We start from the raw sequence: 144,179 nt of genomic DNA on the forward strand, positions 1-144,179 counted from the left end.
CTAAGGATCAAGTCCATACTGGGGGCTTGAATGATTTGAAGGCCAGCAGCTACCAAATCACATTATATCGTTATACTGGCCGCACACTTCATCGGTAAGTATAAGAGCATATTCACCACATGGGCCTGCTAAGGATTCTAATGGACCTGCAATCCATATGTGTAAATAACTGGCAAGAAATAAAAGAATTTCTATATTTTGTGCTTGGCCCTTTTAAAACTTGGCTCTGTTTTAACTTCTACTTAACAGAAGGCTATTCTACTTATCCACCATACAGCTAAACAAATACTATCTTACATGACATCCAAGATTCCTACTAATACTTAGTGTGGGGCAATGCTTGCATTGGACATGACCCCTTCTATGCAGTCATATGTGCGTGTACTGTGTGCGTGTACAGTTTACAGCCAAACGATCTGGTACAACTTTAATTTTGACCTAAAAAGTAAAAACGTAAAAGCTGGACACATAAGAGATGCACTGAAACATCTCAATTCTGATTCCTTCATCCTGTGAGACACAAGCTCTGTGTGACAGCATATGAGTTGGAGGCATTATTGTCCCACCTTTAAGATCAATGCCTTAATCTTAGCCCCTAAAGGTCATAAGGTTTAAAAGCATTTTTACTAGGGGTTTGTCAAAAAAGTAATTTTCAGGCCTCTCATTTGCGGCACCCACTCAAACCATCCATTGTTTTTGGAGAAGTAGAAATAGATCTTTCTTTGGAATCTATTTTAATTGAATATAGAACTGCAGAAAAGCGGGGTTTGCCTCAACTTTCCCCAATAAGCAATGGTGACCTACAGACATGCATTTACGTGATATGCCACAAAGTTGATTTTTGAGGGCTATGATAATTAAGTCCTTTCTTCCATAAACTTGTATTAGTCAGATGGTCCCTCTAGGTGATCATAACACACACACATTTATATATATGTGAAGCACACAGTATAACAACGTAAGAAAAGCGGAACCTAGATATTAAAACAGCAGAATATTTTGTGATATAAGTAATAAGAACGTGTGAGAGTTGTGAGGTCAATTTATTTCATTAGCACACCAACTAATTTCAAATGGAAAGTACTTTTTTTTTTGTGGTCTATGCTGTTGTATAAAAGGACATGATATGAAGCAGTTACACCATTTCCAGTGTATCATACATGACTGAGGACAGCATGTTTGCTGAACTTAAGACCCTTTCTAGACAAATAAAATGCAATCCAGGAACTTTATTGGGATAAACATTTTGTTTCTTGCTTGATCCAGTGTTGGAAAGAAAGATCAGGACAAAGGGACCATTCCCGTGTCCTTAATGCACATTAGAGTTTAACGGGCAAAGAGTTAACCCCATGCTCACAAAGCAAACAGACATGCACCTCATGCTACCTACATGCCCAGTAAACATTTACACACTAAGTGCTATAACTGCATACTCATGTCTTCGAGGGAAACATTTTATCTTAGCGAAGTTCCCTTTGACTAGAAAGGCAGTCCCACGGAGCATGTACAATCAGCATACTGACAAACGGCTCTAAGTTTCAGTAGAGGCAGGTGGAGTTAAATGCGTTGGGATCCATGCAAAATGGCATGACACGATAATAGGGCTGAATAGCTCACTTAACACGAGCAATGTTGTTTTCAGGGAGAAATGTATTGCGTCTTGTCAGAGAATGTCCGACTTTCTCAGGAAGAAAGCAGCCATCAATAGAGGAGTTCTTTTACAATAACTTGTCCACTCTGCTTGCGTTTCAAAAAATTCCTGAGTGGCACATCCTACCTGGGCGTGTGTATTCCTGGAGCATGTAGGGTTTATATATTAATGATCTATTGTATGTAGTTTTGGCAGTATAACCCTCGGGAATGCAGAGTTAATGACAGCGACTCTCTCACAACTTGGCTTATTTCAATCCTTTTGCCCCACATCCATTCATCCATTTTTTTAGAAGCCTCACGTTTGTACCTAAATTTTCAGCAGCTCCTCTCAAGGGCGGGGGGGAAACGGCATGGCTACCTACTGATGTGGAAAGAATTGTTACAGAAAATGCCTGATCCTTGCTAACAGGGCCGGCCCTACAATGGAGCAGAGTGGGGCAATTGCCCCAGGCGGCACTTTGGAAGAGACAGCACTTTGCCGCCCCAAGCACTTTTTTTTTTTAGCGGAGGAGAGAGAGGGGTGCCGAGTGGTTTTCGCTTACCAAGTTGTCAGTACCCGCTCGGCCCCCCTCTCTCTCCTCTGCGAGCCCTCTAGCTCCGTCTCGGTGCCGGCTTGTAATGCTGAGCGCCGGAAGTGACGTCAATTCCCGGCGCACAGCATTATAAGCCAGCACCGTGGCAGAGCAGGGAGACTCGCCGCAGGACTGTTTAAAAGGTAAGTACAAAGGGGGGAGGGGAAATAGGGTAGATAACAGAGAGGGAGGGTAGATAATGGCGTCGGCAAAGTTTAAAATACCGCCTGCCCCCTGGCGTCAGCGGGGGGGGGCGTCATTTTAAACTTTGCCCCAGGCGGCATTATGTCTTGGGCCGGTCCTGCCTGTTACATGCAGTTTTCAGACATTCCGATAGCACAACTACTCCCCTACCTCTCCGGTGAATGTTTATTTTATGACTTTTTTTAATAGTAATAAAATTGTGTGCATAACTTGTGATATATGTCACTACATGGGCTGTGTGCATCTCAGTGCAAATAATGTATGCATTTTCTAAGGCTGTAATATACTTTGTTTACATTTCTTTTATTATTTGCTTTGGCATACATGGAAAACTATTTGCGTATATAATATATATACACAGAAAGTACCATGCTTAAGTTTTAGGTAGGCCTGAAAAAAAATGCTGTAAAGTAAGAATGCTTTCAAAAATTAGACATGTTTATCTTCATTTTTTAACAAAATGCAGTGAGAGAACAGAAGAAAAATCTAAATCAATCATTATTTGGTGTGACCACTTTCAAGAACAGGATCAATTCTTTCAGGTAAACATGCATAAAGTCAGGGATGTTGTAGGCATATAGTTTAAGAGTATGATTAAACAATTATACCAAAAAGGTGCTAAGGATCATTAATTTAATATACAGGTTAAACACAATCATTAACTGAAACTGAAAGAGTCGTCTGTCTGAAAGACAGTTTAACGTTAAAAGTCATACACCATGGCAAGACTGAGCATAGCAATCAGACACAAGGTAGTTGCATCAACAAGGTCGATTCCGGACAGAAATTTCAAGGCAGACATGGGTTTCCAGATCTTCCGTCCAACCTCTTTCGTAGCACAAAGAAACAAGCAACATTGAGGGCCATAGATGCATTGGACGGCCAAAGAAACTTGGTGCAGTAAATAAAAGACATATCATGTTTATTTCCCCTAGAAATCAGAAGACGTCCAGCAGCCGCGTCAGCTCGGCACTGCCAGAAAACAGCGGGACCCTGATACACCAACCTACTGTGCAGAGAAGTCTGGTCATGAAGTCTTCATGGAAGACTTGCGGCCAAAAGGCCATATTTCCCATGTGGAAACAAAGCCAAGCAGCCAAGACAACTATTCCTGAGAACACAGGAACTGGGGTGCAGAAAAAGTGACAGCCCTGGACGGATAAGTCAAAATTTGAAATATTTGGTTGTAGCAGAATACAGTTCATACACTGAAGGGCTGGAGAGCTGTACAAGAATGACTGTTTGTGGGCAAACAGTGGATGATGCTTTCAAGTTTGGGGCAGCATTTCTGCAAACGGAATTGGGGATTTGGTCAGAATTAATGGCCTCCTCAATGCTGAGAAGTACAGGCAGATACTTTCCCATTATGCAATACCAACAGGGAGGCATCTGATTGGCCCAAATTTATTCTGCAGCATGACCACAACCACAAACATATAACCAAAGACATTACGAACTCTCTTCATTGTAAAGAAGAACAAGGGGTCCTGAAAGCGAAGTTGGGCCCCCACAGAGCCCTGATCTCAACATCGAGTCTGCCTGTGATTACATAAGGGGAGAGGAGCAACTGAGGCTGCCTAAATAAAGAGCTGTGGTCAGTTCTACAAGATGCTTGGAACAACCTACCTGCCGATCTCCTTGAACAAGAAGAAAAAAAAAAAAAAAAAAACCTGTGTGCAAGCGGACCTAGAACAACTGATTTGGTTTTGAATGCAAAGGGTGGTCACAGCAAATATTGATTTGATTTAGATTTTTCTTCTGTTCGCTTATCTTGCATTTTGTTAAATGGATTAAACCAATTTATTTACAGATATATAAATAAACGCAAGATAGATGAAGGTGAGAGATAGATATAGATATATTTATAAACGATCTATAAATACACACGCAAGATTTGGTGAAGGTGAGTTGCCATGGAGTGATTAACTAGCTATACAAATATTTGCTTTACAGCACTTTATATGGAGAATACATGCAGGGTACATATATGTATAAATATCATCAATACTGGAAGAAACAGAACATAAAATGAGTAATTCCATAGAAATAATGAACAAGATTCATTTCATCAACCACTTCATTCACATTTTGGAATAGACAAGCAAGCATTCCAAACTCCTTAATATAATAGGATAACAGTAAGTTCTATTGTTTGCAAGCAGAACACTCTTTACCTAATGTATCGATTGGCAATCGTGTGTCAGTTCTAGTTTTGTACCCTTTGAATGTATGTGTAAGGAGTGCTGCATAAATTGTTAGTTATCTTTTATTTAAATAGCACAAACTACATAAAGAACCATCTAATAGATGAGCAAGTGTTATGACCGTTTCCTGTTTTAGCCTAATACAATGGTCAGCTTTTGATTTGGTGAGTGGGCCATTTGCAGCAAGGTGTATACTAGACCGAGTATGGAATGAGACAAAAGGGCCGCATTTTGGACCCATAAGGATCACACAATCATTCTAACCCATCTGTTGCTTCCACTATCCATCTATCTGACCGATGACCTGGTATCATGCCAGGGGGCATAGCGCAGGTAGAGATGCCAATGCAGCCCCTGGACATGGAAGCCAGGAAGCCCCGGTGGGGTCGTCACCCCCATCCTGCCACTTTTAGTGAAAGAGCACCTTCCCCAATCTAATGAATGACAACGCCCTGCACAGCTTCTCGTAGCCCAGGGTCCCCCCCATCATGGACTGAGCCCCCTCCCCCCGCTCGCCTTTTGACGCGGATGATCTGGTCCCTCATGGGCTTGATGTCCTGGAAGCTCTGCTGGTTGACCAGGCTGTAGACCAGGATGAAACCCTGACCATTCTTGATGTACAGGTCCCGCATGGAAGCGAACTGCTCGGTGCCGGCGGTGTCAAGGATCTCCAGCACGGAGGGGGACGAGTCCACCTCTATCTCTTTGCGGTAAAAGTCCTCTATGGTCGGGTCGTACTTTTCAATAAAGGTGCCGGTCACGAACTGCACGGTCAGGGCCGACTTGCCGACCCCGCCGCTGCCAAGAACCACCACCTTATACTCGCGCATCGTCCCCCTCCGCTGCCCGGCGGCATGCAACACCCTGCTCCTCAAAGCGCGCTACTTCTGCGCCTCCTCCTCCGTCGTCGCCGCCGCCCCTCCGCAGCGGGCTCCCGAGGCATGGGAGAGAGGCCGGGCTGCGCGGCCCGGTACCCAGATACCACCCTCTTCTCCCTTTGCAGAGCGGCCGACACCTCTTACCAGGACCCAGCGTACCGTGCCGGCCGCAAGACAGCCCTCCCCACGGTGCAGTACGCCCCCGGCGCGTCATCTCTCGCCTTCCTTCGCTGTTGGCTCCTTTACTTGTCACCATAGTAACTGCAGGTCCTCCCGCTATTAGGGCGGAGACCAGGTACCGGCTAACCAATCAACACTACCTCTCACTAGCATGATGGGTAAAGAAGGAACGGAATATGCAGCTTCATCCAATCAGATAAAGAGATTATTGTCCAATAACTGCACACCCCTCCTCTAACGGCGCAGCTTTATTCTATATATACTATACTTATCTATAGATAGATATATAGATAGATATATACGTATATTTTAAGTACATATATTTATATAACATAGGGAGCGGCTACGCTGTTAACTGCTTTGCAGAGCATGATTATTTTCGTGTTATATAGCATAGGGTTAGTTGTTTTGTTGTTGTTAAGGGAACAGCAGACTTGATGGGAAAATCAGATGCTGGGTCAACTTAGGCCAAATACCTTGGACTTGCCAGTGCTGTGTGTGACAGACAAGAGGTCCTTTTCAGGGGCTTTCTGACTGTACTCCAGGACCTCATGCATGAATGAGATTGCAGAAAAAAAAATATATAGATATATAGTAAATACAATCTCAGATGAACAATATATATATTAAGTAAATACAACCTCAGATGACGAGCAACACATGATATATTACACCGTGTCCTGATTTATTCAATAAAAATAAAGCCAAAATGGAGAAGCCATGCGTGGAAAAAGTGCACCTTATGATTCAACAAGTTGTAGAGCAACAGCAATAACTTAAGTAATCATTTTCTGTATGACTTTATCAGTCTTTCACATTGTTGTGGATTAATTTTAGCTCACTCTTCTTTACAGCGTTGCTTCAGTTCATTGAGGTTTGCGGGTATTTGCTTACGCACAGCTCTCTTAAGGTCCCTCCACAGCATTTCAATCGGGTTGACGTCTGGACTTTGACTGGGCCATTGAAACAGCTTTATTCTTTTCTTTTTCAGCCATTCTGTTGTAGATTTGCTGGTGAGCTTGGGATCATTGTCCTGTTTCATGACCCAATTTCAGCCAAGCTTTAGGTTTCTGACAGATGGCTTCACATTTGACTCTAGAATACTTTGGTATATGGAGGAGTTCATGATCGACTCAATGACTGCAAGGTTCCCAGGCTACAAAAAAAGCCCAAATCATAAACCCTCCACCGCCATGCTTCACAGTTGGTATGAGTTGTTTGTGCTAATATGCTGTGTTTGGTTTTTGCTAAATGTGGTGCTGTGCATTATGGCCAAACATCTCAACTTTGGCCGTGTCTGTTCAAAGGACTTTCTTTCAGAAGTCCTGTGGTTTGTTTAGATGCAACTTTGCAAACCTAAGTCTTGCTGCAATGTTCTATTTAGAGAGAAGAGGCTTTCTCCTGGAAACCCTTTCAAACAAACCATACTTGTTCAGTCTTTTTTTTTTTTTTTTACAGTTTTTACAGTGAGGCCTGTAGAATCTGTGATGTAATGCTTGTTTTTTTTTTGCAATTTCTTTGAGCATTGCATGGTCTGACCTTGGGGTGAATTTCCACTTTTGAAAAATCTTTCTCACTGTAGAATGATGAATTTTAAATTGTCTGGAAATGGCCTTATAACCCTTCCCAGGGTAGCAATAATTGCATGAGCAAGTTTGACTTTTATAGAGATGGTTACATTTGCTGATGATCAATTAATCAAGGGCATTTGATTAGCAGCACCTGTCTCCTACTTAGCATATTAAGTCTCACCAATGGTTTCATTTTGACTTTATTTTTGTTGATTAACCCTTTCCGTACCGATGACGTACCTGGTACTTCCTGGTTGGGTGTCACCCACAGACAGGGACATACCAGGTACGTCATCGATGATGCGCGATCAAGCGTCGATATGGATGCTGGGATCGTGAGGGGTGGCTGCTACTGACCGCTGGGTGTCCCCAGCGATCCGTAGCAGCCATTCCCCCTCAATTCCGTGCACGTGATCACTTTGAAGCGAATCACAAGCACAGAATTAAAATATTTAAATAAAACTGGGGTCTTCAAGGGAAGACGCATTACAAGGATGCTGGTCCTGAAGGGGATAAAACATGACATGGTGTAATATGTCATGTGTTGTTCATCTGAGGTTGTATTTACCAAATGTTTAGACGTGCTAAGGAACAGATGATTGTTAATATGTACTGATATGTAAAACCATAGAATTCAAAAAGACTATACTATTCACATGACTGTACGTGTCCAAATGACCCAGTGAAATTTCCTGGCTAGTTTTCTCTCCAAAAAGATATACTTTAGTGGGGGGTCACTGGAAGGCTGCTATACAGTCCCACATTAGAGAGATAGGCATCACAAAATAAACTTGGAAAATTCAATTAGAAAAGGGAACGGGGATGTTCCATTTTGTGCCCAATTCGTTCCAAAAAACACCTATGCATGTTGTTTTTTTTCCAAATTCAAGACACTTACAAAATATATTTGTTCACTATAATGAAGTAGAATAATTGTATTTACTGGGCAGGTAAATTGTGAACTCCTTGATTTGTTTCAACAGAAGTACAGTAATAGTGTTTGATCCAGCAATTTGGCCACAATAATTTCTAATTAGTTGGCTATTTATTTTCCGGTTTACATCCAGCTAGTTTGAAAGACTTTCACCACAACCCTCTGGAAATAAAGGTTATCCGAGAAGACCCGTATCATTCAAAATGTGACCAAATAGCCATTCTCAGCTTGTATGTGGCAATCACAGACTCCAATCAGAAAAGAACATTGATTAGCCTCTGCAGGAGCTTCAAAGCCACAAAAATGCAAAGAAAAGCAAACTAGGTTGTGACATTAAAGAGCCCTTAATATGCCACATTATATTTCTGGTCCATATTATTAGGTATGTATTATACTTCCAGATTCAACTTGCTTTCTATACATACATCAGTTACAATTACAGTGTAAGGAAAATGTATATGGACCCGCTGAATCCAGTGCTGGTGGATTCATCCTAATTGTCCTGTTTGTCGGTGGACAGTCATGGTTTTTGGGCCCATTGTCCTGGGAGGCTACCCCCCTCCTCTCTTCCAGACAGTGAGGAGTATGGGCATTTGAGAAGATCCTCTGACCAGCCCAGTGAGATGAAAATTCATTGTAGCTCTGACTTTGCCTTGTTAGCTAGCATCAAAAGGTGGCTAATAGGGGTAACGTGGTCCTCCCTCCTGCCTTTTTCACAATCAACTCTACCCCTTCCATGGTAGGGGTATCTTGATCTAGATACTTCAAATGTTGAGGTATGGTGAAAATGTGTCCCGTTCTTGTGATATCATGTTTGTACAAGGTCAATTCTTTTTTGGCCTGCACTATTATGCAGATTTTAATAAAATTCTTGCCTTTGCAGAGGTGTTGCAAGCTAGGTTTTTAGTGCTTTTGAGACAAGAATATGCTATAAAAAGTACTCTTTCCTATTGCTCATGTAAAACCTTTAAATGGTTGCCTGCTCAAAAAGCTATTATCTGAAATAGGTTTTTCATTATGTGAACTGTTCAGCTATTGTAGTTTCACAGGCTTACCTGTCTAAATTGATCCTTGAAAAATATTTTAGAAACTCTGAAATGCTTCATGTCTTAGATATACATCTCAGTTAATTTCAGATGTGAAGGTCAACTCTAGATAGAGAACGCTATCAAATCTGAAGCCTTCCTGCAGGATGTATTGAACATTGTTGTATACTATGACCATTTTGAGCCACATAAAAAAGAAACAATGTTATATGAAGACAATAGGAACAATTTTTAACATCTTCCTGTTTCCTCAGTGCTACCTTACCTCCTGACAGAGCCTGTAACACTGCACCCCCTATATCTCTACTCATATTTCCAAAAACTGTACTAACCAGACCCTTCTCCCTATCCACAACATGTGTCACCTATTATAACTATTCCCCGCTCATGTATACAGGATTTTATTAATACAATATATATACCTTTATTCCCTACCTCTATGTAGCTTCCTCCTAATATCCACATCCAGCATCCTCAAGAGACCATCTGTCCTCCACAATCAACTCATCCTTGCCCAAGCAGTCTCCTTCAGTTTCATTCTCCCTCAACTACCTAGTAGACTGGATGCACACAACTGCAGGTTCCTCTTCTCTTTATTCTGTTCCAGTATGTCCTAACATGTGTTCATTTTATTGTCAAATTCCATCTTGTTGGTTATAATATTATTGTTAATTTCCGTTGCCCCTATAAATAAATGTAATGTTCTTACGATGGTTAAAAAATCCTAACCAAACCAAAACTCTAATATAGGTTTGTTTTCAGTCATAAGTTATGTAACAGATGCTGGACCCCTATTTTATGAAAATTATTTGGACTGCACTTACAGGGGTTAAATTGTTAAATATTTTGTGTTTTCACCCTGTATGTGTATTGAGAATGACTCACCGTCTAGTGTACATTTAACTATTACTTCCCTACAGAGCGGTAGCAAGGGTGAGGCGAATGCCCAGCTGTGAGGGGGCTCCCGCTGCCCGATGAGCAGCTGCAGGACCGGTTGTCATACCTCACAACTTTCTTCCCTGGTGAATCTGTACATTGAGGGCAGAACTTGAGAGGTACTTGCCACTGTGCATGTGCGCAGTAGCCCTTACTTCTCAATCTCTGGCCCCGGTGTCCCAATTTGCTGTAGGGGCACATATAGGGTTGTGTGCAATATGCATTCTGCACAAAGCAGGACAGTTGGGAGGCATGTGTGTGTGGGCAGTGTACACATGGGTATGGGCAGGCGTGTGTAAGTCCAGTGCATATGTATGTATGTATGTATTTATGTATATGTGTGTATGGGCAGGGATGTGTAAGGGCATTATATGTGTATATGTGTGTGTATGGGCAGGTGTGTATAAGTTCTGTGTATATGGGCAGTGTATATGTGTGTGAATCGGCAGGTCTGTGTATATGGAAGTGCATATGTGTGTATGGGCTTTCATTTGTAAGGGCAGTGCATGTGTATATGTGTGTTTATGGGCAGGTGTGTGTAAATAAAATAACCTTTGTGAAAATATAGTGGGGAGGGTCCACTGGCGTAACTACAGGGTGACCCCTTGTTCCTGTCTCCTCGTACCAGTTCGAAATACTTTAGAAAGGCCCTTTTGACATGGACGGCATCAATCCCTTCCTAAACTATTTTGAACTGGCACAGGAGCATATTGGGGGTCACGTAACCTCATGCGTGTAGGTGTTTGTGCATGAGCATGTATCTGTAAGTGGGGTGAAATGGAGTGTGTGTTAGAATGAATGTGTTTGTGTTGTGAGTATGAGTACTTGGCTCGCCATGCGATATGTGAGCATAACTACACAATTTACAGCCTCTCATATCCAGCAGTTGGCTTCACTTGGTTGTCATTGGTGGCAGCTGGACTTAAAGTGCCAGGGCCTACTTATGAACCTCAGTCTGACCCTGACCCAAAATTACTGGTAATATCTTTGAATGCAACCAAAAATTGAGCTTAATAAATACATTATTATTATCTCTTTTTTATCTTCACAAATGCACTTCGCTATGGTCATAAAATGCAATGATGCTAATCCAAATACCAAACTAGAATTGGTTAGCCAAGATTTTTCCCTTCCTCAGAATTTGAGAAATCATAATATATTTTGTTATATTTATATTAACGTGTTAACAAACGTAATTAGATGTGTAATATGATTATATTCAGCTGTAATCTCCTTGCTATGTTTAAGGTATTGGATTGTAGCATGGCTGTTTTGAGAAAAAAATCCAAATCTGATGTGTCTTGTTTGAAAAAGCATGTAATCTCTCAAACGAGGCGGACAAACTATAATAACATAAATTGTATTAAATTCTGTAGAGGGTGTGAGGAGAAGTTCAGGTAGGTTTAGTGACATATCTTGCTCCACTTTGTGGAGTCCCATGCTTCTTAAAGGCAACGTAAAATGTTTAAGGCTATTAAGGTTACAGGTGCATTAGATTCCCAGAAGGAGTAATCAAGTAAAATTAATTAATTTTCCTGTTCCATATAAATTATTTTTGCTCATTTTCTCTAGCAGTTAATTGGTCGATTTGTATGTCACATACCATGAGGGTTATATAGTGGTAAATGAAGAGCACGTTGTTTTACGCTAAAAACACACAATGGACACTGTAATCTACAGATCCTGAGAACAGCAAGGTAAGATGTCTGACCTCATGTTATATATACACATAAAAGTTATACACAATGTGATCAACTTTGTTGATCTCTAAATTATAAGCAAATTATTAGTCTGGACAGTTGGTATGTCTGTAAACCATGTGGCATGCAGGTAAATAGCCTCCTATTTAATTTATATGACAGACGTTATGCTGTTACACAGTTAGTATTCTCATTATTGTAGATGGGAATTACATAGTTTATTCTTTAATCCATTTACTATGGATTTCTCTATGGTTAGTTAGCTGCCATCTTCTGGCCCTTTTTGGTAATGCACTTATCACACATTTCCTTTGCATGTAAACCCCACCCCCGCTCTCTAGTGAGGCACTTCCTGTATCATGGCTGCTTGTATCTGCCACATGTCACAGGGACACATGTATTCTGCATGCTAAGCTAGGAAATCATCTTTTGACCGCATAATACTGAAATCCATTCATTCTGCTGTATTCAGTTGTTTGTTGTACAGAATAAACCAGCTCTTAGATGAAAACCGGTATTGGTGAGTTCAGCTATCTGATAAGGAGTGTCCGCAGTGGTTATATCTGCTTATTCAGGCCAGGTATAGAGGTCTTACAAGGGATAGATTGCTATCACAACAATCGGAGTCAGAATAGACGTGGTTGATTATGCTGATTAAAGTAGTTTAAGTAGCTTTTAAACTGAATTTGGAATACTTTCAAAGCCTTCTGGAAGGGCTTGTCAGTTGGCCAACATTTTTCCATATGGCTTTAAAATCATAGTAATCTTTTACGTTTTTAAGTATATGGAAGGCTGTTAGATGACAGAAGGTGTGAAACACAATTAATACGCTAAAATGTTCTGTACATACATCAGCTAATTGGTATGTTCAGTCAAAGCTCTCATAGTAATATGCTATTGGATGCTTTGTTAGTGTAGCATCACAATTTGGCCCTTGTCAAATTTGGTCAGATCCTTACACTTGCCCGTTTTTCCTGCTTCTAACACATCAACTTTGAGGATGAAATGTTCACTTGTTGCCTAATATATCCCGCCCACTGGCAGGTGCCATGATAATTATATCAGTGTTATCCACTTCACCTGTCAGTGGTCATAACGTTATGGCTAATCGGTATATACTGCCAGTAAAAGTCAAAGCCTCCTGGTGAAAAAAGAGGTAAGAATGCAGTCATTTTCCAGATATATCCATGCGCAATTAATCAAATACTATGAAAATTTGGTTCCACATAAAGTGATGTCAGAGAATGCTTATGGAAAAAAACTCAGATGAAGCTGTAAGAATTTTAACATTCTGCAATGTTCTTTTCTATTTTTGGTATTGCAGCAATACAGGAAACCACAGGTTTGGTATTTGATTTGACAGAGAGACATTTAGTATGGCTTTTAAACGAATATGATCTAAATGAAGCGTCCAACATAAAACATGACTATAATAAAATGCCGTATTGTTTCAGACATAAGAAATAAATCCTTAGTTTAGATATTTTAATATGAGTTTTATTAAACGTATCTAGGAAATGAACAGTGTTGGCAGAAGCTGTCTGTAGACAGTGAAACATTCCATGAATAACATGGTTTGTCTTCAGCTTTGTTCCTTAGACTCTGTTAGTGTTGCCTGTGACCCCCAATGGCTAGTGTTTGGACTTCACATCTAGGATTGCCCCTTGGACTCTACCTGGCTACATGCTGCATGTGGGACACACACCAGATCCTTACATTTTGATGGTACTGTATCTATAAACATCCCGAGTAAATGGTTTCAAATACAGTTTTACACACACAAATTCATATATATATATATATATATATATACACACTCACTGGCCACTTTATTAGGTACACCTTGCTAGTACTGGGTTGGACCCCCTTTTGCCTTCAGAACTGCCTTCATTCTTCATGCCATACTTTCTACAAGGTGCTGGAAACATTTCTCAGAGATTTTGGTCCATATGGACATGATGGTCTTTAGTCCATATGGACATTTATCGGCTGCACATCCATGATGCAAATCTCTCATTTTCATTTAAACAATGCTCAATTGGTACGTAGGGGCCCAAAGTGTGCCAAGAAAATGTCCCCTACACCATTACACCACAACCACCAGCCTGAACAAGGCAGGATGGATCCATGTCAGGCTACCTGGAGCCCTTCCTCTTCAGAGAGAGTGGCTTATTGATGGGGCAGGACTAGACATGTTTTAATATCACAAAATTATTTTTTGATGCTACCAATAGATATTTGTTTTAAAACCACAATGTTTTTTACATTTTGAAAACTAAGATCAAAAGATGGCAACATTAGCATATCAATGAATAAATACATGAATGAATGCCTAAAAAAATCCAGTTTTATACTGTAGCCATTTATGTTCCATTATAAAATATATTATTTCAGCTTTTCTGTAGTTTGCAGTCATTGAATATTATTCAATGAAAATACCACCCAATCAAGATCTTTAACATGTTAATTCATTCCTATTAACATATTGCTAAAATACACTAATCCCTTTGGCAGTCCCACAAGCAAAGCTATCCCCATGTGTAGAGTGTATTTAAACTTTCCTAATCCCCTTCAATCATTCACCTAAAAGCGAGACTGCTACTTTGACTACAACGACAAAGTATTTTGCTCAATTTATATGATCAAAGACATAACAACAGTGTAATCCTGTCTGCCCTAACACACCTCTGCAAGTGAGTCACAATATCGTGCTTAGGTTCTGGCTCCACAATCTTTTATCTTTTCCATATCTGGGTTGTATAGAAACTATTAGTAAATATTGCCTTTGAGGATAATTTACTTTGTAAACTCTCAAAACCAAACTGTTAGTGACGCATATACATGATACTGCAAACATCTAGGGACATGGTGCTAATATATTAATTATATCATACTATAGTAATAGACTGTAAGCTTATTGGAGCATGGGACGTTTCTCCTTATGTATTAGTAAGTCTTGTATGTGTTCATTTCATTCTTAATGTTATTGTTGGTTTTGTGTTCTCCTTTACTCTAATGCCGCTCTGTAATCTGCTGCGCTCTATAAATAAAATGAAATAACTAATAATTAGCGTACAGCTATGCACTGTAGGAGTGCAATCTGTATTCTTTTAGTGCAGGGAAACTGAATTGATATTTATGACACAGATATGTATGTATGTTTCAATCATGCACAGTTTACCTTTTCTTATGTCCTTATTTTTACAACACTCAGATAATTAGGATAACATTTTAAATTATTTATTATTCACACATTTTGATTCTATAATCCAGAGTGCAAGGGGTGGTCATGTCTGGCAATGGGTGACATCCAGGCTGGGCTAGCAGCAAGTAACATTCAAAGTAGGCTAGCAGAGAGGACAACTTACTCATAACAAGGCACGAGCACACAGAAAACACTCTCTCAGCCTTGAGGAAGAATAGCAGTCTTTATAATGCAAAATAAGGAAAACAAACCAAACGTTGATTCTGTTGTTGAAACAGAAATCAGTTGTATTAAGAAAATATGTCATGGGCTCTTTTTTATAACTGCAGCCTTATCTATTTGGAGATGTTAAGAAGATGCTGGGTGTTTAACAAAGAGAGACAAATAGAGGACAGCTTAGATGAAGACAGCAGTGCCCAGTGACATGTGACGTAGTTGCGGTTCTGGTCATTCATTGTGAAAACTACTTCACCATTTACTGGTAATTGGAAGCTGAGTCAGCTGCCATCTGACATTGACTCCTATGAGATGTACGTTCAAATTTCCAAAGGGCTATTGCTGAAAACCCATCTACTACATGCTTACACTGGAAAGTATGATGCATACTGGACCACAACGTAGCAGGCAACTGCAGACATACCCCGAGCAGTGATAAGATGAAGCGGAGATGAGACTCCTGTCTGAAGTAGTAAATTATCAGTATTGTTTGACATACTGTTTCCACTGCCAAATGCCAGCAAGTCCATGAATGATTTAGGACTGGTGGAATATAAAGAACTGCTTGCCAGGACACATTAAGTACAGATGTGGATTATCCACAGCCAGTTTTACAAATAGCAGACTTCTGGTCATCATTATCCATCAGCATTGTTCTGATTGGTATCATCAATGCATTCCTTTTAAGTATATCATTACTTTCAAAGAGCTGGATTATGCAGAGACTATATCAAATGATCTTGATCTGTAATTTATTAAGATTCGTCCATGGGTTTGATTACAAGTAATGTGTTATCAGCTGTCAAGGTAAATGTTAACATACTATAAATGCTACCATGGAGTATTAAAACATGTCCAACAGATAAATTACTAGAATTCTTGTACTGTAGAAAATGGTTCCATGGGTGCTGTGTGCATCAGGTACTACTGGTGCAGAGCTGATGTCCAGTATAATATAATAAAGAAGCCTACAGCATGAATTTAATATTTAAGGCACACTAGCATCATCTATTAGGACACAGACCCAGGCAGGTTCACCGATAAAGGGGTTTTGCCTGGAAACAAGTGCAACTGGATGACAAATACCCACAACAGCCTTTTAGTATTAGGAAGAAATGCCTGGACTGGTGAATTATGAATGAGAACAATAATCCTTCCTTCTTCATTTGCAATAGAGGTAAAGAAAATAAAAATGCATTTTAGAAGAAGACATGATAAGACAGGAAGCACAGTGGCATGCAGAAGCAGAAAAGAGAAATCAATTTAATAGAAATAGTAATACATACAAGGAATTGCATTCATGAATTGCATTCCATCTCTTTATTTGGATATATTTAGATTTGCTTTTAAGGGTAATGTTGTTGTAATGTCTGATAATAGCCTGCAAATGCTCTCAGCTTTCATCACTAATTAACCACCATTTGCACCGTGTTTTTTCATTTATCATTAGATGAATTTCAGAAAAGCTATTTTTCAGACTATGCGCTGTAAATTCAAACTGAGAATCACGGGACATACGGGGTTAACACGAAAACTTTTTTGCAGACTTTTTCAAAATTAGTCTATACACAAAGGGGAGGTCCACCTAGGTTATAACCTACTTCATTAACCTCTGTACAGGTACTATGTCTGTGGCTCTCTATTAGGTAGCTGTGCATTGTAAGACAGAAAAGGGAAATTAAAAACCACCTGTAAGCAATATTTTGGATGAAACACCACATTTATTAAAATCAAATACAAATAGGGCTAATAAATAATAATAGTAAGACATTCTGGGACCAAACAAAATCATAGGGATTCATGCAATGCCATACATCAGACCAACATGGAGTAAATAAAACTATGTGGAGGGGCCAAGTTAGATGAGATGAGTGACATGGAGAAACGAATGCCACTAATCTAGGGGAAATTGCCCATCCCTTTGGGCATTACAGGTATGCTTACAAACACAGGTTAGTAATAAAACAGGTGGAATCCATGCAGAAGCTTGAAATTAATAAAACTATATGGACATAACATGGAGTGAATAAGGTTTTCAATATATATATATGTAAGCTAACAAAAGGATATATATATTGAAAGATCTTAAAGTGATACAAATAAGGGTCAATATCTACAGTTTTTTTTTAATGGAATAAAATATACGTACACACATACAGGAATCTATATGGACAATCACAAGAAAGCAGAGTAACACAAGGTGTGCCAGGATGAACATAGGGGTTCTTTATAGCTTGCTCTGTTTTATTATGTTTATTTTTTATGTTATAAAGGACATTCTCATTAAGCTAACCATGAGACTATCCATTAATTTTTTAGTCTTATTGCTATAAAGAATGATGCAAATAATTGCTTTTGCAATACATTCCACATTCCCGGGGACATAAAAGGGTTTACGTGGCCACGTAGTACCAAAAAAGAACTTCCAGAGGGTATATTGATTACACCATATTAGGTAAGGGGAACTGCCACAGACAGCTGCAAACTGGCAGGACACACACTGATTGTTCAAAAATACTTACTTTGAAAATATAGGTACTGACAAACTTCATCTAGAGAGAGAGACATGCAAATAAAGAGATGTTGAGAAAGGCAAAAGGCTTGGATACACAGAAATAGAGAGTAGGTGTAGGCATGGTGACAGGATTTTGTAATGCTATATCTCCCAAAACCACTTTGCTTTCAAGCTTCAAAAGCGACACTGGAATACATGACGAATAATCCAAACGATAAAAAGAATTTGAACAACAACAAAGATCCTGCACCAAAATAATTTATTAAACTTTTTGCAATATTTTACATCCCCATACAAAGAGATGACCTTGAAGAAGGACACTGCAGATCCAAAGTGTTGTCATGTTCTTCTTTTGCTTGAGCATGTAGTAAATCAACTAAATGCACATCAATACCAAAGTCCATTCAGAGATTTTGGTGCCGGTCCGGTTTTTATGTTATACAGTTTACAAACACCTAGTATTTGTCATGTATTAACCCTCTTAGTTTTTAAAAGGTTCTAGGGCGCAATACCTTTTTTTGTAACCCAAAATGGGGTTAATAAATGTACAGTATGGCGTTTGAATATTATAGGTTTGTGGTGGACTGTCTGTGTAAGGCTATAACAAGATGGTATCCACCACACATATTCTGAGCTGTAGGGTTTAGTTTTCCAATGCAAAACATGGCAGGACATGATAGTTTTATTCCTTTATACATCAATGTTTATGACTGTGTTTTGTCCTGCCATTTAGCAGTATAACAGTTTACTGTAAAACCTGTTCTACTACCTGCCTGATGCTTTATAATGAGGCTACTTAAGAGGATATTATAAAAAAAAAACAAATACAAAAAATAGTTATGCCAAATGGTGAAAATTTTAAAATATGAAAATGGGAGTCAAAGTAAAACTGGAAAACTGTCCATCCATTTGAGATCTGAGCACTCATGGTCATACCTCATAATACTAAATAATAAAAGAAGAGGGACATCATAACAATTGTTTGTGATGGCGCATGCAATTCAGGCGTTGGTAAAAACTCCATACTATCACCTTTTAAATAATCTCTAACATAAACAATCAAAATATTTTTTTTTCTATGTATATGATTACATTTTCTATAACAAGCATTCACTTCTATAACTATGTCAACCTGACATACCTTACAGCTTATTGACTACCAGTCAACAGAGCTACGTGCACATGAAGGAAACATAGCCAAAATATATAAAACAAAAAGAAAAACATTCTTATTTGGCTATTACATTATATATTTTAGATTTAAAAAGGTGAGAGCTTTGTATTAAATATATCCTGGTAGAGATATAAGTAGTAAAATACAACTTTTCAGGTGAGCTTTGATTAAACTGTGTTGAGTAATCAGTTGTGTCAATATATGAGTGTACATATAACATATCACATATATTACAAAATAAACAAAAATAAAGGCAGAATATCTTTTTTTCCTGATTACCGATTATATAGATTTACATAGCCTTCCTTTGGAGCAGGCTGCTCACGTTAAAAATAGTTTACATTCAACTCTCATAATTTTCTGAAAATACTGCAATCACTAATATTGTTTTACAAGAAAAAAAATAACAGATTTCTAACATTTAATATACTATTCATGTATAACAGCTGTTCTCATATCATAACCATTATTCAGCAACAACTTACTTTATGTGACAAATGTGCAACATAGAAACATGAAATATTTGGTACAATAGTGCTTGAAATAAAGATCTTTAACTAAATTACATATTAAAATGTACAAACATAAACATGTAAATTAACGGCCTACTGTAAAAGTAAACATCAAAATCTGTTCTATCCATAAAGTAGTTTTTTTTTCTATATTTAATCTTAAGCAAACTCCTCTTTTGAGATCTTTTGAGACATAAAATGTTTTTTTTTTCCTTGTGCTGTAATCCTGTTACAACCCTCTAGAATCCAATTATAAAAAAAATATAACACTATGAACCCATTTTAAAACTCTTTGCCTCCAAAGTATCTAGCACAACCACGTGCAGCTCTCCATTTGGCAAAAGAGGGGTTAAGTGCGGAGGGACCCACAATCCATTGCTCTGCAAAGTGCTACAGGTCTCTCGATCACCGAAAGGGGTTCAACATAAACTCTCACTACGCTTAAAACTCTTTAATAATATAGATTAAAGTCACCGTTGAGTTATGAGTGACTGATAGACTCTTTTGTACATTCGATAATCTAAGTAAACTCCTCCTCTGATGCTATTTTCTTATCCTGGGTTCACAGGCCTGACAAAGCGATGAAACTTTGGTGGCCGACGGAGTTGACATTAGTCTCATTGTTTTTGCGTCTGATGTACTGTGGCAAAATTTAGGCACTTTTGCAAAGTCTTGGTTAGAAAATAAAATAAGTACAGAATAAAAGTTTTCAAGACTTCCTTTTTGTATGACGGTCATACTGTGCAAATGTTTCCTTGTTTAATATATATATATATATTTGCTATTTTTAAAATCCCACCTAATCCAACATAGCGTTTCTTTATATGAGACTTAGCTCTCAGCTTTTGTGCTTTGTCATAAGCTTATTTATTGTTAGATTTCAGAATGCTTTAACTTCTTGGTCTTCTTTGCAGAGGGGGAATGGTGTTGTCCTATTTTAATGGCTTAAAAGGAATACTAAAGTGTTAATATTCACTACCTAACTTCTATTTCTATAAGTCATTGGAAAATCATTTCCAGTACATATTACATGTTTTCCAATATTTCAACTGTATGCTCTTAGTGGGATGTGAAACCATTATATCTGCCATAGCTATAACAGGTGATAAGACAATATTGTAGAGTGGAAGTCAGGTATACAAAATATTAAAAAGTAAACATTATCCACTAACATCACAGCTGGTATCAGGTAGTTAACTATTTTATGTTGGAATATATTACGCATATCATATATATTACCAATTTATAATATAGCAGCACTAGCTTCTTAAGAGTTTTGTAGTTTGACCATAAAGAGAATATCCTTTCTTTTTTTTTAGCATGCAGTTTGTGGCAACTCTATAGAGGAGGAGGTTGGATAGTATGTACAGTATGGATGCTTTGATAGCTTCTGTGAATCTTCTTGATGGTCTGTTATAGTCTTGATTATTTCAGTATGATCTGGTAAAATAAAACACAATAGTTAAAGTTAATTTGTATATTAGCTATTTCAGCCCCCCACCCCATACAAGTAAATGTAGGCTATAAGAATCAGCAGAGATATTTTTACCGGTTTTGGTATTAACTCCAACATACTAAAACACCACATTGTTCTGTTCTGCTTTTGCCCTAAATGGGTGATTCTGATAGCATCCAAGTCATTGGGGTATACAATTTTCAGATGCAACACACACCCCTACATTTTAAAAAAATCAATTTTGTCTTTAGATCAATTTTTTTCACTATTTGCCTGAAAATATACTAAACTAGGATTTCTGAACTATCGAATTATTGTATTATTTGAATAATTATAGAGACAAAGTAAATAGGAAGTGGGAGAACATCCCACATAGTTAGAAAGTGAAGGTAAGGGCCATGGTAATGTTACACTCTAATCTACCCACGTAAAGATCAAGTGGTAGATTCTTTAACCCGAAGAAAACAAATCACATTTTTCTATTGCAGTCTATGGAGTCACTGTCTCTTTAACTAGACATAAATGTATCTTTGGCAATTGAATCCGATTCCAAATGTTTTCAGACATGATACAGTTAACTTTTTATATATTTCATTGTTCAAGAATATTGACGGATTTCCACTAGGCATTTGCCTACAGTGCCATATTTGTGGAGACGTTGTTGGAGACAAAAGGAGAAGGGTTAACTGTAGCCCTGCCTATGCTCATTTTCTGTATAATGACCCATTTACATTGAGGTACCAGCTATATGCCCCTAGGGACTTCTGGAAGACATATCTGTCTGTGGTCAAAAATCTAGCCAGACTCAACTCTTTTTAAAGGTGTACAAAGTACCCCATTACATGCACATTGTTTTAGGATGCACTCTTAGGGACATCTGTGACTCTAGGTGAGAACTGGAAGCACAGACATTAGATAGCAAAATTCCTAGGAGAAGACAGAGGGTTTAAAGCACACAAAAAGCATAGGCAAGTTAGCAAGTATTGACAAAATACCTTCTGTTTTTCATATGTTTCTATGACATGCAGCTTACTCAATGATCACGCCTGGCAAATAGCTATACAACCTAGCCATTGACAAAGCTAATGGGCATACATTACATGCAGTGCCCAATTAACTGAAGGCAACACTGAGATCACATAAGACTTGATTTTTTTAATATTTCTGATATTTTTTAATGTGCATGGTCGGGAATTAAAAGAATAACATTTAAATACTGCTAAATTCCCCACTAATTTGTGTTCATCTAGCTTTTGGCTAATAGAGCAAATGTCACCTAAGAAAAGTTAACATTGATCATTAGAACATAAAAAAAATCTGTCATGTTAATGATTTTTTTTTTTAATTTTTCAGTTTTTTTAAAATATGATCTCTGGATTCAGAGAAGCTAAAAAGAAGTGGATCCAGCATTCTAATTGACATATCTGCAGTGAGTTTCCTTCAAGATTTTCCATTGGCTGGGAATAGTTATTTGTTTTACATCTTGCATTAGATTTAACATATTTATTTAATATATATATATATATATATATATATATATATTCAATTACTCTATATGACATCATCATTAAAGCAAGACAGAAACATTGGCTTAGTAAATCTTCACAGCTTCACAGCTGTAGAAGATATTTCACTTTTATGTCTTGCGTCACATATACACTGCATTTCTGTTTACACAGTTAGCAACGATAATTCATACGTCTCTGCTCAGACAATCTAACATGGTTGCTTAGAGACAAACCATCGCAGCAATCATCAGGTTCTTTTGCCCTTAAAAGGAAATGGTGCAGTTTAGTATTCTTTAATGCCAAAGAAATAGCTTCAGCAATCCTTCAATTATTGTGTTTAATCTGAGCTGCTGGAAAGTCTGCATGATGACACACAGCTAAGGCAAAATGTATATTCTAACATTAAACTCCATCTATTCAATATGGACATTAATATACATTGTTAGCGCTCACCTACTGTATATTCTATCCAATCTATAGAGAGTTCTCATTTCACAGTTTGATTATTACTGTAGAATTACTATGTGTTCTTACAGAGGAAAGCATGTAGATCATGTTTGCCTTGCACCAGGGGACTGCACACCAATGTCTGTCTTTTTTGTGTGGTTTGTATTACTTTGATTTTTTTTGTTTTTATAATCTGTGTTTTGCACCAAATGTACATGTATGTGTGGAATCTATTTGGCCTCTCTGGAAATCTTGCGCAAGCGATCACTTGAGCAGGCTGGAGGTGCATACCTTGCACTTCCGCTTTCCATTAACAGGAGGGTCTGAATCTATGCGCAAGCTAGGTAAATTTGCTAAATGTTAGGGTGAGGATTCTGAAAAATTATTCTATGCCTCTGTATGAGATGAACAAATGCACATGTGCCTATAAGGACTGGAGTTTACCATTGAAAAAATGGTGTATTTAAAAGCAGATCCTAAAACATCTGATGGCCGCATCCAAACACCCCACCTGTGGCATGCTGATATAAATAGGGAGGCATTGCAGGTGGCTTATGTATATATATGTGATTAATCACACATGGACTCTTTACACAACTACTAAAGATTTAAACCAAGTAAATTCACTTATTGTATAAACTCCTGCTTATCTATTTAAAATGAATCTGTTTTTTTAAGAGGAGAAAGGTAGCCCAGATGTTCAAGAATGTGTTTTCAATGGCATACCTCCCAACTTTTAGCCAAACGTTAAATGGCCAGAGAGCGACACTTTTGCTTTAGGGGATATGGTCGGGGATGAGACTAGTGGAGAGGGCTTTACCAAATCTTTTTTTATATGTATATATATATATATATATATATATATATATATATATATATACAAACCCAACTTTTGCTGTTTCTAGCCACATTATTGTGACTTTTAGGGCCATAGAACACTGTGATACACCAATGTGATTTGGGTACCAAATAGGCCCTGTCCCAAGAGTGACACTTGGGAGTTATACAATTCAGAAATTAGCAATACTAAACAAATATCCATAAACATTGTGGGGTAAAGTGTCTTTAAATCACAATATGTAATATTCGTATTTTACACAAAGTCACAGTGATTTATCCATTGTTAAATATCACTACTGTCTGTCTGTGAAGCACAGCAGGTTATGGAATTAAGTGACCCTACAAGTAAGGAAGCCACCTGTTTTGGGATATCACTAACTCCAGGAAGTTTAAGTTACTGAAATGTATCACCTCTTGAGTCATGCATCCAGTATACTAAACTGCAAAGCTTTCGGTGCTCCGTCATCTATTTTTAGAGAAAGCTTAGCAACACCCCAGAAATAAACAGCCGGCTAACATAAGGGGGTTCCAATCTTTGTGTGTAAAAAAGGCAAACAGGTATAATAAACATATTGTTCTGCCATAGGTAATGGGCTTTTTTGATTTTTTTTCCCCAATTAGAATTTAACTTGAAATACCACAATATGGTTTTTGCAGCTTGATATAAAAGAACATTGATCTCAAGGGTTATAGTTATACAGTATTTTACCAATAAGTTTTGGGAATTAGTAAACTGTGTTTAAACCTGCCACTTAAAGTAGTAGCTTATTTTTTACTCGTTTTGTAAATGTTTTCATTTATAAACCTTTGACTTCCAAACCCATACAGAGTGTTCTGCACATTCTGGACAATCAGCACTACAGGTTGCCAATGGGGACCCTATTTGAAATTATAACCTAGTTTTTTATTTTTGAAAAGCACATGATCAATCAGTACTGATATAAAATAAGAAAAAAAATATGTCTAAATTACCATACTTTTGAAATTGTCCAGGTACTAAAAGAGTTAAGCCTATGTGAGCAGCTGAAGAGGTACTGAATGAAAACTCTATAGAGAAATAGCCATAGGACTGGGAGAAAGTAACCTAATACATATGATGACAGCCTCATAAAATAAAGGGACAGTAACCATTTGCCACACTTATCTCTGCTCCTCGCTGCTTTGTTTCTTAAGGGCTAATGTATGGAGAAGAAATTAACTTTTCCTTTTCCAAATCTGTCACTATTTAAAACACATCTTACAATCCAGTACATGGAATCTGCAATAGTGTGAAGACTAAAACAACCTACATTTTTTTTAATCAGAAATCTGCCTTATGGGAGCAGCCACATTCACTTGACCTGGTTTTGACACAAAAGATTTCCTCTTTTTTTGTTAAGTTACTTCTTGTCATTTTGTGGATGCTGTCTTGTTTTGGCACCCTTTGTAATGGTTCAGTGGGGAGAAGGGAGATGATTTCAAAACATAAAATATGCCAATATTGGGGCTAACTATTGTGCTTGTTACAGATCTCAACTGAGGCAACGCTTAAACCAAGTATCTTCAAAACGTTTACAGTGACTTTAAAATGCAGAAGCTACATAACTTTAGATATGCTGAAAAGCTACAAAAGATGACAGCGTCCCCTTAAATAGAAACTTGTGTATTTATTATAAAGCTGATAGAAATGACCGTAATCATTTATCTTCTAGAATGTGTTTGTATCAATCTATGTTGTCAGTTGTCATATGGTTATGGATATCAAGATTTTATTTCCCTAAAAAGTTATTATTATGAGCCTGTGGAAGTGAAACTGCTATTTTTACAAGGGGGAGCTAAGTTATCCAATGTCAGCACTATGTTTATCATCATTCTTGTATTGTCATCTGCATTGCTTCTGTCCCCAGCTGCTCTACATTATGCACATTCCAGGAACCAGTGCCTGGTGCTGATCACTACTGACAGATGACAAGAATAGTGTAATGGATGACATCATAGTTCATTGGATCAAGGATTCCTTGTATAACTTAACACCATGATGCTCAGACAGATAAGAGTTTTCAGTAATGCACTGCACACCTTCTCTTGCACTGAGAATGGGAATGTAACTTACACGATTGTTGTCTGATGGATTATAATAACAATACATACTAAATGGCCTCTTCACAATGCTGTGACGCTGAGCCCTGCAAGGTAATACCCCCTAAAACAAATGCATTTTTCTTTGAAATGTTGGGTATCATGCCGTATGTTTCTATGTAATGCCTAAATATGTATATACGCATAGGCACCTTCTGAAAATGTGTTGGTGTTCTATGAATGGCCTGTTATTGTTAGTCCCTTAGAATGGATATTTCAGCACACAACCAGCATAGTTTCTACTGGATCCATTCACTAAGAAGTGAATATGATAACACTGAAATATGCAACATGTGATACAAACATACCCCTTTATCAATGAATGAATTTACAAATAAGTAATTAAAACTAAAAAAAGGAATATATGAAATACATAAATTATATATATGAGACACATAAAATAATAAATGTATTAAAGGGAAAGCATGTTGACTTCCTTTTCTCAGCCTCTGCATGGTTCTTCCTTGCCATCAACTTATCTCTGCCCTGAACCTTTTTAAGAGTGGGCAAGGAAAAGGGAGAGCATTTAAGAACTTGATATTGATTAGATAATACTGTTTCTGGCACTCTGTGAAACAGGGCCAATTAACTTTTTCTATACATTTTTTATGGGATTCAGTAATATGCAGAGGAGAAGGCAGCAACAGAACATGTTTAATGCAGTGGTTACTCTAATTCAATCTCTATGTTATATAATTGTTGTACAGTTGGGAAGGAAAGTATGATCACTTGAATTATATACATGATTTGGTTGATGAGGCTGGATTCTTTTTTCTGGCAAATATGGTAACAAACCTCTTCTATTTTATTCATTTAGCATTTATCCTCTCTGTCTTTCCTAGTAAAAAGAATGCCACTCATTTGAAAACACACACGAAGAAACATAAAACAGAAAGATCAATACTTGCAAAATGTTAACTCTGAATAAGTGCAGCCATGTTCATGAACACATTTTCTGTTAAATACTTGACAAAAATAAAATTCGATGGGTAGACACATTTAGAATAAAAAAAATTCTCTTGAGAATTTTTTTTAACTTATTAGCACTCATTTAGAGTTTGGGATTTGTGAAAGAAAGCTTTAAAAGGAGCAAACCTGATTGGCTGTGGTTGTTGCGGCGAAGGGGACACTTGTTGCAGGAGTTGTTGCTGCAGAGACAGTGGCGGACGTAGCGCTGTGCATCATGGGAACTTTCAGGAGGGGAACCATGGAAGCAATGAACAGGAGGGTGTAGCATTATGGTAATAGAAGTGGTTTTGGCATGGTGAATATCACATAGCAGCAAGCCATCATGGGTTAAACCAGCAGATGGCATGCAATCACAATGCAAAGCAAGAAAGCGTGGGAGAGAAATAAAAAAGGGAAAAAAGCTTATTACAGGTACAATTAAAGGAAGTTTGTAAAATAAAAAAAATATTATCAGTGATTCCCAGAAAAAGCAAGTTAAGACAGAAAGCGGAAACTCCCTATATTACAATATGTCGGTTAATCATGGAACATAAATGCTAGTGAATACTACAAAACACAGTCCAAATGCTGTTTCTTTAATTATGATAACTGATTTTTTAACAATAAATGTACTCATCAAACTTTAACATTAATAACACAGTAATCACAATGCAAAATGAACCTATGCAGATATTTAGTATGTAATTATTTTCATAATTTGGTTGATTCTTGATGTTTTAACATATTAACCTTTTGAGAGACAAATTAGTAAGCAAAGTACAATTATCTTATTCTATAACTAGAAATAAAAAAAGAAAAAAAAATCCCATACTACCAATTATAAACGTTATGTATTTTACATTGGTTTTAGAAACCAGGTTTTTACCCCTCAATACTTACAAGTATTATTACAAAATATCTATCATACATTAGCCTTGGGTAATAACCAAATCCTGTCCATATAAAAATTGATTCTCTTCCAAGGAAATACTGTATGCATCTACTGTGTTTTGAAATAAATAGACAACTTGCTAACTAGAGGTCCAACACACCCTTTGGAACTTTAGATTTCTGGGAAACTCTGATGAAATATTCTACACATAGCAAAAAGAGGAAAAAAGCACAACACTATGACGTTTACACAAAGGTGATCACTACTTACACTCCATTTTTCATAAACTCAATAGACATCACAAAAATGTATAGAACTATTGGTATACTTATAAGGCCACAAAACAATTGAAGACACATTCTAGGTGAAAGTTCTAGAGGATTTACATTCTAGAATCTTGAAAACTAACACAGCTGAATGTGTTCTAAAGCATATTATAAAACATTTAGAACCATAAAGGGTGGCTTGTGTATCAAAAGAAGATTAAAAAGTAGATAGGAACCTACCAATACTGGTAGCTGGTGTCATGCACAAAACTGACCCTGTGTGTCATGCAATGAGAAGAGGAGAAAATAAATAAAGGGAAGAAACAGGTTAGCTACACAGAGTTAACATTCAGGGAGAAATTCAAGCACAGCTCTACATAAGTAGGGGTTAATGCAGACAAAAGTTATCTAAGGCCATTCATGGTTTTGAAACAATTCCATTAAAAAGAGCTTCCTATACCAATACCAACTCTCTTCCCATATGAATTTGGACATTAGAGTAAATTCTCGTCTAAGTGTGGATGATCATCTAAATTGAAAGTAAAATAAACTTTGGAGCACAGTGAGGGGGCAGTATTTGTCTCCCTGATTTATGAGAATTATATATATTATTTGCTTGTCATGTTGTATATAAGAACTGACCACATTTTTGCAGATCAGTATTTGGTGTGCCCACCCTTTGCCTTCCACACAGCATCCTTACGTCTAGCTACACTTGCACATAGTTTTTTAGGAACTCAGCAGGTACGTTGTTCATAACATCTTGGAGTTTTCAATGGAGATTCAGGCAGCCTCAGTTGCTTCCTTCTCTTCATGTAATCCCAGACAGGCTCGATGATCAGGGCTCTGTATGGGCCATACTATCACTTCCAGGACTCCTTGTTCTTCTTTACACTGAAGATAGTTAATGGGGCCAATTCCCTGATGGTATTGCATGATGGATAAGTAGCTGCCTGTACTTCTCAGCATTGAGGAGATCATTCATTCTGACCATGTCCCCTATTCCATTTGCAGAAATGCAGCCCCAAGGTCGCATAGGTCTTCCATGAAGAGCACTTCTTACAGAAATGCAGACCCAATCCTGCACCATGTTTCACTGTTGCCTAATAATACTCTTTCTTGTACTGCTCTCTAGGCCATCTGCAGATAAAGTGTCCAGTGTACCTGCTGCCATCTTTCAGTGTTTTTATGCATAGTTGAGTTGTTCAGTCTTGTTTCCATGTCATAGGTATGGCTTTTTGGCCACAAATTTTCCATGAAGACCACTTCTGACCAGACTTCTCTAGACAGTGGATGGGTGTACTCGGCTCGCACTGTTTTCTGCCAATGCTGAGCTGGTGGCATTGCTGGGCATCTTCCGATTGCAAAGGGATGAAAGCATGATATGTCATCTACTGCACTAAACTTCCTTTGGCCGACCAAAGCTCATACACAGCTGTTTCTGTTTTAGTAAATAATTGTGTTTCAACCTAGCATTAGCACCACATCAGTTAGTATAATTGTTTAATCATACACCTAACTACACTACATGGACAAAAGTTTTGGGACACCTGACCATCACATCAACAGGGACTTTTATGACATCGCATTCTAAATACATATGAATTGGCAACAATTCTCACAGAAACGCTCCAAATGTATCTATTTATTTAGAATGCAATGTCTTAAAAGTCCGTGTTGATGTAATGTCCCAATACTTTTGTCCATATAGTGTATATACCGAAAAAAAATCCCTGACTTTGTGCAAGTCTACCTAGAATAACAGATGCTGTTTTGAGAGCAAAGAGTGGTCACACCAAATATTGATTTAGATTCTATTCTATTTTGTTTACTCACTTTATATCTTAAAAAAATGAACATGAACTAAAATGAACATGAGTATTTTTTTAAAGCATTCTTACTTTAAAGCATTGATTTCATGCATGCCTAAAAATTTTGCACAGTACTATGTTTGTGTTTATATATATATATATATATATATATATCTGTTAGTGGTACTAAGGACGCAAATGTGGTTTTACATGATCTACAAGCATTATTAACATAATTAATGCTTATGGCAAAGATTTACTAACTATAAGTAGAGAAGTAACTATAACTGTTTACTTAACTCATTAGTGTAGCTTGTAATAATCAGAGTTAAATAAATAATGTGCACTGCAACTACATTTGGGTGTCCTTAAGGATCACATCTCTAAAAAAAGGAAAATAGTGTTGTATGGTTACACATTTATTTAGCTTGGTCTGAACTTCTAAAGAGAAAAAACTGTGAATGACCTTAGAATAACGGGTAATACATAGAGAATGAGGTGTTTAAGGCAATCCTAAAAAAAAACAATTGCAAAGGGAACAAATTCCAGATTGCTAGAATACATGACCCAGAACATTTTTTGCAGAGAAAGAAATTAGTGCTTTAAGTAAGTATCATCTGGATATGTTGCCAGCTTTCATTGGTTGGAAAAGAAAAAAAAATATATATATATGTTTTATTTAAATAAAACATAGTGAGTTACAAAATTAGTTAGAACTGAAATGTTGTACTAATTTTTCCTATACACAGTATGTTGTGTTAACACATAGTTTTTAGGAGAGATTTCAAGAAAGCTTTGGTAATTTAAAGCACATTTCGTTTCAAAGTTTAACTTATTTTAACATGACATTGTTTCAATTAACCAAAATGGTCATTAATACAGTAGAAACATATTTTTGTTATTTTTCCCTATCTATTAAATTCATATTAACTCAGCTCTAGTTTTTGTTATGTGATGCTATGTTATTAGTGTCTTTTCCAACCAACATTAGATTTCAAATAGAATCTGGTAAAGATGCAGAAGGTTTTAGCGATAAAATCAGAACATTTATCAAAAATCATTCTCTGTAGAAGCATTTTAACACATTTTCAACACCCAGACATTAAATATAATACCGTGCAATTAAGACCTGCCATTATGGTATATAAAATTAAATGTTGCTTGAACTAAGAAAACATGCATTCTAAAAAAACAGCCATTTTTTTGTCAATATTAAATTAAGAATTTATCTGAAAAGTGTAGACGGAGGTGTAAAGAATAAAAAACATTCCCCAATATAGAAGCTTAGTTGCTAAAAATAGTTTTTAAAGGAAATATCAGGAACAAACCTTATATATAACTTGTCATGGTTGACTCCTTCTATAAACAGTAATTATTGTCCTGTTTAGCAGTTCATTTAGCAGTGTTACTGGGACAAAGTCCAAAAACGATTCATGATTTTTCATTCAGGACATTGTTTTACTATTATAGGAAATTAATTTCTACAAATGCATTTTTTTGCCTTTTGTAACGTATGTCACAATAAATTCTGTGTTTCCTAGCCAGGCAAGCTGCTATTTAAATTTGCCCCTTTAATTGATTTAGTGAAAAGACAGGTCTTGATGGGAATGATGATTCATGCAATTGCAGTATAAACCATGCCATTTTACATCAAAATGTAAAACAACTCTGTTGTATACAAGGATCTAAATGTGATTTATATTAATTGATAGTATACAGATATGGAAACAGAACATAAAGAAAAGGAGCACACCAGGATTTCTAAAAGCAATATTAAGTTATATAAACAAGCCAACATAAAATAAAAAAAAAACAAAAAAAAACAAACCTGCACTGGACTTTACTGAATAGATACTGTGTTGTAAACCTGGTTATATATATATATATATATATATATATATATATATATATATATATATATATATATTCCTATTATTAATGTGCAAAATGCAGTTTCTTCCATTGTATTGGCATGAGCATAAATGATTTGTGTCAATCCCAGGGAACATTACCCGTGTCAGAAATCTTTGCTTGTGTTTACGGTTGCAAAATCTCAGACTTGTTTATCACTTTGCATGCAATATGTTTGAACGTATCACAAGGTTATCATCAGAGAGGATGTGAAAGTCTACAAGGACTTGTGCGCTAGAGGGAGTGACACATACCTGCTGGAAAAAAGGCTGCAGGTTGCTGCAACTGTGCACTGGCCAGTGCCTGTTGATAGTGCAAGACACTAGGGTTAAAAAGTGAACTTGCACCATTGCTTTTTTCAAGAGCTTGTCTCTTTGGTAATGAGTGGAGGACGCCAGGTGGAAACGCCTGTCAACAAAGAATTAGATGACACTTGTAGAGTTCATTATGTATGTACTTGAAATGCACACATACATAGATATATTTACATATTGTGAAAACATTGGTAAAAAAAAAAAAGACAAAAATAATAATAAAACAATTAAATTAAAAAGATGCTTTGCCATGCACCTTAACCCAAACTGAGGCAATGCAGAATGAGTGAGTTTTGGTTATTGGTAGCAAAAGCATGGTTTCATTACATTAACCCCGTAGTAACAAAACTACAGGCAAAACCTTTGCATCACTCAGCAAGGTAACATCCGTCAGGATAAGATTATATTAGAATTTAATTTCTAGCATTTTTTTTACAAGATGCAGAATAATGAATTCAATATTCATATAAAAAAATCAATCATATAGCAAAAATCACCATTAATTTACTAAATCACTTGGAATAAAGTCAAATGTCATAACTTGCATCTTGAATTACTTGAAAATGAAAGTATGTTAGAAATATAACTGAAAAAAATCTATTTCACTTGTATTTTTTTCACACATGGAAAAATGAGATGCCTAAATATAACTTTCCGTATATTAATTATATGCATTGGTTGTCTCAGATGATGTTAAAAAAAGCAATAAAAAAAAATTAGTTGCTTCATTGAAAAAGCTACATGCAAAGCAAAAGGTGAAAGGTCAAAGTACCAGATCTACAGTTGCTTCGAGAGGTCGCTTCATTGCTTTGGCAGTCGACTGCGTCTTTTAATAACAGGCAGCGAGCACATGATGGCAGTGGGCCAATGGGATTCAAGCGAATTAACATACAGGTAAACAGCAAGCAGAGGTGCATCATGGGAACGGCATTGCATTGTGGATAGGTGAGAAGGAAAAAAATATTCTGAATGCAGTATACAACATATAAAACACTAGGCATGCACAACAACAAAAATGTTTATTTAAAGAAATAAATATTACACTTTGAATTAGTACTAAAGCAAAAATGCATCTACTGTACCTTAGTTAAAAGCATATAAGAGAGTAAAATACAGAAGTTTGAAATTCAGATAAAAAAAAAAAGAAATAACGTAGCAGACTCCACAAAGCATTTGCACATTAAAAATATATATATTTAAAAGCAAAGAATTAGGCTTCAACCAGTAGACAGGAGAAGTTAGTTTGTTTTTTAAGCAGGCCTTTGCTGCCATACGAACAAGCAATGTCATTGTATTTTACTACTCTTACAGGTATTCTGTGCAATCTATTGTTTATTTCTTAGTAATGTTAGAACAAATGAAACAGTAACCTGCATTTTGTCCTTTCAAGTAGTTACAAGGGTCAAACTAACAATATATGATTTACAGCATCCCAGTATAACTTACATGTCAAATGTATAATATATGCATACATGAACAGTAAATGCTCCACATCCAGCAAGTTGTATCTACCAAAATCTTAGTGTATTAAATGTATATATATATAATATTTAACATTTGCATCTAAATACCTTAATGATTTATATTTAATCCAAAAAATGCTTAAAGCGGCACTATTGTGGTTTACTTGCTTTTATACTGATGTATTGTCTTTTATATAGTCTCTTGACTTTTATATGTATTTTTGCCTTTTACCTCAACTTTGAAACACACTCCAAAATGTTTAATATTTTATTCTGCAAATCCTCTCTTTTTGTTAATTGTTTTGGTTCAACCCCTGGTCTTACAAATAGCACTCTTGGTTTTGAGTTGGTATACCTTTAAGAGCATCCCTATAGTAAACTGAAACATGAAAGGTGGCGAACCCATCCATATCAACAAAGAGGAGAGGTTATGGAAAATATTTCCAGAATGACGTTAGTGTCAAGAGGTGGGTTAATTTCAGGAAAGCACGCTATATTAGCCAATTCATTGTAATTTATGAAGCCAGGAGAAAATAGCTGCATTGAAGCAAACTGCATCACGTATGCTATTTGGAAGCTATTAGATGCCAGAGAGCTGCATTGGCAGATGAAATACGCTCTCAAATTCTTTATTAAAAAGGGATAAGCAAACAGCCATTCTGAGCCCAGTTCTTTTTGATTGTCCACTTTAATATTTATATGTATGATTATTACAATCCTGCTTTTGTCTATACATATAGCACCGTGCAAACATTTTAGGCAGGTGTGAAAAAAAACTGTAAAGTAAGAATGCTAAATGTTAATTTATTTTTAGCATTTAATAAAATGTAGAATTGAGTGAACAGAAGAAAAATCTAAATCAAATCAAGATTTGGTGGGACCACCCTTTGCCTTCAAAACGGCATCAATTCTTCTAGGTACAGTTGCACACAGTTTGTTTTAAGGAAACCTGCAGTTTCCCTGTGGATTTGAACAGCCTCAGTTGCTACTATCACTTCATGTAACCCCAGACAGACTCGATGATGTTGAGATCAGGGGCCTGTGGGGCCATACCATCACTTCCAGTACTCCTTGTTCTTCGTTGCACTGAAGATTATTCTTAATGTCTTTGGCTGTATGTTTGTGGTTGTTGTCATGCTGCAGAATAAATTTGGGGCCAATCAGATGCCTCCCTGTTGGTACTGCATGATGGATAAGTATCTGTTGTACTTCCCAGCATTGCGAATACTATTAATTCTGACCAAATCCCAACTCCATTTCCAGAAATGTAGCCCCAAACTTGGAAGGAACCTCCACCATGCTACACTGTTGCTGGCAACTAAACATTCTTGCACCGCCCTCCAGCAAACAAACTTCTGTCTGCTACAGCCAGAGGACCTGCTGCCATTCACCTCAATTCCTGTGTTTTCATTAATAGTTGAGTCACTTGGCCTTGTTTTCACGTCAGAGGTATGGCTTTTTGGCCGCATATTTTCCATGAAGAGCACTTCTGACCAGACTGCTCTGGACAGCAGATGGCTGTACCAAGGTTACACTGATTTCTGCCAATGTTGAGCTGATGGCACTGCTTCTGATTGTGCAGGGAAGTAAACATTATGTATATTTCTTCTACTGCACTAAGTTTCCTTGCCCAACCACTACGTCTATGGTCCTCAACACTGCCCGTTTCTTTGTGCTTCTTCAAAACATTTGTTAACCCCCTCCTACACAGCTGTTTCTGTTTCAGTTACTGATTTTCAACCTACACATTAAATTGATGACCATTAGTAGCTATATTGTTTAACTATACACCTATATTCAACTATACACGATATGCCTACAAAATCCCTCACTTTGTGCAAGTGTGCCTAGAACTAATACTGTTTTGAAGGCTTTGGGTGTTTTTACAACAAATAATGATTAGATTTAGCTTTTTCTGTTCACCAACTTTGCATTTTCTTAAATGATAAAAATAAACTATTAACATGCTGTAAAACATTATTACTTTATATTATATAAAATATATACTGTATATATATACCTAGAGTTATATTAAAAAGTCATCCAGCATCTGAGTAATGCAGTCAGTAAATGGCACAATTAATGAAGAGTAAATGAGGGTGGGCTTTTTTTTATGCTACACATAAGTTGTTGATGGAATATGAATGGTGCTCAACATAATTAAGATGAGGTCAGGAGGTTTATATAGGAATTTTTTTCTAATTTGATGCAGTTTTCCTAAGTTTTCCTTGAAGTGTACCTGTCAATGGTAAAAGTAAGAGTTTGTGTATTGTGCAAATCACGTTTCCAAGACATGCATAGGTTAATAATAGTTTACTTGCTGACATCCTTAGGCTATTAATGTTTAAGTGTTTGAAATGCTGGTGAATAGCCAGGTAACTGCATAAGGACCCATAACGAATAGTGAATAAACTTGGTAAATTTTACATAAATTGGTGAAGTGTACATGGCAGGGGTTGTCACTGATATCTACTAGGCATTGGATTCAATATATATATATATATATATATATATATATATATATATATATATATATATATATATATATATATATATATATATATATATATATATATATATGGAAGGCAGTTACCCTTAGGTGCCAAAATGTCACCTGCACCATGTCTAAACCTGTGAATACATTTAGATCTATTTAATGCAGAATAATTAGAATTATTAAAGTAGTTCTTGGATGAAGAAGTTTAGGTAAGATATTTCTTATAACTTAAATCATATTACCTGCATACTGAATGGTCTATATTATTTTAAATCAGGCTGATGTTTGTTCTAGGTGCTGCTGTTCTGTATAGGGTATTTGTGCCACTTTGTGCCATCCCTGCTGCTTGCTGTGTGCTGGGACCCATTAATATACTTAGAGTTCTACATTGTTTATTTATTTATTGTTTAGTAACAAACCAAATAATTGTTCAGCAGAACAGGTAAGCAACAAATTTGATTATGGAGACAGCGCCGTAATTATGTCATGTTCCCTTATTTTCAAATAAAAAACAGCTAGGTGTCACAGACATAGTGTGCCAAAGCTCAAACACCTAAGGTTTAACATGTGTAATCTAGTGTTTAAAAAGATAGAGAACATAAAGCTCAGATTTTTACCAGTAGTAAAAATAGTTAAAACGAGTAGACAGGCCCAATGCTGAAGAGACACAGAGCTCACTCTTCACTGATGAGGACAGACTATACTACCTTGAAAGGTAGAAAGGTCTTCAATTTAAATAATGTGTCCTTCAAAACTATACAGGGTAACCTGCCTTTGGCTCAATTAAGTTTGAATTCAATGAAACATTCTAGCGAGAAAGAAAAAGCGGGGTACTACTTAGGACGTACATGTAGAAAGAAATCTCACCTCTATTATGCCTCTCTATAAACGTAATTATGAAAGAAATATTTTCAGCTCACTTGCTATCAATCTACAATGTGAAAGCTAGTCACAGTCTAGTGCTAACTACCCAAGGATATTTGAACAAATCTTTTATTCACATACGTGACAAAACAAGTGACGCTTATATAATATATTCTAACTCATTGTTCAGTGATATTAACTTTGACAATTGCTTTCTTGTATAACAGCTGGGCAACAGAATACAGGGTCGAACGGGATCATTCAGTTGTGCAAAGACTGATGCAGGCACAGAGCTGGGGCTATCTGTACCAAGCACTCTGCAATTTAACAAGGTAGACGTCATTATTTCTGCCATATAGATTTCAATTTTAAACGTTTTTAAATGTGAGGCCCCACTATTAAATTATATATATATATATATATATAATCAAATAACAGATGGAATAAGTTTCTTGTGATAATACTTTTTTTTATTGGACTAACAGAATTTAGGAATGACAAACTTTTGGGAGCTCTTCTCCCTTTCTCAAGTCTAAAACGACACATAGAATTCAATGTTGTGTGGCAGGGGAGGGGGCTTACTGCTCAGATCTGATAAGGGAGGGTGTACTTTCTTTTTCACGAAGGGCAGGCTTATGAGATAAATAAAAGCAAATAAGGCAGGGAATAAAAAAAATTACTTTACTTAATAGTAAAAGCTGCCAGGAAATAGAAAATGAAAGCCTGATGAATTTATTTTCATAAGCTTTCCAAACCAACTGGGTACCAATACATGTCACAATGTGACATTTGCTAAAATAAGCTATTGTAATCCCTGCGACATTGTCTGCTTATTATGGGACATTCTAATTAACATGAAAAAATAAACTTTACGTTGTAAGTGACAGGAATGCCAGAAAGGTCATTCATGAAAAATTACATGACCCACTAGAGTCTGATAGCAATTTGGTTATTCATGTCTTTTTTTAGGATATTTCCAACTGAATTATCAAAATGGAATTTAATTAAGTGTGATATTTGAAGAGACATGCAATTCTGAGAGGTTTTCTTCCAATTTTAGGATAGGAAAATAGCAATTTATCGGGGGCATGAGTGACTATATTACTACAACAAAACTGACAGGCCCGAGAGGCAACAGAACCCTATTGTACCAGAAATAGAAGTTAACTACATAAGTTTCTTTAATTGTTTTTTTGTTGCACTTGCATTCTGTACAAGTTCATATATATTTAAAATTTCTCTCATTCAATTTTAAATCAAAAACTTGTCTCTTTAAATTAGAAATACTCTATGTGCAGGTATGGACAATGTCTACAATAGTGAAGTCAACTTGTGTTGTGGGAACTTCATTTAGTTAACCTAAAATCCAAGCCACTCCAGAGTTTGGCCTTGATGCAAACGCTAGCATTATGATATACGTGCAGAGTTTTATTATTACTATTATCATTATTATTATTATTTTATCATAACAAATGTACAATTTTTTTTACAATTTACCCCTAACCATATGTGAAGTATTAGCAGCCACAATATTAATCAGCTATCTTAATCTGAATAATTTCCATTCAGAGTATATTTTAATACATTGAATATACATTGAATGTTATAATAACTTAACAACTAATCAACAGATTAGTTGTTGAGAAGAACTCTTGAGGTCCAGAAATATGCGACTCCAGACCTCTTTCTATGTTGGCCCAATAGGTGTTACCTTCTATGGCTAAAGATTCCATATCTCCTCTAGGACCAATACCTTTATATCCATTTACCTTTTAGAAAACTAATTTCTATGAAATACATTCATACAAAGAACTTATTTGCAAAGACTGATAAAGGCAGAAAGATGGGGCTATCTGTATCAACCACTCTACAAACACAACAATGTTCCATTTATAGCTGTCCACGTAACATCTACAAGGTACCGTGTGTGCTTAATACAAATAAAGGGCACACAACGGATGGCAACCAATGTATTAATTACAATTACGTGTTCTGCTGAGCAATTTACTTTTAACTATTGTGAGAAGCTAGATAAGCAACACATCAAGGTTTCATTTACTGTCCAATGCTATCATACATTATACCACATTAAGTAAGAAATAATACACATAACTACTGATTGTTAATGCTGTGCCCTGCCAATATATATATAATTAAAGGTGGGTTACAACTTCCACTTACCATTACTGTTGCAGCTGCAGCAGCTGCTTGTGCTGCTACCGCAGCCTGGTTGGCTTGATGCTGTGCGGCTTTGATTTTGGCCTGCAAATGTGCAGGAGGGTGAAAATATTTGCATTTCTCCCTCATGCAGCGACCCTTAATGTAATCCATACAAACGGTTACAGTATTATCATTTGTATCAATCATCGTGCTGTCTGCTGGATGAGCAAAGCGGCAGTCAGTTTCTCCCCTTGCACAGTTTCCTCTCTGAAACTCCCTGCATACCTACATAGGAAAGACCAGGGCAAATCACTGTGTATCTGACCATTTACGCATTTCAGTGTTATTACAGCAGAAATATTACAAAAACCTGCACACATGCCAGTCCAGCCTTTGTACCCCTTGCTCTTGGTTAATGGTACATTTTCCTAACATAATCTATGGTGTCAACAAGAACCTTAGTATCTCAGTATCACATTGCCCTATCTCTCACCTGGAAATTCATTAGTAGCTTATCCAAAAGAAATGGTAGCAGAATATATTTTTGTGAGAAGATCAGTCTCTACCAGTGCTGTCAAGTGTTCCCTTCAAATACTGGTTTGAAAATAATTGTTTGCACAATAAATATGTAAGTTCATAGTTCTGATCAAGCATTGTCATCCAGACCATCGGGAGCCAAGGAGGTTATAACACTCTCCCAGCAGCTTACAGTTCTGGACCTTGTTTGTTAGGAATATAATGTAAAGAGTACCTCCAATTTATCTGTCCTGAGAAGTTTCTGAGTAGCAGTTGAGCCAGAGACTGATACAGGCGGACTTCCAGGGACAATCATTTGTGTAGAGGGGAGTATTTCTGTAGGAACTAATCCAACTCCAGGTGTCATCTGTGTAAGGTACGGGGCAAAACTAATAGCTGTGTTTGTTCCTAATGCAGGGCCTACAGGAAATGTGGGCTGAAATTAAGAAAGAAAGAAAACAAGGCACAACAAACAAGAACACACAGATTAAAAAGAGCGTAAATGTAATAGACTGGACAGTTTTACGAGTGATATTTTTTTTATGCAAAACAAATCTTTTCATATTCATTTCAGTAATGATTGTTATACATATAACACGAAGAGGTTATGTATAGTGAATGCTTCTAGAGCAATATAGTAGAAGTTGAGCAATCTTCATAATAAACAGTGAAAGATCCCTGTGACTGTTCTACCTTTCACACTGCTCACAACTAGGTATAATATCCTTATCTTTTCTGTAAATTACTATTGCAACATGTCTCTCCTTATATAAGCCATATAGCTGTGATTGGCCAGTCCATGACCATCTTTGAATAAGGATAACTTAACTCTTTCTGGTTACCCTTTAAGCAGCTGTAAAATAACCGCAAACCCAAAAACAGAAGGAGGTACAAGTGAAATTACATATAGTAATACACATAGCTAGCATTTTTAGCTAAGTCTTGCTGTTTTTAAAGATGATGCCACGGGATCAAGATGCCTGAAATCCCTATATTGTTGATTATCGCACAAAGGCTTATCTATAATGAATGCCGCTAGATATTTTGTCTTGTTCTGCAATCTATTTTGGCTTCTCTAGATGCTGCAAAAAAAGCCAAGTGCTATCACACAAAATATCTACTTTTCTCTAACATTCTCCAGAATCTGCTTTTGTATTATTTGGGAAACCATGTGTGACAGAAATCAGTATTAAGATACAAATACAACATCATTTGCTGATGCTCTTTACCGAGAGCGTGCTGGACTGCTGACCAAATGTTAATCTGAGTAATTGGGAAATAGATGGGCTGAAAGACTTGTTTGCATATTAAGCGACAAACTTCTGGAGATGTTAATTAATGTCTGCCCCTGCAGAATAGAATTATGCCAGTAATACATGTTAATAGTTTATAGCACAATTTCCCATGACAAACCTAATCCTGGATTAATGTATTTCTAGGTCTAGTGTCGCAACCTGAAAAACAAGACTACATTTCAACTGTGTGTGTCATTTTATTAGCATTATTGTGGAATTAAAGATGTTTATACCATGAGTGTCTGTGATTTATAGAAAGAGTAGAGTTTTTAACGTAAAAAAAACTGAGGAGTAAGCTAACATTAGTTTTAAATCAGAGGTTTCTCAAATTACAGCAAAGGGAGGAAACACTAGTACCCATTGGATAGTTGCTGCAATGTATTAAGCTATACAGATATTCAGAAATCACCTCTATTCAAGCAGATATGTCAACTGTCAACAAAATATATACTAACTGTGAATTCAGATATTAGAGTTAAATATGAAGAAATCAGACTACACAGTAATGTAAATCTGCCCACTGCAGCTGAAGACTGACCCGGGGTCACATTCTGAGAGTTCCCAAGTATGACCACTGGTAACAGTGCAGTAAGCTGATTATTAAAAGGGTTCTGATTTGTGAAACCTTATTTGAGCAATGCTGTGCTACTACCTATGTCGTGTTTGCCCACTGTACAGAGCTATGGAATATGGTGGTGCTTTATAAATAAGGAAATAATAATCGAATAATGCTTAGTCCAAGGGACGATCCTAAACAATACATTGCGACTCTTATGTGGATGACCACCATGATCTTCTTACTCTCAGTACTGGTTTGCAAACTATTCTGTTTTTGACAGCATAACTAAATTCCAAGGACCACAAACACTTGTCTGTGTGTTTCCACATGTGTGTTCTTACCATTGGCTGGAGCTGGGTTCCTGGGAACATAAACTGCATCTGTTGGGCAAGCATTGCAGCTGCCGTTTTCTGCTGGATAAGATTGTTCCTGCCATTTATTTCTAGCTGGGTTTTTAAATGTGTTGGCGGATGAAGATATTTGCAGTTCTCCCTTGAACATCGTCCCTGCAAAATATTGCACCGTTAGTTGTTAAAGCTCAGATCACTTGTCTCCATGGGTACAACAAAATACTGGAACCCCTATAAACACATTCTAATCCAGCATCATCTTACTAAGATGGTTACCAAGGAAGGATCAAGTTTTAATAGACAGGATTAGAAATACACTTAAAATGGGGACAGACTTTGCAGGAAATCAACTTACTGTATACATAAAGATATGCTTGTAACAAGGGCAGTTACAAGATTCAGTACAAGTTACTATAGAAATGTTTTTAAAGCAAGCATTCACATTGAAAAGTCTAAAGACTAGCAGCCACAAGCCATTGGTAAAATGCACAACACTCAATGGCCTCAAGTTAGAGTTGCCAAGTGGCTGGTATTTGACTGTTTCTTAAAAATCTTAAGTGGTTGATGGTTGGATACCCTGACAGACTCTATAAAGAGCCAGTTTTTGCAGGGAGAAGGCTGTTTTCTGACAGCCTGCTTTCCCCTCTGACAGTAGAAGTCACATTGCTTGCTCCTTATCGTCAGACACAATGTAACAATGCTCCAATATAGCAGGCAGTCTCCCCTCTCAGCAGACGCAATACAATGAAGCTCATGCATTATAACTAATGCTCCCAGCACAGTACTGACCTCTGCCTTTCCAGCCTGTCCCTGAGTGTAGTCATTCCAGCCACCATATGAACTTTAACACATATGACAGCTGAGTACCAGAGAGCTAGTTTGTTGTAGAAACTACAAAGCAACCGTAAAACAGCAATTACAAAAGCCGTGACTGTTCATAATACAGTGTCAAGTCAAGTAAATGACAATTTTTTTAAATTGTTAAAAAAAGGACATAAAAGTGACCTAAATTTTATACTTGTTCTAGAAGGCGACCCTACAGTCTAGAGGCCTCTGACTGACCCAGAACGGAAGCATCACAACAGCAGTGATTAAGTGTTATATAATCATAACTGGGAACTCTCCGGTGTGAAGCTGCACTCCGGGTCACCACAGAGAAACTTTCCCTCCATATACATCCCCTTTTGCAGGCTGAAACCACTTAGCCCTAATTACTGCTACAAGACAGCTACTACTCACTCTTTTCACCCTTTTGTTTCAATTAACCATACTACTCCTTTAGATTGTAAGCTTACGAGCGTGGCCCTCAAAAGCCCACCATTCCTGTCTTGAACTTTGTATAAAGTACCATAACACTAGATGGCAAGCTCACAGACAGGCTTCTCAACTCCTGATGTGTCTGTATGTATTAAAGTATATTTGTTATGTCTGTGTTAACTGCTTCAATTAAATTGTACAGTACTGTATAACTTCTTGGTGCTGCATAAATAAAAGATAACATACTAATAACCATGATGTTTTTCTGGCTGTGGGGCTAACCCTGCATGTAACATCAGTAGGACTGACCTCTGATGTCAGCAGGACAGCCTACCTGCATCCTGGAAAAGGTGTGTATATATATATATATATATATATATATATATATATATATATATATATAATGTATACACATACATAGTATCACGTTTGGTCAGGTGTTAGGAGGTGGTGGTACCATATAAGCAGACTAAACAGCTGGATAGAGCTTCCAATGGTCCAAGGTCGCCTTTCAGGGGATGAGGGAGTGGTGAGGATTACGCTGAACTTTATATGAGTGCAATGTAACTTGTTCATTAAGAAACTTGTGATCATAAGTATTACGTTCCTTTGCTTAGGCATAACTATGCATTTTCAATTGCACTTGAATTGAAAAAAATACTAATAATACTTTCTATTAGGGCGTCTAAAAACTTAGAGGTGTCCCTGAACTCAAGTACAGTAATAGTGTTTAGACACATTTTGAGCATGCTGAGAAGTACAACCCACCCACACAAACACACACATGCATAAAACAAAAATTATACATTTTATTACACAGTTTTAACATATTTCTGCACTTCTCAATGTCTATTTACAAGGCTGTTTCCCTCCTACACTTTGCTGTATCACTTGATGAAAGACCCTGCCTCAATGCCAAATTGCGGTGCTGAACAACACAGCCTCCTGGCAGATGGCAGCCTCGGCTTTATTTCAGAATATTAACAGATCTTCAGGTATCAGATGACTAAGCTGCTCACAGGAAGACTGGACTACTTTATCCCGCTCAGAAAATATCTTCTGAGTCAGCTTTATATCTGATCTGACCATAAGGAAAGGGTAAAGCAAGAATAAGTTTAATAATCTATGCTTAAAACGGTCTCATTTCATATTTAATAACATTAGGACAGCAATGTGGCAGATATTTAGACATTTTAACAATACTTTTGCTCTCATTTTATGTGATATTAACACCACAGGACACTACACATTGTATCTACACCAACAGCTGTTACTGGGCAACCCCTTCCCCCATTAACATTTTCCACCAAATATAATTATGAACATCAAAGATTTATGGAAAATATGGTTCTTAAACAGAAAACGTTTGTTAAAGTGCTAACATTCCGTCTAATCGAAAAACAGTAAAACAGGTTTACACTAAATAACTGGCACTCACCAGCAAGCACCATTACATATGATCATTTAGTGTATGGTACTGTAACGTGTAGAATTGTGGAAAAATGACATATATGCTAAGCCATGAATTATAAAGACCCTCATGCTATAACGGCCTATGTTCGGCCTATGGTTTAACCAATACACTCCCAAAAATACTCCTAAAAAATACTGAGGGATTATATATATACATATATACTGTACACATAGTGTAATCTTTTTTTGTTTGGCTTTAGAAACTTCGATATATATATATATTATTATATAAAGCTCCCTTAGAATCCTCAGGATAGTCAGGTATATGTGGGCGCATGACAACAGCACTACACAGATTGAGACATCATTATGGTTTCTAACTGGCACGTTATAAAGGATGATGTGCTATAGAATAAAACAGAGACCGTACCGCATAATGAACGACTCTGTATCTGTATTGACACTCTTGATATTTATTACTTTTGATGCTGTTGCACAAATATGCCAAATAAAATACATTCAGGTAAAAATACATATGATTTAATGTCAATATGCTTTTCCTTCGTTTTCATATCCAATACACTCTGATACATTGTTATTAGGAACAGAGATGATGAAAACATGTTATTGTAGGAAGTCACTGAAGCAAATATAATCCTATTTTCTCTTACATCTTTTGTATTTCAGAGTAGATTAGGATTGTTTGCAGATTTAACCCATTGTGGTATTTTGATCTCTTTTCTGGAACATAGTCTTTGATCAGCACAATAAAAATAATCAATACCTTATATTAGGAATTAGGGGAGTAGAGTAATATATATTTACATTTTGGGGTAAAATGGGGCTTAGAAGTTTAGAGAATGAACAGGGATGTGTAAAGGGCTAACTTGACCAGTCTTTGAAGAGAAAGGTATTGTTCCACTTAGCTCTCAAGCTTGCTAAACAAATAAATCTCAGCAGAACAGTCATTTGATTCTGAAAGAAGCTCGAGTCTTTGGCCCAACCCTATAAAAAATACAAAGGTTTTAACTTTATGGCACTAGGAAAGAAGTTTCTAATATTGTGTTTAGCAAGTGGGACAGAACAGTTAATTAAAATCTCACTGAATTAAAGGCCTCCTTTGTTGACACACAATATTATCTGTTTATTCTTATTCATAGAAGAAATAACAATAATTGCTCTGTATAACAACACAGAAGAATATTTAAAAACTATTTGAAAGGTTTGTACCAAATTCCCATTGTACAAGATGGCTATCATGGGTACAATAAAAAAGTAAAAGGCAATATAGCATAAACGATTTAAAATCCATAATCACGTAGGCAAAAATAATGCAAAAAGTGTAGTGTGGAATAGATCAATCAATCGATAGCCCCTTAGAAATCTCATGTTAGGATCTCTCTAAACAAAGCCATCCCAAGCCAATCTGATATTTCTGTTCCCTAGCAGTAATCAAAGAAATCTTCCATACCCCTGATCGACTAAACCCACCCATTCATTAAATGCAGAAGTATGTTCAGTCTTCCAGAGAATAGGGACTTACCAGCACTCTGATGAACAATCGGGTATTTTTTATGACATAACTTGGATGTTGGGGTAAGATGGAAGACCTAACTTCTGAAGTTGGTTAATAACCTAAGGTTATATTTTGGCCTGCCTATGAGAGGAAAAAAACAAATAACACCAATGCCAACAACACTAGTGACTAATATGCTAGTATTACAACCCAAAAGGAGTTACTGGCCATAGATACTATTCATGTTGGCGCCACGTGCTGGAGTTAGCGGAATCTAAAAGGTTTATTGGTAAAATAGCCTGCTAAATTTGCTTAACTCCAGGGTCGCATACTGGCATTGTAAGCCAATGGGATATACCAGGGCTTGACAAATTTGTTGTGAATCTAGGCGCCAGGTAAAAAAGTTAGGAGCCAGGATTTTTTTTAAACTAACAGTTGGTCAGGAGTGATCTGATCATCATCAGCCCACTAACTAAACTCACAGCATTTGACCTGGAAGCACCCTGGACTTTCAGGTCAGTGCTGTTTTTTTTTTTTATAATTTTTTTTTTTTTTTTTAACTCTTTCGATGCTGATGTTCCATTGGAGCACAGCATTGACTGATATTTAGTCCACACAAGCTTGTGGGGACAAATGTTAACCCCTGCAATGCCACGAATGTCATACACAATTGTGGCACTGAAGGGGTTAACGCTGCACTGTCGCTCTCAGGGAGGGATCAGGCAGCAGGGGGGTGTTGGGGCTAGTCTCCACACTCATGTGGAGACCAAAGAAGCCTCTCCCCTGTCCCTGAAGCTGCCTCTCCCCTGTCCCTGAAGCTGCCTCTCCCCTGTCCCTGAAGCTGCCTCTGGCAGCTGGGACTCAAATTGCTGGTCTATAGACCAGCCATTGCAGGGGGGAGTCTTTGATGACTGCTGTAGGCTTCCATGCCTACAGGAATCATCAAAGGGCTTGTGGGAGCTCTTTTTTTGCTGTTGCTGGTCTGCCTGGGCTTCCAGGCAGACCACCAGCAGCAGAGCCCCTTACAAAACGGGAATTAACCCCTAAATGCCGCGATCGCGGCATTGAAGGGGTAAACGCTGCACTGTCTCTCTCATGGAGCGATCAGGCAGCTGGGGGGTGTTGTGTCAGGTCCCACACACTTGTGTGGGGACCCAATCAACACACAACCCCCTTCCCTGAAGCTGCCTGTGGCAGCTGAAAACACGATTGCTGGTTTTGCAGCAACCGCGTTTCAGCCTACAGGCTCACTCCGTGGTAGTGATCTCAGGCTCGGGGGCGGGCTCGGAGTGGCTGTGCTGTCTGCCCAGACTCCTGGGCAGACAGCAGCAGCAGCGCCCCCCGTGTGGTGACTCAGCCTCTAACATCCACACTTTTTTCTGGATGTAAGAGGCTGACAAAACCTAGGCGCCAGGACAAGATTCCTTGTCGCCATGGTGACCTGGCGCCTGGGATTTGTTGAGCCCTGGGATAGACCGACGACTCGCACAGACTAATGGTGATAACAGCAGCTTTCCCACTTAGTCTGAAAACATTAAAAAAAATAAACTAAAACAGTATGGGAGAATGTCAACCAAGCTGCAAAAAACAAGCATGTAGTATCAGCAACTTATTACCTGCAGAGACATACATTATGATAACATTATAGTTGGGCATTTAATAAATCTAGCTTACACATCCCAATGCTTAATTCATGAATTTGCCAATTTCACAATGTCTTTTTTCATTGTTACATTCTCAGGGTAAGTATGCCAGCACTCGGAGAGCATCTATGCATGATGGGCTACCTGATCTTTGAGGAAATCATCATTTTTTTGTGAGGCGGGTGAGTAGCATGTCTCTCACTGAGAACTATGTTGATATTTCATGGTTTCTACTTGGGCTTAGGTTCTGTGGATCTTAGATATATTTACCATGTTAAGGTTACAAAACCTTGCCTCTAAGCAACCATTCCACTCGGCAAACAGACATGTACCTATATTAATCATGAGATTTTCTGGAAGTCTTAACCATATACATTGATTGTTAAAGAATAATAAAGTCAACTCATACAGATGTAATTTGATAACTGTATACTGATATCGACAACACTCTGCAATATTGAAGCATAAAGGGTATAGGTCACATTAACATTACAATAAATTATGTCAGCTCTCAATAGTAAAGTGGGTATAATATTAAACATCACAAAGAAGCAGAATAAACCCTAAACAAAGCTTAAAAACTTAAGTGGTAGAAGAAGTTACACTTTTTATCCAGACACTTGTCCATTTATGATCTGTAATAAACACTCATAAAATGTTTAAATATATATATATATATATATATATATAAATCACAATAACAAAATCTGATTTTGTTGAAAAATGTGTGCTGTAAGAAGTAAAATCACAATACCCAGTGGCTCTAATGACATGGATTTCCTGGGGCTGACGGGATTTAAAGGTTAATAGCTAATTAGAAAAAATAGTCTCATTCTTAAAAACCTATTAATAAAACCCTCAGCTTATTAAACACATTCTGTATGTACTCTCAGCTGGCTTACTTAAAAATAGGATAAGCTGGGAAACTACTTTAGAAAACGGGCCCGCTGACGGAGAAAAAAAAAATAGGATACTGATTCAAACTGCTAAAGTTGCTACAATCATCATAGCAACCAATGAAATATCTCTACTCATTGCAATTTTGCCACTTTGCACCAGTAATGTTCTTTTTTTCTTAAATAACCCAACCAAATAAATTTTGGTTAGGTTTTCCCTGACCTGTAAGCCAAGCACACATAGTGGCTCGCATATAGGGTTGTCAAGTGGCTGCAGTTTGAGCCGCTTGGCTGGTGCTCCCTGCGAACCTTTTTACGTTTGTCTATTAGTTAGGCGCCGGGTATGCAGGTTGTGGTTACACTAAAAGTTAATGCAGGGAATAGACGGCAGACTGGATAGATGAAGCTAAATAGTAACTGAGGCTTCGGGCACAGCTATTTAATCACTAACCGCTGCCTTTCCAGTCCCTTCTTCTAATGCTGAAGTCACGGAGGTATGAGTGCAGTGGGGTCATGTAATGTAATGTAATGTACATGACCGTGCAGTAATACTGCAATGTAAGGGTGCGATATCTGATGTGAGGTGTGATTGAAGGAGCGAGGTGTGTTTTAAATGGAGTGTGCATGTGTGATAGCATGTGTTAGTGTGAGTGTGTATGTCTAAGCGTGTGTGTGTGTTATAGTGAGTATAGTGTGTATGTTACGGGTGGGGGAGCTCACCTCCCCAATGCTAAAGTGCAGCTTTCATATGTGTACTGTTAATCTCTCCAGGGCCAGAGTGCAAAACATCTGTGTGTCTATTTAATCAAATAAAAAAGGCACTATCACCGAGATGATTTTATTTACAGTGCATACACAGTACATATGGTCATAATTTTCACAATGGGCTTTCCATTTATAATTAAATGCAGACCTCAAGTAGTCTTTGGGCATAGGACTGTTTCCCCTAAAAGTGGTTGGATTACAAAGCGCCTGTGGAAATATGAATTACCATCTATACAAGTTAATAAAATGTTTAAGGTTCCACAAAAGCAACGTTTTCCCTTCAATAAAACAAAGCATGTACTTTTATAGTAGGAAATAAGAAATTTGCCCTTTACGTCCGCACATTAGGTGTTTGTGAAATCATTTTGGAAATCAGGATTTTGAAAAAAATGTAATTTAAAATTTAAATGTAATTCTCATATTGGTTTCCAGAGGGATTTTTTTCCATGTCTGAATCAAAATGGGAAAGCTCTTCTATGGGGTTTTGTTATAGTCAATATCGACAGCAATAAAAAGGGATTTATGAGTTGTGAAATAAGATGAATTTATTACTTTTTTTAACCTGCATGTTTATGCTAGCATAATATTGCAATGATACTGTCATATGCAGCAAAGTATTTATGTTAACAGGAGCTGTAACGTGCAGCACGGCACGATATACTAATTTCCTCTACAACAGATGGGAAGGTCACAGGATTACCTCCTTTGGTATGTCTATGTCGTTAAAACAAAGTATTTTGGATTGGGTAACAGAAATATCAAATTATCAGTCTCTGGCTTCAGTATTTCTTTCTATGCATCACATACATATTTAGGTTACATATTAAAACCGAGATTTCTGTGGACATGTAGATTTTAATGCATAAAATGCCCATATTTTTTATCAATTTTCTTACAAAATTTGCATGTGACAATAGATGATTATTATTATTATTATTATCATTATGTGATTTCCTTATCTTCTTTCTCAGGCCTGAGATGGATAATTTGTAAATTCAGTTGAATTATCCAAAAATATCAAACTGAAAGACATAAGCACACCAAAGGAGATAATCCTGTTAGTGTATATATTTGCTTTAGCTACCACCTCTTCAAGCACTAAATATCATTGAAATATATATACCCAAAGTGTGCAGAAATAAAATCATTGAAATCACTTTATTACATTTTAACATTTTGAAATATTTTGTAATACATACATTCCTTTTAATATATACAAAATATGTAATATATGTATATATATATATATATATATATATATATATATATATATATATATATATTTACCAACCCAAGCCTCAAGCAGTAAGCCAGTAACCAGAGTCATGCTGGGCTGTACATCTGTCCTGGGCTTTTTTAAAAGCTGTCTAGCACAGGATAGTGAGAGATGTGATGTGACAGTATGTCACCAGTATGTGCTGTTCTCGCATTACAACTTTCATTGCTGAAGACCGAACAAGCATGCAGTTAACATTCTTATCCGCTTTCCTAACGGAAACCCCATTCGGTTGGGAGTCTCTTTACTTCTGCCTACTGCCAATGACAGACTGTTAACATAGCTTTCTATAGAACACCTTAACTTCAGGTGATTATTCTCCATTATCCACTATAGGTCCAAAAACATTCAGGTACAAACCCTGAAGAGAACCCTATCAAATCAGTAAGTTAAGACGTTAGACGAGGAATGGTCTCAAGGGGCTTTGGTTCTCAAGGGGCCATAATCTTACCAGAGTTTTAGTACTGATATGCAATTTAAACACTACCGGTCTTCCACTGGGCAACATGGAACAATAACTTTGATCAAAAACTGGCACATGTGGAGTCTGGCACATGTATAACAGCACCTACAAGATTTTTAATGAATATTGGAAAAGACGTTTTGTAGCCTAGATTACCCCTTAATCTCGATAGCCCTGCTGTACAAATTTAAAGCAATCATTGACTTGCAATTAATCTAAAGTACATTTTCTTGAAATAGGATAACCACATGCAACTATTCATGTGTATCCAGCGAAAATTAAATGCAAAAAAAATATCTCTGTTTAATTTCACACAATTAAAAAGCAGGAATATTGTGCACCGACCTGACTGGATGAAACAGGTAGGTGACAAAATCTGTATTATGAAATTTATATTCACATGTGCGAATCACAAATACATACGCTTTCTTGCGTTACATGTAATTGTCTCAGCACTTAAGTATCTGTAACAGCTGTTTTCATCCTCCCAGGAACAGAAGATAATGAGACAAGAGTCAGTTAGTTCAAGTGTTCCTGAGGAATTGTCTCACAGTAAATACAGTGAAATTACCACTGTGAAAAATAACCATGTTTTTCTAATATTGAAAATGCATTAAAAGTAAAATAACTGACAGTTAAAAGTGGGATTTTATCCAAAAATAGCAATTGTTATCATCACTTTATGTCATTTAAAAAAAAAATCTCATTGCCCTAGAACATGTTTGATGAGTGAATTGTGAGCCATGGAAGACATGAGCAAAGATGGTGCTAGAACTTCCTTCAATTATAGAGTGACCTTCTGCTGCTTACTGGAGTCCAAAGACTTCAGACTGGGTTGATAGCAAAACTTCCCTGCATAAGAACTTGTGTAGAGCGCAAAGTAGATGTATTTACCTAGAACTACAAATTCAAAGAATTAGAAACCTCAGTTACCCGAGAATGACAAGTCCTAAATGTCTCCAAGGTTCAGGGGTTTATCAATTGTTTTTTTACTCCCTGAGGTACCCTTGACTTTCTTTTGATAAAACATTGTTTTAAACGTCATATGCCAATGTACAAAATTCTACGTTAAACAATTGTACTCTGTGTGCACAGCACTTTTATCTCTTTATCACAATGGCATTTCTCTAATCGCCTTCTTATTTTACTGACATAATAACAAAAGCTATATTTTAAAGCTACAGAAATAAAAGAAAAAGCCTGACTATAAGACTATAGGGAAAAAATACTAGTAAATATTAATTCACATGTAAACTACATATTTAATAAAAACTATGAGTGAGAAAACTGCATTTCTTGTTTTTATTTCCTTTTATTTGCCAACCTGCCACCTAGTTATGCACATCTGCTCCCAGGCTTGCCACTCTGCCCTCCAGATATGCCATCGATTATTATCGATTAGTTGTTGCAGCCCTACATCGGCTCTAGACATCTAACTTTTGAGGTTTCTGTCTCAACAGATCCTTAATCAGAACACGTGCAATAACAAGTAATAAATGTTTTTTTAAATTTATCTAAAGAAGACATTGCCAAAAAAAAAGCTTACTTTTCAAAGGGATATTTTGTGTACCGAAGCTAATGAAAGTATACAATGTGATTGTATTTGATGATAAAAACAATGCTTGTTACATTAGAAATACTACAGATACAGAGCATGAACTAACATGTAATATAAACATAGAGACTAGATTCATTAAATGATGCTCAGGATTAGCACTTAATCCTAATTTGCATGAAAAGTTGATATCTTTAGCGCCAATTGAGTTATCTGTGGATTTGTCTCTTCACCTATAAGCCAATTTTAAAAGCACACCTACTGCAATTCGCACCCTATGAGTTCCAGAACGTAAGCTTTCTAAACTAAAACAAGTAATTTTCTTCTGTTTATGCATCTATGAGAAGTGCTTAGTCCAATCCTTCAGAAAGTGTTGTGTTTTTTTGGCCTTATATATAACTGCCATATAGAAATGCAACAAAATGAGAAGAAGCACTTTCCATATGTCACGTTAGTGCGATATTTCCTGTAACACAGAGGAAAAAATATATGCGCTGTACTGCAAAAGCTACAATCATTTTCATTATTTTACACATTAATGGGGCATATTTTTTTTTCACATAATACGGGAATCATAGGTTTATTAATACAGACCTACCTTACTCTTAAATAACACTTCAATCTCTTAATGTTTATTGGATCCACCTTACCTTTAGGGAATCAAAGCAGGCAATAACACGTCCGTTTTCCACCTGACAACTCTTGGGTGGATGTGCAAATTTGCATTCCTCATCAGATCTTGAACATGTCCCCCTCTGGAACTGCCTGCACACTTCCAGTGTCAACCACTTTGTATCTCTTACTGGAGCTACATTCAAAGCCATGGTGGAAAAAACGAAAAAGAAAAACGACCCAACGCCTTTTTGGTAGCACTAAACGTCAGTAGAAACAATAATAATAAAAAAAATCCTTAGAAAGTTCTTGTACGACCAAAAGGAAAATATAGCTTGTTTTGCTGGAATAAACTATTGAATGAAGTCCAAAGACACATCAGAAGAGCTAAATAATCAAGTCACTCATTGATCTGGTCGCCCCACTCATAAAAGTTTGGCTGAGATAACATCATGTTCCCTGATCCCAATAGTGGAAAATATTAGGCTAGCTCAATTGTTTTCCATAAAGTAAGTGCAGTTCAACGGCGTTCCTCAATGGAATACTATTTCTTACTTGGCCACTTTTTGGTATTGATTAAGCAATGATCAAAACCAAATGGTGTCAGTCTTCCAGGGAATCCATAAAACCCTTTACTCCGAAATGCGTATATCCTTTTCTTTCTGCTGACGGTCAGTCCATTTCATGTCGGGCTATTGGCAAGTGAAGACATACAAGTTTATGGCAGCGACGCTTTGGAACAGAATCCTGTTTGGCAAGAATGCGTTAAAAACACAGACGGTATGCTGTAGCTCTAACTGGCAAAAGTGACTTTTGAGAAAAAGGCACTTTTCAAGTAAACAGCAAACCTAGGAGACAAACAAAGAGAAGAGAAAGTGTTAGTTTAATGAAAATGTACATGAAGAAAAAAACGCATAATAAAATTCAGCCCCACCCTTTGAAGCAAGTGGTGTTATAAAAAGGAACAGTATAATGCAGTTCTCTGTTCACATTATGAAATGGAGAAAAAAAAAGTTGCCTTCCCGAGAAAAGTTCTGCATAACAAGAGAATAACCAATTGAAACACATATTGCTGCAATATTCTAGGCAGGTATCCAGCAGTTGGGAGTGACTCAGAAAATGTGGCAGACGCAATAATTAGACAAGCCTCTTCAAAAACAATTCCGTCTAATGTGCATTAGCGTCCAAACCAATTTATTAAGACCCCAATTTCCAATTAATTGCACATTTAGTTCCACACACTTTATTCATCTGTGTATTAAAACAGACTTCCGTGAGATACGAGCACTGAATTCCACCAACAACATATGAGCTTCTAATCGTACAAAACGACATCTAATCCAACAATATGATTAACTATATATTCACTTTGTGGCAGCTCAGTGTAGGATTCTGATAAAAGAGGTCCAATATAGGATGGCATTGAAAGATGGTTACTAGCCATAACATTTTAGAAGCCACAGCTACCTGATTTTTGAGACTAGTGTAAGTCTGGTAAAAAAATGGTTAAATGCCCCCCAAGGTTCTGGACCTTTGTCAGCATATGGAATAACTATTTTATACCGTGTCTCCTACACAGATACATATAATATAATTTCAATGGGCTTCAAGCTCATAAATCTGCCTAAAAGCTACACGTGTCATACTAGGTACTGAATTTTCCAACGTTAACAGATGACCTTGTTGGTTTATATTTTGACCCCAAGTCCAGAGTATATGCCAACACAGCCAGATTAAATGGACCATATGACCATATGTTCAGTCTGATCACTGTTTTATCAAAACTAAATTCCTCGTTATTTCCAATACCTAGTCCATGCAATACACATTTTTTATACATTCTCCAAAAGCAATAAAAAAATGGAGGGTCTTAGGCACAAAGTAAATATCCATGTTTTAAATAGAAATATTATAATCTGCTATGAGTTTTAATTTGTGACACAACTCATTTTAAAATAATACTGTTTCTTTGAAGGCGAACTGCTGCCATTTTTTTAAATTAAAGGTATATTTAAAATTAATTTTTACAAATACTGTATCTTTTTCTGTCTTAAAATGGCTCTAGTTTTGAAATTCCCAGACAGCTGCATACTTGTCATGTATATTTGCTCTAGCTATGTTACTTTAGCCCAATCTATCATTCGAAAACACCATACATTCATCTTGTGGCGAATAATTAAATGGCTTAATTACCCAGCCCCACACTTTAATGAATGCCTATAGAGGAAATAATTAAGCAGGACTTCTTTAACATTGCCATAAAGAATCAGCATAGTGGGGTCTGTGTGGGGATAGTCACCAAAAGGATCACGTGACTGACAACAATGGCAGCCTCCAGCTCTCCAGGTAAAAGAAGTTGGTACAAAATAAGATAAAACCATACATTTATGTATACAGTACTATCTTTAATGCTAAAGGAAACATCTTTATTTTTCTTTCCCTTTAAATACCCAAGCAAACACAATCATTTACGTACATAAATCTTTATTGAGAAGCCGATGTACAGCACTGTGCAAACATTTTAGGAAGGTGTGAAAAAATGCTGTAAAGTAAGAATGCTTTAAAAAAAAAAAGACATGTTAATACTTTATTTTTAGCATTTACTAAAATGCAAAGTGAGACAACAGAAGAACTAAGATCTAAATCAAATCGATATTTGGTGTGACTACCCTTTGCATTCCAAGGGGTGGTTAAAAGGGAGATCACTGATCTCTCCAATCGGCCCCTTAACATTATAGAGGGCTATGCCATGCCGCGCTCCTTTAAAAGTGGGATGGCGAGATCTCTCCACATTTTGGAGAGAGTTCTGAGGAGGGATATTAAATTGGTGAAAGGTTTGCAAACTAAAGAGTCATAAGGAAAGACCAATGGATCTCAAAATATATAGCTAGGATGAAAGAAGAGAGAGTGGTGATTGAAACATTTAAATACATAAGGGATTTTGCAAAGTACAAGAGAAACATTAGAACAATAAGTCATAATCTAAAGCTTGATGGCCAAAGCCTTAGATGTAATGTAAGATGTAATGTAGATGTTTTACTTTACTGAGAGGGTGGTAGATAAGTGGGACAACCAGGGACATAACTAGAAACCTCAGGGCCCTGATGCAAAAATTGCCCCCGTGTCCCCCAAATAACTTGTCTGTGCCTTCATTGCCCCTTGCCCCCCCTTCTAACACACACTCCATCTCACCCACTTGTACAGCCATGCTCTCACACACACAATTACACATACATGCCAACACACACATGCACACAATTACACATCCATGCTCACACACACATGCACACATACATGCCAACACACACGCACACACAATTACACATCCATGCTCACACACACAATTACACATGCATGCTAACATTCACACATACATACAAACAGGGTCACGTTACGTTAGCGGTGTGGTCCAGGTCAGAAGGGCTCTTTCTAAACTTTTAAATTGGAAGGAGGAGACAGGAACATGGAGTCGCAGGGGTCGCACTGGGCCCCCTGTAGTTACAGCAGTGGGATAACCTCCAGTTGAAGAGGCTAATAGAGTGAGGGAAGTTAAACATGCATAAGATTGACTGATTAAGGTCTGAGTCTTTACATCAGGAAAAACAGCTGGATTAGACAGGCTGACTGGTTCTTATCTGCCATTAAAAATGTGGGGTACAATTCATAAGAATACAATAGTAAAGGGGTTCCTGCCATGTAGAGCTTGTCTATATAAAAAATAAGTCTAAATAGTATGCTGTGTTTATGCCACACGTTGCACTTTGTCTAGGGGATTTTTTTTAAAACTATTCTGGCTAGTAATTAAAAAAAAAAATTACCAAAAAAATTACCAAAAAAATGTAAAATTCCTGTTAGCTAGTTTTATTTACACTAGAAAAGTACAGTACAAGTCAACAGTGATTATGCCCACGCATCTCTTGTATATACAGAAGGTATCTGCCAACACTCAGATATGGCTAGGGGCTTTGTTGTGTTATCTCTAGCTCCATTCATCACCCTTTGTCACAGTTCGGCTGATCTTCAATTAAGTCACTTTTTAGCTAACATCCAAAGTGCAAGGAGTGAAAACAATAGAAGTAAGAGACAACCGTAAATTATCCTCTTACACACATCACAGACAAAGGCAATGAATTCTATCGCTAATACCTACACCTCTGCACCTGTGCAACACTGGGCATAGCCAAACCTCACACTGTCAGCCGATGGCTAGCTCAATGTGCCATTGTAATTCTAACCTTAAAATGCAGTGATATCTTGTACTTTGATATTAGCTACTATAAATACAGGGTACTAGAAAAATACATATCTATATTAAGACAAAATGAATGAACTGCAGATCCAGCTAGCAATTAAGTATTCTGACGTAACCTTGTGACCACCTTTGACAGCACTCTCCCAACACAAGTGGCATTAGTGAGCTAAATGCAGCGTGACACAGACAGCAGCGATAACAATGACTTGATATACAAAACATAAACTGTGGAGGTAGAGGTCATAAGGAAAAGGATCCCACTAAGATTATGAGAGACAAATGTAAGCAGTGGACTCAAGTGGAAATCACCAGAACCAGGGCGAAACACCAAAACACAGGATTTGCCAACAGATAACAACAATGCAGCTCCTGTAGTTGTTAGTTGCATATTGTTGCCAGCTTTGGTTCCTTTCTCATGTGTAGGACAGCCTCAGGCCTATCTTAGCATTCAGCGACTAAACACTACTTAGCAGGACCTTGAGCTAGACAGCAAGAAGAACATTTGATGAGCTGTATCCACAGAGATCAGAATTAGAGTAACTGGGTTGGCCTAAATTCTGAACCTACAGTCTCCTTGATAGATCCAAAGTCTTTAAGTGTTATAGACTGGCAATGGACAATCACAATAAAACTGCATCCTACATTAAGATAATTTTCATAACAATTTCTTAGGCTTTGAATTTTGTTTCTATTTGAAAAACAACACTTCTAGACCAACTCAGCATTAGTTGTTAATGCAATGTTATTCCGATTCCCTTGAGAGCCAACAGAAGCGCACAGTAACGGATAAATAACTGCAGTAGCTTGCAATTCGATTCTTTATGACTTCTCCATCATAAAAATACATATAGTGCTAAATAACCAGCGATTACGGTTTGCTAGCTGATTTTGTGGCTATAAATAACTTAATTTTTTAATGGCTCCTATAAGTAAATTTCACAGCATATGAATGTAACATAGCTGGGCTGCCCTCTATTTGCATAAAATCTAAATAATAGAACTGAAAACGCTTCTGGTGTTGTTATGGCAACAGTCTTGTAATTTCTGTTCAATAACATCACTTCAAGCAGTGCTGCTGCTGCCCAATCCAGAGTCAGCTACTGACGCAAGAAAAAACAAAGCAGCTTCTACGAACAAAACAAACATTAACGCACAGGCAAGGACGCAGACCTTGAAAAACACATGACGACTCAAAACAAACCGTTAGCTAGATTAACGCGGACCTTGCAATTAAATGGACTTAATTATACATGTTAAAAATGTAATGCTAAACTCTGGCTTCTTCTACAGTTATTCTGTATCTTGAGGTTTTCACACTTCAGGATCATTTCCCACAGCTGATCATTTTGGGCATAGTTAAATATTTCTCATTTGATTAAAGACTATCGAAGAACTCAAGACCACATGAAGGGCGACAGGTTAATTAGATATGTGATGTGAACGTCACTGACATAATGAACTATCACACAGAACAGGTGAGTTTGTAGCATATGCCGTATACCCCAAGCAACATCCCATCTACCTTTAGCACATTCTGTAACCTCCCATATAATAAAACAAACATTACCTCCTGATCTGATAAGTGAATGATAAACCATATTTCACACCATGGTGTATGTTACAAAGGATTATCTCCTTTATCTCCACTGGAGACAGCTATAAACACTCACAGCGTGTCTTTTTTTCATCAAAGCTAGCATAAGTACATTTATTAACTGAAGCTACATATAGCTTGTGCAATTTATTTGTCAATCAGTGTAATCGTTTCAGTGATATTTAGTTAAATCACCTAATCAGTTTCCTGTCCTAAAGTTCTCTTTCTTTTCCTCACCCAACCTTAAAAAACTTCATTTAGTCAAAACCGATAACTATTATTACATGCATGTACTCCCCATGAGTTTTGCCTCCCAGGAAGAACATTGGGGCAACTTGTAATACAGAGGTGGTAGTACTATGGCTTTAACAGAATGTCACAAAGAAATCATGTAAAGAATTGAAATTAATGGAAAATTATTAGGTTATTTTTTCCATTACTTAGGTTTTTTTTAATCTAATGTTATTTTACATATTGTCATAAGGAAAAGATTATTTAACAATGAACTGAAGTAAAATTAATTAAAACATTTCTTAATTTCCTTTCACGCTTCACATTCTAAGATCAAACAGAAGGTAAACTGGTTAAGTGTGCACAAAGCAGCCAAGCGGCCATATTGGAAATCCCAACCGGCACTAGCATTCAGGTAAATACCACTTTACACTAGCATTACATTACAGGTGTACATTAATCAAGATATGGTTTAGAGCTGGCATTAACAATGTTTAGCATGTTCACCGGTAGGGTATTTTATGGCAACTATCATGAACAACCTTGACTTTCTATGGAAATGAGTAATATATTACCACTATACACAAATGCCTTTACACAAAAAGTTATTAATTAATTAATACGTTTATCTGCTTGCCCCAACAATTTACAGCACAGAAACAATGTTTTAACTAGAGAGTGGCAAAAAGGTGGATTTCTATCTGTTGCTGAGCAACAAGTGTCACAGTTTTCAGCCGGGACTTGAATTGTGTTAACTCGGCCAGTGAGTTGGCTTGAGCAGAAAGCCTACCACAGCCTGCTTTCCAGTTAGAAAAACATTAAACATTAATATGCTTGAGAATGAAACATAGAGCACGTTAAACACGTAGAAATACCTGAATAATCCCTGACCACCATCTCTTTTTTGGACATAGCTTGAAAACAAGTATATAAAATGTTCTCTTCATGCAAATATGTATCATACTGAATATTGTGATACGGCCAACATTTCCCACACATTCAAGTCTAGAAATAATCTTATTTGTTCAAGGGCCTATAATAATAGGCATGCTACAACTGAAGGTCACGTTTCAAAGCTTGTTCATATCTGCATCTCACATAATTCTAATTTTTAGGTTTCAGATAACCTTTCACAGAAGGTTTCTCCTATGACCACAAAAAGGTTCCTTGGCGTTTTCTCTTCCTGTCTATGGAGTGGAAAGATAAACACAAGCTAAACTGTGAAATAAACAGTCCTTTTGAAAAATGATGTGATTGTTCTTTTAAAAATTTCAAAATTCAATCTTACAAATGTTGCATTTGTTTCCACACTGAGCTGATTATGTAGCGCTATTACAATAGGGATGTTGACGGCAACATTCAAAAAATTAAAGGTTAGCACACTTTAAGACACACAGGAGCCCAGGAAGTGGACCCTGTTCTTATGAGCTTACAATCTATAAGAATAAAATATTTATCATACATACATTAATTATTCAAATTTGATAGTATTTATTCTACTTCACGCATTGTATATTACTATTCTACAACACCGAGATACACCAAATATTTTAGGGACTACATTTTTCACAAGCTTCACATTCTATCCCATACACTAATGATATTCTACACATTGTAATTCCAATATATGCATTCAAGTTACTGTATTATATACGTTGTATAAACACAGAGTCCCATTTAAGGAGAAATGCCTGACTTGGATACAAGCAGAGTGCGATAGTGACATAATTAATACCTACTAAGCTCTCTGGGGCAAAGCATCATACTTAGTAATACTATACCTACAACATAAAAGCAATCAAATGTGACTATACATATTAAGCGATTGACACCAGGATGTCTTGTAACACTTATCTTACACAAAATATTAGTAATGTTCATTACATTTCACTTCTACATGACAAGCTACATGATCCCTGTAATACACAATATTAATAATGCATAACATTACCGCTGGATGGCCTGAGCATTTTTGGTACATGCCTACTATTGCAGTCCCTTATTCAAAAGCCTACAGTGCACATATTTTATGTTTTCCTTCAGGGAATACTTTTTTCTTAAAGATGTTGACATAATTTGGGCACATGCTGCAGACCTGTAGGAGAGCTGCTTCGATGATTGCAACCTGGCGACTTAATACTGCAGGCAAGGTTTTCACGTCTGGCCAAAACTAGAGTAAACAGAAAACTTATTTGGATCTACATGATAGATCTACACAGATATACATATATTTGTACAGATATGTATAAAAGATGTCTGTATATATAATATGCTTGCATGATGATAATACACGGTAACCATGAGATACTTGGTATATTGCTCAGTAGGTTTTACCAACTCATGATGTAAGCCAGTGACCTTCCTAGAGCAAATTTATGATGTCCCCTCCACCATCAAAGCACATCAAATACAAGCAGCTACATAAACCAACTGGCAGACCCAGCTGTTGATGCCAGGCAGTCCTTACTTGACCTAAAGAAATGATACAAGAAGGACCTTCTGTGTTTAATATGGCCCAAGCTACTGATATTTTCTAGGATTTCAGCCGCCTCGTCGTACCGCTACAAGAAAGCAGAAAAGTTGGAAGAGCGCTGCATTGCAAAAGCAAAGCTTGAAAAATAAAATCTTGTCTCGTTAATTTATTCTGCTGGTCGTGCGAGCCCATTAATAATGCACAAGCAGGGCATAATTGCAGTAGGCGTTATTATCCCAGCTAATCAAATTTTACTTATCACTTATACGCACGAGAATGCAAATGCATCTACAAACAGAACTTGTCTTCTGCGACCTTCTAGACACCAGCAAACAGTTTATTGTACGTGACGCAATTGAAAAAATGTGTCGGAGATTTAGAAAAATATGAAGATATTTGCAGAGAAATAGACTAATAGGCTAATGTCTACATTGCTATCAACATTCACCGTATAGGAAAATATAACTTTCATACCAATGTTTTTGTAATGAACCTGACTACATCATGGCTTTCACCTTCTCAATCCTGATCTTTTTTTAACGTAGAAGTATTGAGGAAACGCTGTGCTGCTGCGTTTTACCTGGAGCAAAAATCCATAACATATCTGTAATGGAAGAATCAATGAGGGTAACTGGATAGAATGAATGATACGCAATCCAGAAGCTGATGGTATCTTGTAGTTGGGAAGTGCTCTAGATACGTGTTCACGTCAATGCCCTAGGATACATCCTGACTTCTGTATGCAGCACACTGCATGCAGCAGACTGCAGCAAACTCTTATTGCATTCAGGAACACTGCCAATCCTCTTACCTTCTTCAGCTCTTGTTATTCGTCTCTGCTGTGCATTTAGGAATCCTTCCATCACAGTAACCTCCCTTGCAAAATTCAGTGTTAAGCAAGATTTTGTAGCCGGATAATGACTGAGCTTCTCTTGTCCTTCTCTCGTATTTTTTGGCACGCTCAGAGAAGCTTTGCCCTTCCAAGGGAATTTCCCATTAGATGATAAAGCAGAGAGATGTCTTCAACAGTGTCGATGGAATACTGCAGCCCTTCCTACTACCCCTCCCAGAACATAGCAACCAATGAAATCCCGGTACTTGAGCTCTGCTTTCTCTGCACTGGCTGTGTAATTATGACTGACACTGGAATACAGCAGCAGTAATGTGCAAAAACAACAGTGTATCCATACTGATGGAAACAGAATTTCCTTTAGAAACCTAGCGTCACCCACCAAAGAATCAATCCAGTTAATCTGCATTTGTCTTCTGACTCGTGAACCTCACCGTACAAAGATTTTTGTAAACCATCCATATTTATTCCTCTACCAGCACTGCAGTAAAGGTGCAAGCAGGCCAAACAATCGCTGAGTTATCACTGCCCTGAAAGCCTAAGAGTGGCCGCTTACGTGGGCTAGTTTCTCAAAGCCTCACTATTCCCTTTTGGCCCCTTCTCACATTTCACGTTCGTCAACTGACAACCGAAAACACAAATCCCCAAGTCCTCACGAATAATGTTGCTAGATAGTCTACAGGATTGCTGTGGGCCTAGAGAAGCTAGCCAACTTTACCATATGTGCCCAGGAGGTCTGCATATGCCACCGTATATGGCCAGTATAGGGCTAGCATAATGAAGCCCACGGGGAAACCCAGGCCAGATGGGCAATTAACACAGCCTGTGGAGCACAGAAAGGATCCAGACATAGTGTAAATGCTGCATAAAATCACAGTTACGGTATGAAATTGTGTGTTTAACACACAGTGGCAAGAATTGTGAGACCACAGAGGGAGAGGACAGGAGTAGGGTTTCTACCTCAAGAGGTAGAGTACAGAGTACTTTAATATGCATTATTCTTTAGCGGGGTGTCAGTGACATTAAACTGTCCCTGGCTTCTAATAGTGAGAAAGACTGCTACCCTGATCACAGTGACGGCAGTGGTCAGCCTCTCTCTAATCCCGCATTGCTCTGTGAAGAGAGTGATACAGGCTTTTTATAGTTTGGGGTTCTGATTTGAATGATTGTGGGGAAGGTAGAGGCTTTGAGTCTTATGGGTATAAAAAGAAAAAAAAACCTTACATAATATTATTCCCCTAAAAAAATCTGATCTGTTCTGATCACAGCTTCTGCACATCTCTGCCTTAGCATATCACCTACATTACTGTTCAAAAGTTTGGGGTCACTTTAAAATGTCCTTGGTTTTGAAAGAAACGCAAATTAAAAAGCAAAGCCTAGTACGCTTTATTATTATTCCTGCAACATTTGAAATCAAACAGTGATTAGCGAAATCAAAGCAGGGATTATAACCCCCCCAAAATTATGATGTAAACAGTAATGCGCTGAATCACAGATTGTTACTAACATTTTTTTTTTAGAAGGGCAACACTGTAATAAACCATGGACATTGCCCCAAAAATGCAGACTGTCTCGCCAAATATGCACATTTCACCAAACTGCTTTATTTGTCCCTTTTCAAGATCAAAACTGTGCCTTTTTGTATAACGGTGCTAACGGATTTGGACAAGAAAATAGAAGTGCAATCTTTAATCACTAAATTGTTTAAGACGTTCACAGAGATAATACTAATTTCTTTTCTGTTTGATCCTTGCGGCTGGGTGGGAATCCGTCATCATTAACCGATACGATTGGCTGTGTAGTACATTATGTCCTTGACTGCAGTATTTTTATGCCATTGATACGGTGACACATTTAGGTTGCTTACATTTACAATACAGCTCCCCGGATACCCGTTCTCACTAGGGGTTTTCGTTTGTTAGCTGTAACAATAACATTGAAATCATACCATGGAACGAAGGAAAATATTCTTTTTGATTTTAATGACAATACATTCTAATTATATGGCAACTCCTATAATAAATATGTGGAACCTTACTTTTGCTTAGATTTATGGGGGCATACATGAAAAGGCATTACACTCTCCAGAGTAGAGGTGGGAAGAATGTATTCCATTAAGTGTCATCATGCGCCGGTGGCACTAGATATAGTGTGTGTTAAAGAAGAAACAGGCTTGCTGTGTGTGTTTCAATTTGAATATACTTGCCGTTCATATAAATCAAACACAGCTGCTAAGAATCTATTAAATACACAAGTGTTCAGGGGAAAGCTGGACAGGCCGAGAGGACATGGAGTCCCTGCTAAATGTAACCTTAGTTAGAAACTAGCTAATGCTCCTGGCACTGATGGCTGCACTCCTGCAAAGTTTTCATGTCTGCTGTGAAAGGATTCTTTTTGCTTTAGCGTCTCATCTGGAAAACATCCCAATAGCAAATTTGCTTGCCCTAAATACATTAGTGATGGCTTAAACACTTCCATTAAGTAAACACACACTGTACCTGTCCCTTTTATGGTGTGTTTTGACACCCGTTCTCCATTAGCCCCGCTGGATTGGGCAAACTGTAGACACATGCCACATGTGATGTTCTAACAGAGCCAACTCAACATTTACATCAGACTGTTCAGCAGATGGGGCTGCAGCATCTTCCCAAAGCTTAAATAACACATAAGCACAAGTACCACGATGCCAAAATATCTTTCTCTCTCTCAGTCTCTTGCTCGAGATTGATAACAAGTAACAGTAAAGAAATGATAACTACAATAGTACTTAAACAAGAAGAAAATAGAGAAATAACTTCAATTGTTTCTACATAGAATGTTTCTAAACTGCCCTTTAGGAATTCACAGACCTTTGACGCCAACAATACCATAAACATATCCGTACAAAGTATAAAATAATTGAGGAACAACAAATCAAGCCTACTATCCCTTCAAATGATAGAAGCTTTATAAGGATGAAAGCAAGTCAAAATGTGCTGAAAAGACAAGTGACCATGCAAGTGATTGAGGTTCAAAGGCATTTACCCAACCTAAACAAGTGGCCTCTTCAATTGTTTATAATAGGCAAGGGACCACATAAACTGATCTTAATTCAACGTTCTGGGATCTGTGGTGGACAATTTAATGATGTTCTATGGACCTTCACAAACCCTGCCACAGACACAGGTGTCCTTGTACAGACACTTTGCCTGTCCCTGCAAATGTGTCATATAAATAACAGACAAATAAGAAAACTATTAAATGGAAAATAAATAGTTTCCTGTTACAGGTATAGTAGAATATTTTTTTTTATGTATTAATGTTTCAAACTGTTCTGCTAATCATAGGCAATACTTAAAGACTATACCTGTATTTCAAAACTCTAAGTGTTAGAAATGTAACTTCTTGCATCACATACAACTCCTCTACTTTTTCTCTACTTGGCCAAAACTGTAAACACCATAGAAGTTTGGATGATCAAAAGGTTGTCAGTATACTTTCTGTTTGAGATAAGGAAAGGTGAACGGTATAGTTTTGCAGTTTGCACATTCTTCTCAATAACGCCAAAGAAATCATGTCAACCAGGATCTAGTCACTGAAAAGTTGTATGGCCTCTTGAGTTCAGGGTCAGCTTGACTGAAATGAGGTTCACATATTTATCAATATGGAAGTTCTTGCCAACATGTTGGTAGTTAAATTGTGTGAATTTTAGACAAGGGCATTTAAGCTGAATGGAAACTTAATGACTATAATGACTGAATGGAAACTATATCACCCATATGGAAAAGTAATTCTCTCCTATATCTAATAACTGGCTGTGCCAGCATTGGCGGCAACAACTGCAATCAAACATTTGCAATAACTGGCAGTGCGTCTTTTAACATCACTGTGGACATTCATGGATTTCAGGAAAATTACTCAAAACCTATAAATAGGCCCACTTAGACATTACTTACGTTAAATGTTTATTATATACATAAAATCTACAAAAGCATATAGGTCTTTACATTATTTTTCACTGGAACACATTCCTCAAAGATTAGTAACAGCAAGTTCGGCAAATCTCACAAGTAGAACGCAGTTATCTACTGACATAGGCAATTTCATATCCTTATGGGAACTAATAATGATGGCCAACAACACAAATTGTCAAAATAAACAGTAAAGGACTTCAATGCTTTTTGAGAAAACGTGTATGAAGAATTGGGAATATAAAAACAGATTTTCAGCAGATAGTAGCAGAATTATTATTTTGGAAACGGGAATGACAGAAACAGAAGCTGACTTTAGGAACTAAGAACTAAAGAAGAAAACGCTCAGGGGAAATCTGATCATCTTCGGCAAAGGTCAGTTGATCTGGAGAGTAGTCTCCTAGAACAAGTGTTAGAAGTAACACTAATGCAGATACAATGCCTGCCACAAGTTGGGCACAAAGGTATTCTAGACTTCAAACTTTTGATTAAACTATATATATTTCCTCTGGGGCTGTCTTGATAAAGGTCTATTGTTTGGATAGGTGACAAAATCCTTCACATTTGTTCATAATACACTTATGAACTAGTTAACTAAATTTTAAGTACTTATGGGGAGTATGGTGAATGCATAATTTATATCTATATCAATATAGCAATATGGAACCTGCTGGAAATAAGAAGTGGTTACGTTATTTGCTTCACTTATCTAGTCCCTTTTTCTTCTGCCGCTGTAGCCCATCCACTTCAATGTTTGGCTCCCTAGACTGTAAGCTCTACTGGACAGGGATCTCCTTTCCCAATGTAGACTACTGAACATTTTATACAACTACACTGATTGTATCTTCCCTTTATTATCTGTAAACTGTTAAGGACAAAGTACATCTGTTAGCTCTTAATAAATATATATAATGCATACCACTTTTGTGCAGAGTTATATGTATTTGTGACCTTTCTCAAAGGGCTCCAGCTTTTCCCCAGAGACTTCTCTCATTAACAAGGTATTTTGGCCCACAGAACCATCACTCACTGGATGTTTATTGCACCATCCTCTGTTAAGTCTAGGGACCGTAATGCAAGAAACCTCAAGGGATCAACAAAAGATAGAGATACATAAGTGTCACATTTTTTGGTTGACTAAGTCTTCTAGCACTCAATGAGTTAAAAAAGCATGCTATCAAAGCAGCATTTAACAGGGCTACATTACTGACAGCCTTAATATTCCACAACTGAACATATATAACATTTTCTAATTGTGATCACAATTGTTTATGAGTCTTTGTGCAGCTGAATAAGCCAACTAATAAACATGACTGTCATTCTGACCTAGATGCTACTAAAAGTAAGCCTGCTGAAAGAGCCGTGTCTCCTTCTAGCTGCCATAAACGTACCTATGTATGGACATATTTCCCTGTGGTATAATCATCAGTACACGGTGAAAATAAAGTTTTCTGGTAAACTGTTAAAAAGTTTCAGCCAAAACTTCTCCTTTCCTAGTTGTTCTGTGTATATCATAATAATATGGCTAACCTAGATGAGTATGGCTGCAATGATTACTCAAACTTAAATGTATACACTGACTCTTGCACTACACAAACACAATACTTTTTATTATTTTTGTTAGTGATATTACAAAAGGTCTTAATGGTTAGGTATGTCTTTTTTTGCAGATGAAACACATGTCTGCAACAGGGTAAACTTTCTTAGTGGAAAAGGTCAAATGGCAAATTGTAAAGTAAATTAGATGAATGGCATGTGGGATTTTCAGATACCATGAGGCCTGTAGACATGTCCACACGACCTAAATTCAGCAGGATAGAAATCACATTAAAGCAACCAATCATTCGTACAACTATGTAGTAACAATCCTTCTCTATAAATATCATATGTTGTAAAAGTACTAAATTCCTTACCAGCTCTATTTTTTGACCTACTATTGGTAAAGCATCAGAGTTATGAACAGAAGATATCCACTAGGCCAATGGATGATTGGACTGGATATGCGGATATCCTTCGTTTTCTACTACAGTGTGCTTTGGGATCTGAGGAGTCCTCGCGGAGATATCATTAGAAGAGTTTTATTTCTCTCTCTATTTTGTATTTGGTTCTGTTTTTTTCAGAGCTATCCTTTAGTGAATATTTTTCAAGAGTGACTGAAAATAACGGATGCGGCTTGTTTGCCATAGTACCAACTACCCATGCGAAATATATAATAAGCATGATTTTGAGATTTCTCAAAAATAGCATGATCCAAGAGGGAACAGCTATAGACACATTTAACAAAATTAAAATTACAAAGGAAACCCCATAGAGTAATATCATATGTAATTGCTATCATCTTTGTATGATACATATCTGTTCAGACAGTTCTTCTATCTATTGTTTAGAACAATACCCATGCTTATACTCATACCAACTGAATCATGGAAAACCAGTTTTAAAACTCAGAACAGCACTGAGGCATAATGTATCTACAGCTAAAGCTAGAAGCTAGCGAGAACATTACTCAATAATCCTGGAAGCAGAAGACAATGTTAATATTTATCAGCTAACATTCAGAAGTACGAACTATTATACTATTTACATAAAACAATATTGTCATTTATTGATGAGATTAAAATATAAATTATTCTATTCTTAAAGAAAACTATTTAAGAAAATGTATAACTAGACCCAAAATCTAATTTCTCTTTTTGTATTATTATAATCTGGTGACAATAGATTAATCTGTTTCAAAATTAGTGGTGCTGCTCAGTCACACGAGACTTTGGTTATAATTAATAATTTTCCTGACAAATGTTCCATTGTATACATTTATTTTTTATGTTTAATTGTATACATTTATTATTTTCTGGAAAATGTACTTTGCAGAAATAGTAGTTTGTAGAAATAGATGGAGTTTTTTTTTATGTTGAGCACCGCTATGAAGAAATATTAACACACTTAACCTTTTTCAAGGGCAAGCTTCATAGTGAAAGATGCTGTGCTGCCTATGTTACGTTGGGTCTCTTGTCAATCCTCCATTCCCTATCAATCTCTGTGATGAGTACAGCATACTCATCCATGTACTCTGTAGTGTACACTGTCAAGAAGCCAGCATTTACAAGAAAAACATGTTGTTGAATAATTAGTCCTAGACAGGAATTATAATGACAGTTTATAAAGAAAAATGAGATCAGCATCAGCTTGCTCATTGGCTAGTTGGGTTTTTGCATGTCCATTCTTGGTTTTAGTTGGATGAATACTTTGTGCCCAATAAGTTATTTCTTTTTTTTTTACCATATTTTTTACTATAGCCAACTGATATCAGTGGTGGTGACTGTATCTACTTTTGGACAAATCTTGCGAGATAGATATACATCTAATATACAGTTGCTAGCCAGTGATAGTGTGCAAGAAAAGGACACACTAAGTTTTACTTATTAATTCTTTAGGACAGCAAGGTGCCTACCACCTTTCCCTTTAGAAAGTTCACACAGACCAGTGTTAAACTTTTGTGCACTCTCATGGTTATCTAATAACACTACATTATTAATTCCTCAACTAACTGCATCATAATTTCTGGAAATCCATGTGGTTGCCTGCCACTTTAACGTATTGGCATCATATATCACGGTTTCTAAATATGCACCACAGGTATGTGCTTTGTTCTGACGCATTTAATGTTTTTCTCTTTTCTGCTTTTCCTGAGCTTCTAAGATGACGTCCGTTGGCTAGTGTTTACTGCAGGAGCCGTGCCCACCCTTCTTCTCATACGACTGATTGAGTGCATTAGCTGAGAGCTGGAGCAAGCAGGTAAATGCTCCCCATTAAAACATCTCCATATATTGGCCACTTGTTTGCTCTCAGAAAGCTGTTTGATCAGCTAATAAAAAAACAAGACAAACTCCACATCAACACACATGTATTGTGCATTTAAATATAATTAGATGTACAGCTGCTGCTTTAAATTGAATAGATGGAAAAATCATACCTGACAACTTAGTAAATCAGAGCCTCCAGAGCAGGAGATTCCCTACTAAGCTTAAAGGGATTTTTGGACATGGCTAGTTAAGAGACTGATGTGTTAAGAGACTTCTAAATGCAGTAAAACATAAGGGGCATACACAGATCCCCAAAACTGCAAAGGGTGTGTGGTCCTGAGAATCTAACAATCGCTGCTCCAAAGATTTAGACAAGACGAGACAGAAGCCTATGCTGCATTGTTTTTGCTTTTTTTTAGGTGCTGCAGATTTTACAATGTGTGTACAGGGAGCTATGAATCACTGATTTCATTTACATTTGCTTCTCATTTCATTCTAGAGCTGCTGATGAATGAATGCTTGCTGACGAATACACAGTGATATGTCTTAAACCTATACCATGTACATTCCTGTGAAAAAGAAAGTACATCCTCTTTGAATTCTATGGCTTTACATTTTCGGACATAATAACAATCATGTTCCTTAACAGGTCTAAAACTTAGGTAAATGCAACCTCAGATAAACACCAGACGGGGCCATTGCAATGCCTTGATTGTTTTCTTTTTTCAGCCATTCTATTGTAGTTTTTTGGTGTGCTTGGGATCATTGTCCTGTTGCATGACCAAATTTTGGCCAAGCTTTAGCTGTCGGACAGATAGCCTCACATTTGGATACTCTGGTACACAGAGGAGTTCACGGTCGCCTCAATGAATGCAGGGTTCCCAGGTCCTGTGGCTGCAAAAAAGCCCAAATCATAACCCCTCCACCATGTGCTTGACAGTTGCTATGCGGTGTTTGTGCTGATATGCTGTGTTTCGTTTTCGTTGTGCATTATGGCCAAACATCTCTACTTTGGTCTCCTCTGTACAGAGGACATTATTCCAGAAATAAGTCTTGGGGTTTGTTCAGATGCTACTTTGCAAACCACTGCAGTGTTGCCATGTTCTTTTTAGCGGGGATAGGTTTTCTCCTGGCAACCCTTCCAAACAAACCATACTTGTTCAGTCTTTTTGTACTTTCATAAGCTTTAGCATTTAACATGCTAACTGAGGCCTGTAGAGTCTGAGATGTAACTTTGGATTTTCTTGCAAGTTCTGTGAGTATTGCATGGTCTGACCTTGGGGTAAATTTGCTGGGGGGTCCATGAATGTTTTCCACTTTTGAATAATCTTTCTCACTGTAGAATAATAGACTTTAAATTGTTTCGACATGGCCTTATAACCCTTCCCAGATTGATGGGCAGCAACAATTGCTTCTCTAATTGCTTATCATTGCTGATGTCTTTCCTCCTTGGCATTGTGTTAAGACACACCTGAATGCTCCAGACCAGCAAACTGCTAAAGATTGCGACTTTTATAGAGATGGTCACATTTGCTGATCATCAATGAATTAAGGACATTTGATAAGCAGCATCTGTCTACTACTTAGCATCTTAATTCCTATAGAAGCAGTAAGGGTGTACTTAGTTTTTCACACATGGCTTCTCTATTTTGGCCTTATTTTTGTTGAATAAATCATGACATGATATCTGGAAAGTGCTGCTTTCACAGAGGCGACCATGCTTTCACAAATGTACATTGCACCACCTGGGCTCAAAAAATACCTTCCAAAGTTACTGTAAACTGTAAAACACTTAGGCTAGGTTTCCACTTGGGTTTTTGTCCGGCGTTTTTTTCTTGATGAAAAACGCCAGGAAAACTGCCAAGAAAACTGCCGCTGCATTTACCTGCGTTTTGGCGTTTTTTCTGCAGTTTTTTCTGGCGTTTTAGCCTTTCTGTGGAAATTGCTTTTTTTGACCTTAGGCAGTTTTTCCAGCCTTTACAAGTTAGAAGTTTCACCCAGCTAAAAGGGATTAGGATAAATGGCAAGTATCTGCCCTCTCCTGATGTCATTTACTTGGTAGACCCTTTTGTCTCTTTTCTGTGGTTTGTAAGGCATGCTTTATTCCGAATGTCTGCTCCTCTGGGAAGATTGGCCCCAAATGATGGTGCAAATTGTTTGCTGTTGCTTTTGGCACGCAGGATCTGGTCGCGTATGTTTGTTTGTAATGGCATGTTTGTTCCAAATGGTGTAAAATTCAATATGAACCAGTCCAGGACTTTGTTTTGTGTGAAACTGTTTGTTTTCAGCCTATTTCTCGTAGGACACACAGATACTGGGTCCATCCTCTGCATTGTAACTGTGGAAAAAACGCCATAAAAAACGCCAAGGCAATAAACCCACATGGCTTTTTCATGGCGTTTTTTCTCTCCCATAGACTTCTATTGGAGAAAAAAAGCCAAGATTTCTTGCAAAAAACGCCAGAGTGTCAACATGCTGCAGTTTTGAAAAACTGCCACAGAGCCCAAAAAAGCAGAAAAACGCCAAAGAGGACTGAAAAAACGCCAAACAGAAAAACGCCAAGTGGAAATGGCATTTTGCGATTTCCCATTGAATTACAGCTAACATCTGGCTGCATGCGTTTTTCACAAAAAAACGCCAGGTGGCGCTATTGGCGTTTTTATAGGCGTTTTTAGCTAAAAAAACCCAAGTGGAAACCTAGCCTTAAGCTAGGTTTCCATTTGTTTTTTTTTTGCTAAAAACGCCTATAAAAACGCCAATAGCGCCACCTGGCGTTTTTTTTGTGAAAAATGGCTGCAGCCAGATGTTAGCTGTAATTCAATAGGAAATCGCAAAATGCCATTTCCACTTGGCGTTTTTCTGTTTGGCGTTTTTTCAGTCCTCTTTGGCGTTTTTCTGCTTTTTTGGGCTCTGTGGCAGTTTTTCAAAATTGCAGCATGTTGACACTCTGGCGTTTTTTGCAAGAAATCTTGGCTTTTTTTCTCCAATAGAAGTCTATGGGAGAGAAAAAACGCCATGAAAAAGCCATGTGGGTTTATTGCCTTCGCGTTTTTTATGGCGTTTTTTTCCACAGTTACAATGCAGAGGATGGACCCAGTATCTGTGTGTCCTACGAGAAATAGGCTGAAAACAAACAGTTTCACACAAAACAAAGTCCTGGACTGGTTCATATTGAATTTTACACCATTTGGAACAAACATGCCATTACAAACAAACATACCCGACGCATCAACTGGATCCTGCGTGCCAAAAGCAACAGCAAACAATTTGCACCATGATTTGGGGCCAATCTTCCCAGAGGAGCAGACATTCGAAATAAAGCATGCCTTACAAACCACAGAAAAGAGACAAAAGGGTCTACCAAGTAAATGACATCAGGAGAGGGCAGATACTTGCCATTTATCCTAATCCCTTTTAGCTGGGTGAAACTTCTAACTTGTAAAGGCTGGAAAAACTGCCTAAGGTCAAAAAAAGCAATTTCCACAGAAAGGCTAAAACGCCAGAAAAAACTGCAGAAAAAACGCCAAAACGCAGGTAAATGCAGTGGCAGTTTTCTTGGCAGTTTTCCTGGCGTTTTTCATCAAGAAAAAAACGCCGGACAAAAACCCAAGTGGAAACCTAGCCTTAGGGCTGCTCCAACTAATCAATAAAATCGATAATAATCGATAATGAAAATTGTTGCCAGAAAATTTCATTATCGATTAGTTGAATCGATTTTATCGACTATAAGATGAGGGTTTTTTCAGAGCAAATGCTCTAAAAAACACCCTTCGTCTTATAAACCGACCTCAAACAAAGGTCGGATATTAGCTCGCTGCAGGGGACCCGGATCCTCACCTCTGACAGTCGGCAGACATCTGTGCGATGCCCGCAGACATCCTCTGCTTCTGCCCCGGCGGATGTACTGGCCAGCAGCAGTGGAGGTTGTCTGTGCGCATTGCGCAACGTTCACCGGCTGCCACAGAGGAGGATCCCCGGCATCGCTGCAGGGGACCCGGATCCTCCTCTCTGGCAGCCGGTGGGCGTCTGTGCGATGCACTTCTGCTGTGGCTTCTATGATGGAGCACTGGAGTCACATGACCTTCCGGTGCTCAGTCATAGAAGCTCCAGCAAAAGTGCCAGCCACCAGCAGAGATTGTCTACACGGCTGGCCCGTCTAGACACCAAGGAGTCTGGAGCATGGGGGGTAAGTCAGGGGGGGTGCAGAGTGACGTATCAGGGGCATATAAGGGGTTATAACGCATAACAGTGGGCACAGTGGCATATAGGGGTATAAGGCATATTTGGGGGCAGAGTGGTATATTTGGGGGGCTGAGTGGCATATCCGGGGATAGAGTGGCATATAGGGGTTATAAGGCATATCAGGGGGGCACAGTGGCGTATAGGGGGTATAAGGCATATTTAAGGGGGCAGAGTGGCATATTTGGGGGCAGAGTGGCATATCTGAGGGTTTAAGGCATATCTGGGTAGGGCAGAGTGGCATATCAGGGGGCAGGGGGTATAAGGCATATATTTTGGGGGCAGAGTGGCATATTTGGGATATAAGGCATAGCTGATGGCACTATGGCATATAGGGGGTATAAGGCATATCAGAGGGCACAGTGGCATTTCAGGGGGTATAAGGCATATAGGGGATATAAGGCATATCTGGGGGTATAAGGCATACAAGGGGTATAGGGCATATCTGGGGGGCAGAGTTGCAAGCCTGGGCTCAAATGTGCATAACTGGGGGGGGGCAGGTTGGGAAATAAAAACAAGAAATGCATTTTTCTTGCAAGTTGCAAGTTTTTAACATCCAGTTTGTTCATTAAATTATTTTAAATAAACAAAAATGTACATGTATTTTTTATCCGATTAATCGAAAAAATGATCGGCCAACTAATCAATTATAAAAATAATCGTTAGTTGCAGCCCTAAAAACACTACAGAAGATTATTGGGGTTAGTACAGGTTTCACGGGTATTTATATATATATATATATATATATATATATACAGTTGCAATCAAAATTATTCAACCTCCATTGCAAAGATGTTTGCAATGAACAAATCAAACAAAATCAATTGAAATAGCTCAACACAACAAATGCTTCAAATAGTTTCCCCAAATTCAACTGAAAATGCAACTTATAATGACTTCTCCAGCCTCAAAATTATTCAGCACCTTGAACAGAATCCCTCACAACAGCACGAATACGCAAAACAGATGTGATCTCAAGCATACCTGATGCAACTTATCAAGGGCTTCATTAGTTGCAGCAGGTGTGCCTGAGCTAGAACACATGAAACACCTGAACAGGAGTCGAAAATATAGCAAAAGCACTGAATGTTCCTAGAGATACCGTTGGAAGCATAGTTCACAAGTTCAGAGTTAAAAGAAGATTGGTTACACTATCTGGATGGGGCAGAAAAAGGAAGCTATCAACAGCTGCAACCAGATTTCTGAGAACACGGGTTGAGAAAAACCCTTGAGTGACTGCAAAATACTTGATAACAGGCACTGAGGTTTCAGTGAGCAGAGTAAAGCACCTACTAAATGCAGAAGGTTTCCATACAAGAATTACAAGACGTACACCACTACTGACCCAAAAGCACAAGAAAAATCTGCTCCAGTATGCTCAAAATCATATAAAGAATACGTTTTGGGATTTTGTTCTGTGGGCTGATGAAACAAAACTGGAACTTTTCAGCCTGATAGATCGGTAGTATGTCTGGAGAAAGAAGAATGAAGCATACACTGAACACATCACCCTGGCATGGTGTTGGCTTGGTGATGCTCAGAGACTGCTTTGCATTCTCTGGCACTGGAAACCTGCAGTGTGTGGAAGGCAAGACTGGATTCATCAGGAAATTCTAGGAGAAAAGTCATGCCGTCTGTGAGGAAGCTGAAGCTTGGGTGTCATTGGACTTTCCAACAGGACAATGATCTCATGCATACCTCAAATTCCACCAAGGCTTGGCTGCAGAAGTAGTCCCGGAAGATTCTACAGTGACCATCTGACTTGAACCCCATAGAAAATCTCTGGTGGGATTTGAACAAGGCAGATGCAGCACGCAAACCCAAGTATATTGCTGAACTAGAGGTCATTACTCATGAGGAATAGGAAGATTCCTCAGGAGCGCTCTCAGAAGCTGGTGTCTGGCTATGCATCTCATTTGCAGCAGCTCATAAAAGCAAAAGGGTGCTCTTCTAAGTATTAAAGATGCTTTCCATGAAGGGATTGAATAATTTTGAGACTGGAGAAGTCATTATAAGTTGCATTTTCAGTTGAATTTGGGGAAACCACTTGAAGCATTCTTTGTGTTGCGATATTTTAATTTTTTTTGTTTGAGTTGTTCATTGCAAACATCCAAAAGTCTGTAAATATTGACAATAAACCTGATTTGCAATGGTGATTGAATTATTTTGATTGCAACTGTATATATACTCAAGACCAGCTCTTTGCTTTGTGATCTTTGGGATCAGTAACTAGTAAAGCATTGATGGGATGGTTCAGAGATTTCTATGTTGGTATGTATGTATTTACATACCAAGAAGATCATTGTGGCATTAATCCATGAATTAATTACAATACTCAAACACAGCTACCTGACTGATTTACTGAGCTTCCTAGTCGACACATATGAAGACCTATACACTGATCCCAAAGGGTACCTTGTTGTACACAAGGGCCAGATACCATAATTGGACATTTACCAACATTATTGCCATATAACATATTTCTATCAGAAGTAGCTAGAAAAGGCTGTGCAGCTGTACTACTTGGGACACATAAACTAGACAATGGCGATGAGCCTTCTACCTTACACTGCATGACAACACAATCCTGTGCTGTACGCTAATAATAAATAGTTGCAGTGTTTTCTTAATTTGGTTTCATGAACAAAACAATATCAGACATGTTATACACACATTACAGATGCAGGTGGAAAAAATAGACTACTTCTTGGCAGTGCATAAAAAATACTGTAACTTATTTGGGTTCAACATTCTGGAAAAATATAAAAATGACCAAGCTGTTGCTTAATCTTGGTCAGGGATACTACAATATTACATAGGATGAGCAAATCTAATAAGTGTTCTTGGATAACTGCATGTCTAGGACTCCAGGTTATTTGGCGGCATATAAGTACTTTGAACAATACATAAAAACAATAAAACAGAATTAGAGTTTTTATAGTACCTTAGCTCAAGATGTATACACATAGCATTGTGCCTATTACCCGAAGAGACCTCTCACTTCATCAGCCACCCATCTATTTTAAGATATGAACATCAATGCTTAGCATGCAACCTATCGACAGCTCATATCATGTTGGTATCTCAAATAACCACACATGGGAAAACTATTACGCAGCCTGTATGCCAGTATGAAAATGGAACTATAAACCACAACACAAAACTAATATTTTCTATATGTTGTTATATAATTAAGTATAAATAATAAAAGTATATTATGTAACTTTCCATGGTTAAACCTATAAAGATTGATAGAATTCTGGTAAGAGGCCCCCGAGAATCTTCATAATTGGTGAAAGCTGTCATGTATTTTACATGGTTACATTGTACCAAGTTATTAGTAACCATTACAGAAATCAATGACAAGAAACAAAATTCTAATAGAAAAAGTTACTTTTAAATTAAAATAATGAAATAATTATGCACACTGGGAGTTGTATTTAGTATCTATTATGTACATCTTTAAATTACTACTCATATATCCATGAAAACAGTTGTTACATCACTATGATGATAACCCCCCCCCCCCGGTTTTAAATATACATTTAAAGTTTAGATTTTACTTCAGTTTAGCTTCAGTGTAGCTTAATTGAGTCACACTGTAAAATTCAATTGACTACCCAGAGATTTGCTTTTATCTGCTTAAACAAGTGGTTTTAAATTAAAGCTAGCACTCCATATGAAAAAATCCCGAATTAGGTTTACTTAACAAGCAGTTCTTCCTACTTGATTATGTGTCCTGGGATTTAACTAGTGAGTATGGTTTTAGCTTATTCTTTTATTTTTCCATAAGTCTGGATTTTATGTGCCTCATTGGATCAAGACCCATGTTTCTATACTCACATGGTAAAAATGAGTGCCACTCCTTACTGGAGCACACTGGGACCTGTAGGCATAACATCTCAGGAGCAAAGATACTAAAGCTTAGTGATTACCACCATATTTTATATAATCATCTAAATATTAGTTTGTTATTTTTCTGTTTCCAATATTTATAATGCTTATTAAACCAACACAATCACTAAAATGTTTGCCGATGACACCTGGCTTGAATTATTTAAAAGCATTTATAAAAATAATTTAACCACATCATCAAAAGCATCATTTTATTGGTTTCTATGACAACCACCAACACTATTAGAAGTTCTTTTTGTCACATGAAAGCAGGGCAAAAAAAATGTTCATTCTAATAGCTTCGAAGCCAAACTGTATCTTATTTTAAGGGATGTTAACTGAATTAGTTTTCTATTCCCTCAACTGGGGTCCGCAGTATGACATTTATATAATCTGTTTCTATACTAAAACAAAAGTTTTAAAAATGTTTAATAAGTAACCAGACATATTTTTGTTTTCAGTTACTTTATATTTCATGTACTGTTCGCTGGGATTAGATGTCATATCCTGGCACTCAGCACTGAAGCCACGCCCACTGTCAACGAGGAGGCCATTTCTTAATGAAGATAGAAAAGTAAGAAAGGAAGAGGAGGAGGGGGCAAAACAGACTTAGACAGAAGAACAAACGGTGAATGAAGAGAAAGCTGAGCTGCAGGACAGGAGACACAGTCACATGAAAGGCAAGGAAACATTATGAGAGTGTTAGAAAGCATGAAGCATGTGTGTGATGGCCCTCTGATGGTGGTAGAAAAACTAACTCCTATTACTAATGGGAGTTATTGTGTACCACTGTCAGTGCCTGGCTCAGCATAAAGTGATGGGCGTTAAGGTGTACAGTAGAGCCCTGCGTGGGACTACTTTTTTAATCCTGCTCCCGCCCGCTCCCGCGGTTTTTAATCCCGCTCCTGCCCGCTCCCGCAATGTGGGTGTTCCGCTCCCGCCCGCTCCCGCCCGCTCCCGCCCGCTCCCGCCCGCTCCCGCCACTTTTGTGGCCAATCCCGCCCGCTCCCGCCACATTTGTGGCCAATCATGCCCGCCTCCTTACCTGATTTCCCGCGCAGTCCCGCGCGGCTGCCCTCGAGTTGTTCCCTCACGGCGTCTCTTCTCTTGCTCCGCCCAGGAACAAGGCGGAGTCACAGGAAGTGACGTCACATCACGTGACTCCGTTTTGTTCCTGTGCGGAGCAAGCTAGGAGACACTGTAAGGGAGCAGCAAGAAGGCAGCCTTGCGGGACTGCGCGGGATTACCGGGACCCGCAGGTATAGTGCCTGACCGCCCGCTCCCGCCCGCAGCCCCAGCAAGACCGCCCGCGCCCGCAAGTTTTTTGGCGGGTCCCGCGGGACCCGCCTCCCAGTGCAGTCCTCTAGTGTACAGTGCACCTTAACTCATATTACTATATACTGAGCCAGGCATTGCTTGTGCAAATAGTGAAGGCAGTTATGCTGTACCACCGTCAATGTCTGGCTCAGTAGATAGAGATGGCAGTTATGCTGTACAACTGTTATGCTGTACTAGCGTCAATGTCTGGTTCAGCAAATAGTGAACAATCTAGCTTCGATGACATTATTGACAACTTTGTTTACACATTTTAAAAGTTATCGTTCTTTTATTATTTCAAATACTGAAAAATAGATATGAGGGGGTGTAACCACAAGGGAGGGGCTTAACCAGGAAGTTACTTGGTCATGATAAGGTGTGACTAAGAGAGGGGCATTACCAAGGGGGGGGGCTGGGTTTTGGTGCCCGGGGCCCTGAATGGTCTCAGTCAGCTCTTGGGGTAAAGAAGAGAGAAAAGAAATATAATAGAAACATTTAAATACCTAAAATGATATAACAAAGTATAGAAGGGAAGTGTATTTCAAAGAAGGAGAAATGTTGGAACAAAAAGCCATAGTCTAAAACTAGAGAGATTTAAATGCAATATTATGAAGTTTTACTTTACTGAGAAGGTGATAGAAAAATGAAACAGCCTCCCACCAGAAGTGGTAGAGGCTAATACAGTGAGGAAATGCAAACATGCATAGGATATACATAATGCTATCCTTAATCTAAGACAAGACCAATGATTGATTAAGGTCTGAGTCTTTATAGACAAACAATGGTCAGACTAGATGGGTTTGTATATCCAATCAAATTCAATGTTTCTATATTTACATTAAAACCAATAATAATAGATGCAAATCGTATTTCATAATACACTAATAAAAGTTGAGATTAGGTCTCCAAGTATTTCCAGCTTTTTGGTCAAAATATAGACTGGACAAGTTGCTTTTACTTGTAAGTGTGGTCTCATGTGACAGGTGCAAACTGGGACACAAATAACTGTGAATCACTCTACAATAATAAAATCAATGCACACAAGTGCAATCTATTGCCATCATACCAGCAGCAAGGTGACAATCTGAGATAGCAAAACATTACAATACTGGACTGCTGGTAAATGGGACTATAAGAGTGTAGATGAAAAAGACAGCGTGGAGATGAAAATCTGTTTGTTTTGTTTAGGTTGCTTTTTTCATTATTGTCTTTTGAACCTAATTGCATTAAAAACAGGTCTTGAAGTGAGCAACTTTCTTACATAGAGGGTAGCCAACATTTACTGCTGACACCAGCTCTGAGGGGTAAGTATTTACATGTTCATTGAAATGTTGTAATCTGTCAGCAAAAAACATAAATCAATGCAGCATATAAACCCTCATCTGCCTCAATACTATTTACACATCTCTGCACTAGTAAAATATAGAATGCCTTAATTCATTTTTTATTAAAAAAACAAGGTGCCACTATAGGTCAAGAGATTGCTAGACAGAAATCTAGTAAAAACATAAAAAAAATTGAATTCCAATTAAAATAATTTATCATTATAATGTATTAAAAAGAAACGCTTAAAATATAGTCAGAGTCATAGCACCCCAAAGCAAGAGTCCTTTCCCAAAGTACAGTCAACAAAATATAATGTTACACTTTTATATAGACATTTTAAGTCACCTCCTGGAATTAGGTCACCGGTGTATTCAACAATAAATTTAATGAGCTTTAATAAATCATCTTAGTCCAAGCCTGCTGTCCTTTAACTATTCCCTCAATTCCAAATCCCACAGAAAGCAGATGTCTTCTACAATCACTATGCTGAACATATGCTACATTTTAAAAGTACAATTTTAAGTATAATTTAATGAACATGCATAAAAATGGTCAAATTTTTACTGTGAACCAAAGATTTCACCTTCTTAGCCTCACTATGTATCTCTACAGAAAGGCTGAGAAAGCCCCACATTACATACTGGAGGGGGGCCCTTTATAACGAATTTAACATTTAGCATTGTTCAATTAGAAAGGTATCCACTTTCCTTAGCTAATGTTTTTTTGAAAACGTATTAAGTCATGACTACAAAAATGTTATTAGCACAAAACATTTTTTGTTAATATTAAACTGATCATAAGAATTGATTAGATCATTATGTCATCATTATTTCCTTGACCAAAAAAATGACCAAGCACAGATATTGTGTGTATTTTATATTCATTTTTAAATATTCAGCCCATGGAACTACACAAGAACTACCCTGAAGAATAAATAAGCACAAATGTTAATCAACTGCAGATAAAATGGTCTATTTTTCTAATTTTCTGTCAATCTCCATGAAAGAGGTGACAAAGGCAATGAGACAAAAAAAAAAGTACTCACTGATACACACAAACAGGCCATGGTACCATAATGGCATAGTCGCTTATATACTCTGATGTAGAGGACTGCACTGGGAGGCCAAAAAACTTGCGGGCGCGGGGCGTCTTGCTGGGGCTGCGGGCGGGAGCGGGTGGTCAGGCACTGTACCTGCGGGTCCCGGTAATCCCGCGCAGTCCTGCAAGGCTGCCTTCTTGCTGCTCCCTTACAGTGTCTCCTAGCTTGCTCCGCCCAGGAACAAAACGGAGTCATGTGATGTGATGTCACTTCCTGTGACTCCGCCTTGTTCCTGGGCGGAGCAAGAGAAGAGACGCCGTGAGGGAACAACTCGAGGGCAGCTGCGCCGGACTGCGCGGGAAATCAGGTAAGGAGACGGGCATGATTGGCCACAAATGTGGCGGGAGCGGGCGGGATTGGCCACGAAAGTGGCGGGAGCGGAACACCCACATTGCGGGAGCGGGCGGGATTAAAAACCACGGGAGCGGGATTAAAAAAGTAGTCCCGCGCAGGGCTCTACTCTGATGTTTATATTTACATCAAGTAATCCGCTGAGTTCTGAGTAAAATTCAAAAATATTTATCATCGCTTGTTTCAGCATGGGAAATTTCAACATTTAAGCTGTTCATATACTCATTTTATACAGTGCGTCGATAGTTGTCCATTAGTTACATTAAACATGTTTCTTTGGAGGCAGTGGAAGTAACAAGGCCAGGTGAATTTTTGAAAGTCTGGAGCCTTCGGCATTTGCACTTGGATTTCGTATACAACAGGCAACGTAAATGAAATAATACACAATCGCACTTTTCCGCCATTGTTAGATGACAACTATTGTTGACTAAGACAGAGGTAGGAGTAGGAGTTTCAAGCAGTATGACTTGAATGGCTTCAGAAAGATGGTTTGATCTTTTTCAGTCTTAGGAGGGATACAAAGGATTTTCTTTACATCTAGAAAGAAAAGAACAGTAGAGAACAAAGACTGGATTCATATATGAAACCTTAAAGGAGTAATTTAGTGGAGTGGTTGATGGCTGATAAGAACAATGATACAAAGGCTTGTTTAGAAATTGTATAAAATGAAAGGAGGATAGAAGTTATGTGCATGTGAAATGTGATTTGTGACAGAACAGACAACATTCTGGTTACCTGTGGTTTTCCAGCACTTGTTGAACTAAAACTATTATGATGGTTAGACTACTAAAGCCATATAAAATGTAAAATGTGCCATATGCTTCTATACCTGGGCTAGTTTCTATAAGGTAAATATATCTGTTTGCATGTATGCACAAGGTGACTCAAATAAAGCTAAAAGGTGCCCAGCCAAGATCAGCCTGAATTTGTTACCCATAATGCACTTTGTCATGCAAGATGCCTATGAGGTGGGTATAGTCAGGGCTAACACGGGTCTTGCATAAATACCAGAGATTATTATTATTTATTGTTTTATATAGCACCATCAAATTCCGTAGCGTTGTACAATGGGTAGACAGGACATAACAAGTAGTATGTAACATAACAAATTGACTAACAGAGACAACAGGTGAGGGGGGGCCCTGCTCAAACGTGCTTACAATCTAGATCATCCAAGCAGGGCATGTTCAAAGGATCAAAAAATGCATTTAACCCCTTCAGTGCCACTTGACACACTGCTAGGTAATGTAACCCATATAACTTCATAAAGAAACAATTGTATTAAGGCAGTCATCAGTGTTGCAGGAGACAAAAAAGGGTCCAAACACATCACAAAGACCCACAGTGAGGATAGCCACAGTAACACGAGGGTGACAGCAGAGGCAGGGCACCAATGATACACCCCTACACGTTTCAAGCTACACAGAACTCTTAAGGCCCTCAGTGACATCGCCGCGGGTCTTTGATGTTTTTGGACCCTTGCAACGCTGCTGCCTGCCATCTTCATCTTATTGTTACTTTATGACGTTATATGGGTGCTGCTTTGAAGATGCCCTGTTTGGATGCTCTTCCTGCCCCACTGATCTGATTGCATCTTCAAAGGATATCAGATGTCTTGGGTGCCATAAAATCTTACAGGGGATGCAGCACTTAGCAGAGTTATGATTTTATAAATATGGTTATGTTTCCATAACAGAATCATAACATGAAGATGTTCTATGTGCTGACTGCGCAATGATAGGAAACATTTCAGGAGGTGGTTAAGCAGGCCCAAGAAATGGGTGACTAGCTGACAGAGAGATAGGGGGTGTTTGGTACCAATACACTTGTAATAACATTGGGACATGATCAGTTTGCTGCCAGGGTTTACGGCTCATTCCTATAAGAGTAGGAACCTAAGGAAAACAAGTAGAATTTCTTTATATTTTGTACAAGGGACCTTAACATCAAGAAATTTCAACTAATTACTTACTTTTGCATTTGTGTTCAGTGTTTATGTTTAGACTTTTTTGTATGTATTTCTGTATGTTCTCTCTGTAACTTTTATTTTTGTATAAGAGATTAAATATAAATGAACCAGTTTTGTCTTTGTATTCTTGTTTTTAGAATTTGAAATTTTTCTTCGACTAAATTATTTTTAGCAGTTTGAGTTTCAGCAGTTCAGGGAGTTACCGAAGCCCCCTGAACTTTGAGGTAGCAGCAAATAAAGTTTTGGCGTCATGTGGTGAACAGGTTTGGGGTTAAGGTTTTATTGCTCTAGGCCCTGCAAGAAGAGCAGTGAGAGAGCATGCGGGTTGGTTATTACCATTAACCTCTTCCCGTCCATGTTCCCGCCTAATGTCACAGTGAGAGCCAGCAAGCAGGTAGTGGTTCCTGCTCTTGTTTAGGGGCCCCAATATTAGAAAAAAAGAAAAATAAATTGACCACCCCATAGTAAGGAAGGAGATACAGTAACAGTACTAATAAAGCTTATGGCATAGGCAGGCATTGGAAGATACGCACACCCAGCCCTTAAATATAAAATAATTGATCCCTTCAAAGTAATTGCTGCCACTTTGCCCTTGAAGCAAAGCTGTGCTCTGGTGTGTACATAGGTGTTGGTTCATACCAGAATTGGTGAGATGTCCTTACACCCAGGCACACTTCCTCATGAACCAATTTGCACCTTGCAGTGTGCCTGTCTTCTACACTCTCAAACTAATCCCATCTTTTACTAAGGTGCTGTAAACTAGGTGAGGTAGTAGTGGTACCTACTACTACTACCTTTTTCCATGAAAGTATTAGCGATGGTGGTACTGGTGCCAGTGCATATAGAGTTGCTTGTAGTGTAAATGTGAAATGCCTTTAACACAATTCAGGAACATTATTTCAAAAACTGCACTCACTGCATAGTCTCCTGCCCTGCCTAATTTTCCACCAATATTAATGATTTATTATTTTGTATTGTCCAAAAGTAAAAAGGTTTTGCTGGTAGTATAGGTAGTATGGTAGTAGGGCACAACTTAATAGGAAAATGGGAATACATTTAAAGAATGGTATCCTAAATGTATCTTTACGAAAAATTGCCCAAAAATAAATCAATCAATTATCACATAACAAGGGAAAAAACCTTCTCCCGCAGCCTCAGTAAATCAATAAAATCAACTATAGTTGTACAGCTTCTCCAATCCATCCCAGGACATTTTCTGCACTACAGTATTGACACTTACAGTATGGTAAACTGTAATGTGTCAAGCCCACATACGTTTGGTCATATATTGTATCTTTTCTACATGCAGTACTCTTAGCAAATATGAACCTTCCATAAAAAATAAGGGAGCGAGATAGTGTTTTTATAAGCCCCAAACATGGCAATGGCGTAATTACAATGATAATACTATGAGCTTTACAAAAGCTTGTCATATGTAAATTACAATAACATGAAAGGACCAAAACAATAAATGTCATCTCCCACTCATTAAACCAAAAGATACTGATCGTCTTGTGTAATTACAACATACAATAGATATGCCAACCAGAAGAAAAGACATGGCTGGTTATGTAAGAGGTTTTCTCTAAAGGCCTTCCTTTTAACTGGCGCCTCTTACAGAACACATACGGCTGACAACAAGATGCATATTTTATTAAGTATTATTTAATGGGGAGCTGTGGTTACTCTACTTTAGAAAGGACTAAAACATTTGTTCATTTACATTCATTTACAAGTTTACATTATAACATACCCTGTATGCATAAAATCACATAAAAAAACATCCTTGAGTGCTGTCTAATTAGAAATGTCTTTTGTCTAGAGTTTTTATCTCCCTTTCTCTACTTATAATTCCCATCAAATTATTATATAAGTGCAGTTCTGGCAATAATACGGGGGTCTCATCAGTAACTTATATATATATATATATATATATATATATATATATATATATATATATATCGAAAATTGGTAAAGTGGCAGGCTAAGCATTATATGATAATAGAGACAGCATCCTCAATATTTATACCTCATATAGGTGTTTTTAAATAGTATTTGCTGGGTATGCTTATTCTTTGTAAACAAGTAACTAATAACCACAGCAGACAAATTCCTAGTGGAACTGGTACTTGCCCCAGCCCATAAATGAACTGCTAAGAGATGCACACTCAACATGGCTTTTAAGTTGGAAAAACAGGCTTGGATGTCTATTTGAGGAAAGAGACAGAGCTAGATTCTAGACTCTATGAGACCCCTCTCACAAACAAATAAGCACATTAGAAGACAAAAGCAGAGAAAGGATGGTGCCTAGGTCTTCATGTTCTATCAACAAAGTAGCATAATAAGTGTAACATTTGAGAATGTGATGGGGAAACTACATATTTTAAAGAAAGCGTGTTCCATGCATTTACTATCTATAATAACACATCCTCATAAAAATAAAATGTACTTAGGTATTATTTATTATTATTATTATTATTAGCCCTAGGTATTATTATTATTATTATTTATTGTTTTATATAGCACCATCAAATTCGTACTGCTGGACAATGGGTAGACAGGACATAACAAGTAGTATGTAAGATAACAAATTGACTTACAAAGACAACAGGTGAGGAGGGCCCTGCTCAAACGATAGAATGAGCCATTTGTGTCCATCATCACAAATCTGAATGAAAGAAAACATTTCCAACAGGCTAAAGGCTACCATCACATATGCCTGCCCAAGAAACGTGCAATAATTGTGAACTGGGAGATAGGTGTGACAAAAACAGAATGCTTGGCTCATAAAATAAGTTCTGGCATACATTCAATAGGCCCAACTGAATTGAGAGGTGGATGTGTATGTTGCAGGTTTGCCAAGGCGTAAACAGATGCATCATCTTTATCCTGTCCCCTGACAGAAGATATACCACAACAGCGCTCACAGAGATCATAACAACAGAGTACTCCTGATAGCAAGCTGGGTTTTAATTGCATGAAGTATGAATATCTATCGCCAGGGACATTGGGATTTGTCCACACTGAATTAACGCAAACAACATGCCACTCGTAACGCTTTGAACAACAGTTCTTTGTGGCATGGATAAAGCATTACAGAAAAAAAAACATTCTCAATTGATGGAACCTGATATAAAAGGAAAATATAACGGAATATTTCCAACTCATCTTTACCGTATTTCAGCAGTCTACATCGCTAGACATGAATCATTCATATATATTTCCTTTTATAGAGAATGCATTACCTGCACATGTCTTGTATGCTAGAGAACAAACGTTTGTGCTCCCACACTCTCTATTTAACCCAGAATAGGGTGGACTCTGGGACAATTAACAATGTAACGTACAAGACTACAGACCTATTACCATGTGCAGGGACAAAGGTTTTAGTAAGGTGGGTGTCACGTGGGATCACACAATGAGTGTGGCCTGCTTGATACACGTAGGCGCATGCTACACGCTTACACTGATGTGTGCGATAGTAACTGAGCTCGCAGCTGCACACTTAATGATGGGATCTGCCACACAAGCAGCAATAAAGGTACGCGAGAGGCACCATCGAGCACTGCACCACGAGCACCATGGAACAAATTTGGCCAGTTTGTCCAATGGCCAGTCCACCCCTGTGTATATTACTACCTTCACACAACTATTACATTCACACTAAGTCATAAATTATATTGTATTTATTATTACTATTTTTATAAATAAGGGTTGCACTCTATCTCTGAGTTTACCAGGTATCATTTTTATTTTTTCCATGAAGAGTGTCTTTTTCTTGCACCTCATTTGCAGATATCATACCTGAGAACACCGCGATGGATAGTCACTTCCAAACCAACCTATTTTCACAGTTAGAATGTGTGATAAGAGCCGCGTAGTTATGGTGACATGAAAATCCAACAAAAGAAATACACTGTCCACAAAAACGACTTCTCATATATAATTGGACTGTGAGGATTAAAATATCCCCTTGTTGCTTTTTAATGGCCAATGGGGCTATAGTGCACTTTAATAAAATTTGTGATTTAATATTCATAAGACTATTATATACCTAATACTACTTTGCTGGATGGGTTTTCTTTAGACTTGTCGGTAATAATAGCATAATGAATACAAGAAGCAAGATTCCTCCCAAAATAAAAACAAAAAGCTGTAGTCCCCACTAGATAGTAATGATAATTACAGCAAATGTATAATTAACAAGAACACATTGCTAACAGTCTGTGTAGATCTATAAGATGAAGATACTCTTGTGGCTGGTTATACACTTTCCTTCAAGTGTAATCATGATGCAATGCCTCTCCCTGTTTGCAATTTGCAATTCCATTCTATCTCATTGGATTTCATTAGACAAAAATACATTATTTCACACAATCCGAACCTGCTTTTACATCTAGAAATAGTTTTATCATTTATATCGATGGGTATCACTAGCTGCAAGACAGCTCAGAGAGGTTAATTATTGTTCAAGCATGTGACTTACATGCTAAAATAATGTAATTTCATTCAAATATAAAAAATACACTTCACACATCATTTCAATAGAAATGAAATGATAAATTAGAACAAAAAATAATTGAAGGACAGCAGTGATCTCTTTTTCTAATTGGAAACATTGGCTGTTTATTTCCCAACCTCATGGCGCATCGCTGGGTCTTCTACTCAAGTATAGTCATTTGGTGGCAGGATGCTCAGACACCCCTAATGAATTCTGGCCAAGCAGAAAAGTTTATGCATTGAACCCAAATGTTATCCATCAGAGCCATTGGAACGCTTACCAATTAGGCTAAGGAAGAGACTAAGCAGCTCTGTAGAGTGTTTTACACATTATGACAGTGGGGGGAATGTGTATTTCATGAGAAGGAGTAGTCATGTAAAAAAAGTCACTGTTCCCTTAAGATTAAAAAAAAGATAATTCGCCAATTAGAAACATGTGTCTCCTCTGATGAATGTTGATTGAAGTCAAGAACTTGACTTGTCAGCATTGAGAGGATTAAATGTTTAAGTGTTTTTTGCTTGAGTGCACATGTGCAGTGCGTTTAATTTGTTTATGTATGGTGTCTACGTTTGCTTTCGCCAGGTTTAGTGGAGGTTAGACGGAAAATCTGTATCCATATTAGTCCTTGTACAAATTGAGCACCTTGTTGAATAGCTTTCAGGTCATGGCTTTCAATGGTCTGAATGTAGCATTTTCTCCGCATTAGTAATGTTAAATATACGACTGTTGTATGCAGTTGCAAATAATAGTTTAGTCAGGTGGTTAAATGAATACCGGGAAATCTGGGATGGATATCACTGGTTAAAGACTGTCCTAACTGATCCGAACAGCCAGATAACCGTGACTGCCCAATTTTAACATTAGATGGAAGTTTTCTTTGCTGTCTGGCTCCTAACGTCTACTTAAATCTATTCAGCCCTGCCCCGATAAATATAGATTTACTAAGATGCACTTTTCAAGGTTATATTATATTTCTCCTTTAAGAAGCAAAATATTGATACTATTAACATCATTGAATCAATACAGAGAGCCTGCAGACATCATGATACTGATTATTCCACTGGGGTCTTGAGGTTCACAGCATATACATGCGTTTATAGTCTTTACCCTTAACTTTCTCTGATCCAAGATCCCGTGGAGAAGTTGTTCACAAAGTCTGTTTCATGAAGGCCTTAGTGGATTGCATCAAAATGGTTAGAGAAAAATCAATGTTTAAGAAATCCCAAAAACTGGCAAATGCAAATCCTTTATTTCAGGGCTTTTATCAATTTAAGGAATTGTAATATTTACAAAGCTGACTCTTAATGAATTGATTTCAATGTATTATTTGCTCAATCTAATAGAATGTATGTAAACATTATGTACTGTCTACAGCCTGTAAGGAGCTTTACTATATCCTCAATGTACTCATGAGATCTTCAAGATGTAATTTTAATTAATTGTTAATGGTAGGACATTTTGATTATTTTTCATTTAAACTGCAAAACGCTTTTATAAAACTCTACAAGTCAAAAATCTTATGGATTTATCTGTTTAATTACATGATCATCTTTGACTAGCAATTCCATGGGTGGAATTGATTGTTGGGAAGTTGTTAATTTGGGTTAAGTACTTGCGTATGGCCAAACTATACACAAACATAAGTAATCTGATAAAAAATCTATACACAACACTTACACATTGGCTGCGATTTGACCTTTTCTACCCTAATTGATCCAGGTATTGGGAATGCAACACAAATGAAGTGATGTTTAGTTTAAAATTCCCTAAGCAAAGCATGAAAATCAGACATAGGGGGTTAGTTTTGAAATAAAAAAACTAAATAATTCTGATGGATCACCAGATGGTCCTATCAGTAGACCAATTCTTTTGTATGCTATGATGATAAGATCATTTTTTAAACTTTGCACCAGACTCACTCTTTTCTTAAATAATTCCCATACATTTTGACAACCTTTTTCCCCTTCCAGTATTCCCATTTTTAACATATTATAAGATTTGGTCCTCAGCCTTGTTGTATGCCCAGGATAATCTTATGCTTATCCCATGTATGCTTAAATTACCTAACTGTATTAACATCAGGGACCTGATGGAAGGTTATTCACCACTCTCTCACCAAAGATGTACCTCTTTAAACATTCACAATTAAATTCACAAACACAACTGAACATTTAAAGTGAAATTAGAGATGGGTGGCTGCAGTTTAGTTTACAGAGGAAAGCATGATTGGCATGCCAGCTATAAATGTGTTTAGTGTTCTTTATTCAGGTTCTGTCAATACTTTGTTAGTGTACTACGTGTACTTATGCCCTTGTGTATGTGTGGCTGTCAGCATGCGTTTCATTCTTTGTGTATACACTCTCTCAAACACTGGCACATTCAATGTCACTTGCTCATTTACCCTTGCTGAAATAAGCATAAAGCACCAATTATGAATAATTGCTGGGTTTTATTTTTGGTCCCATGCATCACTGAAGGTATCATTTAACATTTATGGAGTTAAGAGAATCTTAGGGGCCAGGATATATAGACATACATACAAAAGTACACCAACCAGCTTCAACAGTAAAATCTTAGGTTGGCTACTGGTCCTCTTGGACTTAGTCTTGAGTTATAAAGTCAAGAGTTCATACAGTAGGGAAACAAAATAAGTAGGGCTGCAACTAGGGCTGAAACAACTAATCGATAAAATCGATAATAATCGATTATGAAAATCGTTGGCAACGAATTTCATCATCGATTAATCGGATCGATTTTTATCGATTACAAAAAGAGGTTTTTTTCAGAGCAAATGCTCTGAAAAACCCCTCTCCTTATATAATCCGACCTCAAACAGAGATCGGATTATAACACCGGAATCCAGATCCCCCGCTACGCTGCAGGGGACCTGGATTCCCCTCACTGTCGGCCGGTCTCTCACTTCCGTCTCTCTCCCCCTCCCATCTGCCTCCTCCCCCCTCCCATACGTCACTCTGCCTCTCTACCCGGCACCGTTACTGACAGGAACTTTCCCTGCAGCTTCATAGAAGCCTCAGTGTAAGTGAAGGTGAGTAACGGAGGCTGTCTGTGCGATGCAAACCCCCACCGGCTAACAGAGAATCATCCTCTCTGTCATCCGGTGAGGATCTGCACAGACTCCGTTACTGCACTTCACTTACACTGTGGCTTCTATGAAGCTGCAATGAAAGTGCCTTCAGTAACGGAGCCGGGTAGAGAGGCAGAGCGGTGTATGGGAGGGGGGAGGAGTCAGAGGAGTGTATGGGAGCCACCCTCCAATACACCACCTTGGCTCCTCCCCCTCTCATACGCCACTCTGCCTCTCTACCCGGCTCCCTGGTGTCTTGTCAGAAACGGAGGTTCACAGGAGGCAGACTGGAGTATGGGAGGGGGGAGGAGGCAAAGTCATGTATGGGAGGGGGAGGAGGCAAAGTGATGTATGGGAGGGGGAGGAGGCAGAGTGGAGTATGGGAGGAGGCAGAGTAGAGTATGGGAGGGGGAGGAGCCAAAGTGATGTATGGGAGGGGAGGAGGCAGAGTGGTATATGGGAGGGGGAGGAGGCAAAGTGATGTATGGGAGGGGAGGAGGCAAAGTGATGTATGGGAGGGGAGGAGGCAGAGTGGTATATGGGAGGGGGAGGAGGCAAAGTGATGTATGGGAGGGGAGGAGGCAAAGTGATGTATGGGAGGGGAGGAGCCAAAGTGATGTATGGGCGGGGGAGGAGGCAGAGTGGTGTATGGGAGGGGGAGGAGGCAGAGTGGTGTATGGGAGGGGGAGGAGCCAGAGTGGTGTATGGGAGGGGGAGGAGCCAGAGTGGTGTATGGGTGAGTTATAGTGGTGTATGGGGGGTATTATGAATTTTTAGGGCATATAGGGGGTATAAGGCATATGGATATTAGGCATATCAGGGGGGCATAAACATAACTGGGGGTAAAAGGTATATCAGGGGGCTCAGTGGCATATAGGGGGTATAAGACATCGATATTAGGCATATCAGGGGGGCATAAAACAAATCTGGGGGTAAAAGATATATCAGGGGGCTCAGTTGCATATCACTGGCATATAAGGAGTATAAGGCATATCAGGGGCACAGTGGCATATCAGGGGGCACAGTGGAATCTGGCATATAAGAGGTATAAGGCATATATGGGGGCAGAGTGGCAAGCTGGGGGTCAGATGTGCATAACTGGGGGCAGTTTGGTAAATAAAAAATTTAAACAAGGCTTTTTTCTCAGTTTTTATTAAATATGAAAAATAGTTAACATATGAATTAATATTTACTAATAACTTTGTATTAAAACCTAGTTTGAGAAACACCTTGTTTGGGTTCTTGTAGCTTTTATTATGTCAGTAAAATAAGAAGGTGAATAGAGAGAGGCCATTGCAATAAAGAGATGAAAGTGTAAATTGTACGTTTTTTATTGCAATTTTTCTTCAATTTAAAATAATGTATTTTTTTATCCGATTAATCGATTAATCGACAAAATAATCGGCCAACTAATCGATTATTAAAATAATCGTTAGTTGCAGCCCTAGCTGCAACTAACGATTATATTAATAATCGATTAGTTGGCCGATTATTTTTTCGATTAATCGATTAATCGGATAAAAAAATGCAATTTTTTTAAATTTAAAATAATGTAATAAAAAACGTACAATTCACCCTTTCATCTCTTTATTGCAATGGCCTCTCTCTATTCACCTTCTTATTTTACTGATATAATAATAAAAGCTACAAGAACCCAAACACGGTGTTTCTCAAACTAGGTTTTAATACAAAGTTATTAGTAAATATTAATTCATATGTTAACTATTTTTCATATTTAATAAAAACTATGAGAAAAAAAGCCTTGTTTAAATTTTTTTTGTTTACCAAACTGCCCCGGTTATGCACATCAGACCCCCAGCTTGCCACTCTGCCCACATATATGCCTTATACCTCTTATATGCCAGATTCCACTGTGCCCCCTGATATGCCACTGTGCCCCTGATATGCCTTATATGCCAGTGATATGCAACTGAGCCCCCTGATATACCTTTTACCCCCAGATGTTTTATGACCCCCTGATATGCCTAATATCGAGATGCCTTATACCCCCTATATGCCCTGAAATTCATAATACTAACCACTATAACTCACCCATACACAACTTTGGCTCCTCCCCCTCCCATACACCACTCTGGCTCCTCCCCCCATACTCCACTCTGCCTCCCCCCCATACACCACTCTGGCTCCTCCCCCTCCCATACTCCACTCTGCCTCCTCCCCCTCCTATACACCACTCTGCCTCCTCCCCCTCCCATACATCACTTTGGCTCCTCCCCCTCCCATACATCACTTTGCCTCCTCCCCCTCTCATACACCACTTTGCCTCCTCCCCCCCCATACTTCACTCTGCCTCCTCCCATACTCCACTCTGCCTCCTCCCCCCTCCCATACACCACTCTGGCTCCTCCCCTCTCCCATACTCCACTCTGGCTCCTCCCCCTCCTATACTCCACTCTGCCTCCTCCCCCTCCCATTCTCCACTCTGCCTCCTCCCCCCTCCCATACTCCACCCTGCCTCCTGTCCGCAACGGATCTTCACTAGACACCAGGGAGCCGAGTAGAGAGGCAGAGTGGCGTATGGGAGGAGGAGGAGCCACAGTGGTGTATGGGAGGGTGGCTCCCATACACCCTTCTGACTCCTCCCCCTCCCATACATCACTCTGCCTCTCTCCCGGCTCCGTTACTGACGAGGACTTTCACTGCAGCTTCATAGAAGCCACAGTGTAAGTGAAGGGCAGTAACGGAGGCTGTCTGTGCGATGCAGACCCTCACCGGCTATCAGAGAGGATGATTCTCTGTCAGCCTGTGAGTGTCTGCATCGCACAGACAGCCTCCGTTACTGCACTTCACTTACACTGTGGCTTCTATGAAGCTGCAGTGAAAGTCCTCGTCAGTAACGGAGCCGGGAGAGAGGCAGAGTGATGTATGGGAGGGGGAGGAGTCAGAGGGGTGTATGGGAGGGGGGAGAGAGACGGAAGTGAGAGACCGGCCGACAGTGAGGGGAATCCAGGTCTCCTGCAGCGTTGCGGGGGATCTGGATTCCGGTGTTATAATCCGATCTCTGTTTGAGATCGGATTATTATAAGGAGAGGAGTTTTTCAGAGCATTTGCTCTGAAAAAAACCTCTTTTTATAATCGATAAAAATCGATTCGATTAATCGATGATGAAATTTGTTGCCAACGATTTTCATAATCGATTATTATCGATTTTATCGATTAGTTGTTTCAGCCCTAAAAATAAGTATCACTTGCACAATTGAAAACAGGGAAATGTGCTACTTTCCTATGGACCTATTGCTAAAGTCCAACTTCCATGTTACTCGACCACTAGTAGGATATACTCTACTGATTACTTTATTCTGTTAACGCAGGTCATAGTTACATAGATAAGGACATTCCAAGACTGCAGTTTTTGCCTTAATTAATGACAGATCAAATATGCTCTTCGCCAAACCATTTCTGGTGTGACTGTATACACACAGATGTGAATATATACATATGTATTATGTCTTCATCACCTGCAATGCATGGAGATTCAAAGGTGCAGAAAGATAAAAAAAAAAGCTTGGCTTCGTAAAGAATAATGGAAACTTTGTATCCATTAAAATAACAATTGTACATATTGAGAGTTCATTTTTCCTTTTGGAGCTTACATCACTGCATAAACCGTATTCCTTGGTATTTCTAACGGAAAGATTTTAGATTTTTCCACATGCTGGTATGTCTGGGTTCAAGACAGTTATTAAAACTTAAATATTCCATAGAATTTCAATATAAATAGAAGGCCACACTGGGAAGCAGACCACCTGACTGGGAGCTCTACATCCCCAAGCAATTCTGTTCTCAGAATCTGCATGGCCCAGGAAAGAAGAATTTGCGGCCCTGTTTGCCGCTAGGAAGGGGCAAGCAGGGCACCTTTTCTCCCCCATGTTTGTGGTCTCTGTATGTCTGACAGAAGCTAAGCACTGGAATATGAGAGCACTCACTGAGACCTCACAGCAAGAGAAAGAGTGGGTCCTGAAATGGGAGCCCTGCTTGCCCTGCCTTTGGGTGGTTCTGTCCCCAAGAATACTGAATGAACCCCTTATAAACAAAGTAGGGTGCATCTAACCGCACATGTCACGCGATCTGTGGTGAAATTTGTGCCAGTGCCTTAACCTCTACCACTTTTGACAATAATTGTTTTTTATATGTAAGATGTGTTGTGTTTCAGGAAATGAATAAAAATTCACAAAGGCATATTAATACAATATGATACTTCAGGGCCAGACTGAGGATGAATAGGGGGCCCTGGCACCCTAAGGCCAGCGGCTGCCAAATAACACATTATATGGAGCTGGGCATATCCAGCTGGCGACCACACACTGCAGCACCTGATCTGCCGCTTGGTGGATCGGGTGAGTATGGAGCACTGTCGGCCATCGGCCCACCGAGCAATTGCCTGGCGTGCCAGATGGCCTGTCGGAGCCTGTGATACTTTAGAAAATAATGGTATTACATCTTCACTTGTAGCAAGCAAAAAAAAAAAAAGAGAAACCTGACAAAAACTAAAGGAACCAATCCAGACAATTTAGAAGAAGAACGCCTAGTAACCAGCCAAATAAAGCCAGATTTCAGGTTTTTTTAATTTTAGTTGTGTTTTTCGTTTTGTTATAGGCTGACTGCCTCATTGCGGTAACAAAGTATATATATCGCTCTTTGATGCAAACACAGCACAGGGCAAGATGTACATATTCTGCAGCCCCTTAGAAAGTTATATAGATTAGGTGAAACAAAAGAGCACAGCGCATCTGCAAGCACATAAAACGCTTGGATTATTTTACCTGAATAAGGATATTACATACCTAATGGCATTATTTAAAAAGTATACCGACCTCTTATTTTAAAGATACATCACTTCATGTGTTTGAAACACTTTATACGATCTCTACACATATGCTGACTTTTTAGTTCACCAGTTATTTCTTTAAAAAGTTATTATTTTATACAGTCATATCATACTCTTCAACACTTCAGCAGTGCAGTAAAATATATTTAGGGAAATATGTACTGAGGATAAGATTATTGTGTGCATTGGGAGCACACATCTATGTGCTTTGCAGTGCTTTTGCCCTTCTGCAGCTGGGTTCATGGATGAACCCACCAGAGTCCTATACTTGTCACTGCCATACTAGCCTATAAGTCAGCACTCATAAATGTGAAGGGATCAGCATTAAAACACAGCACAGAAAAGGGAGGCTGAGAAGACCCCGCTATTTGTTAAAAAAATGTATTTTATTATAACAGAATTATAATATGAGAACCTTTCTTATAGAAAAGAGCAGACGTGATAACTAAATGTGTCACGCCATGACTACACTAAATAATACCAATTAAGTATGTTTACATGTGTTGCATTATGTCAATTGCATGTGGTTATGCTAATCTCTAAACAATAACCGTAAAGTATATGTAAATCATGTGTTGTTATTTTTAGCTGTAAACATACATAAATAGGTTTATATTTAACGTATAGAACAAAAAAATGTATAATTTCCTCTCCTGAAGTTCTCTTCCTTCTCCTCACCCCCCAAAAGCTTACAAAGGCCATCTGAATCAATCAGCAATTTAACAATAAGGCAACGATAAGATAGTGGGAGGAACAATCATGCAGAAAAATACATTTAGATATTTTCTATGCTAAAAGGTATTTAACCTTTATTTTCTTGGGATCTGTATGGAAACTCTTCCCACTATCTTACTTGTGTCCTATTGGTCAGGCAGCTTAGATAACCCAAATGTTTCTTCTCTCCCGTAAAATGATATTGTTCTATTGTTCAGGAAGCCTTTATTATGACTGGGCAAGGGCGAGAAGGAAGAGAATTCCAGGGAACCATTAGATATGGCTGCTCCTGTCACAGATCTCCATTTCTCCAAAAGGAAATGTTATATTTTCAAAGCAATATTACTGATTGGCAAACAAAGCTAATGTATTTGTTTAGGAATCTTTCATATAGAAGTGCAGGGCTATAATAGCAACCACTTAGGTGAAAATCATCTTGGTTACTACAAAGGTCTACCCTGTTGCAAATCCAATCTCCGCACAAAGGATTATCTTTCCCTTATGTCAACAAATCATCAACCTATTCCTTCTAACTATTACACAGGAGCAAGTAAACAAATATAATAATTAATAAAATACATGACAAAATAACAGATGCACAAGAAGATATGTCACCAGATATTTTAAACTAGCTTATCAGTTTCAAATCGTTCTAAAAACCCCTTCTTTTTTGTCCCTCAAACAGTGTTCTTCATATTTTCCCTTAACGGTTTCTCCACCTTTCTTCTAATCAGGTATGACAATATCTGAATTCATTATTAAACTTTTCTCTAGCTTCAACCCCAATAATAATAAGAGTTAGGTCTGGCGTGCCACTACTTGATTGCATGCTCTTTGGAACTTGGCACCAGAACCAATTTTTATACACAACGTCTCATGTGTTTTTTTCTTTGGAAACATTAACAAAACCCAAACACTGTGGTGGAGCAGACTGACGGTTTGTAAGCTGAAGAAAATACACATAATAGTTTAAATGCCAACCATGACTACATCACTATGGCACACGCAACCCCTGGCTTATTTGTATATGCCTCCAAAAGATATCCTTTTTTAGTAATAAGTACCGTGTTCGGAGGTTGCAAGAAACAGACATTTCTATCACGTTTTCAGCATGTCTATACACCAGAGGTTCGGCTCATCTGCATATACAGTAGGTGTTTGCTGCACACAGAAGTCTAACATTCCTTAGCAGGAATTATGCGACCCTACAAGCACAGGAGCAGATTTTAAAAACCGCTGAGAGCAATGAATTTCTGAAAACAATTTATAACTTTCTCAGCTTTGACCAAATATATTAGCAGCCGAAAACATTTGGTTTCCACGTTCCGAAATATGTGAATTATGAGGGTTGTGTCTTTTCCTCAATCAACCAGACACTTGACCCTATCGCTTACAGTACTTATACCGTGTGTAGCCGCAGTGTCCTGTTCCCATAGTTTGCGTGTCTTTGTGTGTAGTGGGCTCATGCGCATAATATGCAATATTCAATAAAAAAATGGCTATAAGTGTGTTTTAACTCTCTAAAACAAACATGTTTTCTATATCATCATTATAGTGTTCTTGAGGTATGGTCCAGACAATGGTAAGAGGTAATAAAGAAGTGAATCGAGCAGAGATTGCTTTAAATTGTTACATTTGTACTAAAAACAATCACTCCTCTGGTTTATAAATATAAATATTTGGGATCAAACTTGGAAAGGAGATTCTATGCTTTAAACGTACTTATAGAATATTTATGGTACAGTGACCAAGTTAAAGAGACGTATGATTTTAGTACACTACACGTCTTTTGACTAAAGGATGCCTGTTGAATATGAAACCTCTCAATCTACTATACTGGTTTATCAGTTTATTAAGCCTTGTAAATAGCAGCCGTGCAGAAATTGTAAGCACCGTATAAAAACCGTGAAAAATACACATAACAACGACCTTTTCTCTAAGGATAAGTTAATATGTTTCTAAAACACATAAACTCGTATTTATCTCTAAACAAAACATTACAAAGTTTTTGCCATTTATTTTGCAAAATCATGGTAAGCGGTCAGAAAATGATCATACCCCACTAGGGTTTTTTGTTCAACGCAGGACATAGACATAATAAATCTGATTTATTTTCTTATTTTTGTCTAGCGAATCAGATCTACTCGATGCCAACATATACAGCTTGGATGTAAAATGCAGAACAACCAATTGTGTATATATGTCGGGACCTCGCTGCTGATTACGTACTACAACGCCTACTGCCCTCAGCCAGACAGAGATACAACTCACCCACAGTATACACTCCAGATGTACGGTATACTCCCGGGCAAAAAGGGGTTAACTAGCCACAGCTATAGATTTCACTTAATATGAGTATGCATTCCCAGATACTTGTGGCAACACGTACCCCTACAACCCAGTTATCACTTTATGCGCTATGATCAGTTCAAAAAAAGTTGGAGAGAATGAGTCATGGGTGGAAATGTGACAGATATATTAAGATGTAAAAATAAAGCTTGCTCCTCACAGCTCTTATTTCGTATGGCGAACGTTACCAATGAGAAAAGGCCAGCCAGCGAACGCAGCGGGGTTTAAAGAGAGGCAAGAATAACAAAACGAAATCCCTGCGTTCCACTATATGTGTGAGCTCTATACATATACATACATATGCATGCGCTGTGCATAAATAATATATGTATGTGACACATCTAAACACCCTGAGCTTCCTACCTGTTTGCCAAATCCCTTCTCACCTTGCAGATGTTCATCACACCCTTCAGTTACTCCTTACACCCTAAATGCACCATATGCATCAATCATACGGCATCCAGAACACCCGGCTCTGTGATTCTGTACGCAGGCCCTTGTAAATGTGACACTGATCGTTAATGAGATTGTTTCCGAATAGACAGTATTACTGTATATTCCAATCACATTCCAGTTATAGATCGCCTACTTCCAAACTTCTTTACCCCATGCTCCCACTAATAATTTCATTCCACATATATATATATATATATGTATAAATATACATATATATATATACATACAGGGTCGGGAGTGACAGGAAGGGTTAGGGCCGGCAGCACCCCTCCCCCAGCACCCTGTCTGAGGAAGGAGTGACACCCAGGCAGGCTCGTGGGTTGAGCCACGGGACAGGGAAACCTCTGCAGAGAAAGGGAGCGGCTGACACATGGAAATCCCCGAGCACAGGCCCCGGCGGCAGCATCACAAGCACTGCCCTGCTCTGTGGAGGGGAACGTGGGTGCAATGCCGCAAAGCGAGGCCGGATCCCTCATATCTATGGGTCCTTACCTTCTAGTGCGGGTCTCTGCTGGGTGACAGCAATGTAAGGGACAGCCGGGAGCCGAGGAGTGCAGCCTATAGCAGAAGCAGGAGGATGTGCTTGTGTTGCAGTGTGTCAGAGAGCCAGGCACGGAGGGGTGGAGTGCAGAGGAGAGGAGAGGGAAAGGAGGGAGGGACGAGGAAACTTGTCAACTTTCCTAATCTCTTCATTCCACACTGTAAGCCATGTCTGTGGGGCAGAGCTGCCTGTCTGGGCGGCAAAGCCGCCTGTCTGAGGGGCAGAGCCGCCTCTCTGAGGGCAGAGCCGCCTGTCTGAGGGCAAAGCTGCCCGTCTGGGGGGCAGAGCTGCCCGTCTGAGGGCCCAGAGCTGCCCGTCTGGGGGCAGAGCTGCCCGTCTAAGGGCCCAGAACTGCCTGTCTGAGGGCCCAGACGTGTCTGTCTGTGAGCTGGACCTGCTCTTCACATATTGCACATCGATGCATACATACAAGGGGGACCCTCCTTAATAGTCAAGATACATATAGATTGTAAGCTCACAAGACCAGGGCCCTCTTCTCCTTTTGCCTCCTATTGCCTGTAATTTTAGTTTATTTTACTGTCTCTTGTAACAGCTCTACGGATTCTGCTGGCGCTATATAAATATATGCAATCTAATATAGCTTGCCTGGTTCTGGAACTCATGGAAAATATAGAAAATGCTCACACTGTGTATTTTTAATTACTTGTTTATATTTACAAGAATTCTATCAATAAATGTAAAACGAACCATAACATGCTCAGCTTGAACTTCTGTGTCTTCTGGTTTGGCAATGAGTCCCATTAACAGCTGGTTACACTGTAGCTCCACCAACGTTTTATCGTTAAGACTGCTGGATTCTCTGATGTAGATATTTAGGACCTTTCGGGTTGGGTTTTTAAACAAATATTAATGTATTCTTCTCCGCAGCATGCCTGCTGCTGGCTTCTAGCTACCACGATGATGACTTGGTGGGAAGCTGTTGGGACAATGTCGCTATGCAAGTATATAATAGTGTGTAGACTGCTATTGGCATCACATTAAATATGTTTGCATATGGGCTGTAAATATGCGTATGAAGCCATTGTAGTATTTTCATGTATTTATTTTGATTCGAAATTCCTATTTCATAAAAGCAACTGTTAACATGGCTCTAGGTGAGCTTTATGATACAGGCGGCTGTGTAGGGAATATGCTGTTTGCTGCACTAAGAAACATTTCTGTTCTGCAGAAACTCTGCTGCCACCACTGATACCATGGCATAAGAGACATGTTTACCTTTGGCTCTTGAGCTAACCACCCCTCTGGGGTTCAGATATTCTTAAATTCTCTGGATCTTCCCCAGAGGCCCTTTGGATGGCAGGACATTTATGCCCCCTTCCCCTCTGGTTCTGTTCATTTTCCCTTCCATCATGACTGTCTCCAACTGCAAACAAGCTTCTTCTAGTTCTCTTACATCTCACTTTTTTATATCAGTTCTACCTAGTTCATGAAGCTATAAACTGCCACATGCATATGATTCTGAAGTTAGCTTCTTCATCAGTTTCTTACTCAGCAGCAAAAATTGGCTTCTTATTCACAGAGAGAAGTTAGCTATTGAGTCATAATTTTTTACATGTATTTGCGTTACCTATGCATGCCCCTAACTAGGTCCGCTATCAGAAATGTTGGCCCCCACTTCTTGATGGCAAATCATGATAATTCCTCTTGGTACCCTCCATGAAAAAAAAAAAAAAAAAAGCTGCCTGCATTTCCCCTCTTTCCCCGTGGTCAAAATGTTAAATCAGGAGGTGCACACCATCAAGTAAAATCCAAAAATCTGAATATTTAATCAAAAGAGCAAAATATATACCAAAAATGCTTACAGAAGTACATATACAGTAGACAAGCTTAAAACAAATTCAAAAAAGCAAACAATATATTAAATAAAGAAAAACAAGTGACAGACGAGCCGTGGAGATCCACTTAACGCTTCGGCTCCAGGCCTTTCTCAAGCGTGATCTCAGATGTTTTTCTATATTTAAATATTTTTGCATTTTTATGAGCTTTCTTTGCTTTTTTGAACTTCTTTTGAGCTTGTTTAATGTATTTATACTTTTGTGAGTATTTTTGGTATATTCTTTGCTCTTTTGAATACATTTGGATTTTTGGATTTTACTTGATTGTGTGCGCCTCCTGATTTAGCATTTGCGTGATTGCAGTCAGTGTTGGAGTGTCCTTTGCATTAAAAAAAAACCCCACAGACTCTTTCCCCAGGCCCCCGCGTTATAAAGTTCAGCTCATCTACTAGCCCCATGTTAAACATTTCCCATATTCAAAATGATGTATATTCAACGTGGGTAATTTGAGCTACAATTCCAGTATAAAACCAGTGCTGGGCTGTACAAGTCCCATGGCCCCACTGGAGGATGGGCCTCAAGGAACTAGCTATATCCCCTAAAAACTGAGTTGCCACCAACAAGGTTCAGTATTTGAGACCTTTAACCACTGACTTTTATTAGTCTTTCACACAAATGGCACTATCCTAGAAGAGCAGCCTAATATTGATTTCTTGATTCTTTTATTCAAGTTCATAACACCACACAAAGACATTCCTTTTTAAGGAGACCTTCTTAGCAAAAGTTACCAACTACAAAACTAGAAATACTGTAGATAATGTGGAATAATCCCAAAGACTCTCGTGCTCTCAATTATAGGATTATATTATTGTCAGATGTGTTGGCCATATCTTCCCCATATTTTTAACGGGGATCCATGCTGAAGAATGATGGGTACTAAATGTTGTCTGTAGATGTTTAGCTTTAGGTATCTGGTTTGTTTGTATTGATTATTTGAGTATGCCTGTGGCATCTTTGTGTATTAACTCCTAAAGATCAGTAATGCAGAGTATGTTCAGTACTTTTCAAATTAAGTTTTTATTATGATTTTTTGACTGCAGGAAACTCTTAGAATTTAGAATAAAGTGCTTTTAGAATGGCACTACCGAGTCACTGCTGAGAGCTCAAGATCTATGAAGGATTACAGATGGTCTCATCAGAGTCTTTATTGTAATGATATACAAATACATTTAAAGTGATTCACGTAACCTGACAAATGATTTTCAAAGTTTTTCTGTTGTGCTAGTTGGCAATTTTATTTTTAATATTTAATGTTGGAGTATATACCCTGGAGCCACACTTGTAAAATTCACTATGAAATTTAAGGGAAATGTATCATAAAAAGGTAAAAGAAAAAATGTCATGTGAGTGAATGTGAAACACTCACATTGATTTTCTATGTTCTCGGAAATGTTTTATTAAAGTAGCTGTTCTTCTTTCTTAGAACATTAACCACTACACGACCAAGGGTTTTATGTACCCTAAAGATTGGGGATTTTTGGAAGTTTTGTTATGGTTTTTCAATCATCTTTCTGTTATGTTCAGAGTACACACATAAATTATCGTATTATTATTATCTTTTATTTTATAGCGCCAACAATTTACGCATGTAATACAATACATATATTCATATAATGTGTTTTAAGGACAGAAAAGGCTTTCTTCTGATACAATTTGCATATATATATATATATATATATATATTTAGATATATAAATAATTCAACATTTAGTATGAATAATATATTAAATATATGAAAATTATTTATTGTGAATTAACTAATTAGGTTGACAAAAATATATATTTTAAATGTCTTTACTAAGACTTCTAGATAGTAAGACATTTAGAAGTACACTAATTTTTTTTACACCATTTTATTTATGAACACATTTTCTGCTGTTTCTACAGACGTTATTACACGTTTTAGGGCTGTAGAACACTGGGATACACTCATACCCAGCAAACATCTGAAGGTATTTGAGGCCGAAAGAGGTACTGTCCCTCCCAAAGAGGGACACTTGGTAGCTATGCTATCACTAAATCCCTCTAAATACATTATACACATTCCCTCTACCAACCCATTAAACTAACCTTGTATCCAAGGCTTGCATTACTTATAAACAGAAGAGCTCAGGAGTTCGCCACGTACCCAACACAAACATACACACAAACTAACCCACATACAAAGTATTACTATTGTACCAAACTCTACCATACACCGACCCGAACTACTGTTCCCCAATGAACACTAAATGTCATTACACCCGAACTGTTGTTTATTTTGTGACCAACCCTCTAAACCTTTGCATCAAGCGCACTTTAATGCATATAGCACATCAATCTGGAGTTACATACAGGAAATGTTTTGAATGTTGTTGGTTATAACACATAGGTTACATTTTAGTGTGTGTTGACGGAAACATGTGTAAGACCTACAGCTTATATTATATAAATAAACACGCACATAGCAACCATGTTAGCAATACTGTTGTGATTAACACACATATCAACAACGCTCATTCATTTAATTAGGAGAGCTGCAGCCTTTTCTTGTATTGTATTCATGTGTTGAAGAGGCCCATGCTACAAAATGCAGCTTCACAAAACAGTCTGCTAAAACCACGTTTTAATTGACACCTCAGTCAGAATAACCCTTCAAGTCCTTTGATGGTCTACATTAATTATCCATTACTGTGACCCCTTCTAAGCCGGCTAAATGGTATGTTCTTATTTGCAAAGAGTGGAGGGCAAAGGTCTGAGGCTTGTTGCCCTGGTAACGAATAGTCCCACCTCTACCTGTTAAACAACGCAGTTGTTGCTGTGGATGGAAAGCTAACGGACTGCAGCTGTGTACGTGTGCACCATTACACATATCACATCTGGGGGGTATTTACTGGCGCGTTCAGTGTATTATAATAAATATATAAATAAATTATAAATATACAAATAATATGGTGGCATCTTGTAAACATTTATCTGCAATTATATGTTATAGTGAGTATTAGTGCAGATGTTATTAGTGTGCTGTTACTTTAGCCAAACTGACATTGGATTTTTCAAAAGAATATATATCTCGTACAGTCATGATGAACATTTATATTCTTGCATTAAATGGAGTAGAAATCCTTTTCAGGTTCTAGAACTAATTTAAAAGATGAGAGGCCGGTTAGGAGTGTACTTAGAAATGAGTAAGGAGATGTAAGTAGTGGAATCACTATGAAGGGCAGATGGTGCAAACTGCATTACTGCTACCACAGGGTCACAAAAGGTCATATCACATAGCTCCAAGTTGCTTACCTCCAATGTATATAATATACCACTAAAGTCTCATGATTATTTAATATATATGTATATTTGGAGGTTTCAATTTTAGCATTTTCAATGTTGCACTTGCTGGAGTGGGGCAGTATTGGGCACAGAACTCCTCTATACATTTCATGGGAGGGCCTGAGAAGACAATATGCTATATTTTTTAGGTGCACCAATCTGAATAGGGCAAATCGAAAGGGAAATACCAGCTGTTTGTTACATGCGCCTCAAAAAAGTCTTATTTCTACATACATTACTGAATACAGTTTCAGTATTTCAAAAGACAAATACGTTTTTGCCATGATCTGCCCAAGCGGCCCTGCTCCTCTGGTGGCGATTCTGGAGGAAGCTGTCATAGTGATGGTAGGGTGACCACATTTTATTTCTGCCATTCAGGGACACAATATGGAGTCTATGGGATCACACACACAGGCATATATTGTATACCTCACATACACACTAATTCACATTTGCACACACGGTCACATGCACATAAACATAACTGGGAACATCACTTCTCTGGGTCGACACCCATTTTTTATGTATAAAATGCATACAGTGATTACAAGACATGAGCAAATTCAGGGAATTAACCCCTCTACTATCAGATATGTACAGCTTCAGAGAATTAACCACTCTATTATCAGACATGAGCAGTTTTTTTAGAGAATGAATCCCTCAATTACCAGAATTTACACACACAGACAAACAAAGTTACATACACACATCACACACAATAAGTTTCTCTTGTGGTGCTGGCTTACACTGAGTGTGAATGAGGTCTCTTCTGATTGGCTGCAGCCTGCCCCGCAGGGAGAGGGCTGGTGAGGGGAGATTTTTTTTCTTGAGTGGGCCCCCTGTTACTGCTGGGCAGTGGGCATGTGCCCACTTATTAATATGGCCCTGTCAGCCCCCATAGTCTGGAGGTGTGTGCAGTCATCAGCACCGAGCTCTCCACCAACATTTTCTGATTCATGGCCTGCACATCCATCACCTACGGGTGCAGAGTGCCAGGATATGATGGTAGCAGTAGATAGACAGCAGACAACCCATTAATGTATTAGTCTTTGCCAGTGCTTGCACCTCCCTTACACTCAGGCACGATTAGGTTGGGGGGGATCATGGGGAAAACTTTGCCCTATTTTTTTATATGTATGCCTGTAACTTCTCCACCACATTATATTAATAATGCATTTTCCTAGATAGATATTGCAAACCAATTTATAACATAACATTACACATGGGCTTTTCCAAGTGACTCGATTTTTTATGCTTGTTGCCAGGAATTCATTTGCAGCAATAATCAATTTATGGTTTGTATTATTGCGTTTTTAAATTCAAAACTCTAATTAATGCAAATGTTCTTGATGTTAAAAAAGTCAAAATAATAACCAGATCCAAACACTATATATGCACAACCTATTTATTGAAGGCTGCAGTTGCCACCTAGCAACAACTAGTGGGTGTCTGCAATCTTTACAAGCAAAACAGTGCAGCAGTAAAACATTCAGCTGAAGCCCTTGAGCGCCCACGCTATGCTCAGAATGCATTCAAACAGCACATGACAATGTCCAGCTTTAGAGAAAAGATTGGACTTAGAGCCAGGATATACATTAATGTTGTGTGCTTTTTTTTTTTAAACACTCCACTGAACTGAATATTAAAGGCAAAGTTGTATTTTATTGTTATATGTAAAAAAAGGCTTTCATGATCAAAATTATTCTTCATGTCATACTACTGTACCAAAATAATTTATAAAGCACAATTCTTGTGCAAAGATGTGTTATCGCCATAGCAACCAATAGAATGCACCAAGCAGGAGGAACATTGTCATTGTGATAAGACCACTTTTAAACTTTGCACTACAGTTGGTTGTGAATTAAGCCCCACATCGTGTATTTATGCCCCCAGCCAGCCCCCCCCCTCTAGTATCATGTGAGCCCTGGCACCCGCATCCACAGGACCTAGCACCCAGACTGGAAGCATAGGACTTGCTGTCTTAGCCCCCAAACAGCCTCCCTGTGGTATATTTGCCTCAAACAGCCTCCCTGTGGTATATTTGCCTCAAACAGCCTCCCTGCGCCATCTCCGCCTCAACCAGTTTCAATGATCATGAGAACAATGAGGAATCAGCCCAGAACTACACGAGAGGATCTTGTCAATGATCTCAAGGCAGCTGGGACCATATTCACCAAGAAAACAATTGGTAACACACTACACCGTGAAGGAATGAAATCCTGCAGCGCCCACAAGGTCCTCCTGCTCAGGAAAGCACATGTACAGGCCCGTCTGAAGTTTGTCAATGAACATCTGAATGATTCAGAGGAGAACTGGGTGAAAGTGTTGTGGTGAGATGAGAGCAAAATATGACACTTCATAAATCAAAAAATAATAATCTGGGGGCATAAGTATGACATTTAAGAGCAAACAGCAGTTTGCAGGAATTAATGAAGGCTTAATGCTTTCATGTAAACTTGTCTGGCATTGGCACCTGTGGTTCAGGGGTAAAACGCCTGTCCAGGATAGCATCGGGAGATGGTTGGGTTAAGCCCAGTTCCTGATCATGGTTAGGCTGAGAATATGCCTAGTTTAGATCATGCACCATGTGGATCAACATGTCCTTTCTCTGTGGCAATGCTATTAGGGTCTGAACATTTCCCAGCAGGATCCATGACAGACACAGTGACTGAGGATGAATTGAGTGTTCTGTGTGTAGTAGTTAACAAGACTGGCACAATCCATAGTCCATAACGTGATAAAGGTTGGTGTTACTAACAAATGAGCACTTGTGTGGTAAGAGTGATGCTGACCTAGAATTGTGGTCAGAACCCCAAAATACACGAACAAAATACAAAAAAGGGAAGCAGGTATCTAACAAGCCTATAAATACAGATTTGCGGGTGCTACTGACATGACCAATATGCATTCCTGGGAACTTCTCGGCTCCGGCTACCAAGAGCCTTCCCTTGCGGGACGCGGCCAGGACTGCACACTGACGCCGGTGGGCTGTCCCGTTGACGTCGGGGGCGTTCACGCTGACAGCAGCGGGAAACACTCCCATTTAAAGAAAAAAATGGGTGGGGAGCAGGGCGTGTCAAGACCCCATTCCCGCGACCTGGAGGATTCGGGTCTTGATCCGGAGGAGCAGCGTTCAACCGGCAATCTCCGGGTCAAACCGGTTGAAGGTTCTCAGGAACATCCACCAACATCAGTGGGAATGCCCACCAATGTCAGCAGGAATGACCACGGACATCAGAGGGCAGACCAGGCCACATCTCGCAAAGGTAGGCTCCAAGTAGCCAGAGCCCACAAGTTCTTAGGTATGGCGATCAGGAAAGAGTGGATTCACAAATTATGGAAGGGTTTAACCTCTTCTTCCCACACTGGCTTTATCATAGTACCACTCTCTATCATATCCTGAGCTAAATGCCTATTTTTTTCATGTGCTCAATTTTATATAAAATTCAGATTAGGCACTGCCCTTGGCTTGCAGCTATGCCTTTTATCCACACAAATCCAATTTTGTCCAGTGACAAAATTGAACTATAACTAATAAAGTCTAATATCTTGCTTCTTGCCTAATTTCTTAGTTTCTCTACTGGTGGAGGTGAGTCATCAAAAATGTCTAACAGCATTGGTTACAAGGTCATATAATGTCCTTGCTGCAGAAAATAAAATACAACTATCAATTATGCAGACTTTTTCATGGACAGGCTTTTAGTATAATTATTCTGTTTTAGCAGTGTACATAAGTCAGATAAAGGGAGCTGATGTTTAACTCATTTCTATAAAGGGTATTTAAACTTGAGTTTCCTTGTATATTTCTTCACTAGGGACATGTAAAGGGAATGTAGAGCATTCTTTAGGACTGAAAAATATTCTTTCCCTTGGGAGTAAAACAAGCTCAGTCCAGTAGGAATTCATGAATTCATTAATGCTTCATAAAATACATAGAGTATATATATATATATATATATATATATATATAGTTCCCTTAGACCATCACTCTGTTAGAACTAGTATCTGTGCATTTAGCCTACCTCCCTGATTTGCCACCTGCCCCTTATTGGCCCTCCAATCAGTGTGGGGAGCATGGAGTGGAACAGTGAATTGGTGATAAGGCGGTGAACGTTTGTACTTTTTATAGTCAGAGTGAAAAATGTAAACCTTGCACTGATTTTTACTTCCCTTGTGTAGGCTTGTATATGGATGGGGTGTGCTATGTGCCTTTCACAAATCATGCATGTAAGTATGGAAGTCGTGTTTAGGAATAGAATATTGGTTGGAGGATGATGGGGTGAGCAATTGTTTGGAAGTAAATATGAAATATGGCCTTTGACAAAATATATTTTTTGATATTGTGCAGTGGTGGGAATGGGTAACGGAGCGGTGTTAAGGTTGTTTACTGCTGAAGGGTGCAAAGGGAAAAAGAGAGAACTGTATAATTGAACTAAGAGACCTGTGTATCTATATAACTTGAGAGAACTAGGATTGGATGTGAGAAGTGAGATAGAAAAAGTGAAAGACAAGATAAAGGTGCATGGATGAGTGCTGAAGGAAGATTGTTTTTTGGCTAGAAATATATCTGTTTAGCAAAAGTGTGATTAGGAAGAACACAATGGAGAGTATTCTAAAAGTAGACTTAATATAAGTTGGTATGAAGGAAAGGATAGTAAGTTGAAGAACAACTTGAAAATAAAATAAATACAGGTTAGAGTTTAGAATAAAGAATGGTTAGAAAGGAACATGAACAAGTGTGAACTGGCACGCTCCTACGCACCTACTCCCCAAGGCATGGTTATTGAAACCCCTTTCGCTAAGTGCTCCATGGGTTTCTGGAGTCAGAGAGACTGATGGTTTGTGGGATGTCTTTTTATGTATTTAAATAGAGGTGATGGAGTTGATTAAGATTGAATATCCTTCATTAATGTGCTTTAACATTAGTGAGTTATTAGTGAGTTGGTGTTGTCAATGATGCTAATGAATATACTGGTTGGCATGGTTATGTTAAACAGAAATGCTTAATTATTGGTATAGAGGAACACTTTACTATACTTTATACATATGTTAATACATGAATGTATTATACAGTATGTATCTATGTAAAACCGTCTTGGGAAATATGATCATAGTGATCATAGTGACTTAGTTGAAATTAATGTGAATTTGTGTGATTTTTTAAAGGTTTGGGAGATGGAGGAGTCACAAAAGTTCTAGTGGGGGATGCATCCTTTAATATTCAACTATTAGTATATGTCAACAAACACACACAGAGTGCATTAGCAAGCCGTTGGTTGCTCAATAGGATTACTATATCTCTCTTCTACAGTTCTTATTTTTTTTTATTCTTCCAAAGACAGTCAAAGCACAATTCAATTATAGCATCCTCAGAAATCATATTTAAGGGGACATGAAAGGATCCACAGACCATCACACAATATCCGAATCAGGTTTTTGTTCCCACAAGGTTGCATGAAATCTATAAAAAACTAACAGAATGTCCATGCCTAACTTAATACAAATCAGACAAGATAACATAATACTAAATATTTACATATGTCATGGAAGGTGCTTTTGTCCTTGTGTTGCCGAACTTATATACATCGAAACACAAAGGCATAATGCACATACATATATGCATGCACAACTACATACATTTGTACAGAGATATCCCCACAGAAAACATATATACGTCAGACACACCATTTAATTTCTTCACTAATAGGAGAGTTGGCAGGGGAGTTTGGTTTCTTTTTACTATTAATTCAGCTTTCTTGAAAAAGATTGTAAGAACGGGCCCTGCATAATGTATAATCCAATGTGTGAGGAGACTTTAAATAATGCCTTCATTTTGATATGCATTTGATGGGGCAACCAAGTTCTCCATGCAGGAGAAGCTCATGGAGAAGTAAAGGAGCAGCTAAAGCAAGATCTGTGAAATCCAAAGCATATAACTCTACCTCTCCATATCCACTTATTATTTTTCACTTCACTCTTTTTTTATTCTCTTTCACTAAACCGTATTCATATGCCTTGATATTTTTTCGTGGATTTAATATTGTATTATTCTTTTTCTTTCTGTAAAATATTTTTTTCTGAAAATCTCAATAAAAAACTTATTGCATTAACTCTCTGCTTACACTCAGTTCAACATCTATAATTATGCCACTGAAAGATTCAAATGCAGAATTTGTATTCTTTTGTTTTTGAATATAACGTTAATTATGTATATGAATATTTGTTATACATGTAGAAATAGTTCAATTTTCTTCTTTTGTTATACTTGCGTTATATACATAATAATACAATAATTAAGATTTCTCCTTGTTCCCTTTGTTGCCATGGAAATGGCCTTTACCCTTCAGACAAATGTTTACAATTGGCTTAGAATACTACTGTTTATGGTTGTCTTAAAAGATTAGTAATTTAATAAGCACTCGGGGGAATTGGTGTAATATGTATAACAATAATTTTAAAGATGAGAGGGAAACAGCAAATGAATTCCCAATTACTTTTTTCATCTTCAATTGGGGAATTCTGTATAAAAGAGACAGTCAAGGTACATTTTGTATTAGAGATAATAAAAGTCTCAGTTGAAAGCAACCTTGAAGCCCAAAATCCACTCACCAACAGGAGAGAGATTAATTAATCTGCAAATTGCTAATACAAGGAAGAACTAATTTCCTACTTGTAAATGTCATCTTACATCCCCAGGGGCTGCACAAACAGATAAAACGGGGGTCCTCGGCACCATGTTTAAACCAAGGGGGGACAACATTTGCCCCCTCTCCATTCCCTACACCATGCATGTAGGGGGTGCCCATGTACAACCTCTCACCCCAATTCCTTGTTCGGGGATAAAAATATATAAAATTACACTATGGGAAGCATGGAGCCAAATCCATGAATTTTCCTCACCCCTATTCCTGTTCCTGGTGGGATGAGGATGCTAAAGTTAAATTAATGCCCACTGGGCTGAAGGATTTTTACTGCGATTTTCACAGTTTGACAAAGGCTGGTGGTACAATTATTGCATAGAAAGTGTTAAAATACCAGCATTTGAATTACCTTTGGGGTGTCTCGTTTTTAAAAGTCTATGGTTTGATGGTAGTAAATTGAACTGATCGCCTTCAAAGATGTCCCAAATAGGATAAAGGACAGGATTATCAGGTTTTAAAAAAAAATGTTTTGAAATAGCAAAATGCTACTTGTACTTATTGTCTTATAACTTGCAAAAAAAAGAAAAACACATAAAAACATTTGGCATTTCTAAGCTAAGGACAAATCATATTTAGCAGTTTTTTTCATTAGCTTTTATAGATGAGTAATTTTTTTTCAAATAAAAGTATTAAACAGAGCTTTTTTTAAAATATCTAAATGTCTCTTTTACCAAACTTAAGACAAAATCACATCTATGTATTTTAGATAGGTCTGCTTAAATATGCTGTAGGCTTTAGGTTCGTGAAGGCTTTTAACCATGGGTTCCTATATCCCTTTACAATATCAGTTAGGGTATAGTTTTTAACTCTATATTTGAATATTCCCGGCCCTGTAGGATTCATTTAACATTGTAGCATTCCAGAAAGACCATCTAACAATTATATTACATAATCAAAAAACACATATTCCTGGCACTAATACCCAATGTCAATATACTGTATGTATATGTGTAACGTTGGAGCAGAGGCGTATCTAGGGTATGGCACCTATGGCTCGTGCCATAAACGCCATTTGAAAGGGGCGCCAGTGAGCGGCTTTTAAATGCTGCCTTTTTTTTCATGCGGAGGAGAGAGAGAGGGGCGCCTAGCAACCACTCGGCGCCCCTCATTCTCCTCCACGAGGCTTCTACCTCCGTCCCGGTGCTGGCATATCATGCTGAGCGCCGGAATATGACATCATATTTCGGCGCTCAGCAGTGAAGCAGCGGGCACCAGCGAGCGGCTTTTAAACAATGTCTTTTTTTTTTTGATGCGGAGGAGAGAGAGGGGCGCCTAGCAACGGCTTGGTGCCCCTCATTCTCCTCCACGAGTTCATATGTGGATGAATTGTCTGAATGAGGGAGAGCATGAGTTAATGTGTGGATGAATTGTCTGAATGAGGGAGCGCATGACTTAATATGTGGATGAATTGTCTAAATGAGGGAGAGCATGCGTTAATGTGTGGATGAATTGTCTGAATGAGGGAGAGCATGAGTTAATGTGTGGATGAATTGTCTGAATGAGGGAGAGCATGAGTTAATATGTGGATGAATTGTCTGAATGAGGGAGAGCATGAGTTAATATGTGGATGAATTGTCTAAATGAAAGTGTGAATTAGTGAGTGACTGTAAAAGTGTGTGTGTGTATCATAGATGTATAATTGTGGAAGGGCAAATATGGCACTAGCAGGATGTTTGAGCCTTGGGGAACAAGATGGCACAGGTAGGGTGTGTATGGGACAAAGCCGGACTGTTTGGGGAAGAGTTGACTTGTGGTGCCCCTCCAGGAGCCCATGGCATGGAGGCTTCCATGACACTGGGTTGTTTGGGGACAAAGATGGCAAATCTTATGTGTGTAATCTGGGTGCTGGTCAGGTTCTATGTGGGCAGTGTGGATGCCAGGGCTGGCTTTGGGGTGTGCAACCTGTGTTCTATGTCTGTAATTTAGGGGGTTTTAAATATACCGTTAAAGCTGTGTTTTTATGTGAATTCCAATTGATCTATACCGGCAAAGCTGGGTTTTTGTGTTATTCTGTAGATCCATATCTGTTATGCTACATTATACATTATACATTATTATGTCATATTCAGTTGATTAATACCTGCAATGCTGTTTCCATGTATTTATTTGATCTATACCTGCGATGCTACGTTTCATATATTATTTTTGTATACCTGCAAATACAGGATTTGTATGTCTGATTCTGTTTATTTGATATATACCTTCAGTGCTGAGATCACAAGTAAATTTCAATTGACCTATACATGCAAAACTGGGTTTGTGTGTTAATGTGTTGATATATACCTGCTATTGGACAAGGGCGCAATTTCAGTGCTTGCCACAGGCGCTATTTTCAGTAGATACGCCTCTGCGTTGGAGTCTCTTACCACAAGAGTGATAGCCTCACTCTCGTGCAAACAGACATTGTTTCAAGCAATTGGAAATGGGAACAACTGTGGTGACAGTAAATGTGTGCACAAGGGCAATAATTCAAAAAAGCATTATACAAGATGATGAGGCAAAATGAGTAGTCAAAAAGAAAGCAGAGATCAGGACTGGCAGCTAAGGTTCTTGGTGAAGGAAACAGGCTGGAGGTCAAAGCACAAAGTATTACTATGACGGCAAACAGGTACAACCGGTACCCTGAAGATAGTAATTAGTAGACTTGTGCATTCATATTCGGGCGAACATGAAAACGAACACGAAGGGTGCGTTTTCGTTGTTCAGCCCGAATGCCAAACATACGAACATGGCGGTGGCAAAATGTATATGAAGATGAAGATATACAACACGGAGAATCTTCGTGTTCGTCTTCGTTTTCTAATCTCCCTGGTCCCTTCCCCATTTTGCCTACCCTTTAACTCCTGACGGCGAACCTACGGATTTCCACTCCCTTTAAACCCTGCGATGCTGCGTAGATAGCGGAAGTGGAAATCCACAGGTTCGCCATCAGGAGTTAAAGGGCCGTGCGAGTGACTCTCTTGGTCACCTGCAGGGGCCTCCTCTATCATCAACTAACTCCTGACAGCGGAACTAGCCCTGGGGTCTCCCCACTCCAAGAGTTAAAGTTCTGTACGAGCGACTCTATTGGTCGTTCGGCGGACCTTTAACTCTTGGAGCGGGGAGACCAGTGGTCTCCCCCGGCCAAGTTGAAGCACCAGGATTTTAAAAGTCTGTACCAGCTACTCTATTGGTCGCCAGCAACCAATGAAGTGCAGGTGCAAAGCTGCTGCGTAGTGCGTACCGCGTTAACCCCGTATCAACCCCTTCTACAAAAAAACAAACATGAAGAATGTACACAAATATTCTCCTGAACCGAACACATGAAAGGGGCGAATATTCGTGGAATACGAAGATTTTTTTCCCCACGAAGACGAACACGAAGAGTCTAGTAATTAGACAAGGAAGGAAAGGTGGTGTGGCTATTTATAAGCAACAGGAAAGGTATCTCACACCTGGAAAAGGTCTCTGTAATTGATTTGTTGCTGTGTTGCTATGGCATCTCCATAGCAATGCTAATACCCTGTCTGTATGGATGTTAAGAGCCGGGCCACGCCCCTATGACAATCCGAGTGTGGCAGCATAGGGGAATGCTTGCAGGTTGTGAGCATGTTCCCATGATGGCCATCACTCCCAGGAGATGGGTAAGAGTGAGGTTTTGTCTGTCACTATTTGGTATACATTTTGTATGTTTTTTGTGGCACCTATACACAGTTTTTATTATTATTTTCATACACTGGTGGCACTCCAAGCTCTCTTTCTTTAAGATTTAAGATATGTGAGGGAAGAACAAGAGGACAGAGACAGAAGAAAGAAGGATGAAGGAGAGAGGAAAGAAGAGAAGGAGATGAGATAGGAAAAGAAGAAAGAGGAGAGAGACTAAATGATCAGAATGAGAGAGTAAAAGAGAGTGAGGAAGGAGAGACAAAAAGAAGGAAAGGAGAGTGAGAAAGAATGAGAGGGAGAGACAGAAAGTGAGTGAGAGAAGAAAAAAGAGAGAAATGAAAGAAATATTGAGGAGAGAGTGAGAGAGTGGGAAAAGATCAGAACAAGAGAGATAAAAAGTGAGAAAGGAGAAAAAAGAGGGAAAGAAGAGAGAATATAGACAACAGAAAGAATGAGGGAGAGAATAAAGGGAGAGAAGGGGGAAAGTAGGAAAGTCCTTGTTAGAGAGAGTGATACTGGATTTACTGGAGTATACCTAGGTAGAGTAATTAAAATGAATCTATATTACATTTTCCTCCTATGTCCTGTTTGTAGTGACCTTAAGAACAAAGGCAGCTGTCAATAAATTGGTTTACCTTCTTTGCTATTAGAATTGCTTATGGTACATAATTGAGTCCAAATTGATGAAAATGTAAAACCTTTCTTGTATAAGAATTATTTTGTTAACATTTATGCACTGAAATACTCTGTTTATTTTGATGCATTTTCACGTGGGGTATTTAAATATATGTTTGTATTGTTTATTGTCATTGAATAGAGACATCACTTTTCGTGACATATGCCTCTCTTTGTGTCATAGCCAAATTGCTACCTTTTCTGAAGATTCCACAATTATCATTGGGAAGTAGTGTAAATTCTGAAAAGCCTAACGTAGGTCTACTGTCAATATCTCATTAAAATCTTGACACATATAAAACACTGTTATTTTCAATAAATTTCAAAAACAGATTATGATCACAAACTCATGTCAAATACACAATACTTTGTGCAAAAAATAAAAAACCTGGCAAAATTTATACAAATTTTAAAAAACTAACAATTTTCCAACATCATTCAATAGCAGTGTTTCTTACCAGCTAAAATACATTGGTAGTATTGTTTTTTTAGTATGCGGTCAATATCTGATACTTTATTTTTTAAACTTTTAATTTTTCCCCAGTGATATGAAAGTATGAATTACTTTCTTGATTTATCTTTTTTTGTGTAATACTTTAGATTTTCCAGAGAGAAATAAAACAATCCAAGCAACAATATTGCTTGATTAAACCCATGATATGCTGTGCTTGTCACGCACAGCGAAGTTGGAGACACCGGATTCAAGTAGAATCCCAATGGTTATCAAATCATGGTCAAACAAGCTAAGGTTAGGATACCAGGAATCAGTATTAATGGTTAACGAGTCAAGGTCAGGATTCCAGAGACTCAACATCAACAAAAAACAAGTAAGGACTGAGAGAGGATACCGCACACTGTGGACAAGCACTATGGAGCATAGGCGGCAATCAGAGGACAAGGACCACTGGCAACTGAGGTTTAAATAGGGACTTCACTTCTGGTTGTCAGTATCTGTGGCCATCATGTGTGTTTGGCCCATTATAAAGGGCTCCCCCTTCTCCGCAGAGGCTGCCACTGTGGTGATTGATAAGTAGAGGTGGGTCTCCCTCTTCTTCGCAGCGGCTGCTGCTGTGGCAGTTGCAAGGTGAAGGGGGGTCTCCCTCTTCTCCACGGCAGTTGCTGCTGCGGCGGTGGCTGTGTGGAGGGTCTCCCCTTCAAGAAGAGAGCAGAGAAGAGGAGTGCCTCACTTTAAGTACCGTATTTGCTCGATTATAAGACAAGGTTTTTTCCAGAGCAAATGCTCTGAAAAATACCCCTCGTCTTATAATCGAGGTCGTCTTCTAATCACACCTCATTCTGCTGGGGCCAGGCTGCTTACCGGGCTTTGATCACAAGCAGCGTCTCTGCTATTAGAAGCGGGAGAACAGGAAGCTAGCAGAGTGTCACATAACTCTACCTCCCCCCTCCTTCCTCTGGGGGCGGGGCCAGAGAAGTTGCTCGCACAGCCGGGCCCCTGCAGGTAAGGGGGTGGGGTGTTTGGGGGGGGGTAGCATGGCATAGGGAGGCTGTAATCACACTTCTATCATCTCCAGGTTCCAGCATGTACTGGCTGCCTTGGCTTGAAAGGAGTGTGATTGCTGTTAGCAGTATATATATATATATATTTATATATCTCCAGAAATGCATTTTAACCCCCTATATGCCACTCAGCCCCATGATATACCTTTTAACCCCCTATATGCCAGAGTGGCATATAGGGGTATAAGGCATATCATGGGGCAGAGGGGCATATAGGGGGTTAAAAGGCATATCATGTGGCACAGTGGCATATAGGAGGGTATAAGACATTTCTGATATGCCTTTTAACCCCCTATATGCCCCTCTGTCCCATGATATGCCTTTTAACCCCTATATGCCAGAGTGGCATATAGGAGTATAAGGCATATCATGGGGGAGAGGGGCATATAGGGGGTTAAAAGGCATATCATGGGGCACAGTGGCATATAGGAGGGCATAAGACATTTCTGGAGGCAGAGTGGCATATAGAGGGTTAAAAGACACATCATGGGGCAGATGTGCATAACTGGGGGGGGCAGGTTGGCAAATAAAAGGAAAATAAAAAATATATTTTTCTCAATCATAGCTTTTATTAAATATGAAAATTAGTTTACATGAATTAATATTTACTAGTAAAACTTTTTTCCTATAGGGTAGTCTTATATTCAGGCTTTTTGTTTTTTCCCTAAATTAATATTTTGATTTTGGGGGGTCGTCTTATAATCAGGGTCGTCTTATAATCGAGCAAATACGGTATATTTATGCACATTGTATCTGCTGACCCTGCAACATTTTGCTTACCGGCACTTCCATGGGCTTCATGTACGATATATATACTGTATGTGCACCTGTGTGTAATTTTCAAAGCCATTGTCCTGGATGAAACCAAGAGCATCCGAGAGACAAATAGCGGAGGTGGCTGACATTGGGGGATCCTACCAAGGGCTGGACACAAAGACAACACTAAGGCATTAATAATGGCAGCACAAGAGCAGGCACTAAGCACTAGATCCATAGAGGCAGGTATCTACCGCACCAGGCAGGACCCAAGATGCAGCTATGTAGAGAGGCTTCTGAGACAGTTCAACACATTGTGGTCGAGTGTAAGATGCTCGCACGAGTACACTGAATGGCACAACCAAGTAGCTGTACGGGAACATCTACACAGCTATTGGCCCGAGAATAGCAGGGCTAAGATCCTGTAGGACTTCCAGAAGGTCTAGACGGACAAGCAGGTACTGGCCAATCAACCCGACATTGTGGTGGTAGACAAGGACCAGAAGACTGCAGTGGTGATAGATGTAGTGGTGCCAAGTGACATGAACATTAGGAAGGGGTATGAAAAGCTGGAGAAGTACTAGGGCCTGAAAGTAGAACTAGAGAAGATGTGGAGAGTGAAGGCCAAAGTGGTCCCAGTGGTCATAGGAGCACTCGGAGCTGTGACTCCTAAACTGGGAGAGTGGCTCCAACAGGCTGCAGGAACAACATCAGAACACTCTGTCCTGAAGAGTGCAGTGCTAGGAACAGCTAAAATACTCCTTAGAACCCTTAAACTCCCAGGCCTCTGAGGTTGAGGAAGACACATACCACCCATAGGGGTGAGAAGGGAATTTTATATGGTATAATATATATACCATTCAAAAGTTTGAGATCACTTAGAAATGTCCTTATTTTGATTAAAATCAAATGGATTAGAAATACAGTTTAGTCATTGTTAATGTTATAACTGAGTATTATAGCTTGAAACGATCGTGATGATTTTTAATGGAATATCTTCATATGCGTACAGAGGCTCTTTATCAGCAACCATCACTCCTGTGTTCCAATGTAACGCTGTGTTCGCTAATCCAATTTGAAGTTTCAAAGAATAATTGATCATTAGAAAACCTTTTTGTAATTTTTAGCAAAGCTAGAAATGTCATTGTTTTCCCATGAAAACAGCTAAATCACCTCAAACATTTGAATGGTAGAGAGTGTGTGTGTTTCAAGAGAGAGAGATAGCAGAGCCCTCTTCTCATTTTGTTATTGTTTGTGATTTTAAATGTATCCTACTGACTCTGATTGTAAAAACAATCTGCTGGCGCCATATAAATAATTGTAATGTAATATAGATACTGTATGTACCTGGGAACTTCCCAGGACAGGCTACGTAGACTTCTCCTTCTTTGGCAGTATGCAGGGCTAGCCACCTGATGGACAAGGTAAGCTGTGCAATGGATTATAAGAGGAAATGGCCAGGGAGTACGTGTGGCCACATACCGCTTCCCTGTCCAGAGAAAAAGGAGGGTCGCCAGGAGCCAAGGGAAGTAATAAAACTATGCCAGCGTTCACAGTATTTTACTCTCCAAGTAACCAAACCTAAATCAAGTCTTTTCTAGAAAAGTTAAAAGTATAAATATAAAAATAACAATTCACGTATCAGTAATGATAAAATCACTTTATTCCTGTCAACATGTTAATGTGAAGTGAATGTTATTTTTTGTTCCTATATTAATAATATTTTTTCCTAGGAGACCGTATCCTAGAGATGAGAGGTTAGTGTCGTTTCCAGGAGACACAATTAATGACAATCTACTGTATAAATATTCAATGGATGCTGAACTGAAAATAACTTATTTTGCAATCTGATATGGCTTCCAGATGCAGTTCATTTATCATAAAATATGATATTCTGATTTTCCAAAAGAGGTATCTGATCGGCTTGTTTAGCAATACACAAATTCCTAACAACACCATTTACACTTTATTTTTAATCTAAGGTTCTTGGCACAATCTTGTGAAGTGAAAATTATTTTAAGCATTAAGTGGTGCTCGTTGGCTGTAGCCAAAATGCCAGATGGTTGAATTATTTTCCCCTTTTCTTTCTGCACTTACTATGATTCATTAACATGACAACATAACACTACAAAAAAAGTACTTTTCAATATTTCCTTAGTGTAACTGTCACAGAGCATTATGTGGTTACAGCAAACTGTGTACCAACATTCAGTGCCAATCATAAGGGAAAATTGCTTTCCTTGAAGCATTTCAGAGATTTCCTGAGAGTTTGGGGCCCCAAGAGCCTTGGCCCCCTTTAGGGATTGTCTTGCCTGCTTTGCAAGATCTCCTTAGTAGACTTCTCTAGTATAAACTAACCAGAGAAACGATTCTTCAAAATACCCTGGTACAAACCAGGTGATACAACAAATCATAACATCTTTCCGATGCAGTTGGGCAGCTACTGCTGATATCACCAGGGGCGCGCTAAGGTAGGTACTGTAGGTGCATGGCACCCATGCGCCCAGAAACCATGACCTGCGTTAGGTGACCCGTGGTGAGAGGGATGGGAAAATGAAGGAGGGACAGCAGTGTGAGCTGAATGGATGGTGGGAGAGGGGTGTAGTGTGTGTGTGTGAATGTATCATGAGCCACTTTGTGTGTATATGTATAGTATTAGGCAATCACTAAGGTATAACCAGTACTGGTGTACTGGGCCCAGCCAAGCAGGGGGGCTTGGTCTCACCTAAGAGAGCAGGTTCGTTGGGCCCCTCTGCTTGGTCACTGGGGTACGCTGAAGCAGGTGCCACAGCTGCACACGCACCGACTAACACTATATATATAGTGTTAGTGTGTGAGTATATATCTGTATGGTGTTAGAGTCCGTGTATATATTTGCCCAGCATTAGTGAGGTCTGGCACCAATGTTGGACAAAAAGGCCTGGCTTGCTATCTGTGTTCCAGATTATCTCGAAATGTGTTCAATGTGGTTCTGTCCAGGTCACTCAAGCTCCACCACACCAAACTCATGTCTTTATGGACGTTGCTTTCTGCACAGTCATGCTGTAACTAGAAATGTCCTTTCCCATAACTGGTACCACAAAGTTAGAAGCATACAATTGTCTAAAATGTCTTTGTATGCTATAACAATAACCTTTAACAGAACCAAGGGTTCTAACCCAAACCCTGAAAACATCCTTCCTCCACAAAACATCCTTCCTCCACAAAATGTTACTACGCCTAAAACTGGCATCCACCAGGAAGCGTGGTTCTTCACTCCAGAGAATATGTTTTCACAGCCTTACATGACCACTCTAGTTCCTTGCACCTTCTTGCCCTAACTGAAACCTGGCTTACCTCTTGTAACACTGTGTCTCCTGTTGCTCTCTCCTATGGTGGCCTCCATGTCACTCACAGTCCCAGACCTTATGACAGGCTTTTCATTCTCCCCAAAATTTCTTTCCATTACCCCCTCTTTTGATCTCACATAGCATGCTAACTCCCCTACTCATGATGATGGTCACACTCTGCACCTTATTTTTTCTAGCGTGTGCTGTCTGACTAACTTCTCTAATTCCCCTTCCCTCCTCTCTGACCACTACTTCCAATCCTTCTCTCTCACCTTGCCTCCTACTCCTTCCCTTGCCCCCCCAACAAGCTCGCTTAAGCAGAGACCTTAGCTCTCAATTGATGTACTTGCTCTCCTCTCTCCTACCTCAAACAACTCCTGCCCTAACAATGCTATATCTCTCTATAACTCCGCCCTCACTTCAGCTCTTGAGGATGTAGCCCCAGCTACTACTCGCTCATCATGCACATTTCCTACCCTGGCACATAACTATAACCCAACATCTTTGAAGTTGTTCCTGCGCTGATGAACATAGTTGGCGGAAGTCTCATTCTGTGCCTAAATTTCTGCACTATAATTTCATGCTATGTTCCTACTGCTCTACTCTCACCCTTGCTAAGGAAACCTACTTCACCTCCCTCATCTCTTCCCTGTCTCATAAGCCTAAACGTGTTTTCAGTACTTTCAATTCCCTTGTTCGATCTATCACAACTACCCCTTCCACGAACCTTAATGCTTCTGACTTGGTAAGCTTGTGTTGGTAAAGAATGAGACAAAAATAAATCATGTCAGAACTTTTTCTACCTTTAATGTGACCTATTCAATTGCAAAAAAATGAAATCTTTGAGGGGGGAAAAAACAACAAAACTTCACAATAACCTGGTTGCATAAGTGTACACACCCTCTTATAACTTATAAGCAGAGAGCTTCCAAAGCATCAGATGGATGCTCTTTACTATGTTCTAATTTCAGAAGTTTACTACATACTACGCTGCTGCTGTGGAGCACACCATATGAGTTCTAAATGCATACATGATGCTACACAAGTCTATAAAAAAAGTCCCACCGTAACAACACTTCTACAGTTATGGTCAATAGTTGGTTATGGTCAATGGACCATTTTAGATTGGCCATCAATGAGTCCTGCTCTCAATCTGATTCTTTGGAAAGAACATTCAAGAGCTTGAACAAATTGAAATTTAAGAGTGGTAGAAACTGCCAGCAGACAGGTGCAAGAAGCTTATAGATGGCTACAAGAAAGGTTTGGAGGTCATAGTTGCCAGTTCTAAACAGTACATTTTTTTCCTTTTCAATCCCTCTTTGGTAATTTTAGATGTTTGCTTTGGATCATTGATCCATGCCTAGTTTTCTGATGCTGGGTATCACATTTCAATGTATGATGCTTTGGTAATCCTCTGACTTCATGATTCCCTTAATCTCTGCTGGCAAAGGCATCAAAGCAGCCCAACAAAATGATGGATCATCAAGCATAATTAATTGTAGGTATTGTGTACTTTTCCTTCTAAGCTTCATTTTGTTGCCTATAAACATATCACTGGTCTACATTCCCAAAAAGCTTTCCTTTGGTTGCATCTGTCCATAGAGCATTAGAAAAGGTTTTGGCAATAATCATTTCTGCCTTTTTTATGTTTTGCTTTCAGCAGTGGGATACTTTCTGGCCTTCACCTATATAGCCCTTCTTGGTTTAGTGTGGGGCGTATGAATAGAAACCTTCACTCCAGATTGCCCCAGGTCAGCCTTAAGCTGGGTGGAAGTCTGATGTAGTGTTTTTCGCACCAACCTCCAAGGAGTTCCCTGATATTGTACACGATGTACAAAATAATCAAGGGTGCCAACTATATTTTATACTCAGAATCTACATAAGACTACAGACCCAGGACCAATATCATAGGCCACAATGATGAGGAAAAGTACATACATTTCACATTTTCACTCATAGATTTTCAATGTATAATTCAATCAATTCATTTTTTTAAAACTACTGTTACTATGGTAACTTAAAGACAGCTATTCCCATAGAAACAACTGTATTGGTAACAATAAATAGAACGAATTTTCAAGGATGGATCCAGAGCTTGACCTCCGGAGGGATACTTACATTAACACACACACCAAGACACACATAGCCAGACACATACAGACACTGACACACATGCACACAGACACACCACGCTAACACAAACATCCAGATACTTACACAACTAGACGTTCAGTACTAACACATAGTAACACAAACACCCAGACTCAAATCACTCAAACTAACACACACATCCAAACACTAGCACACCAGTCATTCAACACTAATACACCAGACATTCAACACTAGTACACATGTAAACAAACTCCCTCACACATCCAGACACTCACAGTAGCACAACTAGAGATTCAACACTTACATTACTAGACATTCAACACTAATGTAAACCAGACTCTCGCATCAATGTGCGGGGGAAACAAAAAACTCACAACAATCTGGTTGCATAAGTGTGCACACCATCTTATAACTGGGGGTGTGGCTGTGTTAAGAATTAACCAATCACATTCAAATTCATGTTAAATAGAAGTCATTACACACCTAATGTGTAATAAATACTGGTGAAAGCACTATTGAAAGTTGTGGGCTAAGAAACTGGAATTAAATGGATAGAAAATATAGTATCTAAGTAAAACAATAAATATAAGAGCATTGGCATCCAGTATAAATGAAAAAAATGGATTTAAAAAAATACTTATTTTGCATCAAAACCATCTGGTTGTCAAAACTTTATTATATTCTGTGCTTTTGCTCTGCCCTTTTGCAGAAGTATTCCAAGAGGCCAGAATAAAGCAGACAGATTCACAAAGAAAGAGAGGTACACAAAGCTTCTTTTTCTCCACGGATCCATCTTTGAGGAGGCCAGGTTAATGGAGTGGACAAGAAGTGGAGCTGCAGAAAGGGAGATGGGATACGGAAGCTGGAGGAGGTAGGAAGACATTGAGACAGAGTGTTCCTCTATTTTTTTGTATATCAAGTGTGATGTTAGAATAGCCTGAAGTCAATAGTTCAGGCAATTCTAACATCACACGTCATACAGAAAAATAGAGGAACACACAACCTAAGAAGCATAAAAGGCATAAAAATGAAGCGTTCTAGGTTAGTGCTCAGGTATAAATATTGTGGATTCTGTCAAACTATATGGTCATATATTGCTTAGCCTCCACTACGCCAATGGTATTCAATGGTATGCGCTGGGTATGCGATGAATTACTGCTTCGTTTTGTAACATCACACTTCTGTTTACAGTTCGGAGATTATGTGAAAAAGAATTTGCCTTCCCGAATTATTCTATTTTTGCGTATTTGTCACACATAATATCATCAAATTTTAACATTAGACAAAAGTAACCTGCCTGGTGACCGCCAAGACTTTTGGAATAGTTTTCTGTGTACTGATGAGTCAAAAGTGGAAGTTTTTGGAAGATATGGGTCCTGTTAAATGTGGCATAAAACTAACACAGCAGTAACTGAGACAGTTATCTTAAATGTTTGTTTGCAGTTGTTGCTGCCAGGGTTGGTACAACCAGTTATAAGGTTTAGGGGGCAATTTTTTCACATGGGTTATAAAGGTTTGATTTACTCTTTACCATCAATAAATTACATGATCATGCATTTTCTGTGCCAACACTCAATGGATTGGTTGGGGATATATTGGGGGGTCTGCACCTAGACGGTAGTAAACCTATCCAGTGCAGCATAGCCCTCTGAGGTGGGGCTCCAGTATACAACATTGTATCTTGGCACTCTTCAAGGGAGATTAGGGCAACCTGAGTAAGTTGTGTTGGATGACTGAGTCTTTGCCTAGAGTCATGCCTAAGCAGCCACAAATCAACTGTACACATAACAAAAAGAAGAAAATTAACACATCAAGGTTTCCAATAAAGACCAATTTGGAGCCCATATAATTAAAAAAATGATGATTCAGTCCCCACACAGAACTTCACCCACAGGTCTGATTTGTTCTGATTTTTTCTATATCACACGTTTCAACTGACTTGGCACTGTGTTTATTTTTGAAGCAACTTTTAAGCAACAGGGACATCTAGTGTATGGCTATGGTCAATGCAGCACCAATGTTTTGCCAGTTGCAAGTGGCCAAACACAAATCACAAATTAAATACAAATATTTTATAGAGTTTAGAGATAAAAATTATTCTGTATACAATACACAAAAAATACACATGCGGTGTATATTTGATAATATTTGATAGCGCTAAGTATAGATAAGAAATTATTTTCTTTGATCTACACTGTTTTTAATTTAGCACTCTTGTAACTAAATGCACAATTAGAAACATTGTTCCGAGTACTGCTAAATATTTCTGGAAACTATTCTTTAATTAAGTAAACTTACATATAATTTTAAATTTGTTCCACAAATACTTAATTGCCTTATAACATGAAAGACCTCACCTTCAATGGGCAAGCCCGGGTACCATTTCTTTAAAAAGAATAGTATCAAATTTGAAAAAAGGCCACAGCAGACAAAATGAATAATGGGAATGGTTGTGAAAAAAGGCTAGACATTTTAAATTTTTACACTAGAAAAAAACATGGCTTAGAAGAGATATAATATTATTATACAAACACATACAGGGACAATACCAGATGATCCTGTACAAATTAACTGAAAACAAAATAAATGAAAAAACTTGCTCATAAAAATACAAAATTCCCTGCCTTTGTCCCCAAATGTTATTCTTAAATCCTATGATTTTATCCTTCTAAAGACAATCACTAAGTACTACGAATTTAAATCTAATTATCTTTCATCACTTTACACTCATATGATTTACTGTAATGTTCTATAGAAAGTGGTCTGTATGACCAAGGATGTAATAGTATGTTCTATAGTTTTTGTCTGGGGTCTCTCCTGTCAGCAGGTGCCAACACTGGCTTCAGGCTGATAGATTATGTGTTACATTTGAATAATGGAGTTCAGGCATTCTCTGCTGGTGGTGTCTATGCTGACACCGCTACAAACAATGATACTGTCACACTTACCTCTTCGCTGCCGCACGCACGCGAGCAGAAGACTGCTCGCACGCGGTGGTCTTCCGGGGATCCTATTAACCCCTCCGATGCGGGTGGTCGAATGTCCAACCACCGGCATCAGGGACGGAGGTCCGGAGCTGGGAGTCTTGCTTCTGCCGGGCATCGTATTGTCCGACGAAGAAGTGACTCCCAGCATCTGGTACTTACCCGGGCTCGCTCTTCAGCCATTCCTCCTGCTTGTCCTGTAGGGGGAATGGCCAGTCTGCCTCAAAGGCGGGGTTCTGGGAGATCCTCCAGTGCTATTGGGTCACGGGCTGGGAGGCGGAGCTTATAATTTTGGCGCCGGTTTTAAATACCCCGGATATGCTTTGTCTGGTACCCTGTTGTGGTCCTTGTTGCAGTTTTGATCCCTTTCGTTTGTGCTACTTGATATCTCTGGATTTTTGACCTTTTGCTCGCCTGACCACCCTTTGCCTGCCGCTTTTGTACCGTACTCTCTCCGTTGCTGACCCGGCTTGTTGGACTACCCGCTCCGTTGCTGACCCGGCTTGTTGGACTACCCGCTCCATTGCTGACCCGGCTTGTTGGACTACCCGCTCCGTTGCTGACCCGGCTTGTTGGCCTACCCGCTCCGTTGCTGACCCGGCTTGTTGGACTACCCGCTCCGTTGCTGACCCGGCTTGTTGGATTACCCACTCCGTTGCTGACCTGGTTTCTCTAAGTATATTGTACGTTTCTGTTTGGCATTGCTGTATTGGCTCCCTTCCGCATCTGCTGTTCATATCCTTGTACCCAACTCGTTCCTATATTATCCGCTTTCACCTAGCCTCCTCACTGTTGGGATCATCTAAGTACCAGCTCCCGGTCACTAAGGGTTTCCTTTGGTGATAGGGTTCCGGGCAGAATAACTCCTGCGGTGTGCGCTATCGTGTCAGTGGTCGTGACAGATACAAAAAAGAGTTCTCATGGGGGTCTATCCAGACCCTCTAGGGACCTCTGATGACCTTCCTGCAGGTACTGTGATCAGCAGTCTAGAGCTGATCATTGTGAAAAAATGGATACAAAATAAAAGTTTTAAGGAATAGTAACATTTAAAATGAAAAAATAACTAATTGGATCCCAGTGATGTCACACAACATCATAAACATACAATGCTAGACATTGCTTTTTTTTGTCATGGTATGCTGCGGAAGGAGCTGGGTCAGTTTGGCAGATTATGGATCTCCCTCTAAGTGGCCCAAAAAGAAGGGAGTGTAAGGTCCGTTGCTACAGAACTCTGTTGCAGTGCTCACTCGTGCTGTGTGCTCGCTATTAATGCTGACCGCTAGGCTATGATGCCATATCTCAACATCAGCACTGAAGCCTCACACCGCTGAGGAGCACAAAAATAGAGATGTGTAGGAACGGACTGCATGCTTCCTTCATTGTGGGCCGATAGGAATAAGAACTGAGGGCCCGTGAGGGTTGGGTTGGTGTCTGCAGGAGCAGAGTTGTTTAGGGAATGCTCATGGATGTGTGCAAGCAGCCTGACCTAAAGCTGCAGTAGCTGTAAGGAGGTGCGGGAGGGAGTGGGTATGTATATTTGAATGCATGTAAATTTGAATGCATGTGAGCATTAATGTGTATGTAATCATGAATCTCTATGTATCAGTGTGTGTGAGCATGAACGTCTCTGTATAAGTGTGTGTGAGGATGAATGTATATGTGTAAGTGCATGTAAGCATGAATGTCAGAGGAGGAGGCAAAACATACTTATACAGGCAGAAGAAGAAAAGGTGGAGGAAGAGGAACTGAAGGAGAGGAAAGGTAAAGAAACATTGTGAGAGTGTTAGAAAGCATGATGGGAGTTATTGTGTGCCACCATCAGTGCCTGCATCAGCGTAAAGTGATAGGAGGTAAGGTGTATGGTGCACTATATACTGAGCCAGGCACTGATCGTGGTACCACTGTCAGTGTCTGTTTCATTAAATAGTGATGTCAGTTATGATGTTCCACCAGGGGCGGGCTGGGCCGGGGGGCAGGGGGGCAATTGCCCCCCAGGCCGCCCTAAATCCGGGCCGGTGGGCCGGACGGACGACCGGCAGACAGACATTCAATGCGGCTGCGGCCGCAAAGTTAAAAACTAAGCGGCCGCGAGCAGGATTGAATGCGGCCGTCATGCGTACCTGGCGGGGGAGGGAGGGGGGCGGTCCGCCCCGGCTGCCGCTCATCTGAGGGGTGCCACCATGCCGGCACGCCTCCAGTTTCTGGAGGCGTGCCGGCATGGTGGCACCCCTCAGATGAGCGGCAGCCGGGGCGGACCGCCCCCCTCCCGTTTCGGTGCGCGCGGCAACAACACTGAAGCCACGCCCAACATTTTCCGCGCTCAGTGCACCGGAAGGACAGGAAGAAGTAGAAGAAGAGGAGGAAGAGGAAACGTGAGAGTGAAAGAAGAAAAGGTAGGAGAGAGTGGATTGAGAGTGATGGGTGTTATGCTGAATGTAAGTGTGTGAGAGTGATGGTTGTTATGCTGAATGTAAGTGTGTGAGAGTGATGGGTGTTATGCTAAATGTACGTGTGTGAGAGTGATGGGTGTTATGCTGAATGTAAGTGTGTGAGAGTGATGGGTGTTATGCTAAATGTAAGTGTGTGAGAGTGATGGGTGTTATGCTGAATGTAAGTGTGTGAGAGTGATGGGTGTTATGCTAAATGTAAGTGTGTGAGAGTGATGGGTGTTATGCTGAATGTAAGTGTGTGAGAGTGATGGGTGTTATGCTAAATGTAAGTGTGTGAGAGTGATGGGTGTTATGCTGAATGTAAGTGTGTGAGAGTGATGGGTGTTATGCTGAATGTACGTGTGTGAGAGTGATGGGTGTTATGCTGAATGTAAGTGTGAGAGTGATGGGTGTTATGCTGAATGTAAGTGTGTGAGAGTGATGGGTGTTATTGCGAATGTAAGTGTGTGAGAGTGATGGGTGTTATGCTGAATGTAAGTGTGTGAGAGTGATGGGTGTTATGCTGAATGTAAGTGTGTGAGAGTGATGGGTGTTATGCTGAATGTAAGTGTGTGAGAGTGATGGGTGTTATGCTGAATGTTTGTGAATGAGGGTTTCAGATAGCATGGATGTGTGAGTGTTGGGGGATAGCTTGGCATAGGGAGTCCGTAATCACATTCCTTTCATGCCCAGATTCCAGCATGTAGTGGCTGCCTAGGCATGATAGGAGTGTGATTGCTGTTATAAATTATTTTTTGGTCCAACTTCGGTGTGTTAACACTTTTATTGGACAGAATAATTCAATGACAGTATTAATATATATATATATATATATATATATATATTGATATATATAATTGCAAACAGCAATCACACTCCTATCATGCTAAGTCAGCCAGCACATGCTAGAACCTGGGCATGATAGGATTGTGATTGTTGTTATATATATGTGTGTATATATATATATATATATATATATATATATATATATATATATGTATATGTGTTAATATTATTGTTGATTTTTTTGTCTAATTTTGGTGTTACTTTTAATAAAGTATTTTAAAGTTTTTTTTTTTTGTTTTTTTTTTTTTTCTGTTTTGGCCAAGTGAATGCTGAATTTTCAGTTTCAGTCCAGAATTTTCATTTCGGTGCATCACTACTATATACTATGCCAGTCACTAAAGTGGTAAGCCTACACCACATCAATGTTTGGCTTAGTATATAGTGATAGGGGTTGTCAGTGTCTGGCTCAATGTACAGTCACACATTGACGGTGGTACCGCGTAATCCCTAAGTATATAATGATAACAAATTTGCTGTACCCCTGTCAATGTTTGCCTAACCATAGAAACTATGCAGTTTTAAAGTGTGTGTGGGGGGTGCCACATACAGGGTCTGCCACAGGTGCCAAATACTCTAGGTACGCCCCTGCATCATGCGGCTGTCAGACCCAATGGCCATTCCTCAGCTCCTCTTCCCACGTCTTAAAAGGGGTGTGATGAAGAGCTGAGGCATGCGGTGTTTGCACGCCGGCCACTTTAATTTCATTAGGCACTGGTGGAGTGACTGCCGCACGACGGCCACTTTCAATGTCGCTCGCAGCCGCTTTGATGGTGCAATGGGCCAGTTGACTAGACTTGCCCCCCAGGCCTTAGGCTGCCAGCCCTCCCCTGTGTTCCACCATCAATACCTGGCACAGTATATGGTGATGGCAGTTCTTATGTACCACCTTTAATATCTGGCACAATATACAGTGATATCAGTTATGCTGTACCATCGTCAATGTCTGGTTCAAGATACAGTGATGGCAGTTATGCTGTACCACCGTCATATGTCTGGCACAGTATATAGTGATGGTTTTTATGTAATAGTAAATATATTTACTTTTATATTTTTCAAATGGATTTCTGTACTTATAGATTTATAATTAGAATGATTTGTATTTTTCAATTGCTGTTGATATTTTGTAATATTAATTATATTTATATTAAAATGGTTTACACTGTTTTAAAGTTATCTTTTTTTATTACTACAGATACTGGAAAATAGATATAAGGGTGTGTAACCACAAGGGAGGGGCTTCGCCTAGAAGATGTGTGGTCATAAAAGGGTGTGGCTAAAGGAGGAGTGTAACGGGTTCACCAAAAGAGCTGTAGTAACTCCCAGAGATCACCCAGATGTATCCTCCTGTTGTCCCAGCACCAGTCAGCATGCACACCTTGGTACCCTGATATGTGTACCCAATAAGTAGACAAAACTACCTTCAATTGATTACAGCAAGAATGAACATTTTATTATTGTAAAACATAGTCTCATAAATCCAGAGAATTGCATTTGAGTTCCTACCTGTGCTATCTTTGTTTGGCAGCCAGGCTGGAGACATCTCTGAGTACCTTGGGGGCACTGCATGACAAGTAATTCTGTCACAAGGGGCATCCCCTCCCAGAAAGGGAGCCTATTGGTGGTTCTTGCTTTGTGAACTCGAGATATCAGAGGTCTTTAGCTAAGGCCATAGCATCTGTACATGCACATCTACAGGTCAAGCCAACTATTAAGACTGGTCTGGATGTCCCCCTGGCAGATCCTCCAACACCACTTAATGTAGACCCTGTAGTGTCATAACGAAAATATTCTATGACATTTTTAACAATGCACAGACACATAGAAGATCATATCCTAAATATCAACTTGCTGGCAGAGTAACAGCTTTATAGTTGTGATTCACCACATGGTCCAGGGGGTCTAGTCACAGATGCGGTAGTGCTCACTGGGTCCAGCCCAGTGACAAGTGGCCAGTCCCACAACATGTGCCAGTATTTTCCCAGTACCCCACACACTCTGAAACACATAGGAGAAATTTTGAAGCAGAAATGTGTTAAATTTAAATACCAATGTGCAAGTATTATGTAGCTGTTCTATTTAGTCTGAATGCATGCTATGAGCTATAGTAGATCACAATTATGTCTCCATGCTGTTGCAACAAATTTAGAAAATGGTGTAAGGTAGTGCTAGTGGTAGAATTATAATGGCCAACAATAAATATTTTGTGCTTCAACTGTTGGTGTTTCCAAGTGCTACTTTTCTAATACACTTAATGGAGTCTTAGTCCACAGAGAAAACCTGAGGTAGTTAACCAGTCTTTCCAGGGTATGGTGAACATCAAGTCCAAACAATCATTTAATATGCTCAGCTCATCTGGACCACGTGCCGGGTGGAATGGGATTCCTGGCTTTAAGGATAGAAGAGGTACTCATCAGAAGATGTTGGTTTGAGACCCCATGTCCAGCAATCAGGGGACTGATATTGGCTGCTTTCTAGTAAATTACCTAATATCCATATCCATTCTACGTAGATAGTGTTCGTCATCCTTGTTAGTGGCATTTATGATGTCTATTGTACTTTGTTCTACTGAACCTACTTTTGGTCTGAGCCGCCCACCCCAACACAGGTGTGTAAAGCGTCTTGCCCCCCCATTCTAACTTCCTAACCCTGTAACCTGTGTATGTTACCGGTTTAGCATCCAAATAATTCTATTGTTTTAGCAAGCTTTAAATCCAGTCAAAACATGTTTCTCCAGGAACACCGGTTCCCTTTAGTTAGTTGATGCTTGCGTCCAGGTAGGCCTAGATGTTTTATGGCCCCATATGCCCTGACTACTCTTACCCTGCAGGGGAAGGGCCATTAGTTGAGGTCCTCGATATCTCTCTGACTAGCCATGAGCATTGGTTGGACACCCTGGTCTGCTATCTTGTGGTGTCTTACGTAGAAAAAAATAGCGTTCCAACAAAACTTATAAGGATTGTAACTCAACTAACAGGGGGGGGTCTATGTAGGCCGCACCATATGCTGGGCTCCTGCTCGGAGTGGGCTGATGCAGCTTGGTTCTGCTCCTGACTGTCCATATGGCATGTTCTCTTAAGTCCAATGACTCTCAACTTGCAATGGATGGATGGCAGCCATCAGATCCCCCTCTTGACCAGGTAGGCCGTTTAGGGTTTGCAACATATAACCTTATAACTAATGCACTCTGTGGCGACTAAAGCCTAGTAAACCCGAAAACTGAAAAGAGCTGCTACTCATCTATTATGATTATCTGCCGGAGCCTTGGTGCCTGGTGATTTCTCGCTCGGAGTAGGTTCATCTTCTGTTGGGCTCTCATCAGCCGGGTGTGTGCGTAATGGTACAAGTTCTTTACCTCTCCTGTGGCCATGATCTGAAGACCATGTAAGAAGTCTGGTACATCTCAGCAGGGTATCTCATGAAGAATAGCTTCTCTCCTTTTCAGAGCCTTAGCTTAAATGGGTATGCCCATCTGTACCTGACCCCTCTGTCAGGTCAAGTAGCGGCTGCCGAAATGGTGATTTGGGTAAAATAAATGACCGTTTTATTGCCTTATTGAGCTGGCTTTTACCGGGAGCTCTACTCTCATGCCTCCATCCAGCTTAATCACAAGCCACGATCCCCAGGATTTTCATAACTTTTAATGAAAGATGAGTACCAGCACCTCATTTTTTTACACAAAAAAGTACTGGTCCTAAACATATTTGACTAGCACCATTCAGCAAAACAATTTTATAAATGCATCTTGTCAGAAAAATTAATTACTACTATGATATTTTTTCACTAATAACATTTCTGTGACAAGGAAGAGTATATACGTCACAGAGTGCATATGACCTGTGATTATAGCTTGACATGTTTTTATTTTGTATACAAGAGTTCACCTCGCGTACTACTATATTAGATGAGTCATGTATTTTGCTTTTCATCACAAATTCACAACTGTGTTCTCTGCAAAGACTTGCAGTCATGTGTCCTTGGTAAAGTTATGTAACATTTATTGGACATGTCCTCATATTCGATTCACATGTAAAGGTAGGGGAGAAATGTTACTTATCATCCCGTTGTAAAGCACTGTGTCATATGATGACTCTCCATAGATCAATACATAGCAATAATAATTTTACTGGTTGTTCTACGCATTATAGAAGCTTAGGGAGGCTATATTTGCACAACAAACTTGGTAATCCTGTGGTTAACATAAATTGTTTGATGCAAAACATGAAACCAGGCATTATATATATATATATATATATATATATATATATATATTTTACTTCTCTATTTATTAAAAAAAGAAGTGTAAATTTTAAATATATAATCAGAAACAAGCCTGCATGAAATACTGCTTTTCTTGGACATAGATAACGGAAAATAATTGCCTCTTCTACAATGTTTGGTGTGTGTATATATATATATATATATATATATATATATATATATATATATATATATATATATTTTCCCCATTAAACACTTTTTCTAATATAATGCCTTGGTGTATGCATGTATTAAATTGTTCATAAACAATTAGCTAGGCATTGTATACAATACCTGATTAACATTACAACGCAAATACATGATTCACAAAAAAAACTGTTGTCTGTCTACTTAACCATTTAACTTGACAAAGGTTACAGGCGCTTGATTGATACAACTTGATTATTAAAGTTGCAGCTGATGTGAGCTTTAATGCAAAATTTGACTGTCAAATCACAAATACCTCTCTTACAATAAATAAATAAAATAAATGTATTACCCTTGTGGAAGTGAGAGGAAAGTTGTATTTGAAACTTCACTACAACTTGTGGATTAATGAATCTGGCGTTGATATTTTCCAGAGTGGATATCTGCCACAGTTAAATTGATGCAAGTCAGGTTGAGTTGCTGTTGATCGAGTAATCAAGATGACAGTAATATATACATGAGCTGGACAAAATTGCTACTGAACATTCAACTTGAATGTCAACTCTTCAACACTCAATCTTTTACTGAATTATCACCATAAACCTTTTCCAACTGAAGCCTGCCCTTAACATGTGTACGTTGACTCCTACCCTACCATAGGAAACGCTTGTTTTAATGTAATATATTCTTAATTTACTGGTGTTCTCATTGATAACCTAAATCACATAACGGTGCACGCATTAAAAATAGTATGCACTGATTAAAAAAAATCATAATCAAGGACAAGGCCTCCTCAAACCAGAGTTGTATTTGGCTGAATATCCACCCTTAAATAATTATGCTGCATTTAAGTTACACTGTGCACATATTATTTAATTGCATCAGCTCTAATCGAACAAGGAACAGTATAAAACATTTTGTAAATTACACAAAAAGTCACACAAGTAAGAAAATCAATGATGGTTGTCATCTAGTTGGATGACAGAAGTCATGAGAAATAAATGTTCTACAGATACATAGCCCAACTTTATCCTATTACTCAATAGAATATAGAGCATCCTTCTGCCTTAGTCACTTAGTGACCTTATGTAACTTATTGTTATTGCTGACTTTGCACCAATGGCAGAAGACACACCAGATATAAATATTTTGCCTTCACAGTGATCTCTGTAAGATTTTTGATAAAATAGACATTATTTGTTGTAACAACGCAGTGACTGATTACAGATACTGTAATTACCAATGAGCAGGTAGAGACTATTTGATTGCATCTTCTTATTTCAAACACTGTGATCTTTGTAAAATGAGTCACTATTATGGTTGCTGCTTATATAGATTGGATTTACACTTATACACAGACTGAATAGCCTGTCGGAAATTTCCTCCGACAGCCACATAAAGCAACAAGTTACCAAATGTATTCAGTGACGCTATCGGACGAGAAGCTATATATACTGCATGGATATATGACTCATAAAGGCAGCCTATGTTATATTCACGAGTTTCAATGCGAAGGGCCCTAAAGATGTGTAAAGGTAAAAAACAGGCATAAAAAACAACCAAGAGGATGACAACTAGCCTACGAGCCTTTTTCTTATATATGTCATTGGTATAGGGTCCATTTGCCAGGCTACAGTTAATCAAAGTATAGCAAAGGGTCACAACCACCAACGGTAATGCAAAACCTACGGAAGTCAGAAAGGCGTTATACCATCGTAGATTATATGTGTCCAAAGATACTGCAAAGTCCACACATGCAACAGTATCTTGGACCTCTGTCATTAGGATGACCATGGGAAGGACTTCTATGAGGGCAATTACCCACACTGCTGCACATGCTATAACTGCCCACCTCCTTTTGTGTATGGCATGAAATTTCATTGGATGAACGATGACAAAATACCGGAAGATACTGAAACAAGTGAGGAACAGAATGCTTCCATACAAGTTGAAGTGGAATACTACACGAATCAACTTGCACATAAAATCCCCAAGAGTCCATTTTTCTTGATTAGTATAATTGAAAACCAAAAAAGGTAGGCTGCTTAGGTGCATAAGGTCTGTAATAGCTAAGTTCAGTAATATGATAATGCTAGTTCTCCACGGTCTCATCTTCATAACATATACTGATATTGCAATGATATTTCCTGGGACTCCAACTATGAGGATGATGCTGTACATTGCAGGCAGATAATACTTCTTTATCACATTGGCAATTAGAATGTTTGTGCAGTTTGAAGAAGACTGTGAGCTACTGTGCAAGACAGTAGAATTGAAGAAATAGTCAGATATGTTGTCCATGGCTGTTCTCCTAGTGGGAAAAATATGTTGTGTTACTACTAAGAAAAGCTTTAAAGTATACTGTATATATATATATATATATTCAAATCGCAATCATAAAAATTACCCATTACCCCACCTCCCTCACTAGTACATTAGTACCTTATAGGTAGGTCCTAACATTAATCTTGCCTGAAACCACATAACACGTTAGGCACCTGAATATAACAACCCATATTTACAGTGATGTGGAAAATGTCAATAAATAAATAAAGCATAACAATAATCTGTATCCAAGTGGCCATCTGACACACCAGGCAAATTTGACAGTGGGATATGTGTGACTGCATGCTGGAAAAACACAAAAAATATAACATGGCCACACATAATCATTTGGTGGTTGCTGGCTTTGAAGTCCCAGGGCCACATAGTCATTCCCAGTGATGATGATTTCATCACAAATAAGCGAGAACCTAGTTACCTATCTTACCTAATTTAGCCATATGATTTAAAAATGATTAAAAAGATTCAGGAGAAAGAATCTAATTGTAATACAAGTTAAACTGTATTGTTACTTGCCTGTAATAAATATCCTAAAGTCATGCCACTAGTGGACATAAGCATTTGTTTGTTAAATGACCACTTAGATGCCAATTGCTTTTAAGGCATGCTTTAATAGTTTGTTAACAACCTTCTGCCAAGTACCATAAAGTGTGCCAAGTACACATAGAAGCACTAGGTTGCTGTAGGTTACAATGTTACCATCTATCTACCAATCTAGCTTTGTGTCTCTCTCCTACTCTCTGTATCTGTCCATGCATACAATTTTTGAATTCACAAAGCCAACCCAACTACTTTACCTGCTTAGAGATCCCGATAGTTATCTTTGCCAGTGCATTAGTCCTGTCTATTGTGATCAGTAGAAACCAGTTCCACTGACATTTTCATCACAGAGTTTTTTCTAAATGTTCCACATTGGTCCTGTGAGTCCTGTGAAAGAGAAGCTGGACTAATGCAGATCTACAGTACACACCCAAAGTATTGTTTTGGGATGGGTAAGCCTCCTATTAACAACCTAAGTATTGATACATAAGAATAGCTTGTCCTTTGTGAGAACAACTTTTAACTTAGTAACTGTTGATGTTCTTCAAGCTTATACCAGTTGCATTATGTATACTACAGAGACATTTTTAAAGAGATAGTAAAAGGATTATATAATCTAGCCACCAAACACAATAAAAATGGAAACTGTCGTCATTGCAACTGAAGCTGAGTACATTTTTTACTTTATATAGCTTGTGCTTTCTATTTGCCAATGCAGTTCTTTTGAAGAAGGAGAAATCTGACTGCCATTTTGGGGTCAAGAAGGAATTTTTTTCCCTGGTTAGTGCAAAATTGGAAAGAGCGAAGCCGGGATTTTTTGTCTTCTTTTGGATCAAACAGCAATAAATTAACAGATATAGGAAAGGCTGAACTTGATGGACGCATGTCTTTTTTCAGCCTATGTAACTATGTAACTATGTAACTATGTAAGGTTAAATCTTGTTAAATCGAAAAGGAGATCTGTGAATCTTACCCGGCTATGATGTCTTTACTACACAGAGATCATGTCAAACTAACTTTTTTGACTTGGTAACTAAGATAACAGACAAGAGAGGAGCAGCTGATACTGCCTATCTAGAATTTAGTAAAGCATTTTACACTGTTCCCCATAGAAAACATAGGCAATGGTTTAGTAACAGGAGGCAGAAGCAGGGCCGGCCCAAGACATAATGCCGCCTGCGGCGAAGTTTAAAACGCCAACGCCCCCCCTGCTGACGCCAGGGGTCATTATCTACCCCCCCTTTGTACTTCACTTACCTTCCAGCAGTCCTGCTGCGAGAGTCTCCCTGCTCTGCCACGGTGCGCACTGCTTCACTGCTGAGTGCCGGAAATGACGTCATATTCCGCCGCTCAGCTTTACAAGCCGGGAACCGAGACCAAGCTAGAGGGCTCGCAGAGGAGAGAGAGGGGCGCCGAGCGGGTACTGACAGCTTGGTAAGTGAAAACCACTCGGCGCCTCTCTCTCCTCTTTTTTAAGAGAGGGCGCCTCGTCAAAAGTGCCGCCTGGATAGGCATGGTAGGCGTGGTAGGGCCGGCCCTGGGAAGAAGGTTGTAGTTAATGGCATATATTCAGAGCAGGTATCAGTATTGGGACCAGTACTTTCTAATATTTTGTTAGTGTTATTACAGAAGGTCTTAATGGCAAAATTTTTTGTAGTATGCCTTTAGTAGCAGGAAGAGGGAGGTGCCACTTTTCAGATATCTGGAGTATTGTGTACAGTCCTGGAGAACCTTATCTCTAAAATGATATTGACAGTTCAGAAGAGGGCTACCAAAATGGTGAATGGTTGTTTCAAGATAATTTTAGCACAGCCTCTCTCTCATGGCTAATAAAAATGAACTTGTCCATCACCCAGATTCCAGCTATAGGTTTTCCCCGGTATCCATATTGAAAACATAGGACTTGTCCCACACAGTCATGGGACTCACTTCTCCCTTTTCTCTCTGCCTCTCCCCTTTCCCTTTATCTCTACACCTTCTCTTTGAGCCCCCTTCTCATAATATCTCCTCCTCTTTATCTCTCCTTTCTACCTCTCCTTTTTTCTTTATCACTCCCCTTTATTTTATCTATCTTTGTTCTCTTTATCTTCCCACTCCTTCCCTTTCTTTCTCCCTTTTCTCTTTATCTCTCCTCCTCTTTTTCTCTACCTCACCCTTTTTTCTTATCTCTCCCATTCTGTTTGTCTTTCCTCCTCTTTCTCTTTAGATCCCCTCCTTTTCTTAATCTCTCTCTTTTCTCGCTACCTCTCACCTTTCTCTTCCCCTGTTATCTTTCTTGTTATCTCTCCTCTTTCTCTTTTATCCATCCCTTATTTTTATCTCTCTTTGGTCTGTTTATTTCCCCACCCTTTTCTTTTCCCCATATATCATCTTTCCCATTACCCCCTTTCTTACCATATGTCTTCTTTCACATTACCTTTCCTTCTCCAAATCTCTCCCCCTATCTCCCTATCTCTCCCTTTTCTCTCTCTCTCTCTCTCTCTTTTCTTTCTCTCCCCCTTTTATATCTCCATTTCCTTATTATCTCCCCTTTTCCTATTATCTATCTCTCCCCTTTCTCCCCATCTCCTGCCTTTCTGAAGTCCCGTGGGGGGAGCATCTCACCAGTCCCTCTATTTACGGCCAATTAAAGGGAGACCCATTTTTTTGTGTGCTGGCTGCAAAATGTATGCTTGCACAGAGCTTAGAGGGATTGAGTCACATACATCAGGAAAAATGGGCAGACTAGAAGGGCCGAACGGTTCTTTTCTGCCGTCAAATGTTGTGTTTCTATTCAGTTTCTTATCCTGAAGTTATCAAACTTGCCTTGGAGGGGAGTCTGAATCAACTAACAATAGTCAGTAACTTTACATCTGGAGAATGAAATTAGCATGCAGTTAATGAAAACAAGAAATTAAGTTTAGAGCTGGGTGTGACCAAGGGCTTTATTGCATTTTACAGGTTTTAGGACAGTCTCCTTGTTAAGTACAATAGCTTTTTTTTACAACGTCACTGTATACCTTGACATGGAAACAATAAAAAAAAATGCACAAGCAAATTAAAGCTGTAGTTGCTTTACTAGGCTGTGCTTAGGCACTGATTATGTTTAGAAAATCTACTCACCATGGCTAGCCGTCTTGGATCCAATCAAGGCTTCCACTCTCACAAAAGACCAGTTGGTGCTCTGCGAACCACGAGGCTGGATGCAAGCTCCCAAATCTATTTAGACAATCCACAAAGGGTAGGTGGCACTCAGATTTCATAGAAGGTATCCCATTAACTCAATTGAATTAATACAGATCTTCAATGGAGTTCATATAATACTTTCAACAAAATCAGAGTGCCGCCTACCCTTGTATGAAAGTGAGTCAGGGACACATGCAAGGTATTAAATAGTCCAGTGTGTTACCTGTGTGCTTTGCCAGCAGTCCTTGAAAATGTTCTGGAAGAAGGCTGGTGGAGGGGGGGGGGCACAGGATAATATCAGTTCTATAGAGGGGAAGTTTGATTATCATTACATGACCATTAGTAAAAAATGTACAGATCCTAAAGCTGATAATTTCCCTCCAATAGTGACTATGACATAGTACTCTGTCAACAGTTGGGTGCGCCTGCCTTGACTGCATGTGATTACTTAGATATCCCTTAAATGTATTCACAAGGTATCAGACATTTCCTTGCTATATGCATGTTATAAATGAACAAAGGAAAAGTAATTAGAAAAATACATTTTGCCAACCCATCCCTAGCTTTAGGATAAACCATGGATTTTTGTTTACTAAACCTTTAGCTTGTTGAAGCAACAGCACAAATGTCTTGTAATTGATACTAGGCATACATTCACATACAGAAATGTGCTGTTTGTAAACCTACAGTGTGGTGTGCCTGAACAGCTTTTTCTCATATAGATTGTATTATATTAATATATATATATTATTTTTTATGTATTTATTTTTTCCTCTTGTGTAAGATATAATAATTTTAAAACCTCAATACTACTTAGTGAGACATTCTTATACAATGACTTAAAATGTGGTGGGTGAAAGGAGATGAAGAGATTGAGTATCAGTGCTAAATAAAAAATTTCAAAAATAAAATAATTAAATATGAATGAATAAATTACATTAGTCTCCAAAATTTTATAAAATATGAAATGTTTCTGCAAGTGGTCTTGCTCTTAGTTATTGGTCTTATCACATGCATGATATTCTTATATTGTCTTATATTATCTAGATAACCTAGAAATGTTGCATGTCTACACACATTTCTGTGGTGAAATGCCAATAGCCCATATATTGTATTTGAAGGTATACATTAGTTCATTTAAAGTGATCTTTTTTTTTTAGTAATTCACTATGTACCAAATTTGTATGGTTCCTTTTTATACTAACTATAATATGATATAACTTAGCAGTTATCAAATGGGTAAATATGATGAGACATGAAGTGTCTTATTAGTTGAAATGTAAATATTATATACATATATTCAAGGGGTATGACAAGACGAGAATTGACAGACGAAGACAAACTGATACATTAGGTGGAGAGAGCCCTGCTCGCAAGTTTACATTCTGGAGATAGAACACAGATAACTTTTTATATATATATATATATACACAAATATTAAAGAAAGAGAAGCTTAGACACAGTAATGCAAGGTTAAAAGAAAAAAAATGGAAAATTTCAGCTGAGCAATGAGGATTGAAGGCAAGTAGTGAAATGGGATTAAAAGGTCAGTCAAACAATAAAGAAAGGTAATTTCTGTTATTGCAAAAAGTTTAATAAACCATAATGCAGTGATTTATGCTAGTTATCTAATAATTCCATGTTGTAACTTAACAATTGCAAAATAATATAAACTGTCCTTGGATAATGCCATAATTAACCACTGTTAATATAGACAAATGAAAATGGCAGACATACAGACGTAGGTACAAGAGCTGCACGTGTTATAAAAAATGTATGTGTAGGCAGTGCTTTCTTTTTCTTAAAAAAATACCCATACATATACACACACCCTCTCCCTTACCCATACGTATACCCTAACTATCCTTTGACCATACACACACTCACTTCTGCCCCCTGCACAGTCATCAAATTTCAACCCCACCACAGCCCCCAAGTCACCCATAAACAGCCCCATGTCACCCCTCCGAAGCTACAGTCACCCCTCCACAGCATCCAAGTCACAAGTCACTTCACAGCCCTTTATTCCTACGTTGGAGCGGTTTCTATTGGAAGCCACTTGCATAGCCTTTTCTTTATCCTTCCGTGTAGGGGCAGTATCACGCAACTTCAGAGCAATATCATGACATCAGAGCGTCTTGCAACAGGGAGAAATGGAGAGATTTCCTTGCGGCAATGGCCCAGATCCAGACAAACACATCCACAGACACTAACATGCCATTCACTCACACTAACACACACACACACTCAGAACTTATACTAACACACCCAGAAACTCACACTGGCACATCCAGACACTCCCACAAACACACACAGAGACTCACTCTAACATGCACACACACATCCAAAAACAAACACACATACCCAGATACACGCACTAACATACCCATAAACTCACACTAACACATCCAGACACTAACACACAACCAGATACTCACAGTAACACATAGAAACACTCAAGATAACACACAAACACGGAAACTCATATTAACACATCCAGACACTAACACATCCACCCAGAAACTCTCAATTACACGTCCACACTCACACGGAAACACTCAGTATCAAATATTAACACACATTACACATACACCCAGACACTCACACTAACATACT

General features: G+C 38.6%; 3 protein-coding genes and 2 long non-coding RNA genes across 13 annotated transcripts in view; 1 reads left to right on the forward strand and 4 right to left on the reverse strand.

Moving 5' to 3' along the window:
* RAP2A (RAP2A, member of RAS oncogene family) overlaps positions 1-5,707 on the reverse strand; it is a 7,090-nt gene extending 1,383 nt beyond the window's left edge. Inside the window, exon 1 of the mRNA XM_053455361.1 lies at positions 5,150-5,707. Coding sequence (XP_053311336.1) covers positions 5,150-5,463 — 314 coding nt within the window. The 5' untranslated portion in view covers positions 5,464-5,707. The remainder of the gene's footprint in view (positions 1-5,149) is intronic.
* Positions 5,708-18,059: 12,352 nt separating this feature from the next.
* On the reverse strand, positions 18,060-53,608 carry MBNL2 (muscleblind like splicing regulator 2). Of its 8 annotated transcripts, none has more exons than XM_053455354.1 (9): positions 53,150-53,608; positions 41,707-41,871; positions 39,747-39,947; positions 39,017-39,280; positions 32,784-32,831; positions 31,952-32,105; positions 28,216-28,251; positions 26,965-27,059; positions 18,060-20,940 (listed from the first exon to the last, which is right to left on the reverse strand). In XM_053455354.1, exons 1-9 carry the CDS (start codon positions 53,321-53,323, stop codon positions 20,926-20,928), a joined length of 1,152 nt encoding a protein of 383 aa, XP_053311329.1. In that variant the 5' UTR covers positions 53,324-53,608; the 3' UTR covers positions 18,060-20,925. The 8 variants fall into 8 exon arrangements, with proteins under 8 accessions (XP_053311329.1, XP_053311328.1, XP_053311331.1 ...); XM_053455353.1 differs by having other exon boundaries at positions 32,784-32,837; XM_053455356.1 differs by lacking the exon at positions 32,784-32,831.
* Positions 37,871-38,501, forward strand: LOC128473241 (uncharacterized). The gene is made up of 2 exons (XR_008346261.1): positions 37,871-38,159; positions 38,218-38,501. It is a non-coding gene; the product is annotated as an uncharacterized LOC128473241 (long non-coding RNA).
* Positions 53,609-53,765: 157 nt separating the features above from the next.
* On the reverse strand, positions 53,766-101,031 carry LOC128473240 (uncharacterized). Of its 2 annotated transcripts, none has more exons than XR_008346260.1 (2): positions 100,906-101,031; positions 53,766-53,959 (listed from the first exon to the last, which is right to left on the reverse strand). It is a non-coding gene; the product is annotated as an uncharacterized LOC128473240 (long non-coding RNA). The 2 variants fall into 2 exon arrangements; XR_008346259.1 differs by lacking the exon at positions 100,906-101,031 and adding an exon at positions 62,473-62,937.
* A 35,798-nt stretch (positions 101,032-136,829) lies between these two features.
* On the reverse strand, positions 136,830-137,816 carry OXGR1 (oxoglutarate receptor 1). The gene has a single exon (XM_053456017.1). The coding sequence runs from the start codon at positions 137,814-137,816 to the stop codon at positions 136,830-136,832; it is 987 nt and encodes a 328-aa protein (XP_053311992.1).
* Between the last annotated feature and the right edge of the window lie 6,363 nt (positions 137,817-144,179).

The sequence above is a fragment of the Spea bombifrons genome, chromosome 2 (assembly GCF_027358695.1).
Source record: "Spea bombifrons isolate aSpeBom1 chromosome 2, aSpeBom1.2.pri, whole genome shotgun sequence".
In the NCBI taxonomy this organism is placed as follows: Eukaryota; Metazoa; Chordata; class Amphibia; order Anura; family Pelobatidae; genus Spea; species Spea bombifrons.

Excerpts from the sequence above, each read along its gene's own strand:
- MBNL2 (XM_053455358.1), bottom strand. The coding sequence starts at position 53,323 with ATGGCTTTGAATGTAGCTCCAGTAAGAGATACAAAGTGGTTGACACTG. Across the intron at positions 39,948-41,706 it reads GAACCCAGCTCCAGCCAATG|CCCACATTTCCTGTAGGCCC; the intron begins GTAAGAACACAC and ends TCTTAATTTCAG. Across the intron at positions 20,941-28,215 it reads GACACCAGCTACCAGTATTG|ATCATACTGAAATAATCAAG; the intron begins GTAGGTTCCTAT and ends TTATTTTACCAG.
- OXGR1 (XM_053456017.1), bottom strand. The coding sequence starts at position 137,816 with ATGGACAACATATCTGACTATTTCTTCAATTCTACTGTCTTGCACAGT.